The sequence below is a fragment of the Microtus pennsylvanicus genome, chromosome 9, assembly GCF_037038515.1.
Source record: "Microtus pennsylvanicus isolate mMicPen1 chromosome 9, mMicPen1.hap1, whole genome shotgun sequence".
Taxonomy (NCBI): Eukaryota; Metazoa; Chordata; class Mammalia; order Rodentia; family Cricetidae; genus Microtus; species Microtus pennsylvanicus.
This window is the reverse complement of record NC_134587.1, coordinates 110,339,880-110,484,058: the sequence shown is the minus strand read 5'-3', so window position 1 is coordinate 110,484,058 and position 144,179 is coordinate 110,339,880.

Genomic DNA, 144,179 nt, shown 5'->3' with positions numbered 1-144,179 from the left:
GGCAGTTGGCGTTTCTAGGACACGAGTGACATCACAAAATTCCGAGAGCTCTCTGGGATACCGTGGAATTTCCAGAGAAGGGACTGCTGATGTCGTGAGGCACGGCCTTTACCTCCTTGCTGATATTTCTCCCCGAACTGACCGACCGACCGACCGACCGACCAACCGGAACCTGAGGTTTCCTTTCCAGGAGTCTCTCCTCCGACACAGAGGGAGCCATTCAGGATTTCCTCCTTCCAAAACCAGAAATTTCTCTCTGCTTCATTAATATCTTCTCACTACTTCCTGAACCCATGGGGAGTTAGTTAGTTGAACACTCACTTTTTTCATGAATGACCCTTCCTCCCTCTCCTGAACATCTCATATTACTGATTCATACTCAGTAAAACAGTAATATGAGAAATTAGGCCAGGAGGACATGGAAGATGAGGGTTGAGTCTTCTGAAGTGAACAAGCACTTAGGGAAGGCTAAACTTAAGGGAATTTGACTCTGAGTGGCAAGACATGAATAGCTGCTGCCAAGGCACAGATACAGGCACCAACTGGGCCCTAGGCATCCTCCTGCATCATCAGAGCTGTGTGGGAAACTCAGCCCAAAGGAGGGGCCGTGTTCAAAGGGAGAGGGCATTTTCGAGGACAGCACTGTTTTCTTTTTCTTCTTTCTTTCTTTCTTTCTTTCTTTCTTTCTTTCTTTCTTTCTTTCTTTTTTTTTTCGAGACAGGGTTGTTCTGTAGTTTTTTTTTTTTTTGGAGCCTGTCCTGGAACTAGCTCTTGTAGACCAGGCTGGTCTTGAACTCACATGCTTTCTTTTTTTTTCTATTGGATATTTTTGACTTCTTTATCAAAGATCAGGTGTTCGAAGATGTGTGGATCGATATCCGGGTCTTCTATTCGGTTCCATTGGTCCTCCTGTCTGTTCTTATGCCAGGACCAGGCTGTTTTCAGAACTGTAGCTTACAGAGTGTTCTTGCAGGTGGGGCACAGAAGAGGTTAATTACGGTACCTTAGTTCTTCTGCTTTTCTAGCAGACCGGAGCCCAGCTGACAGGAATCCAGTAGAGATGGTGTCAAGGTTCACACTGACACTAACAGCTGTAACTTGAGCAGGATTTGTGATCCACATGAAATTTGCAATGAATTGCAGCAAATCTGTGACACTCTAACTTGCTCAGGCTCAGTATCTGAACATACAGATGTTTGCAATGATCACTGGCTTCAGGATTTTTTTTTTGTTGTTGTTGTTGTTGTTTTGTTTTTCCACGAGACAGGGTTTCCCTGTAGCTGAAGTTTAACGGCCTGGTGTTTTTGTGACTTACTGCTTCAAAGAACTTCTCCATTTCTTTATCCCTAAGGGAAAAGAAATATAATCACTAAATACATTTAAGTGTCTTTCAACCATTTTAGATCCCTCTGTTGAGAGTTCTCTGTTTAGGTCTGTACTCCATTTTTTAAAATTGGATTATTTGTTCTTTGGATGACCAATTTCTCGACTTCTTTGTGTATTTTGGAGATTAGTGAAGATCTTTTCCCATTCTGTAAGGCCGTCGTTTTGTCTTGTTGGCCATGTTCTTTGCTTTACAGAAGCTTTTCAGTTTCAGGAGGTCTCACTTATTAATTGTTTCTCTCAGTGTCTGTTTTTTTTTTCTTTTTTTTCTTTTTTCTTTCTTTTTTTTTTCTTTTTTTTCTTTTTTTCTTTTTTTCTTTTTTTTCTTCTTCTTCTTTTCTTTTTTTTTCTTTTTTTTCTCTCTTTAGTTTTTTTCTTTGTTCTTTTTTTTTGTTTTGTTTTTCTTTTTTTTTCTTTTTTCTTTTTTTTCTTTTTCTCTCAGTGTCTGTGCTACTGGGGTTCTATTTAGCAAGCGTTCTCCTGTGCCAATGTGTTCAAGTGCATTTGATATTTTTATTTTTATATTCTTTTATTGTGGATGAAGTCAATTATTTGAACTCTCAAATATTTTTATTGTTATTATCTCTCTATTTGTTTGCTTCTTTGTGGTTGTTCACCAACTTGACTATCTAGAGGAAGTAAAAGTCGTAACAAGGTTTCCGTAGGTGAACCTGCGGAAGGATCATTAACGTGAGAGAGCAGCGGCGGCGGCTCTGCCCGCCCGCTCGCCTGCCTCGCCCGAGTTCTCGCCGGGAGGCGCGCTCCCCGGGTCGCACGTGTGTTGTGCGCACGGAAGTGTGCGTGCGCACGGGCGCGCGTGGCGGTCATGAGAGAGAGGTCGAGAGAGGGGGAAGGGGGACGGGCGCCGGCTCGCCCGCCCTCCTCGCCCCGTCCGAGGACCCGTGTCTGGCTCTGCCGCTGGCGGCTCACGGCGGACGGCGGCTCTCTTCCCGCTCTTGCTCTCCTCCGTCCACTCCCGCTGCTTGCCTCACCGCACCGCAGCGGCCCGTGGGTGTGTCCCCTCTTTCCCGGGCGCGCGCCTTTCCCTCTCCATCCCTCTTCCCAGGGGAGGATGGGCGAGGGTCTGGCGGCGCCCCGGGCCCCCTCTCGCCGCCGACCTCCGCTCGCGCGCCGTGGCGCCGCGGCGCGCCTGTCGGGGAGGCGGCGGAGGTTGGGCACACTTTTTTTTCCCCCCTCTCCACCTCCTTCTCCAAAGGACCGGGGTAGACCAGTAGTCCCTCCCACCGGGCGGGAGGCCATTTTTTTCCCCCGGGGATGCGGCGGGTCGACCAGATGTCCCGCTGGACTCTTTTTTTTTTTTTTTAATGTATAATATATATTATATCTTCCTAGACCTGACGGGTCGACCAGTTGTCTCTGTGCACTTCCTTTTTTTTGACGGACTGGAAGCGGGTCGACCAGTTGTCCGATTAAATATTTGGCCTTAAAATGCTAAGTACCGGGGTCGACCAGTTGGCCTTGTGAACTTGGGTCGACCAGTTGTCTTTTTCCATGTCTTGATTGACTGATGTCATTCTTCAATGTGTTGGTGGTTAGTTTATCTCTTTTGTTCTCTATGCCAACACGCCCCACTCACCAAACACTTTTTTTTTTAATTTATTTATTTACTTATTTTTATTTTACTTTTTTATTATTTATTTATTTATACATACATACATACATCCTGTCTATCTGTCCAGATGGGGCAGGGGTAGAAGGGGCTAGCTATGAGAGGAAGGTGCTCGGTGGGCATCCAGTTGTAAATAAGGCTGGGAATAAATAGCTGAATATTAATTCATTTGAGTAATATTAAAACTGTTCAAGTAGAAAACAATTGCTTTCTTTTTCTGTTTGCCCAGAGATCTGACTGACTGCAACTTGGAAAGAAGACGGCCCTGCTGGACAGAGACCTCCCTCCTGCTTTGGGTGGGTCGACCAGTTTACATGTTTATTTCCACGTTTTGTCTTTTATGGATTGAATGGATGTGTCTCTCTCTCTCTTTTTTTTTTTTTGGTTTTTCGAGACAGGGTTTCTCTGTGGCTTTGGAGCCTGTCCTGGAACTAGCACTGTAGACCAGGCTGGTCTCGAACTCACAGAGATCCGCCTACCTCTGCCTCCCGAGTACTGGGATTAAAGGCGTGCGCCACCATCGCCCGGCTCTCATTTTTTTTTTCACGATTGCTTGCTTGCTTGCTTGCTTACTTACTTACTTACTTACTATCTGTTCAGCCCATCTCATTTACTTACTTCTTTAAAAAAAATGACCCACCTAGTTATTTACTTACTTACTTACTTACTTACTTACTTGTTCATTCATTCCTTCACTTCCTTATCTTCTTTCATATATCTGTTTATTTATCTGCTGATTTAGCGTGACTCATTTACTTATTGAATGTTTCAATTATTATTTAGTTTTATTCATTTATTCATTCTTTATGTCTATTTTTATGTATGTATTTACTTACATTCTTAATTTTTTTTTACTTTTTAAAATTTACTTAATTTTTTTCTTTCTTTGGGAATGTAGATTCTTTCTTCCTTTCTTCCTTTCTTTCCTTCTTTCTGTCTCCTGACTGTCACTGGCTAAGAAAATGGTGGCCTCCATGTCACTGGTCAGCATAGCAGCTCCTAAAATGGAATTTGATGAAGGGATACATAGATAGATAGATAGATAGATAGATAGATAGATAGATAGATAGATAGATAGATAGATAGATGGGATGCGCACACGCTCACACACACACACACACACACACACACACATATGCACGCACGTGCATGACATGTACAGATGGGGGGCGATTCCAATGTTTTCAGAGGAAGGTGCTCGCTGGTAATAATAAATGTGCTGGTAAATAAGGCTGGAAATAGCTGAATATTAAATCATTAAAACTCTTCAAATAAATAAAAAGCAATTCCATTTCTCTCTCTCTCTCTTTCTCACCATATACCAGCACATCTGAACTGACTGCAACATACAAAAGAAGAAGAAACACGGAAAGAAGACATCCCTGCTGGACAGGATCTGAGATGAGAATAAATTCATCGAATGGCTGCCAACAGCATTTCACTGAGAAGAGATTCCACATTTTATGCTGTACAGTTACTTAGTTAGATAGATAGATAAAGAGAGGCCTGTGAACTGGGGTGGGCTGTGGCTTCTCAGGTCACCTCAGGTCAGGGAGGGGCTGAGGAGTGTCCCATTGGCCTTGACAATAGGCAGGAGTCAGAGGTTAATGTCAGGGCAGGGCCTGAGAGTTCCTCAAAGGGAATGAATGGAGACCCTTGCTTACCTAAGAAATGCCTGACCTTGGAAAAGGACTTGTGGAAAGCGGGCCCTTGAAACTGTGGTTTCACGTCTTACTAGAAAGCTCCCTCTTGGAAGGGAAAGTCATCGTGATATCTTACTCTTTTCCCAAGGATACCCTACCTACCCTTCTGATCATTCTTACTGAATTAAGTCTTCCACTGCAAATAAATAAATAAATAAATAATAAATGAAGTGGGTGAGTGAGTGAGTGAGTGAGTAAGTAAGTAAGTAAGTAAACAAGCAAATACGTGGATGGACAAATAAATACAAAGTTTGCTGTTGTTGACTGACTTTTGATTTCATAATGAATCTCTCTCTCTCTCTCTCTCTCTCTCACACACACACACACACACACACTAAATATACAATAAAAGGAAGCATAACACCTTTACTCAGGGGGCAGAGTGAACTCTGAAAGTTTTCCAGGCGGGGGGGGGGGGGGAGAGACAGAATATAAGAACAAAATGAGAAACAAGGAAAAATAGTGTTGGCTGGCTGGCCGGCTTTCAGTTCCCTGACAGAAATGAGCACATTGTGGAGGAAACACAAAGTTGTTACACTATGTGGGTGTGATGAGGAGAGATTGTGAGTGAGTGTCCTGTCAGAACAAAGTTAGTCCCATAGTTGATGAAATTCATTATCCCAAAACTTCAGCAGAATATATCCCAAGTTTGCAAATGTGTGATCAGCTTGTGACAGGTTGGGCTGGAGATGCTGAGAACTGGGGAGCCCTCAATGCAAGAGCAGACACTCATTCCCATGAAGAGGGAGAGAGGGAGGGAGGGAGGGAGGGAGGGATCATTCATTCCTATACTCAAGTTTAAAGAAAGATGAGTACTCACAGATATGAAAAATCATTTCCTAAAAATCAAATTTCTCAGTCAGTATGCAACTGCTATGGTGCTTCTCCTAGATAGAGCAAAACACACAAACAAACTGATTCCTTGATCTAGAGCCACAGTGCACATGCTGTGGAAAAGGGGACATGGCCAACTTGAATCACAATATTCATCAGAGCATGAAAAGAGCGTAAAAAGGACACAGAGGAGAGATAATTGTGGTCCTTCCTTCCTCCCTCCCTCCCTCCCTCCCTCCCTCCCTCCCTCCCTCCCTCCTTCCCTCAGGAAGTGACTGACAGATGAGACTTTGTCCAAGCAGGTTCTGTCTGAAATACCAGACTTGAGTTTCCCCCTCTGTGGGTATTAGCTAATCAGTCCTCCCTTCTTTCTGTAGGAAGGTGGTGCATGTCTCTCAGAACTTACCTGGTTTCCTCTGCACCAGGTGAACCAGGGAAAAGCTTTCTAAGCCTTATTCAGACCCATAGAGGCTGCGCTGTGTGTGACTTCAGAGACCTCAGGGAGTATAGGGGTGGGTGGGTGCTTGATGCTTCAGACTCATGTCATTGAAGGACATAACATAGTCTGGATTCACAGAGATTCACAACACAGAGCCATTGTCACTTACTAACAGCTCAGGACACCCAGAGCTAACAAGAAATTGCAGTCTCAGCCGGGCTTTAATCACAGCACACACACAGATCTCTGTGAATTCAAAGATGGCCTGATTTACAGAGTGAGTTTTAGGACAGCCCAAGATACAAAAAGAAACCCTTTCTTGAAAAACAAAGCAAAACAGCAAAAGAAAGAAAGACAAGGAAAAAGAAAAAAATGGCAGTCTCTTTCCACTCTCTCCTCCATTGGCTCTTAAAGAGCTCTCAAGCTGAACTGGAGACCATGGTGTCACTCAAAACTGGGAAGCCAGAAACCTTAGGGGGGTCACAGGAGTCGGACTGACTGCAGCACTTGATGCCTCAACCCTGCTAATGGCTGTGATATAAGGCATGGTAAAATACGGGCTTTGGCAGAGCACTACTCCCCTTTCTCTATTATTATTGCTACACAACGAAAAGGACCGGGGGGGGGGTGATGATGTGCAGTCAGTGCTGGTATTGAAATCTCACTGACTCCTTCCGCACTCCTTGTCAATTCCCGACTTTGTCAAATCAACTATCGTGAATCTTTGATGTGGGTTGGCCCTTTAGGAACTCAGAGAAACAAGACAGACAGACCTGTTTCATCCCAGAAACCTCCCAGTTCCTGAGCCCTAGCCCTGGAAGTCTCAAAGCCATCACATCCAGAAATCTCTCTAGTCCCTGCTAGTGGTGAACTCACTTCGTCTTCCCCAGGACCACTAATTATTTCTCCATGTTTTCCTGTGAGATCTGAGGCCAGCTTTCTTCTTCCTCCCTCTGGCCTCTCCACGAACGATCTCCATTCTCTAGACAACATGTCTAGAACCGAGTCTTATAGGCACCGAGAGAGTGTGTCTTGAGGGCAGTTGGCGTTTCTAGGACACGAGTGACATCACAAAATTCCGAGAGCTCTCTGGGATACCGTGGAATTTCCAGAGAAGGGACTGCTGATGTCGTGAGGCACGGCCTTTACCTCCTTGCTGATATTTCTCCCCGAACTGACCGACCGACCGACCGACCGACCAACCGGAACCTGAGGTTTCCTTTCCAGGAGTCTCTCCTCCGACACAGAGGGAGCCATTCAGGATTTCCTCCTTCCAAAACCAGAAATTTCTCTCTGCTTCATTAATATCTTCTCACTACTTCCTGAACCCATGGGGAGTTAGTTAGTTGAACACTCACTTTTTTCATGAATGACCCTTCCTCCCTCTCCTGAACATCTCATATTACTGATTCATACTCAGTAAAACAGTAATATGAGAAATTAGGCCAGGAGGACATGGAAGATGAGGGTTGAGTCTTCTGAAGTGAACAAGCACTTAGGGAAGGCTAAACTTAAGGGAATTTGACTCTGAGTGGCAAGACATGAATAGCTGCTGCCAAGGCACAGATACAGGCACCAACTGGGCCCTCGGCATCCTCCTGCATCATCAGAGCTGTGTGGGAAACTCAGCCCAAAGGAGGGGCCGTGTTCAAAGGGAGAGGGCATTTTCGAGGACAGCACTGTTTTCTTTTTCTTCTTTCTTTCTTTCTTTCTTTCTTTCTTTCTTTCTTTCTTTCTTTCTTTTTTTTTTTTCGAGACAGGGTTGTTCTGTAGTTTTTTTTTTTTTTTGGAGCCTGTCCTGGAACTAGCTCTTGTAGACCAGGCTGGTCTTGAACTCACATGCTTTCTTTTTTTTTCTATTGGATATTTTTGACTTCTTTATCAAAGATCAGGTGTTCGAAGATGTGTGGATCGATATCCGGGTCTTCTATTCGGTTCCATTGGTCCTCCTGTCTGTTCTTATGCCAGGACCAGGCTGTTTTCAGAACTGTAGCTTACAGAGTGTTCTTGCAGGTGGGGCACAGAAGAGGTTAATTACGGTACCTTAGTTCTTCTGCTTTTCTAGCAGACCGGAGCCCAGCTGACAGGAATCCAGTAGAGATGGTGTCAAGGTTCACACTGACACTAACAGCTGTAACTTGAGCAGGATTTGTGATCCACATGAAATTTGCAATGAATTGCAGCAAATCTGTGACACTCTAACTTGCTCAGGCTCAGTATCTGAACATACAGATGTTTGCAATGATCACTGGCTTCAGGATTTTTTTTTTGTTGTTGTTGTTGTTGTTTTGTTTTTCCACGAGACAGGGTTTCCCTGTAGCTGAAGTTTAACGGCCTGGTGTTTTTGTGACTTACTGCTTCAAAGAACTTCTCCATTTCTTTATCCCTAAGGGAAAAGAAATATAATCACTAAATACATTTAAGTGTCTTTCAACCATTTTAGATCCCTCTGTTGAGAGTTCTCTGTTTAGGTCTGTACTTCATTTTTTAAAATTGGATTATTTGTTCTTTGGATGACCAATTTCTCGACTTCTTTGTGTATTTTGGAGATTCGTGAAGATCTTTTCCCATTCTGTAAGGCCGTCGTTTTGTCTTGTTGGCCATGTTCTTTGCTTTACAGAAGCTTTTCAGTTTCAGGAGGTCTCACTTATTAATTGTTTCTCTCAGTGTCTGTTTTTTTTTTCTTTTTTTTCTTTTTTCTTTCTTTTTTTTTTTCTTTTTTTTCTTTTTTTCTTTTTTTCTTTTTTTTCTTCTTCTTCTTTTCTTTTTTTTTCTTTTTTTTCTCTCTTTAGTTTTTTTCTTTGTTCTTTTTTTTTGTTTTGTTTTTCTTTTTTTTTCTTTTTTCTTTTTTTTCTTTTTCTCTCAGTGTCTGTGCTACTGGGGTTCTATTTAGCAAGCGTTCTCCTGTGCCAATGTGTTCAAGTGCATTTGATATTTTTATTTTTATATTCTTTTATTGTGGATGAAGTCAATTATTTGAACTCTCAAATATTTTTATTGTTATTATCTCTCTATTTGTTTGCTTATTTGTGGTTGTTCACCAACTTGACTATCTAGAGGAAGTAAAAGTCGTAACAAGGTTTCCGTAGGTGAACCTGCGGAAGGATCATTAACGTGAGAGAGCAGCGGCGGCGGCTCTGCCCGCCCGCTCGCCTGCCTCGCCCGAGTTCTCGCCGGGAGGCGCGCTCCCCGGGTCGCACGTGTGTTGTGCGCACGGAAGTGTGCGTGCGCACGGGCGCGCGTGGCGGTCATGAGAGAGAGGTCGAGAGAGGGGGAAGGGGGACGGGCGCCGGCTCGCCCGCCCTCCTCGCCCCGTCCGAGGACCCGTGTCTGGCTCTGCCGCTGGCGGCTCACGGCGGACGGCGGCTCTCTTCCCACTCTCGCTCTCCTCCGTCCACTCCCGCTGCTTGCCTCACCGCACCGCAGCGGCCCGCGGGTGTGTCCCCTCTTTCCCGGGCGCGCGCCTTTCCCTCTCCATCCCTCTTCCTGGGGGAGGATGGGCGAGGTTCTGGCGGCGCCCCGGGCCCCCTCTCGCCGCCGACCTCCGCTCGTGCGCCGTGGCCCCGCGGCGCGCCTGTCAGGGAGGCAGCGGAGGTTGGGCGCACTTTTTTTTCCCCCCTCTCCACCTCCTTCTCCAAAGGACCGGGGTAGACCAGTAGTCCCTCCCACCGGGCGGGAGGCCATTTTTTTCCCCCGGGGATGCGGCGGGTCGACCAGATGTCCCGCTGGACTTTTTTTTTTTTTTTTTTTTTTTAATGTATAATATATATTATATCTTCCTAGACCTGACGGGTCGACCAGTTGTCTCTGTGCACTTCCTTTTTTTTTGACGGACTGGAAGCGGGTCGACCAGTTGTCCGATTAAATATTTGGCCTTAAAATGCTAAGTACCGGGGTCGACCAGTTGGCCTTGTGAACTTGGGTCGACCAGTTGTCTTTTTCCATGTCTTGATTGACTGATGTCATTCTTCAATGTGTTGGTGGTTAGTTTATCTCTTTTGTTCTCTATGCCAACACGCCCCACTCACCAAACACTTTTTTTTTAATTTATTTATTTACTTATTTTTATTTTACTTTTTTATTATTTATTTATTTATTTATACATACATACATACATCCTGTCTATCTGTCCAGATGGGGCAGGGGTAGAAGGGGCTAGCTATGAGAGGAAGGTGCTCGGTGGGCATCCAGTTGTAAATAAGGCTGGGAATAAATAGCTGAATATTAATTCATTTGAGTAATATTAAAACTGTTCAAGTAGAAAACAATTGCTTTCTTTTTCTGTTTGCCCAGAGATCTGACTGACTGCAACTTGGAAAGAAGACGGCCCTGCTGGACAGAGACCTCCCTCCTGCTTTGGGTGGGTCGACCAGTTTAAATGTTTATTTCCACGTTTTGTCTTTTATGGATTGAATGGATGTGTCTCTCTCTCTCTTTTTTTTTTTGGTTTTTCGAGACAGGGTTTCTCTGTGGCTTTGGAGCCTGTCCTGGAACTAGCACTGTAGACCAGGCTGGTCTCGAACTCACAGAGATCCGCCTACCTCTGCCTCCCGAGTACTGGGATTAAAGGCGTGCGCCACCATCGCCCGGCTCTCATTTTTTTTTTCACGATTGCTTGCTTGCTTGCTTGCTTACTTACTTACTTACTTACTATCTGTTCAGCCCATCTCATTTACTTACTTCTTTAAAAAAAATGACCCACCTAGTTATTTACTTACTTACTTACTTACTTACTTGTTCATTCATTCCTTCACTTCCTTATCTTCTTTCATATATCTGTTTATTTATCTGCTGATTTAGCGTGACTCATTTACTTATTGAATGTTTCAATTATTATTTAGTTTTATTCATTTATTCATTCTTTATGTCTATTTTTATGTATGTATTTACTTACTTTCTTAATTTTTTTTTACTTTTTAAAATTTACTTAATTTTTTTCTTTCTTTGGGAATGTAGATTCTTTCTTCCTTTCTTCCTTTCTTTCCTTCTTTCTGTCTCCTGACTGTCACTGGCTAAGAAAATGGTGGCCTCCATGTCACTGGTCAGCATAGCAGCTCCTAAAATGGAATTTGATGAAGGGATACATAGATAGATAGATAGATAGATAGATAGATAGATAGATAGATAGATAGATAGATAGATGGGATGCGTACACGCTCACACACACACACACACACACACACATATGCACGCACGTGCATGACATGTACAGATGGGGGGCGATTCCAATGTTTTCAGAGGAAGGTGCTCGCTGGTAATAATAAATGTGCTGGTAAATAAGGCTGGAAATAGCTGAATATTAAATCATTAAAACTCTTCAAATAAATAAAAAGCAATTCCATTTCTCTCTCTCTCTCTTTCTCACCATATACCAGCACATCTGAACTGACTGCAACATACAAAAGAAGAAGAAACACGGAAAGAAGACATCCCTGCTGGACAGGATCTGAGATGAGAATAAATTCATCGAATGGCTGCCAACAGCATTTCATTGAGAAGAGATTCCACATTTTATGCTGTATAGTTACTTAGTTAGATAGATAGATAAAGAGAGGCCTGTGAACTGGGGTGGGCTGTGGCTTCTCAGGTCACCTCAGGTCAGGGAGGGGCTGAGGAGTGTCCCATTGGCCTTGACAATAGGCAGGAGTCAGAGGTTAATGTCAGGGCAGGGCCTGAGAGTTCCTCAAAGGGAATGAATGGAGACCCTTGCTTACCTAAGAAATGCCTGACCTTGGAAAAGGACTTGTGGAAAGCGGGCCCTTGAAACTGTGGTTTCACGTCTTACTAGAAAGCTCCCTCTTGGAAGGGAAAGTCATCGTGATATCTTACTCTTTTCCCAAGGATACCCTACCTACCCTTCTGATCATTCTTACTGAATTAAGTCTTCCACTGCAAATAAATAAATAAATAAATAATAAATGAAGTGGGTGAGTGAGTGAGTGAGTGAGTAAGTAAGTAAGTAAGTAAGTAAACAAGCAAATACGTGGATGGACAAATAAATACAAAGTTTGCTGTTGTTGACTGACTTTTGATTTCATAATGAATCTCTCTCTCTCTCTCTCTCTCTCACACACACACACACACACACACACACACTAAATATACAATAAAAGGAAGCATAACACCTTTACTCAGGGGGCAGAGTGAACTCTGAAAGTTTTCCAGGCGGGGGGGGGAGAGACAGAATATAAGAACAAAATGAGAAACAAGGAAAAATAGTGTTGGCTGGCTGGCCGGCTTTCAGTTCCCTGACAGAAATGAGCACATTGTGGAGGAAACACAAAGTTGTTACACTATGTGGGTGTGATGAGGAGAGATTGTGAGTGAGTGTCCTGTCAGAACAAAGTTAGTCCCATAGTTGATGAAATTCATTATCCCAAAACTTCAGCAGAATATATCCCAAGTTTGCAAATGTGTGATCAGCTTGTGACAGGTTGGGCTGGAGATGCTGAGAACTGGGGAGCCCTCAATGCAAGAGCAGACACTCATTCCCATGAAGAGGGAGAGAGGGAGGGAGGGAGGGAGGGAGGGAGGGATCATTCATTCCTATATCAAGTTTAAAGAAAGATGAGTGGCTATCTATGGAGAGACCACTCACAGATATGAAAAATCATTTCCTAAAAATCAAATTTCTCAGTCAGTATGCAACTGCTATGGTGCTTCTCCTAGATAGAGCAAAACACACAAACAAACTGATTCCTTGATCTAGAGCCACAGTGCACATGCTGTGGAAAAGGGGACATGGCCAACTTGAATCACAATATTCATCAGAGCATGAAAAGAGCGTAAAAAGGACACAGAGGAGAGATAATTGTGGTCCTTCCTTCCTCCCTCCCTCCCTCCCTCCCTCCCTCCCTCCCTCCCTCCCTCCTTCCCTCAGGAAGTGACTGACAGATGAGACTTTGTCCAAGCAGGTTCTGTCTGAAATACCAGACTTGAGTTTCCCCCTCTGTGGGTATTAGCTAATCAGTCCTCCCTTCTTTCTGTAGGAAGGTGGTGCATGTCTCTCAGAACTTACCTGGTTTCCTCTGCACCAGGTGAACCAGGGAAAAGCTTTCTAAGCCTTATTCAGACCCATAGAGGCTGCGCTGTGTGTGACTTCAGAGACCTCAGGGAGTATAGGGGTGGGTGGGTGCTTGATGCTTCAGACTCATGTCATTGAAGGACATAACATAGTCTGGATTCACAGAGATTCACAACACAGAGCCATTGTCACTTACTAACAGCTCAGGACACCCAGAGCTAACAAGAAATTGCAGTCTCAGCCGGGCTTTAATCACAGCACACACACAGATCTCTGTGAATTCAAAGATGGCCTGATTTACAGAGTGAGTTTTAGGACAGCCCAAGATACACAAAGAAACCCTTTCTTGAAAAACAAAGCAAAACAGCAAAAGAAAGAAAGACAAGGAAAAAGAAAAAAATGGCAGTCTCTTTCCACTCTCTCCTCCATTGGCTCTTAAAGAGCTCTCAAGCTGAACTGGAGACCATGGTGTCACTCAAAACTGGGAAGCCAGAAACCTTAGGGGGGTCACAGGAGTCGGACTGACTGCAGCACTTGATGCCTCAACCCTGCTAATGGCTGTGATATAAGGCATGGTAAAATACGGGCTTTGGCAGAGCACTACTCCCCTTTCTCTATTATTATTGCTACACAACGAAAAGGACCGGGGGGGGGGGGGGGGTGATGATGTGCAGTCAGTGCTGGTATTGAAATCTCACTGACTCCTTCCGCACTCCTTGTCAATTCCCGACTTTGTCAAATCAACTATCGTGAATCTTTGATGTGGGTTGGCCCTTTAGGAACTCAGAGAAACAAGACAGACAGACCTGTTTCATCCCAGAAACCTCCCAGTTCCTGAGCCCTAGCCCTGGAAGTCTCAAAGCCATCACATCCAGAAATCTCTCTAGTCCCTGCTAGTGGTGAACTCACTTCGTCTTCCCCAGGACCACTAATTATTTCTCCATGTTTTCCTGTGAGATCTGAGGCCAGCTTTCTTCTTCCTCCCTCTGGCCTCTCCACGAACGATCTCCATTCTCTAGACAACATGTCTAGAACCGAGTCTTATAGGCACCGAGAGAGTGTGTCTTGAGGGCAGTTGGCGTTTCTAGGACACGAGTGACATCACAAAATTCCGAGAGCTCTTTGGGATACCGTGGAATTTCCAGAGAAGGGACTGCTGATGTCGTGAGGCACGGCCTTTACCTCCTTGCTGATATTTCTCCCCGAACTGACCGACCGACCGACCGACCGACCAACCGGAACCTGAGGTTTCCTTTCCAGGAGTCTCTCCTCCGACACAGAGGGAGCCATTCAGGATTTCCTCCTTCCAAAACCAGAAATTTCTCTCTGCTTCATTAATATCTTCTCACTACTTCCTGAACCCATGGGGAGTTAGTTAGTTGAACACTCACTTTTTTCATGAATGACCCTTCCTCCCTCTCCTGAACATCTCATATTACTGATTCATACTCAGTAAAACAGTAATATGAGAAATTAGGCCAGGAGGACATGGAAGATGAGGGTTGAGTCTTCTGAAGTGAACAAGCACTTAGGGAAGGCTAAACTTAAGGGAATTTGACTCTGAGTGGCAAGACATGAATAGCTGCTGCCAAGGCACAGATACAGGCACCAACTGGGCCCTCGGCATCCTCCTGCATCATCAGAGCTGTGTGGGAAACTCAGCCCAAAGGAGGGGCCGTGTTCAAAGGGAGAGGGCATTTTCGAGGACAGCACTGTTTTCTTTTTCTTCTTTCTTTCTTTCTTTCTTTCTTTCTTTTTTTTTTCGAGACAGGGTTGTTCTGTAGTTTTTTTTTTTTTTTGGAGCCTGTCCTGGAACGAGCTCTTGTAGACCAGGCTGGTCTTGAACTCACATGCTTTCTTTTTTTTTCTATTGGATATTTTTGACTTCTTTATCAAAGATCAGGTGTTCGAAGATGTGTGGATCGATATCCGGGTCTTCTATTCGGTTCCATTGGTCCTCCTGTCTGTTCTTATGCCAGGACCAGGCTGTTTTCAGAACTGTAGCTTACAGAGTGTTCTTGCAGGTGGGGCACAGAAGAGGTTAATTACGGTACCTTAGTTCTTCTGCTTTTCTAGCAGACCGGAGCCCAGCTGACAGGAATCCAGTAGAGATGGTGTCAAGGTTCACACTGACACTAACAGCTGTAACTTGAGCAGGATTTGTGATCCACATGAAATTTGCAATGAATTGCAGCAAATCTGTGACACTCTAACTTGCTCAGGCTCAGTATCTGAACATACAGATGTTTGCAATGATCACTGGCTTCAGGATTTTTTTTTTGTTGTTGTTGTTGTTGTTTTGTTTTTCCACGAGACAGGGTTTCCCTGTAGCTGAAGTTTAACGGCCTGGTGTTTTTGTGACTTACTGCTTCAAAGAACTTCTCCATTTCTTTATCCCTAAGGGAAAAGAAATATAATCACTAAATACATTTAAGTGTCTTTCAACCATTTTAGATCCCTCTGTTGAGAGTTCTCTGTTTAGGTCTGTACTCCATTTTTTAAAATTGGATTATTTGTTCTTTGGATGACCAATTTCTCGACTTCTTTGTGTATTTTGGAGATTAGTGAAGATCTTTTCCCATTCTGTAAGGCCGTCGTTTTGTCTTGTTGGCCATGTTCTTTGCTTTACAGAAGCTTTTAGTTTCAGGAGGTCTCACTTATTAATTGTTTCTCTCAGTGTCTGTTTTTTTTTCATTTTTTTTCTTTTTTCTTTCTATTTTTTTCTTTTTTTTCTTTTTTTCTTTTTTTCTTTTTTTTCTTCTTCTTCTTTTCTTTTTTTTTCTTTTTTTTCTCTCTTTAGTTTTTTTCTTTGTTCTTTTTTTTTGTTTTGTTTTTCTTTTTTTTTTCTTTTTTCTTTTTTTTCTTTTTCTCTCAGTGTCTGTGCTACTGGGGTTCTATTTAGCAAGCGTTCTCCTGTGCCAATGTGTTCAAGTGCATTTGATATTTTTATTTTTATATTCTTTTATTGTGGATGAAGTCAATTATTTGAACTCTCAAATATTTTTATTGTTATTATCTCTCTATTTGTTTGCTTATTTGTGGTTGTTCACCAACTTGACTATCTAGAGGAAGTAAAAGTCGTAACAAGGTTTCCGTAGGTGAACCTGCGGAAGGATCATTAACGTGAGAGAGCAGCGGCGGCGGCTCTGCCCGCCCGCTCGCCTGCCTCGCCCGAGTTCTCGCCGGGAGGCGCGCTCCCCGGGTCGCACGTGTGTTGTGCGCACGGAAGTGTGCGTGCGCACGGGCGCGCGTGGCGGTCATGAGAGAGAGGTCGAGAGAGGGGGAAGGGGGACGGGCGCCGGCTCGCCCGCCCTCCTCGCCCCGTCCGAGGACCCGTGTCTGGCTCTGCCGCTGGCGGCTCACGGCGGACGGCGGCTCTCTTCCCGCTCTCGCTCTCCTCCGTCCACTCCCGCTGCTTGCCTCACCGCACCGCAGCGGCCCGCGGGTGTGTCCCCTCTTTCCCGGGCGCGCGCCTTTCCCTCTCCATCCCTCTTCCCAGGGGAGGATGGGCGAGGGTCTGGCGGCGCCCCGGGCCCCCTCTCGCCGCCGACCTCCGCTCGCGCGCCGTGGCGCCGCGGCGCGCCTGTCGGGGAGGCGGCGGAGGTTGGGCACACTTTTTTTTCCCCCCTCTCCACCTCCTTCTCCAAAGGACCGGGGTAGACCAGTAGTCCCTCCCACCGGGCGGGAGGCCATTTTTTTCCCCCGGGGATGCGGCGGGTCGACCAGATGTCCCGCTGGACTCTTTTTTTTTTTTTTTAATGTATAATATATATTATATCTTCCTAGACCTGACGGGTCGACCAGTTGTCTCTGTGCACTTCCTTTTTTTTGACGGACTGGAAGCGGGTCGACCAGTTGTCCGATTAAATATTTGGCCTTAAAATGCTAAGTACCGGGGTCGACCAGTTGGCCTTGTGAACTTGGGTCGACCAGTTGTCTTTTTCCATGTCTTGATTGAATGATGTCATTCTTCAATGTGTTGGTGGTTAGTTTATCTCTTTTGTTCTCTATGCCAACACGCCCCACTCACCAAACACTTTTTTTTTTAATTTATTTATTTACTTATTTTTATTTTACTTTTTTATTATTTATTTATTTATTTATACATACATACATACATCCTGTCTATCTGTCCAGATGGGGCAGGGGTAGAAGGGGCTAGCTATGAGAGGAAGGTGCTCGGTGGGCATCCAGTTGTAAATAAGGCTGGGAATAAATAGCTGAATATTAATTCATTTGAGTAATATTAAAACTGTTCAAGTAGAAAACAATTGCTTTCTTTTTCTGTTTGCCCAGAGATCTGACTGACTGCAACTTGGAAAGAAGACGGCCCTGCTGGACAGAGACCTCCCTCCTGCTTTGGGTGGGTCGACCAGTTTACATGTTTATTTCCACGTTTTGTCTTTTATGGATTGAATGGATGTGTCTCTCTCTTTTTTTTTTTTTTTTGGTTTTTCGAGACAGGGTTTCTCTGTGGCTTTGGAGCCTGTCCTGGAACTAGCACTGTAGACCAGGCTGGTCTCGAACTCACAGAGATCCGCCTACCTCTGCCTCCCGAGTACTGGGATTAAAGGCGTGCGCCACCATCGCCCGGCTCTCATTTTTTTTTTCACGATTGCTTGCTTGCTTGCTTGCTTACTTACTTACTTACTTACTATCTGTTCAGCCCATCTCATTTACTTACTTCTTTAAAAAAAATGACCCACCTAGTTATTTACTTACTTACTTACTTACTTACTTGTTCATTCATTCCTTCACTTCCTTATCTTCTTTCATATATCTGTTTATTTATCTGCTGATTTAGCGTGACTCATTTACTTATTGAATGTTTCAATTATTATTTAGTTTTATTCATTTATTCATTCTTTATGTCTATTTTTATGTATGTATTTACTTACTTTCTTAATTTTTTTTTTACTTTTTAAAATTTACTTAATTTTTTTCTTTCTTTGGGAATGTAGATTCTTTCTTCCTTTCTTCCTTTCTTTCCTTCTTTCTGTCTCCTGACTGTCACTGGCTAAGAAAATGGTGGCCTCCATGTCACTGGTCAGCATAGCAGCTCCTAAAATGGAATTTGATGAAGGGATACATAGATAGATAGATAGATAGATAGATAGATAGATAGATAGATAGATAGATAGATAGATAGATGGGATGCGCACACGCTCACACACACACACACACACACACATATGCACGCACGTGCATGACATGTACAGATGGGGGGCGATTCCAATGTTTTCAGAGGAAGGTGCTCGCTGGTAATAATAAATGTGCTGGTAAATAAGGCTGGAAATAGCTGAATATTAAATCATTAAAACTCTTCAAATAAATAAAAAGCAATTCCATTTCTCTCTCTCTCTCTTTCTCACCATATACCAGCACATCTGAACTGACTGCAACATACAAAAGAAGAAGAAACACGGAAAGAAGACATCCCTGCTGGACAGGATCTGAGATGAGAATAAATTCATCGAATGGCTGCCAACAGCATTTCATTGAGAAGAGATTCCACATTTTATGCTGTACAGTTACTTAGTTAGATAGATAGATAAAGAGAGGCCTGTGAACTGGGGTGGGCTGTGGCTTCTCAGGTCACCTCAGGTCAGGGAGGGGCTGAGGAGTGTCCCATTGGCCTTGACAATAGGCAGGAGTCAGAGGTTAATGTCAGGGCAGGGCCTGAGAGTTCCTCAAAGGGAATGAATGGAGACCCTTGCTTACCTAAGAAATGCCTGACCTTGGAAAAGGACTTGTGGAAAGCGGGCCCTTGAAACTGTGGTTTCACGTCTTACTAGAAAGCTCCCTCTTGGAAGGGAAAGTCATCGTGATATCTTACTCTTTTCCCAAGGATACCCTACCTACCCTTCTGATCATTCTTACTGAATTAAGTCTTCCACTGCAAATAAATAAATAAATAAATAAATAATAAATGAAGTGGGTGAGTGAGTGAGTGAGTGAGTAAGTAAGTAAGTAAGTAAGTAAACAAGCAAATACGTGGATGGCCAAATAAATACAAAGTTTGCTGTTGTTGACTGACTTTTGATTTCATAATGAATCTCTCTCTCTCTCTCTCTCTCTCTCTCTCTCTCTCTCTCTCTCACACACACACACACACACACACACACTAAATATACAATAAAAGGAAGCATAACACCTTTACTCAGGGGGCAGAGTGAACTCTGAAAGTTTTCCAGCCGGGGGGGGGGGGAGAGACAGAATATAAGAACAAAATGAGAAACAAGGAAAAATAGTGTTGGCTGGCTGGCCGGCTTTCAGTTCCCTGACAGAAATGAGCACATTGTGGAGGAAACACAAAGTTGTTACACTATGTGGGTGTGATGAGGAGAGATTGTGAGTGAGTGTCCTGTCAGAACAAAGTTAGTCCCATAGTTGATGAAATTCATTATCCCAAAACTTCAGCAGAATATATCCCAAGTTTGCAAATGTGTGATCAGCTTGTGACAGGTTGGGCTGGAGATGCTGAGAACTGGGGAGCCCTCAATGCAAGAGCAGACACTCATTCCCATGAAGAGGGAGAGAGGGAGGGAGGGAGGGAGGGAGGGATCATTCATTCCTATACTCAAGTTTAAAGAAAGATGAGTGGCTATCTATGGAGAGACCACTCACAGATATGAAAAATCATTTACTAAAAATCAAATTTCTCAGTCAGTATGCAACTGCTATGGTGCTTCTCCTAGATAGAGCAAAACACACAAACAAACTGATTCCTTGATCTAGAGCCACAGTGCACATGCTGTGGAAAAGGGGACATGGCCAACTTGAATCACAATATTCATCAGAGCATGAAAAGAGCGTAAAAAGGACACAGAGGAGAGATAATTGTGGTCCTTCCTCCCTCCCTCCCTCCCTCCCTCCCTCCCTCCCTCCTTCCCTCAGGAAGTGACTGACAGATGAGACTTTGTCCAAGCAGGTTCTGTCTGAAATACCAGACTTGAGTTTCCCCCTCTGTGGGTATTAGCTAATCAGTCCTCCCTTCTTTCTGTAGGAAGGTGGTGCATGTCTCTCAGAACTTACCTGGTTTCCTCTGCACCAGGTGAACCAGGGAAAAGCTTTCTAAGCCTTATTCAGACCCATAGAGGCTGCGCTGTGTGTGACTTCAGAGACCTCAGGGAGTATAGGGGTGGGTGGGTGCTTGATGCTTCAGACTCATGTCATTGAAGGACATAACATAGTCTGGATTCACAGAGATTCACAACACAGAGCCATTGTCACTTACTAACAGCTCAGGACACCCAGAGCTAACAAGAAATTGCAGTCTCAGCCGGGCTTTAATCACAGCACACACACAGATCTCTGTGAATTCAAAGATGGCCTGATTTACAGAGTGAGTTTTAGGACAGCCCAAGATACAAAAAGAAACCCTTTCTTGAAAAACAAAGCAAAACAGCAAAAGAAAGAAAGACAAGGAAAAAGAAAAAAATGGCAGTCTCTTTCCACTCTCTCCTCCATTGGCTCTTAAAGAGCTCTCAAGCTGAACTGGAGACCATGGTGTCACTCAAAACTGGGAAGCCAGAAACCTTAGGGGGGTCACAGGAGTCGGACTGACTGCAGCACTTGATGCCTCAACCCTGCTAATGGCTGTGATATAAGGCATGGTAAAATACGGGCTTTGGCAGAGCACTACTCCCCTTTCTCTATTATTATTGCTACACAACGAAAAGGACCGGGGGGGGGGGTGATGATGTGCAGTCAGTGCTGGTATTGAAATCTCACTGACTCCTTCCGCACTCCTTGTCAATTCCCGACTTTGTCAAATCAACTATCGTGAATCTTTGATGTGGGTTGGCCCTTTAGGAACTCAGAGAAACAAGACAGACAGACCTGTTTCATCCCAGAAACCTCCCAGTTCCTGAGCCCTAGCCCTGGAAGTCTCAAAGCCATCACATCCAGAAATCTCTCTAGTCCCTGCTAGTGGTGAACTCACTTCGTCTTCCCCAGGACCACTAATTATTTCTCCATGTTTTCCTGTGAGATCTGAGGCCAGCTTTCTTCTTCCTCCCTCTGGCCTCTCCACGAACGATCTCCATTCTCTAGACAACATGTCTAGAACCGAGTCTTATAGGCACCGAGAGAGTGTGTCTTGAGGGCAGTTGGCGTTTCTAGGACACGAGTGACATCACAAAATTCCGAGAGCTCTCTGGGATACCGTGGAATTTCCAGAGAAGGGACTGCTGATGTCGTGAGGCACGGCCTTTACCTCCTTGCTGATATTTCTCCCCGAACTGACTGACCGACCGACCGACCGACCAACCGGAACCTGAGGTTTCCTTTCCAGGAGTCTCTCCTCCGACACAGAGGGAGCCATTCAGGATTTCCTCCTTCCAAAACCAGAAATTTCTCTCTGCTTCATTAATATCTTCTCACTACTTCCTGAACCCATGGGGAGTTAGTTAGTTGAACACTCACTTTTTTCATGAATGACCCTTCCTCCCTCTCCTGAACATCTCATATTACTGATTCATACTCAGTAAAACAGTAATATGAGAAATTAGGCCAGGAGGACATGGAAGATGAGGGTTGAGTCTTCTGAAGTGAACAAGCACTTAGGGAAGGCTAAACTTAAGGGAATTTGACTCTGAGTGGCAAGACATGAATAGCTGCTGCCAAGGCACAGATACAGGCACCAACTGGGCCCTCGGCATCCTCCTGCATCATCAGAGCTGTGTGGGAAACTCAGCCCAAAGGAGGGGCCGTGTTCAAAGGGAGAGGGCATTTTCGAGGACAGCACTGTTTTCTTTTTCTTCTTTCTTTCTTTCTTTCTTTCTTTCTTTCTTTCTTTCTTACTTTCTTTCTTTTTTTCGAGACAGGGTTGTTCTGTAGTTTTTTTTTTTTTTTTGGAGCCTGTCCTGGAACTAGCTCTTGTAGACCAGGCTGGTCTTGAACTCACATGCTTTCTTTTTTTTTCTATTGGATATTTTTGACTTCTTTATCAAAGATCAGGTGTTCGAAGATGTGTGGATCGATATCCGGGTCTTCTATTCGGTTCCATTGGTCCTCCTGTCTGTTCTTATGCCAGGACCAGGCTGTTTTCAGAACTGTAGCTTACAGAGTGTTCTTGCAGGTGGGGCACAGAAGAGGTTAATTACGGTACCTTAGTTCTTCTGCTTTTCTAGCAGACCGGAGCCCAGCTGACAGGAATCCAGTAGAGATGGTGTCAAGGTTCACACTGACACTAACAGCTGTAACTTGAGCAGGATTTGTGATCCACATGAAATTTGCAATGAATTGCAGCAAATCTGTGACACTCTAACTTGCTCAGGCTCAGTATCTGAACATACAGATGTTTGCAATGATCACTGGCTTCAGGATTTTTTTTTTGTTGTTGTTGTTGTTGTTTTGTTTTTCCACGAGACAGGGTTTCCCTGTAGCTGAAGTTTAACGGCCTGGTGTTTTTGTGACTTACTGCTTCAAAGAACTTCTCCATTTCTTTATCCCTAAGGGAAAAGAAATATAATCACTAAATACATTTAAGTGTCTTTCAACCATTTTAGATCCCTCTGTTGAGAGTTCTCTGTTTAGGTCTGTACTCCATTTTTTAAAATTGGATTATTTGTTCTTTGGATGACCAATTTCTCGACTTCTTTGTGTATTTTGGAGATTAGTGAAGATCTTTTCCCATTCTGTAAGGCCGTCGTTTTGTCTTGTTGGCCATGTTCTTTGCTTTACAGAAGCTTTTCAGTTTCAGGAGGTCTCACTTATTAATTGTTTCTCTCAGTGTCTGTTTTTTTTTCTTTTTTCTTTCTTTTTTTTTCTTTTTTTTTCTTTTTTTCTTTTTTTCTTTTTTTTCTTCTTCTTCTTTTCTTTTTTTTTTCTTTTTTTTCTCTCTTTAGTTTTTTTCTTTGTTCTTTTTTTTTGTTTTGTTTTTCTTTTTTTTTTTCTTTTTTCTTTTTTTTCTTTTTCTCTCAGTGTCTGTGCTACTGGGGTTCTATTTAGCAAGCGTTCTCCTGTGCCAATGTGTTCAAGTGCATTTGATATTTTTATTTTTATATTCTTTTATTGTGGATGAAGTCAATTATTTGAACTCTCAAATATTTTTATTGTTATTATCTCTCTATTTGTTTGCTTATTTGTGGTTGTTCACCAACTTGACTATCTAGAGGAAGTAAAAGTCGTAACAAGGTTTCCGTAGGTGAACCTGCGGAAGGATCATTAACGTGAGAGAGCAGCGGCGGCGGCTCTGCCCGCCCGCTCACCTGCCTCGCCCGAGTTCTCGCCGGGAGGCGCGCTCCCCGGGTCGCATGTGTGTTGTGCGCACGGAAGTGTGCGTGCACACGGGCGCGTGTAGCGGTCGTGAGAGAGAGGTCGAGAGAGGGGGAAGGGGGACGGGCGCCGGCTCGCCCGCCCTCCTCGCCCCGTCCGAGGACCCCTGTCTGGCTCTGAAGCTGGCGGCTCACGGCGGACGGCGGCTCTCTTCCCGCTCTCGCTCTCCTCCGTCCACTCCCTCTGCTTGCCTCACCGCACCGCAGCGGCCCGCGGGTGTGTCCCCTCTTTCCCGGGCGCCCCTTTCCCTCTCCATCCCCCTTCCCGGGGGAGGATGGGCGAGGGTCTGGCGGCTCCCCGGGCCCCCTCTCGCCGCCGACCTCCGCTCGCGCGCCGTGGCGCCGCGGCGCGCCTGTCGGGGAGGCGGCGGAGGTTGGGCGCACTTTTTTTTCCCCCCTCTCCACCTCCTTCTCCAAAGGACCGGGGTAGACCAGTAGTCCCTCCCACCGGGCGGGAGGCCATTTTTTTCCCCCGGGGATGCGGCGGGTCGACCAGATGTCCCGCTGGACTCTTTTTTTTTTTTTTTTTAATGTATAATATATATTATATCTTCCTAGACCTGACGGGTCGACCAGTTGTCTCTGTGCACTTCCTTTTTTTTTGACGGACTGGAAGCGGGTCGACCAGTTGTCCGATTAAATATTTGGCCTTAAAATGCTAAGTACCGGGGTCGACCAGTTGGCCTTGTGAACTTGGGTCGACCAGTTGTCTTTTTCCATGTCTTGATTGAATGATGTCATTCTTCAATGTGTTGGTGGTTAGTTTATCTCTTTTGTTCTCTATGCCAACACGCCCCACTCACCAAACACTTTTTTTTTTTAATTTATTTATTTACTTATTTTTATTTTACTTTTTTATTATTTATTTATTTATTTATACATACATACATACATCCTGTCTATCTGTCCAGATGGGGCAGGGGTAGAAGGGGCTAGCTATGAGAAGAAGGTGCTCGGTGGGCATCCAGTTGTAAATAAGGCTGGGAATAAATAGCTGAATATTAATTCATTTGAGTAATATTAAAACTGTTCAAGTAGAAAACAATTGCTTTCTTTTTCTGTTTGCCCAGAGATCTGACTGACTGCAACTTGGAAAGAAGACGGCCCTGCTGGACAGAGACCTCCCTCCTGCTTTGGGTGGGTCGACCAGTTTACATGTTTATTTCCACGTTTTGTCTTTTATGGATTGAATGGATGTGTCTCTCTCTTTTTTTTTTGGTTTTTCGAGACAGGGTTTCTCTGTGGCTTTGGAGCCTGTCCTGGAACTAGCACTGTAGACCAGGCTGGTCTCGAACTCACAGAGATCCGCCTACCTCTGCCTCCCGAGTACTGGGATTAAAGGCGTGCGCCACCATCGCCCGGCTCTCATTTTTTTTTTCACGATTGCTTGCTTGCTTGCTTGCTTACTTACTTACTTACTTACTATCTGTTCAGCCCATCTCATTTACTTACTTCTTTAAAAAAAATGACCCACCTAGTTATTTACTTACTTACTTACTTACTTACTTGTTCATTCATTCCTTCACTTCCTTATCTTCTTTCATATATCTGTTTATTTATCTGCTGATTTAGCGTGACTCATTTACTTATTGAATGTTTCAATTATTATTTAGTTTTATTCATTTATTCATTCTTTATGTCTATTTTTATGTATGTATTTACTTACTTTCTTAATATTTTTTTTACTTTTTAAAATTTACTTAATTTTTTTCTTTCTTTGGGAATGTAGATTCTTTCTTCCTTTCTTCCTTTCTTTCCTTCTTTCTGTCTCCTGACTGTCACTGGCTAAGAAAATGGTGGCCTCCATGTCACTGGTCAGCATAGCAGCTCCTAAAATGGAATTTGATGAAGGGATACATAGATAGATAGATAGATAGATAGATAGATAGATAGATAGATAGATAGATAGATAGATAGATAGATGGGATGCGCACACGCTCACACACACACACACACACACACATATGCACGCACGTGCATGACATGTACAGATGGGGGGCGATTCCAATGTTTTCAGAGGAAGGTGCTCGCTGGTAATAATAAATGTGCTGGTAAATAAGGCTGGAAATAGCTGAATATTAAATCATTAAAACTCTTCAAATAAATAAAAAGCAATTCCATTTCTCTCTCTCTCTCTTTCTCACCATATACCAGCACATCTGAACTGACTGCAACATACAAAAGAAGAAGAAACATGGAAAGAAGACATCCCTGCTGGACAGGATCTGAGATGAGAATAAATTCATCGAATGGCTGCCAACAGCATTTCATTGAGAAGAGATTCCACATTTTATGCTGTACAGTTACTTAGTTAGATAGATAGATAAAGAGAGGCCTGTGAACTGGGGTGGGCTGTGGCTTCTCAGGTCACCTCAGGTCAGGGAGGGGCTGAGGAGTGTCCCATTGGCCTTGACAATAGGCAGGAGTCAGAGGTTAATGTCAGGGCAGGGCCTGAGAGTTCCTCAAAGGGAATGAATGGAGACCCTTGCTTACCTAAGAAATGCCTGACCTTGGAAAAGGACTTGTGGAAAGCGGGCCCTTGAAACTGTGGTTTCACGTCTTACTAGAAAGCTCCCTCTTGGAAGGGAAAGTCATCGTGATATCTTACTCTTTTCCCAAGGATACCCTACCTACCCTTCTGATCATTCTTACTGAATTAAGTCTTCCACTGCAAATAAATAAATAAATAAATAATAAATGAAGTGGGTGAGTGAGTGAGTGAGTGAGTAAGTAAGTAAGTAAGTAAGTAAACAAGCAAATACGTGGATGGACAAATAAATACAAAGTTTGCTGTTGTTGACTGACTTTTGATTTCATAATGAATCTCTCTCTCTCTACTCTCTCTCTCTCTCTCACACACACACACACACACACACACACACTAAATATACAATAAAAGGAAGCATAACACCTTTACTCAGGGGGCAGAGTGAACTCTGAAAGTTTTCCAGGCGGGGGGGGGGGGGGAGAGACAGAATATAAGAACAAAATGAGAAACAAGGAAAAATAGTGTTGGCTGGCTGGCCGGCTTTCAGTTCCCTGACAGAAATGAGCACATTGTGGAGGAAACACAAAGTTGTTACACTATGTGGGTGTGATGAGGAGAGATTGTGAGTGAGTGTCCTGTCAGAACAAAGTTAGTCCCATAGTTGATGAAATTCATTATCCCAAAACTTCAGCAGAATATATCCCAAGTTTGCAAATGTGTGATCAGCTTGTGACAGGTTGGGCTGGAGATGCTGAGAACTGGGGAGCCCTCAATGCAAGAGCAGACACTCATTCCTATGAAGAGGGAGAGAGGGAGGGAGGGAGGGAGGGAGGGATCATTCATTCCTATACTCAAGTTTAAAGAAAGATGAGTGGCTATCTATGGAGAGACCACTCACAGATATGAAAAATCATTTCCTAAAAATCAAATTTCTCAGTCAGTATGCAACTGCTATGGTGCTTCTCCTAGATAGAGCAAAACACACAAACAAACTGATTCCTTGATCTAGAGCCACAGTGCACATGCTGTGGAAAAGGGGACATGGCCAACTTGAATCACAATATTCATCAGAGCATGAAAAAAGCGTAAAAAGGACACAGAGGAGAGATAATTGTGGTCCTTCCTTCCTCCCTCCCTCCCTCCCTCCCTCCCTCCCTCCCTCCTTCCCTCAGGAAGTGACTGACAGATGAGACTTTGTCCAAGCAGGTTCTGTCTGAAATACCAGACTTGAGTTTCCCCCTCTGTGGGTATTAGCTAATCAGTCCTCCCTTCTTTCTGTAGGAAGGTGGTGCATGTCTCTCAGAACTTACCTGGTTTCCTCTGCACCAGGTGAACCAGGGAAAAGCTTTCTAAGCCTTATTCAGACCCATAGAGGCTGCGCTGTGTGTGACTTCAGAGACCTCAGGGAGTATAGGGGTGGGTGGGTGCTTGATGCTTCAGACTCATGTCATTGAAGGACATAACATAGTCTGGATTCACAGAGATTCACAACACAGAGCCATTGTCACTTACTAACAGCTCAGGACACCCAGAGCTAACAAGAAATTGCAGTCTCAGCCGGGCTTTAATCACAGCACACACACAGATCTCTGTGAATTCAAAGATGGCCTGAGTTACAGAGTGAGTTTTAGGACAGCCCAAGATACAAAAAGAAACCCTTTCTTGAAAAACAAAGCAAAACAGCAAAAGAAAGAAAGACAAGGAAAAAGAAAAAAATGGCAGTCTCTTTCCACTCTCTCCTCCATTGGCTCTTAAAGAGCTCTCAAGCTGAACTGGAGACCATGGTGTCACTCAAAACTGGGAAGCCAGAAACCTTAGGGGGGTCACAGGAGTCGGACTGACTGCAGCACTTGATGCCTCAACCCTGCTAATGGCTGTGATATAAGGCATGGTAAAATACGGGCTTTGGCAGAGCACTACTCCCCTTTCTCTATTATTATTGCTACACAACGAAAAGGACCGGGGGGGGGGTGATGATGTGCAGTCAGTGCTGGTATTGAAATCTCACTGACTCCTTCCGCACTCCTTGTCAATTCCCGACTTTGTCAAATCAACTATCGTGAATCTTTGATGTGGGTTGGCCCTTTAGGAACTCAGAGAAACAAGACAGACAGACCTGTTTCATCCCAGAAACCTCCCAGTTCCTGAGCCCTAGCCCTGGAAGTCTCAAAGCCATCACATCCAGAAATCTCTCTAGTCCCTGCTAGTGGTGAACTCACTTCGTCTTCCCCAGGACCACTAATTATTTCTCCATGTTTTCCTGTGAGATCTGAGGCCAGCTTTCTTCTTCCTCCCTCTGGCCTCTCCACGAACGATCTCCATTCTCTAGACAACATGTCTAGAACCGAGTCTTATAGGCACCGAGAGAGTGTGTCTTGAGGGCAGTTGGCGTTTCTAGGACACGAGTGACATCACAAAATTCCGAGAGCTCTCTGGGATACCGTGGAATTTCCAGAGAAGGGACTGCTGATGTCGTGAGGCACGGCCTTTACCTCCTTGCTGATATTTCTCCCCGAACTGACCGACCGACCGACCGACCGACCAACCGGAACCTGAGGTTTCCTTTCCAGGAGTCTCTCCTCCGACACAGAGGGAGCCATTCAGGATTTCCTCCTTCCAAAACCAGAAATTTCTCTCTGCTTCATTAATATCTTCTCACTACTTCCTGAACCCATGGGGAGTTAGTTAGTTGAACACTCACTTTTTTCATGAATGACCCTTCCTCCCTCTCCTGAACATCTCATATTACTGATTCATACTCAGTAAAACAGTAATATGAGAAATTAGGCCAGGAGGACATGGAAGATGAGGGTTGAGTCTTCTGAAGTGAACAAGCACTTAGGGAAGGCTAAACTTAAGGGAATTTGACTCTGAGTGGCAAGACATGAATAGCTGCTGCCAAGGCACAGATACAGGCACCAACTGGGCCCTCGGCATCCTCCTGCATCATCAGAGCTGTGTGGGAAACTCAGCCCAAAGGAGGGGCCGTGTTCAAAGGGAGAGGGCATTTTCGAGGACAGCACTGTTTTCTTTTTCTTCTTTCTTTCTTTCTTTCTTTCTTTCTTTCTTTCTTTTTTTTTTTTCGAGACAGGGTTGTTCTGTAGTTTTTTTTTTTTTTTGGAGCCTGTCCTGGAACTAGCTCTTGTAGACCAAGCTGGTCTTGAACTCACATGCTTTCTTTTTTTTTCTATTGGATATTTTTGACTTCTTTATCAAAGATCAGGTGTTCGAAGATGTGTGGATCGATATCCGGGTCTTCTATTCGGTTCCATTGGTCCTCCTGTCTGTTCTTATGCCAGGACCAGGCTGTTTTCAGAACTGTAGCTTACAGAGTGTTCTTGCAGGTGGGGCACAGAAGAGGTTAATTACGGTACCTTAGTTCTTCTGCTTTTCTAGCAGACCGGAGCCCAGCTGACAGGAATCCAGTAGAGATGGTGTCAAGGTTCACACTGACACTAACAGCTGTAACTTGAGCAGGATTTGTGATCCACATGAAATTTGCAATGAATTGCAGCAAATCTGTGACACTCTAACTTGCTCAGGCTCAGTATCTGAACATACAGATGTTTGCAATGATCACTGGCTTCAGGATTTTTTTTTTTTTTGTTGTTGTTGTTGTTTTGTTTTTCCACGAGACAGGGTTTCCCTGTAGCTGAAGTTTAACGGCCTGGTGTTTTTGTGACTTACTGCTTCAAAGAACTTCTCCATTTCTTTATCCCTAAGGGAAAAGAAATATAATCACTAAATACATTTAAGTGTCTTTCAACCATTTTAGATCCCTCTGTTGAGAGTTCTCTGTTTAGGTCTGTACTCCATTTTTTAAAATTGGATTATTTGTTCTTTGGATGACCAATTTCTCGACTTCTTTGTGTATTTTGGAGATTAGTGAAGATCTTTTCCCATTCTGTAAGGCCGTCGTTTTGTCTTGTTGGCCATGTTCTTTGCTTTACAGAAGCTTTTCAGTTTCAGGAGGTCTCACTTATTAATTGTTTCTCTCAGTGTCTGTTTTTTTTTCTTTTTTTCTCTTTTTTCTTTCTTTTTTTTTCTTTTTTTTCTTTTTTTCTTTTTTTCTTCTTCTTCTTTTCTTTTTTTTTCTTTTTTTTCTCTCTTTAGTTTTTTTCTTTGTTCTTTTTTTTTGTTTTGTTTTTCTTTTTTTTTTCTTTTTTCTTTTTTTTATTTTTCTCTCAGTGTCTGTGCTACTGGGGTTCTATTTAGCAAGCGTTCTCCTGTGCCAATGTGTTCAAGTGCATTTGATATTTTTATTTTTATATTCTTTTATTGTGGATGAAGTCAATTATTTGAACTCTCAAATATTTTTATTGTTATTATCTCTCTATTTGTTTGCTTATTTGTGGTTGTTCACCAACTTGACTATCTAGAGGAAGTAAAAGTCGTAACAAGGTTTCCGTAGGTGAACCTGCGGAAGGATCATTAACGTGAGAGAGCAGCGGCGGCGGCTCTGCCCGCCCTCTCGCCTGCCTTGCCCGAGTTCTCGCCGGGAGGCGCGCTCCCCTGGTCGCACGTGTGTTGTGCGCACGGAAGTGTGCGTGCGCACGGGCGCGCGTGGCGGTCGTGAGAGAGAGGTCGAGAGAGGGGGAAGGGGGACGGGCGCCGGCTCGCCCGCCCTCCTCGCCCCGTCCGAGGACCCGTGTCTGGCTCTGCCGCTGGCGGCTCAAGGCGGACGGCGGCTCTCTTCCCGCTCTTGCTCTCCTCCGTCCACTCCCGCTGCTTGCCTCACCGCACCGCAGCGGCCCGCGGGTGTGTCCCCTCTTTCCCGGGCGCGTGCCTTTCCCTCTCCATCCCTCTTCCCGGGGGAGGATGGGCGAGGGTCTGGCGGCGCCCTGGGCCCCCTCTCGCCGCCGACCTCCGCTCGCGCGCCGTGGCGCCGCGGCGCGCCTGTCGGGGAGGCGGCGGAGGTTGGGCGCACTTTTTTTTCCCCCCTCTCCACCTCCTTCTCCAAAGGACCGGGGTAGACCAGTAGTCCCTCCCACCGGGCGGGAGGCCATTTTTTTCCCCCGGGGATGCGGCGGGTCGACCAGATGTCCCGCTGGACTCTTTTTTTTTTTTTTTTTTTTTTTTAATGTATAATATATATTATATCTTCCTAGACCTGAATGGTCGACCAGTTGTCTCTGTGCACTTCCTTTTTTTTTGACGGACTGGAAGCGGGTCGACCAGTTGTCCGATTAAATATTTGGCCTTAAAATGCTAAGTACCGGGGTCGACCAGTTGGCCTTGTGAACTTGGGTCGACCAGTTGTCTTTTTCCATGTCTTGATTGAATGATGTCATTCTTCAATGTGATGGTGGTTAGTTTATCTCTTTTGTTCTCTATGCCAACACGCCCCACTCACCAAACACTTTTTTTTTTAATTTATTTATTTACTTATTTTTATTTTACTTTTTTATTATTTATTTATTTATTTATACATACATACATACATCCTGTCTATCTGTCCAGATGGGGCAGGGGTAGAAGGGGCTAGCTATGAGAGGAAGGTGCTCGGTGGGCATCCAGTTGTAAATAAGGCTGGGAATAAATAGCTGAATATTAATTCATTTGAGTAATATTAAAACTGTTCAAGTAGAAAACAATTGCTTTCTTTTTCTGTTTGCCCAGAGATCTGACTGACTGCAACTTGGAAAGAAGACGGCCCTGCTGGACAGAGACCTCCCTCCTGCTTTGGGTGGGTCGACCAGTTTACATGTTTATTTCCACGTTTTGTCTTTTATGGATTGAATGGATGTGTCTCTCTCTTTTTTTTTTTTTGGTTTTTCGAGACAGGGTTTCTCTGTGGCTTTGGAGCCTGTCCTGGAACTAGCACTGTAGACCAGGCTGGTCTCGAACTCACAGAGATCCGCCTACCTCTGCCTCCCGAGTACTGGGATTAAAGGCGTGCGCCACCATCGCCCGGCTCTCATTTTTTTTTTCACGATTGCTTGCTTGCTTGCTTGCTTACTTACTTACTTACTTACTATCTGTTCAGCCCATCTCATTTACTTACTTCTTTAAAAAAAATGACCCACCTAGTTATTTACTTACTTACTTACTTACTTACTTGTTCATTCATTCCTTCACTTCCTTATCTTCTTTCATATATCTGTTTATTTATCTGCTGATTTAGCGTGACTCATTTACTTATTGAATGTTTCAATTATTATTTAGTTTTATTCATTTATTCATTCTTTATGTCTATTTTTATGTATGTATTTACTTACTTTCTTAATTTTTTTTTTACTTTTTAAAATTTACTTAATTTTTTTCTTTCTTTGGGAATGTAGATTCTTTCTTCCTTTCTTCCTTTCTTTCCTTCTTTCTGTCTCCTGACTGTCACTGGCTAAGAAAATGGTGGCCTCCATGTCACTGGTCAGCATAGCAGCTCCTAAAATGGAATTTGATGAAGGGATACATAGATAGATAGATAGATAGATAGATAGATAGATAGATAGATAGATAGATAGATAGATAGATAGATGGGATGCGCACACGCTCACACACACACACACACACACACATATGCACGCACATGCATGACATGTACAGATGGGGGGCGATTCCAATGTTTTCAGAGGAAGGTGCTCGCTGGTAATAATAAATGTGCTGGTAAATAAGGCTGGAAATAGCTGAATATTAAATCATTAAAACTCTTCAAATAAATAAAAAGCAATTCCATTTCTCTCTCTCTCTCTTTCTCACCATATACCAGCACATCTGAACTGACTGCAACATACAAAAGAAGAAGAAACACGGAAAGAAGACATCCCTGCTGGACAGGATCTGAGATGAGAATAAATTCATCGAATGGCTGCCAACAGCATTTCATTGAGAGGAGATTCCACATTTTATGCTGTACAGTTACTTAGTTAGATAGATAGATAAAGAGAGGCCTGTGAACTGGGGTGGGAGGTGGCTTCTCAGGTCACCTCAGGTCAGGGAGGGGCTGAGGAGTGTCCCATTGGCCTTGACAAGAGGCAGGAGTCAGAGGTTAATGTCAGGGCAGGGCCTGAGAGTTCCTCAAAGGGAATGAATGGAGACCCTTGCTTACCTAAGAAATGCCTGACCTTGGAAAAGGACTTGTGGAAAGCGGGCCCTTGAAACTGTGGTTTCACGTCTTACTAGAAAGCTCCCTCTTGGAAGGGAAAGTCATCGTGATATCTTACTCTTTTCCCAAGGATACCCTACCTACCCTTCTGATCATTCTTACTGAATTAAGTCTTCCACTGCAAATAAATAAATAAATAAATAATAAATGAAGTGGGTGAGTGAGTGAGTGAGTGAGTAAGTAAGTAAGTAAGTAAACAAGCAAATACGTGGATGGACAAATAAATACAAAGTTTGCTGTTGTTGACTGACTTTTGATTTCATAATGAATCTCTCTCTCTCTCTCTCTCTCTCTCACACACACACACACACACACACACACTAAATATACAATAAAAGGAAGCATAACACCTTTACTCAGGGGGCAGAGTGAACTCTGAAAGTTTTCCAGGCGGGGGGGGGGGGGGAGAGACAGAATATAAGAACAAAATGAGAAACAAGGAAAAATAGTGTTGGCTGGCTGGCCGGCTTTCAGTTCCCTGACAGAAATGAGCACATTGTGGAGGAAACACAAAGTTGTTACACTATGTGGGTGTGATGAGGAGAGATTGTGAGTGAGTGTCCTGTCAGAACAAAGTTAGTCCCATAGTTGATGAAATTCATTATCCCAAAACTTCAGCAGAATATATCCCAAGTTTGCAAATGTGTGATCAGCTTGTGACAGGTTGGGCTGGAGATGCTGAGAACTGGGGAGCCCTCAATGCAAGAGCAGACACTCATTCCCATGAAGAGGGAGAGAGGGAGGGAGGGAGGGAGGGAGGGAGGGATCATTCATTCCTATACTCAAGTTTAAAGAAAGATGAGTGGCTATCTATGGAGAGACCACTCACAGATATGAAAAATCATTTCCTAAAAATCAAATTTCTCAGTCAGTATGCAACTGCTATGGTGCTTCTCCTAGATAGAGCAAAACACACAAACAAACTGATTCCTTGATCTAGAGCCACAGTGCACATGCTGTGGAAAAGGGGACATGGCCAACTTGAATCACAATATTCATCAGAGCATGAAAAGAGCGTAAAAAGGACACAGAGGAGAGATAATTGTGGTCCTTCCTTCCTCCCTCCCTCCCTCCCTCCCTCCCTCCTTCCCTCAGGAAGTGACTGACAGATGAGACTTTGTCCAAGCAGGTTCTGTCTGAAATACCAGACTTGAGTTTCCCCCTCTGTGGGTATTAGCTAATCAGTCCTCCCTTCTTTCTGTAGGAAGGTGGTGCATGTCTCTCAGAACTTACCTGGTTTCCTCTGCACCAGGTGAACCAGGGAAAAGCTTTCTAAGCCTTATTCAGACCCATAGAGGCTGCGCTGTGTGTGACTTCAGAGACCTCAGGGAGTATAGGGGTGGGTGGGTGCTTGATGCTTCAGACTCATGTCATTGAAGGACATAACATAGTCTGGATTCACAGAGATTCACAACACAGAGCCATTGTCACTTACTAACAGCTCAGGACACCCAGAGCTAACAAGAAATTGCAGTCTCAGCCGGGCTTTAATCACAGCACACACACAGATCTCTGTGAATTCAAAGATGGCCTGATTTACAGAGTGAGTTTTAGGACAGCCCAAGATACACAAAGAAACCCTTTCTTGAAAAACAAAGCAAAACAGCAAAAGAAAGAAAGACAAGGAAAAAGAAAAAAATGGCAGTCTCTTTCCACTCTCTCCTCCATTGGCTCTTAAAGAGCTCTCAAGCTGAACTGGAGACCATGGTGTCACTCAAAACTGGGAAGCCAGAAACCTTAGGGGGGTCACAGGAGTCGGACTGACTGCAGCACTTGATGCCTCAACCCTGCTAATGGCTGTGATATAAGGCATGGTAAAATACGGGCTTTGGCAGAGCACTACTCCCCTTTCTCTATTATTATTGCTACACAACGAAAAGGACCGGGGGGGGGGTGATGATGTGCAGTCAGTGCTGGTATTGAAATCTCACTGACTCCTTCCGCACTCCTTGTCAATTCCCGACTTTGTCAAATCAACTATCGTGAATCTTTGATGTGGGTTGGCCCTTTAGGAATTCAGAGAAACAAGACAGACAGACCTGTTTCATCCCAGAAACCTCCCAGTTCCTGAGCCCTAGCCCTGGAAGTCTCAAAGCCATCACATCCAGAAATCTCTCTAGTCCCTGCTAGTGGTGAACTCACTTCGTCTTCCCCAGGACCACTAATTATTTCTCCATGTTTTCCTGTGAGATCTGAGGCCAGCTTTCTTCTTCCTCCCTCTGGCCTCTCCACGAACGATCTCCATTCTCTAGACAACATGTCTAGAACCGAGTCTTATAGGCACCGAGAGAGTGTGTCTTGAGGGCAGTTGGCGTTTCTAGGACACGAGTGACATCACAAAATTCCGAGAGCTCTCTGGGATACCGTGGAATTTCCAGAGAAGGGACTGCTGATGTCGTGAGGCACGGCCTTTACCTCCTTGCTGATATTTCTCCCCGAACTGACCGACCGACCGACCGACCGACCGACCAACCGGAACCTGAGGTTTCCTTTCCAGGAGTCTCTCCTCCGACACAGAGGGAGCCATTCAGGATTTCCTCCTTCCAAAACCAGAAATTTCTCTCTGCTTCATTAATATCTTCTCACTACTTCCTGAACCCATGGGGAGTTAGTTAGTTGAACACTCACTTTTTTCATGAATGACCCTTCCTCCCTCTCCTGAACATCTCATATTACTGATTCATACTCAGTAAAACAGTAATATGAGAAATTAGGCCAGGAGGACATGGAAGATGAGGGTTGAGTCTTCTGAAGTGAACAAGCACTTAGGGAAGGCTAAACTTAAGGGAATTTGACTCTGAGTGGCAAGACATGAATAGCTGCTGCCAAGGCACAGATACAGGCACCAACTGGGCCCTCGGCATCCTCCTGCATCATCAGAGCTGTGTGGGAAACTCAGCCCAAAGGAGGGGCCGTGTTCAAATGGAGAGGGCATTTTCGAGGACAGCACTGTTTTCTTTTTCTTCTTTCTTTCTTTCTTTCTTTCTTTCTTTCTTTCTTTCTTTCTTTTTTTTTTTTTTCGAGACAGGGTTGTTCTGTAGGTTTTTTTTTTTTTGGAGCCTGTCCTGGAACTAGCTCTTGTAGACCAGGCTGGTCTTGAACTCACATGCTTTTTTTTTTTCTATTGGATATTTTTGACTTCTTTATCAAAGATCAGGTGTTCGAAGATGTGTGGATCGATATCCGGGTCTTCTATTCGGTTCCATTGGTCCTCCTGTCTGTTCTTATGCCAGGACCAGGCTGTTTTCAGAACTGTAGCTTACAGAGTGTTCTTGCAGGTGGGGCACAGAAGAGGTTAATTACGGTACCTTAGTTCTTCTGCTTTTCTAGCAGACCGGAGCCCAGCTGACAGGAATCCAGTAGAGATGGTGTCAAGGTTCACACTGACACTAACAGCTGTAACTTGAGCAGGATTTGTGATCCACATGAAATTTGCAATGAATTGCAGCAAATCTGTGACACTCTAACTTGCTCAGGCTCAGTATCTGAACATACAGATGTTTGCAATGATCACTGGCTTCAGGATTTTTTTTTTTTTGTTGTTGTTGTTGTTTTGTTTTTCCACGAGACAGGGTTTCCCTGTAGCTGAAGTTTAACGGCCTGGTGTTTTTGTGACTTACTGCTTCAAAGAACTTCTCCATTTCTTTATCCCTAAGGGAAAAGAAATATAATCACTAAATACATTTAAGTGTCTTTCAACCATTTTAGATCCCTCTGTTGAGAGTTCTCTGTTTAGGTCTGTACTCCATTTTTTAAAATTGGATTATTTGTTCTTTGGATGACCAATTTCTCGACTTCTTTGTGTATTTTGGAGATTAGTGAAGATCTTTTCCCATTCTGTAAGGCCGTCGTTTTGTCTTGTTGGCCATGTTCTTTGCTTTACAGAAGCTTTTCAGTTTCTGGAGGTCTCACTTATTAATTGTTTCTCTCAGTGTCTGTTTTTTGTTCTTTTTCCTTTCTTTTTTTTCTTTTTTTCTTTTTTCTTTTTTTCTTCTTCTTTTCTTTTTTTTTCTTTTTTTCTCTCTTTAGTTTTTTTCTTTGTTCTTTTTTGTTGTTTTGTTTTTCTTTTTTTTTCTTTTTTCTTTTTTTTCTTTTTCTCTCAGTGTCTGTGCTACTGGGGTTCTATTTAGCAAGCGTTCTCCTGTGCCATTGTGTTCAAGTGCATTTGATATTTTTATTTTTATATTCTTTTATTGTGGATGAAGTCAATTATTTGAACTCTCAAATATTTTTATTGTTATTATCTCTCTATTTGTTTGCTTATTTGTGGTTGTTCACCAACTTGACTATCTAGAGGAAGTAAAAGTCGTAACAAGGTTTCCGTACGTGAACCTGCGGAAGGATCATTAACGTGAGAGAGCAGCGGCGGCGGCTCTGCCCGCCCGCTCGCCTGCCTCGCCCGAGTTCTCGCCGGGAGGCGCGCTCCCCGGGTCGCACGTGTGTTGTGCGCACGGAAGTGTGCGTGCGCACGGGCGCGCGTGGCGGTCGTGAGAGAGAGGTCGAGAGAGGGGGAAGGGGGACGGGCGCCGGCTCGCCCGCCCTCCTCGCCCCGTCCGAGGACCCGTGTCTGGCTCTGCCGCTGGCGGCTCACGGCGGACGGCGGCTCTCTTCCCGCTCTCGCTCTCCTCCGTCCACTCCCGCTGCTTGCCTCACCGCACCGCAGCGGCCCGCGGGTGTGTCCCCTCTTTCCCGGGCGCGCGCCTTTCCCTCTCCATCCCTCTTCCCGGGTGTGGATGGGCGAGGGTCTGACGGCGCCCCGGGCCCCCTCTCGCCGCCGACCTCCGCTCGCGCGCCGTGGCGCCGCGGCGCGCCTGTCGGGGAGGCGGCGGAGGTTGGGCGCACTTTTTTTTCCCCCCTCTCCACCTCCTTCTCCAAAGGACCGGGGTAGACCAGTAGTCCCTCCCACCGGGCGGGAGGCCATTTTTTTCCCCCGGGAATGCGGCGGGTCGACCAGATGTCCCGCTGGACTCTTTTATTTTTTTTTTTATTTATTTATTTTTTTTTAATGTATAATATATATTATATCTTCCTAGACCTGACGGGTCGACCAGTTGTCTCTGTACACTTCCTTTTTTTTTGACGGACTGGAAGCGGGTCGACCAGTTGTCCGATTAAATATTTGGCCTTAAAATGCTAAGTACCGGGGTCGACCAGTTGGCCTTGTGAACTTGGGTCGACCAGTTGTCTTTTTCCATGTCTTGATTGAATGATGTCATTCTTCAATGTGTTGGTGGTTAGTTTATCTCTTTTGTTCTCTATGCCAACACGCCCCACTCACCAAACACTTTTTTTTAATTTATTTATTTACTTATTTTTATTTTACTTTTTTATTATTTATTTATTTATACATACATACATACATACATCCTGTCTATCTGTCCAGATGGGGCAGGGGTAGAAGGGGCTAGCTATGAGAGGAAGGTGCTCGGTGGGCATCCAGTTGTAAATAAGGCTGGGAATATATAGCTGAATATTAATTCATTTGAGTAATATTAAAACTGTTCAAGTAGAAAACAATTGCTTTCTTTTTCTGTTTGCCCAGAGATCTGACTGACTGCAACTTGGAAAGAAGACGGCCCTGCTGGACAGAGACCTCCCTCCTGCTTTGGGTGGGTCGACCAGTTTACATGTTTATTTCCACGTTTTGTCTTTTATGGATTGAATGGATGTGTCTCTCTCTCTTTTTTTTTTTTTTTGGTTTTTCGAGACAGGGTTTCTCTGTGGCTTTGGAGCCTGTCCTGGAACTAGCACTGTAGACCAGGCTGGTCTCGAACTCACAGAGATCCGCCTACCTCTGCCTCCCGAGTACTGGGATTAAAGGCGTGCGCCACCATCGCCCGGCTCTCATTTTTTTTTTCACGATTGCTTGCTTGCTTGCTTGCTTACTTACTTACTTACTTACTATCTGTTCAGCCCATCTCATTTACTTACTTCTTTAAAAAAAATGACCCACCTAGTTATTTACTTACTTACTTACTTACTTACTTACTTGTTCATTCATTCCTTCACTTCCTTATCTTCTTTCATATATCTGTTTATTTATTTGCTGATTTAGCGTGACTCATTTACTTATTGAATGTTTCAATTATTATTTAGTTTTATTCATTTATTCATTCTTTATGTCTATTTTTATGTATGTATTTACTTACTTTCTTAATTTTTTTTTTACTTTTTAAAATTTACTTAATTTTTTTCTTTCTTTGGGAATGTAGATTCTTTCTTCCTTTCTTCCTTTCTTTCCTTCTTTCTGTCTCCTGACTGTCACTGGCTAAGAAAATGGTGGCCTCCATGTCACTGGTCAGCATAGCAGCTCCTAAAATGGAATTTGATGAAGGGATACATAGATAGATAGATAGATAGATAGATAGATAGATAGATAGATAGATAGATAGATAGATAGATGGGATGCGCACACGCTCACACACACACACACACACACACACACACACACATATGCACGCACGTGCATGACATGTACAGATGGGGGGCGATTCCAATGTTTTCAGAGGAAGGTGCTCGCTGGTAATAATAAATGTGCTGGTAAATAAGGCTGGAAATAGCTGAATATTAAATCATTAAAACTCTTCAAATAAATAAAAAGCAATTCCATTTCTCTCTCTCTCTCTTTCTCACCATATACCAGCACATCTGAACTGACTGCAACATACAAAAGAAGAAGAAACACGGAAAGAAGACATCCCTGCTGGACAGGATCTGAGATGAGAATAAATTCATCGAATGGCTGCCAACATCATTTCATTGAGAGGAGATTCCACATTTTATGCTGTACAGTTACTTAGTTAGATAGATAGATAAAGAGAGGCCTGTGAACTGGGGTGGGCTGTGGCTTCTCAGGTCACCTCAGGTCAGGGAGGGGCTGAGGAGTGTCCCATTGGCCTTGACAAGAGGCAGGAGTCAGAGGTTAATGTCAGGGCAGGGCCTGAGAGTTCCTCAAAGGGAATGAATGGAGACCCTTGATTACCTAAGAAATGCCTGACCTTGGAAAAGGACTTGTGGAAAGCGGGCCCTTGAAACTGTGGTTTCACGTCTTACTAGAAAGCTCCCTCTTGGAAGGGAAAGTCATCATGATATCTTACTCTTTTCCCAAGGATACCCTACCTACCCTTCTGATCATTCTTACTGAATTAAGTCTTCCACTGCAAATAAATAAATAAATAAATAATAAATGAAGTGGGTGAGTGAGTGAGTGAGTGAGTAAGTAAGTAAGTAAGTAAGTAAACAAGCAAATACGTGGATGGACAAATAAATACAAAGTTTGCTGTTGTTGACTGACTTTTGATTTCATAATGAATCTCTCTCTCTCTCTCTCTCTCTCTCTCTCTCACACACACACACACACACACACACACACTAAATATACAATAAAAGGAAGCATAACACCTTTACTCAGGGGGCAGAGTGAACTCTGAAAGTTTTCCAGGCGGGGGGGGGGGAGAGACAGAATATAAGAACAAAATGAGAAACAAGGAAAAATAGTGTTGGCTGGCTGGCCGGCTTTCAGTTCCCTGACAGAAATGAGCACATTGTGGAGGAAACACAAAGTTGTTACACTATGTGGGTGTGATGAGGAGAGATTGTGAGTGAGTGTCCTGTCAGAACAAAGTTAGTCCCATAGTTGATGAAATTCATTATCCCAAAACTTCAGCAGAATATATCCCAAGTTTGCAAATGTGTGATCAGCTTGTGACAGGTTGGGCTGGAGATGCTGAGAACTGGGGAGCCCTCAATGCAAGAGCAGACACTCATTCCCATGAAGAGGGAGAGAGGGAGGGAGGGAGGGAGGGAGGGATCATTCATTCCTATACTCAAGTTTAAAGAAAGATGAGTGGCTATCTATGGAGAGACCACTCACAGATATGAAAAATCATTTACTAAAAATCAAATTTCTCAGTCAGTATGCAACTGCTATGGTGCTTCTCCTAGATAGAGCAAAACACACAAACAAACTGATTCCTTGATCTAGAGCCACAGTGCACATGCTGTGGAAAAGGGGACATGGCCAACTTGAATCACAATATTCATCAGAGCATGAAAAGAGCGTAAAAAGGACACAGAGGAGAGATAATTGTGGTCCTTCCTTCCTCCCTCCCTCCCTCCCTCCCTCCCTCCCTCCCTCCTTCCTTCCCTCAGGAAGTGACTGACAGATGAGACTTTGTCCAAGCAGGTTCTGTCTGAAATACCAGACTTGAGTTTCCCCCTCTGTGGGTATTAGCTAATCAGTCCTCCCTTCTTTCTGTAGGAAGGTGGTGCATGTCTCTCAGAACTTACCTGGTTTCCTCTGCACCAGGTGAACCAGGGAAAAGCTTTCTAAGCCTTATTCAGACCCATAGAGGCTGCGCTGTGTGTGACTTCAGAGACCTCAGGGAGTATAGGGGTGGGTGGGTGCTTGATGCTTCAGACTCATGTCATTGAAGGACATAACATAGTCTGGATTCACAGAGATTCACAACACAGAGCCATTGTCACTTACTAACAGCTCAGGACACCCAGAGCTAACAAGAAATTGCAGTCTCAGCCGGGCTTTAATCACAGCACACACACAGATCTCTGTGAATTCAAAGATGGCCTGATTTACAGAGTGAGTTTTAGGACAGCCCAAGATACACAAAGAAACCCTTTCTTGAAAAACAAAGCAAAACAGCAAAAGAAAGAAAGACAAGGAAAAAGAAAAAAATGGCAGTCTCTTTCCACTCTCTCCTCCATTGGCTCTTAAAGAGCTCTCAAGCTGAACTGGAGACCATGGTGTCACTCAAAACTGGGAAGCCAGAAACCTTAGGGGGGTCACAGGAGTCGGACTGACTGCAGCACTTGATGCCTCAACCCTGCTAATGGCTGTGATATAAGGCATGGTAAAATACGGGCTTTGGCAGAGCACTACTCCCCTTTCTCTATTATTATTGCTACACAACGAAAAGGACCGGGGGGGGGGGTGATGATGTGCAGTCAGTGCTGGTATTGAAATCTCACTGACTCCTTCCGCACTCCTTGTCAATTCCCGACTTTGTCAAATCAACTATCGTGAATCTTTGATGTGGGTTGGCCCTTTAGGAACTCAGAGAAACAAGACAGACAGACCTGTTTCATCCCAGAAACCTCCCAGTTCCTGAGCCCTAGCCCTGGAAGTCTCAAAGCCATCACATCCAGAAATCTCTCTAGTCCCTGCTAGTGGTGAACTCACTTCGTCTTCCCCAGGACCACTAATTATTTCTCCATGTTTTCCTGTGAGATCTGAGGCCAGCTTTCTTCTTCCTCCCTCTGGCCTCTCCACGAACGATCTCCATTCTCTAGACAACATGTCTAGAACCGAGTCTTATAGGCACCGAGAGAGTGTGTCTTGAGGGCAGTTGGCGTTTCTAGGACACGAGTGACATCACAAAATTCCGAGAGCTCTCTGGGATACCATGGAATTTCCAGAGAAGGGACTGCTGATGTCGTGAGGCACGGCCTTTACCTCCTTGCTGATATTTCTCCCCGAACTGACCGACCGACCGACCGACCGACCGACCAACCGGAACCTGAGGTTTCCTTTCCAGGAGTCTCTCCTCCGACACAGAGGGAGCCATTCAGGATTTCCTCCTTCCAAAACCAGAAATTTCTCTCTGCTTCATTAATATCTTCTCACTACTTCCTGAACCCATGGGGAGTTAGTTAGTTGAACACTCACTTTTTTCATGAATGACCCTTCCTCCCTCTCCTGAACATCTCATATTACTGATTCATACTCAGTAAAACAGTAATATGAGAAATTAGGCCAGGAGGACATGGAAGATGAGGGTTGAGTCTTCTGAAGTGAACAAGCACTTAGGGAAGGCTAAACTTAAGGGAATTTGACTCTGAGTGGCAAGACATGAATAGCTGCTGCCAAGGCACAGGTACAGGCACCAACTGGGCCCTCGGCATCCTCCTGCATCATCAGAGCTGTGTGGGAAACTCAGCCCAAAGGAGGGGCCGTGTTCAAAGGGAGAGGGCATTTTCGAGGACAGCACTGTTTTCTTTTTCTTTTTTCTTTCTTTCTTTCTTTCTTTCTTTTTTTTTTTTCGAGACAGGGTTGTTCTGTAGTTTTTTTTTTTTTGGAGCCTGTCCTGGAACTAGCTCTTGTAGACCAGGCTGGTCTTGAACTCACATGCTTTCTTTTTTTTTCTATTGGATATTTTTGACTTCTTTATCAAAGATCAGGTGTTCGAAGATGTGTGGATCGATATCCGGGTCTTCTATTCGGTTCCATTGGTCCTCCTGTCTGTTCTTATGCCAGGACCAGGCTGTTTTCAGAACTGTAGCTTACAGAGTGTTCTTGCAGGTGGGGCACAGAAGAGGTTAATTACGGTACCTTAGTTCTTCTGCTTTTCTAGCAGACCGGAGCCCAGCTGACAGGAATCCAGTAGAGATGGTGTCAAGGTTCACACTGACACTAACAGCTGTAACTTGAGCAGGATTTGTGATCCACATGAAATTTGCAATGAATTGCAGCAAATCTGTGACACTCTAACTTGCTCAGGCTCAGTATCTGAACATACAGATGTTTGCAATGATCACTGGCTTCAGGATTTTTTTTTTTTTGTTGTTGTTGTTGTTTTGTTTTTCCACGAGACAGGGTTTCCCTGTAGCTGAAGTTTAACGGCCTGGTGTTTTTGTGACTTACTGCTTCAAAGAACTTCTCCATTTCTTTATCCCTAAGGGAAAAGAAATATAATCACTAAATACATTTAAGTGTCTTTCAACCATTTTAGATCCCTCTGTTGAGAGTTCTCTGTTTAGGTCTGTACTCCATTTTTTAAAATTGGATTATTTGTTCTTTGGATGACCAATTTCTCGACTTCTTTGTGTATTTTGGAGATTAGTGAAGATCTTTTCCCATTCTGTAAGGCCGTCGTTTTGTCTTGTTGGCCATGTTCTTTGCTTTACAGAAGCTTTTCAGTTTCAGGAGGTCTCACTTATTAATTGTTTCTCTCAGTGTCTGTTTTTTTTTTCTTTTTTTCTCTTTTTTCTTTCTTTTTTTTTCTTTTTTTTCTTTTTTTCTTTTTTTCTTTTTTTCTTCTTCTTCTTTTCTTTTTTTTTCTTTTTTTTCTCTCTTTAGTTTTTTTCTTTGTTCTTTTTTTTTGTTTTGTTTTTCTTTTTTTTTTCTTTTTTCTTTTTTTTATTTTTCTCTCAGTGTCTGTGCTACTGGGGTTCTATTTAGCAAGCGTTCTCCTGTGCCAATGTGTTCAAGTGCATTTGATATTTTTATTTTTATATTCTTTTATTGTGGATGAAGTCAATTATTTGAACTCTCAAATATTTTTATTGTTATTATCTCTCTATTTGTTTGCTTATTTGTGGTTGTTCACCAACTTGACTATCTAGAGGAAGTAAAAGTCGTAACAAGGTTTCCGTAGGTGAACCTGCGGAAGGATCATTAACGTGAGAGAGCAGCGGTGGCGGCTCTGCCCGCCCGCTCGCCTGCCTCGCCCGAGTTCTCGCCGGGAGGCGCGCTCTCCTGGTCGCACGTGTGTTGTGCGCACGGAAGTGTGCGTGCGCACGGGCGCGCGTGGCGGTCGTGAGAGAGAGGTCGAGAGAGGGGGAAGGTGGACGGGCGCCGGCTCGCCCGCCCTCCTCGCCCCGTCCGAGGACCCGTGTCTGGCTCTGCCGCTGGCGGCTCAAGGCGGACGGCGGCTCTCTTCCCGCTCTTGCTCTCCTCCGTCCACTCCCGCTGCTTGCCTCACCGCACCGCAGCGGCCCGCGGGTGTGTCCCCTCTTTCCCGGGCGCGCGCCTTTCCCTCTCCATCCCTCTTCCCGGGGGAGGATGGGCGAGGGTCTGGCGGCGCCCTGGGCCCCCTCTCGCCGCCGACCTCCGCTCGCGCGCCGTGGCGCCGCGGCGCGCCTGTCGGGGAGGCGGCGGAGGTTGGGCGCACTTTTTTTTCCCCCCTCTCCACCTCCTTCTCCAAAGGACCGGGGTAGACCAGTAGTCCCTCCCACCGGGCGGGAGGCCATTTTTTTCCCCCGGGGATGCGGCGGGTCGACCAGATGTCCCGCTGGACTCTTTTTTTTTTTTTTTTTTTTTTTTAATGTATAATATATATTATATCTTCCTAGACCTGAATGGTCGACCAGTTGTCTCTGTGCACTTCCTTTTTTTTTGACGGACTGGAAGCGGGTCGACCAGTTGTCCGATTAAATATTTGGCCTTAAAATGCTAAGTACCGGGGTCGACCAGTTGGCCTTGTGAACTTGGGTCGACCAGTTGTCTTTTTCCATGTCTTGATTGAATGATGTCATTCTTCAATGTGATGGTGGTTAGTTTATCTCTTTTGTTCTCTATGCCAACACGCCCCACTCACCAAACACTTTTTTTTTTAATTTATTTATTTACTTATTTTTATTTTACTTTTTTATTATTTATTTATTTATTTATACATACATACATACATCCTGTCTATCTGTCCAGATGGGGCAGGGGTAGAAGGGGCTAGCTATGAGAGGAAGGTGCTCGGTGGGCATCCAGTTGTAAATAAGGCTGGGAATAAATAGCTGAATATTAATTCATTTGAGTAATATTAAAACTGTTCAAGTAGAAAACAATTGCTTTCTTTTTCTGTTTGCCCAGAGATCTGACTGACTGCAACTTGGAAAGAAGACGGCCCTGCTGGACAGAGACCTCCCTCCTGCTTTGGGTGGGTCGACCAGTTTACATGTTTATTTCCACGTTTTGTCTTTTATGGATTGAATGGATGTGTCTCTCTCTTTTTTTTTTTTTTTTTTTTTGGTTTTTCGAGACAGGGTTTCTCTGTGGCTTTGGAGCCTGTCCTGGAACTAGCACTGTAGACCAGGCTGGTCTCGAACTCACAGAGATCCGCCTACCTCTGCCTCCCGAGTACTGGGATTAAAGGCGTGCGCCACCATCGCCCGGCTCTCATTTTTTTTTTCACGATTGCTTGCTTGCTTGCTTGCTTACTTACTTACTTACTTACTATCTGTTCAGCCCATCTCATTTACTTACTTCTTTAAAAAAAATGACCCACCTAGTTATTTACTTACTTACTTACTTACTTACTTGTTCATTCATTCCTTCACTTCCTTATCTTCTTTCATATATCTGTTTATTTATCTGCTGATTTAGCGTGACTCATTTACTTATTGAATGTTTCAATTATTATTTAGTTTTATTCATTTATTCATTCTTTATGTCTATTTTTATGTATGTATTTACTTACTTTCTTAATTTTTTTTTTTACTTTTTAAAATTTACTTAATTTTTTTCTTTCTTTGGGAATGTAGATTCTTTCTTCCTTTCTTCCTTTCTTTCCTTCTTTCTGTCTCCTGACTGTCACTGGCTAAGAAAATGGTGGCCTCCATGTCACTGGTCAGCATAGCAGCTCCTAAAATGGAATTTGATGAAGGGATACATAGATAGATAGATAGATAGATAGATAGATAGATAGATAGATAGATAGATAGATAGATAGATGGGATGCGCACACGCTCACACACACACACACACACACACATATGCACGCACATGCATGACATGTACAGATGGGGGGCGATTCCAATGTTTTCAGAGGAAGGTGCTCGCTGGTAATAATAAATGTGCTGGTAAATAAGGCTGGAAATAGCTGAATATTAAATCATTAAAACTCTTCAAATAAATAAAAAGCAATTCCATTTCTCTCTCTCTCTCTTTCTCACCATATACCAGCACATCTGAACTGACTGCAACATACAAAAGAAGAAGAAACACGGAAAGAAGACATCCCTGCTGGACAGGATCTGAGATGAGAATAAATTCATCGAATGGCTGCCAACAGCATTTCATTGAGAGGAGATTCCACATTTTATGCTGTACAGTTACTTAGTTAGATAGATAGATAAAGAGAGGCCTGTGAACTGGGGTGGGAGGTGGCTTCTCAGGTCACCTCAGGTCAGGGAGGGGCTGAGGAGTGTCCCATTGGCCTTGACAAGAGGCAGGAGTCAGAGGTTAATGTCAGGGCAGGGCCTGAGAGTTCCTCAAAGGGAATGAATGGAGACCCTTGCTTACCTAAGAAATGCCTGACCTTGGAAAAGGACTTGTGGAAAGCGGGCCCTTGAAACTGTGGTTTCACGTCTTACTAGAAAGCTCCCTCTTGGAAGGGAAAGTCATCGTGATATCTTACTCTTTTCCCAAGGATACCCTACCTACCCTTCTGATCATTCTTACTGAATTAAGTCTTCCACTGCAAATAAATAAATAAATAAATAATAAATGAAGTGGGTGAGTGAGTGAGTGAGTGAGTAAGTAAGTAAGTAAGTAAACAAGCAAATACGTGGATGGACAAATAAATACAAAGTTTGCTGTTGTTGACTGACTTTTGATTTCATAATGAATCTCTCTCTCTCTCTCTCTCTCTCTCTCTCACACACACACACACACACACACACACACTAAATATACAATAAAAGGAAGCATAACACCTTTACTCAGGGGGCAGAGTGAACTCTGAAAGTTTTCCAGGCGGGGGGGGGGGGGAGAGACAGAATATAAGAACAAAATGAGAAACAAGGAAAAATAGTGTTGGCTGGCTGGCCGGCTTTCAGTTCCCTGACAGAAATGAGCACATTGTGGAGGAAACACAAAGTTGTTACACTATGTGGGTGTGATGAGGAGAGATTGTGAGTGAGTGTCCTGTCAGAACAAAGTTAGTCCCATAGTTGATGAAATTCATTATCCCAAAACTTCAGCAGAATATATCCCAAGTTTGCAAATGTGTGATCAGCTTGTGACAGGTTGGGCTGGAGATGCTGAGAACTGGGGAGCCCTCAATGCAAGAGCAGACACTCATTCCCATGAAGAGGGAGAGAGGGAGGGAGGGAGGGAGGGAGGGAGGGATCATTCATTCCTATACTCAAGTTTAAAGAAAGATGAGTGGCTATCTATGGAGAGACCACTCACAGATATGAAAAATCATTTCCTAAAAATCAAATTTCTCAGTCAGTATGCAACTGCTATGGTGCTTCTCCTAGATAGAGCAAAACACACAAACAAACTGATTCCTTGATCTAGAGCCACAGTGCACATGCTGTGGAAAAGGGGACATGGCCAACTTGAATCACAATATTCATCAGAGCATGAAAAGAGCGTAAAAAGGACACAGAGGAGAGATAATTGTGGTCCTTCCTTCCTCCCTCCCTCCCTCCCTCCCTCCCTCCCTCCCTCCTTCCCTCAGGAAGTGACTGACAGATGAGACTTTGTCCAAGCAGGTTCTGTCTGAAATACCAGACTTGAGTTTCCCCCTCTGTGGGTATTAGCTAATCAGTCCTCCCTTCTTTCTGTAGGAAGGTGGTGCATGTCTCTCAGAACTTACCTGGTTTCCTCTGCACCAGGTGAACCAGGGAAAAGCTTTCTAAGCCTTATTCAGACCCATAGAGGCTGCGCTGTGTGTGACTTCAGAGACCTCAGGGAGTATAGGGGTGGGTGGGTGCTTGATGCTTCAGACTCATGTCATTGAAGGACATAACATAGTCTGGATTCACAGAGATTCACAACACAGAGCCATTGTCACTTACTAACAGCTCAGGACACCCAGAGCTAACAAGAAATTGCAGTCTCAGCCGGGCTTTAATCACAGCACACACACAGATCTCTGTGAATTCAAAGATGGCCTGATTTACAGAGTGAGTTTTAGGACAGCCCAAGATACACAAAGAAACCCTTTCTTGAAAAACAAAGCAAAACAGCAAAAGAAAGAAAGACAAGGAAAAAGAAAAAAATGGCAGTCTCTTTCCACTCTCTCCTCCATTGGCTCTTAAAGAGCTCTCAAGCTGAACTGGAGACCATGGTGTCACTCAAAACTGGGAAGCCAGAAACCTTAGGGGGGTCACAGGAGTCGGACTGACTGCAGCACTTGATGCCTCAACCCTGCTAATGGCTGTGATATAAGGCATGGTAAAATACGGGCTTTGGCAGAGCACTACTCCCCTTTCTCTATTATTATTGCTACACAACGAAAAGGACCGGGGGGGGGGGTGATGATGTGCAGTCAGTGCTGGTATTGAAATCTCACTGACTCCTTCCGCACTCCTTGTCAATTCCCGACTTTGTCAAATCAACTATCGTGAATCTTTGATGTGGGTTGGCCCTTTAGGAATTCAGAGAAACAAGACAGACAGACCTGTTTCATCCCAGAAACCTCCCAGTTCCTGAGCCCTAGCCCTGGAAGTCTCAAAGCCATCACATCCAGAAATCTCTCTAGTCCCTGCTAGTGGTGAACTCACTTCGTCTTCCCCAGGACCACTAATTATTTCTCCATGTTTTCCTGTGAGATCTGAGGCCAGCTTTCTTCTTCCTCCCTCTGGCCTCTCCACGAACGATCTCCATTCTCTAGACAACATGTCTAGAACCGAGTCTTATAGGCACCGAGAGAGTGTGTCTTGAGGGCAGTTGGCGTTTCTAGGACACGAGTGACATCACAAAATTCCGAGAGCTCTCTGGGATACCGTGGAATTTCCAGAGAAGGGACTGCTGATGTCGTGAGGCACGGCCTTTACCTCCTTGCTGATATTTCTCCCCGAACTGACCGACCGACCGACCGACCGACCGACCAACCGGAACCTGAGGTTTCCTTTCCAGGAGTCTCTCCTCCGACACAGAGGGAGCCATTCAGGATTTCCTCCTTCCAAAACCAGAAATTTCTCTCTGCTTCATTAATATCTTCTCACTACTTCCTGAACCCATGGGGAGTTAGTTAGTTGAACACTCACTTTTTTCATGAATGACCCTTCCTCCCTCTCCTGAACATCTCATATTACTGATTCATACTCAGTAAAACAGTAATATGAGAAATTAGGCCAGGAGGACATGGAAGATGAGGGTTGAGTCTTCTGAAGTGAACAAGCACTTAGGGAAGGCTAAACTTAAGGGAATTTGACTCTGAGTGGCAAGACATGAATAGCTGCTGCCAAGGCACAGATACAGGCACCAACTGGGCCCTCGGCATCCTCCTGCATCATCAGAGCTGTGTGGGAAACTCAGCCCAAAGGAGGGGCCGTGTTCAAATGGAGAGGGCATTTTCGAGGACAGCACTGTTTTCTTTTTCTTCTTTCTTTCTTTCTTTCTTTCTTTTTTTTTTTTTCGAGACAGGGTTGTTCTGTAGGTTTTTTTTTTTTGGAGCCTGTCCTGGAACTAGCTCTTGTAGACCAGGCTGGTCTTGAACTCACATGCTTTTTTTTTTTCTATTGGATATTTTTGACTTCTTTATCAAAGATCAGGTGTTCGAAGATGTGTGGATCGATATCCGGGTCTTCTATTCGGTTCCATTGGTCCTCCTGTCTGTTCTTATGCCAGGACCAGGCTGTTTTCAGAACTGTAGCTTACAGAGTGTTCTTGCAGGTGGGGCACAGAAGAGGTTAATTACGGTACCTTAGTTCTTCTGCTTTTCTAGCAGACCGGAGCCCAGCTGACAGGAATCCAGTAGAGATGGTGTCAAGGTTCACACTGACACTAACAGCTGTAACTTGAGCAGGATTTGTGATCCACATGAAATTTGCAATGAATTGCAGCAAATCTGTGACACTCTAACTTGCTCAGGCTCAGTATCTGAACATACAGATGTTTGCAATGATCACTGGCTTCAGGATTTTTTTTTTTTTTTGTTGTTGTTGTTGTTTTGTTTTTCCACGAGACAGGGTTTCCCTGTAGCTGAAGTTTAACGGCCTGGTGTTTTTGTGACTTACTGCTTCAAAGAACTTCTCCATTTCTTTATCCCTAAGGGAAAAGAAATATAATCACTAAATACATTTAAGTGTCTTTCAACCATTTTAGATCCCTCTGTTGAGAGTTCTCTGTTTAGGTCTGTACTCCATTTTTTAAAATTGGATTATTTGTTCTTTGGATGACCAATTTCTCGACTTCTTTGTGTATTTTGGAGATTAGTGAAGATCTTTTCCCATTCTGTAAGGCCGTCGTTTTGTCTTGTTGGCCATGTTCTTTGCTTTACAGAAGCTTTTCAGTTTCTGGAGGTCTCACTTATTAATTGTTTCTCTCAGTGTCTGTTTTTTGTTCTTTTTCCTTTCTTTTTTTTCTTTTTTTCTTTTTTCTTTTTTTCTTCTTCTTTTCTTTTTTTTTCTTTTTTTCTCTCTTTAGTTTTTTTCTTTGTTCTTTTTTGTTGTTTTGTTTTTCTTTTTTTTTCTTTTTTCTTTTTTTTCTTTTTCTCTCAGTGTCTGTGCTACTGGGGTTCTATTTAGCAAGCGTTCTCCTGTGCCATTGTGTTCAAGTGCATTTGATATTTTTATTTTTATATTCTTTTATTGTGGATGAAGTCAATTATTTGAACTCTCAAATATTTTTATTGTTATTATCTCTCTATTTGTTTGCTTATTTGTGGTTGTTCACCAACTTGACTATCTAGAGGAAGTAAAAGTCGTAACAAGGTTTCCGTAGGTGAACCTGCGGAAGGATCATTAACGTGAGAGAGCAGCGGCGGCGGCTCTGCCCGCCCTCTCGCCTGCCTCGCCCGAGTTCTCGCCGGGAGGCGCGCTCCCCGGGTCGCACGTGTGTTGTGCGCACGGAAGTGTGCGTGCGCACGGGCGCGCGTGGCGGTCGTGAGAGAGAGGTCGAGAGAGGGGGAAGGGGGACGGGCGCCGGCTCGCCCGCCCTCCTCGCCCCGTCCGAGGACCCGTGTCTGGCTCTGCCGCTGGCGGCTCACGGCGGACGGCGGCTCTCTTCCCGCTCTCGCTCTCCTCCGTCCACTCCCGCTGCTTGCCTCACCGCACCGCAGCGGCCCGCGGGTGTGTCCCCTCTTTCCCGGGCGCGCGCCTTTCCCTCTCCATCCCTCTTCCCGGGTGTGGATGGGCGAGGGTCTGACGGCGCCCCGGGCCCCCTCTCGCCGCCGACCTCCGCTCGCGCGCCGTGGCGCCGCGGCGCGCCTGTCGGGGAGGCGGCGGAGGTTGGGCGCACTTTTTTTTCCCCCCTCTCCACCTCCTTCTCCAAAGGACCGGGGTAGACCAGTAGTCCCTCCCACCGGGCGGGAGGCCATTTTTTTCCCCCGGGAATGCGGCGGGTCGACCAGATGTCCCGCTGGACTCTTTTATTTTTTTTTTTATTTATTTATTTTTTTTTAATGTATAATATATATTATATCTTCCTAGACCTGACGGGTCGACCAGTTGTCTCTGTACACTTCCTTTTTTTTTGACGGACTGGAAGCGGGTCGACCAGTTGTCCGATTAAATATTTGGCCTTAAAATGCTAAGTACCGGGGTCGACCAGTTGGCCTTGTGAACTTGGGTCGACCAGTTGTCTTTTTCCATGTCTTGATTGAATGATGTCATTCTTCAATGTGTTGGTGGTTAGTTTATCTCTTTTGTTCTCTATGCCAACACGCCCCACTCACCAAACACTTTTTTTTAATTTATTTATTTACTTATTTTTATTTTACTTTTTTATTATTTATTTATTTATACATACATACATACATACATCCTGTCTATCTGTCCAGATGGGGCAGGGGTAGAAGGGGCTAGCTATGAGAGGAAGGTGCTCGGTGGGCATCCAGTTGTAAATAAGGCTGGGAATATATAGCTGAATATTAATTCATTTGAGTAATATTAAAACTGTTCAAGTAGAAAACAATTGCTTTCTTTTTCTGTTTGCCCAGAGATCTGACTGACTGCAACTTGGAAAGAAGACGGCCCTGCTGGACAGAGACCTCCCTCCTGCTTTGGGTGGGTCGACCAGTTTACATGTTTATTTCCACGTTTTGTCTTTTATGGATTGAATGGATGTGTCTCTCTCTCTTTTTTTTTTTTTTTGGTTTTTCGAGACAGGGTTTCTCTGTGGCTTTGGAGCCTGTCCTGGAACTAGCACTGTAGACCAGGCTGGTCTCGAACTCACAGAGATCCGCCTACCTCTGCCTCCCGAGTACTGGGATTAAAGGCGTGCGCCACCATCGCCCGGCTCTCATTTTTTTTTTCACGATTTCTTGCTTGCTTGCTTGCTTACTTACTTACTTACTTACTATCTGTTCAGCCCATCTCATTTACTTACTTCTTTAAAAAAAATGACCCACCTAGTTATTTACTTACTTACTTACTTACTTACTTGTTCATTCATTCCTTCACTTCCTTATCTTCTTTCATATATCTGTTTATTTATTTGCTGATTTAGCGTGACTCATTTACTTATTGAATGTTTCAATTATTATTTAGTTTTATTCATTTATTCATTCTTTATGTCTATTTTTATGTATGTATTTACTTACTTTCTTAATTTTTTTTTTACTTTTTAAAATTTACTTAATTTTTTTCTTTCTTTGGGAATGTAGATTCTTTCTTCCTTTCTTTCCTTCTTTCTGTCTCCTGACTGTCACTGGCTAAGAAAATGGTGGCCTCCATGTCACTGGTCAGCATAGCAGCTCCTAAAATGGAATTTGATGAAGGGATACATAGATAGATAGATAGATAGATAGATAGATAGATAGATAGATAGATAGATAGATAGATAGATAGATAGATGGGATGCGCACACGCTCACACACACACACACACACACACACACACACACACACATATGCACGCACGTGCATGACATGTACAGATGGGGGGCGATTCCAATGTTTTCAGAGGAAGGTGCTCGCTGGTAATAATAAATGTGCTGGTAAATAAGGCTGGAAATAGCTGAATATTAAATCATTAAAACTCTTCAAATAAATAAAAAGCAATTCCATTTCTCTCTCTCTCTCTTTCTCACCATATACCAGCACATCTGAACTGACTGCAACATACAAAAGAAGAAGAAACACGGAAAGAAGACATCCCTGCTGGACAGGATCTGAGATGAGAATAAATTCATCGAATGGCTGCCAACAGCATTTCATTGAGAGGAGATTCCACATTTTATGCTGTACAGTTACTTAGTTAGATAGATAGATAAAGAGAGGCCTGTGAACTGGGGTGGGCTGTGGCTTCTCAGGTCACCTCAGGTCAGGGAGGGGCTGAGGAGTGTCCCATTGGCCTTGACAAGAGGCAGGAGTCAGAGGTTAATGTCAGGGCAGGGCCTGAGAGTTCCTCAAAGGGAATGAATGGAGACCCTTGATTACCTAAGAAATGCCTGACCTTGGAAAAGGACTTGTGGAAAGCGGGCCCTTGAAACTGTGGTTTCACGTCTTACTAGAAAGCTCCCTCTTGGAAGGGAAAGTCATCATGATATCTTACTCTTTTCCCAAGGATACCCTACCTACCCTTCTGATCATTCTTACTGAATTAAGTCTTCCACTGCAAATAAATAAATAAATAAATAATAAATGAAGTGGGTGAGTGAGTGAGTGAGTGAGTAAGTAAGTAAGTAAGTAAGTAAACAAGCAAATACGTGGATGGACAAATAAATACAAAGTTTGCTGTTGTTGACTGACTTTTGATTTCATAATGAATCTCTCTCTCTCTCTCTCTCTCTCTCTCACACACACACACACACACACACACTAAATATACAATAAAAGGAAGCATAACACCTTTACTCAGGGGGCAGAGTGAACTCTGAAAGTTTTCCAGGCGGGGGGGGGGGAGAGACAGAATATAAGAACAAAATGAGAAACAAGGAAAAATAGTGTTGGCTGGCTGGCCGGCTTTCAGTTCCCTGACAGAAATGAGCACATTGTGGAGGAAACACAAAGTTGTTACACTATGTGGGTGTGATGAGGAGAGATTGTGAGTGAGTGTCCTGTCAGAACAAAGTTAGTCCCATAGTTGATGAAATTCATTATCCCAAAACTTCAGCAGAATATATCCCAAGTTTGCAAATGTGTGATCAGCTTGTGACAGGTTGGGCTGGAGATGCTGAGAACTGGGGAGCCCTCAATGCAAGAGCAGACACTCATTCCCATGAAGAGGGAGAGAGGGAGGGAGGGAGGGAGGGAGGGATCATTCATTCCTATACTCAAGTTTAAAGAAAGATGAGTGGCTATCTATGGAGAGACCACTCACAGATATGAAAAATCATTTACTAAAAATCAAATTTCTCAGTCAGTATGCAACTGCTATGGTGCTTCTCCTAGATAGAGCAAAACACACAAACAAACTGATTCCTTGATCTAGAGCCACAGTGCACATGCTGTGGAAAAGGGGACATGGCCAACTTGAATCACAATATTCATCAGAGCATGAAAAGAGCGTAAAAAGGACACAGAGGAGAGATAATTGTGGTCCTTCCTTCCTCCCTCCCTCCCTCCCTCCCTCCCTCCCTCCCTCCTTCCTTCCCTCAGGAAGTGACTGACAGATGAGACTTTGTCCAAGCAGGTTCTGTCTGAAATACCAGACTTGAGTTTCCCCCTCTGTGGGTATTAGCTAATCAGTCCTCCCTTCTTTCTGTAGGAAGGTGGTGCATGTCTCTCAGAACTTACCTGGTTTCCTCTGCACCAGGTGAACCAGGGAAAAGCTTTCTAAGCCTTATTCAGACCCATAGAGGCTGCGCTGTGTGTGACTTCAGAGACCTCAGGGAGTATAGGGGTGGGTGGGTGCTTGATGCTTCAGACTCATGTCATTGAAGGACATAACATAGTCTGGATTCACAGAGATTCACAACACAGAGCCATTGTCACTTACTAACAGCTCAGGACACCCAGAGCTAACAAGAAATTGCAGTCTCAGCCGGGCTTTAATCACAGCACACACACAGATCTCTGTGAATTCAAAGATGGCCTGATTTACAGAGTGAGTTTTAGGACAGCCCAAGATACACAAAGAAACCCTTTCTTGAAAAACAAAGCAAAACAGCAAAAGAAAGAAAGACAAGGAAAAAGAAAAAAATGGCAGTCTCTTTCCACTCTCTCCTCCATTGGCTCTTAAAGAGCTCTCAAGCTGAACTGGAGACCATGGTGTCACTCAAAACTGGGAAGCCAGAAACCTTAGGGGGGTCACAGGAGTCGGACTGACTGCAGCACTTGATGCCTCAACCCTGCTAATGGCTGTGATATAAGGCATGGTAAAATACGGGCTTTGGCAGAGCACTACTCCCCTTTCTCTATTATTATTGCTACACAACGAAAAGGACCGGGGGGGGGGGTGATGATGTGCAGTCAGTGCTGGTATTGAAATCTCACTGACTCCTTCCGCACTCCTTGTCAATTCCCGACTTTGTCAAATCAACTATCGTGAATCTTTGATGTGGGTTGGCCCTTTAGGAACTCAGAGAAACAAGACAGACAGACCTGTTTCATCCCAGAAACCTCCCAGTTCCTGAGCCCTAGCCCTGGAAGTCTCAAAGCCATCACATCCAGAAATCTCTCTAGTCCCTGCTAGTGGTGAACTCACTTCGTCTTCCCCAGGACCACTAATTATTTCTCCATGTTTTCCTGTGAGATCTGAGGCCAGCTTTCTTCTTCCTCCCTCTGGCCTCTCCACGAACGATCTCCATTCTCTAGACAACATGTCTAGAACCGAGTCTTATAGGCACCGAGAGAGTGTGTCTTGAGGGCAGTTGGCGTTTCTAGGACACGAGTGACATCACAAAATTCCGAGAGCTCTCTGGGATACCGTGGAATTTCCAGAGAAGGGACTGCTGATGTCGTGAGGCACGGCCTTTACCTCCTTGCTGATATTTCTCCCCGAACTGACCGACCGACCGACCGACCGACCGACCAACCGGAACCTGAGGTTTCCTTTCCAGGAGTCTCTCCTCCGACACAGAGGGAGCCATTCAGGATTTCCTCCTTCCAAAACCAGAAATTTCTCTCTGCTTCATTAATATCTTCTCACTACTTCCTGAACCCATGGGGAGTTAGTTAGTTGAACACTCACTTTTTTCATGAATGACCCTTCCTCCCTCTCCTGAACATCTCATATTACTGATTCATACTCAGTAAAACAGTAATATGAGAAATTAGGCCAGGAGGACATGGAAGATGAGGGTTGAGTCTTCTGAAGTGAACAAGCACTTAGGGAAGGCTAAACTTAAGGGAATTTGACTCTGAGTGGCAAGACATGAATAGCTGCTGCCAAGGCACAGATACAGGCACCAACTGGGCCCTCGGCATCCTCCTGCATCATCAGAGCTGTGTGGGAAACTCAGCCCAAAGGAGGGGCCGTGTTCAAAGGGAGAGGGCATTTTCGAGGACAGCACTGTTTTCTTTTTCTTCTTTCTTTCTTTCTTTCTTTCTTTCTTTCTTTCTTTTTTTTTTTTCGAGACAGGGTTGTTCTGTAGTTTTTTTTTTTTTGGAGCCTGTCCTGGAACTAGCTCTTGTAGACCAGGCTGGTCTTGAACTCACATGCTTTCTTTTTTTTTCTATTGGATATTTTTGACTTCTTTATCAAAGATCAGGTGTTCGAAGATGTGTGGATCGATATCCGGGTCTTCTATTCGGTTCCATTGGTCCTCCTGTCTGTTCTTATGCCAGGACCAGGCTGTTTTCAGAACTGTAGCTTACAGAGTGTTCTTGCAGGTGGGGCACAGAAGAGGTTAATTACGGTACCTTAGTTCTTCTGCTTTTCTAGCAGACCGGAGCCCAGCTGACAGGAATCCAGTAGAGATGGTGTCAAGGTTCACACTGACACTAACAGCTGTAACTTGAGCAGGATTTGTGATCCACATGAAATTTGCAATGAATTGCAGCAAATCTGTGACACTCTAACTTGCTCAGGCTCAGTATCTGAACATACAGATGTTTGCAATGATCACTGGCTTCAGGATTTTTTTTTTTGTTGTTGTTGTTGTTGTTTTGTTTTTCCACGAGACAGGGTTTCCCTGTAGCTGAAGTTTAACGGCCTGGTGTTTTTGTGACTTACTGCTTCAAAGAACTTCTCCATTTCTTTATCCCTAAGGGAAAAGAAATATAATCACTAAATACATTTAAGTGTCTTTCAAACATTTTAGATCCCTCTGTTGAGAGTTCTCTGTTTAGGTCTGTACTCCATTTTTTAAAATTGGATTATTTGTTCTTTGGATGACCAATTTCTCGACTTCTTTGTGTATTTTGGAGATTAGTGAAGATCTTTTCCCATTCTGTAAGGCCGTCGTTTTGTCTTGTTGGCCATGTTCTTTGCTTTACAGAAGCTTTTCAGTTTCTGGAGGTCTCACTTATTAATTGTTTCTCTCAGTGTCTGTTTTTTTTTCTTTTTCCTTTCTTTTTTTTTCTTTTTTTTCTTTTTTTCTTTTTTTCTTTTTTTTCTTCTTCTTTTCTTTTTTTTTCTTTTTTTCTCTCTTTAGTTTTTTTCTTTGTTCTTTTTTGTTGTTTTGTTTTTCTTTTTTTTTTCTTTTTTCTTTTTTTTCTTTTTCTCTCAGTGTCTGTGCTACTGTGGTTCTATTTAGCAAGCGTTCTCCTGTGCCATTGTGTTCAAGTGCATTTGATATTTTTATTTTTATATTCTTTTATTGTGGATGAAGTCAATTATTTGAACTCTCAAATATTTTTATTGTTATTATCTCTCTATTTGTTTGCTTATTTGTGGTTGTTCACCAACTTGACTATCTAGAGGAAGTAAAAGTCGTAACAAGGTTTCCGTAGGTGAACCTGCGGAAGGATCATTAACGTGAGAGAGCAGCGGCGGCGGCTCTGCCCGCCCGCTCGCCTGCCTCGCCCGAGTTCTCGCCGGGAGGCGCGCTCCCCGGGTCGCACGTGTGTTGTGCGCACGGAAGTGTGCGTGCGCACGGGCGCGCGTGGCGGTCGTGAGAGAGAGGTCGAGAGAGGGGGAAGGGGGACGGGCGCCGGCTCGCCCGCCCTCCTCGCCCCGTCCGAGGACCCGTGTCTGGCTCTGCCGCTGGCGGCTCACGGCGGACGGCGGCTCTCTTCCCGCTCTCGCTCTCCTCCGTCCACTCCCGCTGCTTGCCTCACCGCACCGCAGCGGCCCGCGGGTGTGTCCCCTCTTTCCCGGGCGCGCGCCTTTCCCTCTCCATCCCTCTTCCCGGGGGAGGATGGGCGAGGGTCTGGCGGCGCCCTGGGCCCCCTCTCGCCGCCGACCTCCGCTCGCGCGCCGTGGCGCCGCGGCGCGCCTGTCGGGGAGGCGGCGGAGGTTGGGCGCACTTTTTTTTCCCCCCTCTCCACCTCCTTCTCCAAAGGACCGGGGTAGACCAGTAGTCCCTCCCACCGGGCGGGAGGCCATTTTTTTCCCCCGGGAATGCGGCGGGTCGACCAGATGTCCCGCTGGACTCTTTTATTTTATTTATTTATTTATTTATTTATTTTATAATGTATAATATATATTATATCTTCCTAGACCTGACGGGTCGACCAGTTGTCTCTGTGCACTTCCTTTTTTTTTGACGGACTGGAAGCGGGTCGACCAGTTGTCCGATTAAATATTTGGCCTTAAAATGCTAAGTACCGGGGTCGACCAGTTGGCCTTGTGAACTTGGGTCGACCAGTTGTCTTTTTCCATGTCTTGATTGAATGATGTCATTCTTCAATGTGTTGGTGGTTAGTTTATCTCTTTTGTTCTCTATGCCAACACGCCCCACTCACCAAACACTTTTTTTTTTAATTTATTTATTTACTTATTTTTATTTTACTTTTTTATTATTTATTTATTTATTTATACATACATACATACATCCTGTCTATCTGTCCAGATGGGGCAGGGGTAGAAGGGGCTAGCTATGAGAGGAAGGTGCTCGGTGGGCATCCAGTTGTAAATAAGGCTGGGAATATATAGCTGAATATTAATTCATTTGAGTAATATTAAAACTGTTCAAGTAGAAAACAATTGCTTTCTTTTTCTGTTTGCCCAGAGATCTGACTGACTGCAACTTGGAAAGAAGACGGCCCTGCTGGACAGAGACCTCCCTCCTGCTTTGGGTGGGTCGACCAGTTTACATGTTTATTTCCACGTTTTGTCTTTTATGGATTGAATGGATGTGTCTCTCTCTTTTTTTTTTTTTTTTTGGTTTTTCGAGACAGGGTTTCTCTGTGGCTTTGGAGCCTGTCCTGGAACTAGCACTGTAGACCAGGCTGGTCTCGAACTCACAGAGATCCGCCTACCTCTGCCTCCCGAGTACTGGGATTAAAGGCGTGCGCCACCATCGCCCGGCTCTCATTTTTTTTTTCACGATTTCTTGCTTGCTTGCTTGCTTACTTACTTACTTACTTACTATCTGTTCAGCCCATCTCATTTACTTACTTCTTTAAAAAAAATGACCCACCTAGTTATTTACTTACTTACTTACTTACTTACTTGTTCATTCATTCCTTCACTTCCTTATCTTCTTTCATATATCTGTTTATTTATTTGCTGATTTAGCGTGACTCATTTACTTATTGAATGTTTCAATTATTATTTAGTTTTATTCATTTATTCATTCTTTATGTCTATTTTTATGTATGTATTTACTTACTTTCTTAATATTTTTTTTAATTTTTAAAATTTACTTAATTTTTTTCTTTCTTTGGGAATGTAGATTCTTTCTTCCTTTCTTCCTTTCTTTCCTTCTTTCTGTCTCCTGACTGTCACTGGCTAAGAAAATGGTGGCCTCCATGTCACTGTTCAGCATAGCAGCTCCTAAAATGGAATTTGATGAAGGTATACATAGATAGATAGATAGATAGATAGATAGATAGATAGATAGATAGATAGATAGATAGATGGGATGCGCACACGCTCACACACACACACACACACACACACATATGCACGCACGTGCATGACATGTACAGATGGGGGGCGATTCCAATGTTTTCAGAGGAAGGTGCTCGCTGGTAATAATAAATGTGCTGGTAAATAAGGCTGGAAATAGCTGAATATTAAATCATTAAAACTCTTCAAATAAATAAAAAGCAATTCCATTTCTCTCTCTCTCTCTTTCTCACCATATACCAGCACATCTGAACTGACTGCAACATACAAAAGAAGAAGAAACACGGAAAGAAGACATCCCTGCTGGACAGGATCTGAGATGAGAATAAATTCATCGAATGGCTGCCAACAGCATTTCATTGAGAAGAGATTCCACATTTATGCTGTACAGTTACTTAGTTAGATAGATAGATAAAGAGAGGCCTGTGAACTGGGGTGGGCTGTGCTTCTCAGGTCACCTCAGGTCAGGGGAGGGGCTGAGGAGTGTCCATTGGCCTTGACAATAGGCAGGAGTCAGAGGTTAATGTCAGGGCAGGGCCTGAGAGTTCCTCAAAGGGAATGAATGGAGACCCTTGCTTACCTAAGAAATGCCTGACCTTGGAAAAGGACTTGTGGAAAGCGGGCCCTTGAAACTGTGGTTTCACGTCTTACTAGAAAGCTCCCTCTTGGAAGGGAAAAGTCATCGTGATATCTTACTCTTTTCCCAAGGATACCCTACCTACCCTTCTGATCATTCTTACTGAATTAAGTCTTCCACTGCAAATAAATAAATAAATAAATAAATAAATGAAGTGGGTGAGTGAGTGAGTGAGTGAGTAAGTAAGTAAGTAAGTAAGTAAACAAGCAAATACGTGGATGGACAAATAAATACAAAGTTTGCTGTTGTTGACTGACTTTTGATTTCATAATGAATCTCTCTCTCTCTCTCTCTCTCTCTACTCACACACACACACACACACACACACACTAAATATACAATAAAAGGAAGCATAACACCTTTACTCAGGGGGCAGAGTGAACTCTGAAAGTTTTCCAGGCGGGGGGGGGGGGGAGAGACAGAATATAAGAACAAAATGAGAAACAAGGAAAAATAGTGTTGGCTGGCTGGCCGGCTTTCAGTTCCCTGACAGAAATGAGCACATTGTGGAGGAAACACAAAGTTGTTACACTATGTGGGTGTGATGAGGAGAGATTGTGAGTGAGTGTCCTGTCAGAACAAAGTTAGTCCCATAGTTGATGAAATTCATTATCCCAAAACTTCAGCAGAATATATCCCAAGTTTGCAAATGTGTGATCAGCTTGTGACAGGTTGGGCTGGAGATGCTGAGAACTGGGGAGCCCTCAATGCAAGAGCAGACACTCATTCCCATGAAGAGGGAGAGAGGGAGGGAGGGAGGGAGGGAGGGAGGGAGGGATCATTCATTCCTATACTCAAGTTTAAAGAAAGATGAGTGGCTATCTATGGAGAGACCACTCACAGATATGAAAAATCATTTCCTAAAAATCAAATTTCTCAGTCAGTATGCAACTGCTATGGTGCTTCTCCTAGATAGAGCAAAACACACAAACAAACTGATTCCTTGATCTAGAGCCACAGTGCACATGCTGTGGAAAAGGGGACATGGCCAACTTGAATCACAATATTCATCAGAGCATGAAAAGAGCGTAAAAAGGACACAGAGGAGAGATAATTGTGGTCCTTCCTTCCTCCCTCCCTCCCTCCCTCCCTCCCTCCCTCCCTCCCTCAGGAAGTGACTGACAGATGAGACTTTGTCCAAGCAGGTTCTGTCTGAAATACCAGACTTGAGTTTCCCCCTCTGTGGGTATTAGCTAATCAGTCCTCCCTTCTTTCTGTAGGAAGGTGGTGCATGTCTCTCAGAACTTACCTGGTTTCCTCTGCACCAGGTGAACCAGGGAAAAGCTTTCTAAGCCTTATTCAGACCCATAGAGGCTGCGCTGTGTGTGACTTCAGAGACCTCAGGGAGTATAGGGGTGGGTGGGTGCTTGATGCTTCAGACTCATGTCATTGAAGGACATAACATAGTCTGGATTCACAGAGATTCACAACACAGAGCCATTGTCACTTACTAACAGCTCAGGACACCCAGAGCTAACAAGAAATTGCAGTCTCAGCCGGGCTTTAATCACAGCACACACACAGATCTCTGTGAATTCAAAGATGGCCTGATTTACAGAGTGAGTTTTAGGACAGCCCAAGATACAAAAAGAAACCCTTTCTTGAAAAACAAAGCAAAACAGCAAAAGAAAGAAAGACAAGGAAAAAGAAAAAAATGGCAGTCTCTTTCCACTCTCTCCTCCATTGGCTCTTAAAGAGCTCTCAAGCTGAACTGGAGACCATGGTGTCACTCAAAACTGGGAAGCCAGAAACCTTAGGGGGGTCACAGGAGTCGGACTGACTGCAGCACTTGATGCCTCAACCCTGCTAATGGCTGTGATATAAGGCATGGTAAAATACGGGCTTTGGCAGAGCACTACTCCCCTTTCTCTATTATTATTGCTACACAACGAAAAGGACCGGGGGGGGGGGGGTGATGATGTGCAGTCAGTGCTGGTATTGAAATCTCACTGACTCCTTCCGCACTCCTTGTCAATTCCCGACTTTGTCAAATCAACTATCGTGAATCTTTGATGTGGGTTGGCCCTTTAGGAACTCAGAGAAACAAGACAGACAGACCTGTTTCATCCCAGAAACCTCCCAGTTCCTGAGCCCTAGCCCTGGAAGTCTCAAAGCCATCACATCCAGAAATCTCTCTAGTCCCTGCTAGTGGTGAACTCACTTCGTCTTCCCAGGACCACTAATTATTTCTCCATGTTTTCCTGTGAGATCTGAGGCCAGCTTTCTTCTTCCTCCCTCTGGCCTCTCCACGAACGATCTCCATTCTCTAGACAACATGTCTAGAACCGAGTCTTATAGGCACCGAGAGAGTGTGTCTTGAGGGCAGTTGGCGTTTCTAGGACACGAGTGACATCACAAAATTCCGAGAGCTCTCTGGGATACCGTGGAATTTCCAGAGAAGGGACTGCTGATGTCGTGAGGCACGGCCTTTACCTCCTTGCTGATATTTCTCCCCGAACTGACCGACCGACCGACCGACCGACCAACCGGAACCTGAGGTTTCCTTTCCAGGAGTCTCTCCTCCGACACAGAGGGAGCCATTCAGGATTTCCTCCTTCCAAAACCAGAAATTTCTCTCTGCTTCATTAATATCTTCTCACTACTTCCTGAACCCATGGGGAGTTAGTTAGTTGAACACTCACTTTTTTCATGAATGACCCTTCCTCCCTCTCCTGAACATCTCATATTACTGATTCATACTCAGTAAAACAGTAATATGAGAAATTAGGCCAGGAGGACATGGAAGATGAGGGTTGAGTCTTCTGAAGTGAACAAGCACTTAGGGAAGGCTAAACTTAAGGGAATTTGACTCTGAGTGGCAAGACATGAATAGCTGCTGCCAAGGCACAGATACAGGCACCAACTGGGCCCTAGGCATCCTCCTGCATCATCAGAGCTGTGTGGGAAACTCAGCCCAAAGGAGGGGCCGTGTTCAAAGGGAGAGGGCATTTTCGAGGACAGCACTGTTTTCTTTTTCTTCTTTCTTTCTTTCTTTCTTTCTTTTTTTTTTTCGAGACAGGGTTGTTCTGTAGTTTTTTTTTTTTTTGGAGCCTGTCCTGGAACTAGCTCTTGTAGACCAGGCTGGTCTTGAACTCACATGCTTTCTTTTTTTTTCTATTGGATATTTTTGACTTCTTTATCAAAGATCAGGTGTTCGAAGATGTGTGGATCGATATCCGGGTCTTCTATTCGGTTCCATTGGTCCTCCTGTCTGTTCTTATGCCAGGACCAGGCTGTTTTCAGAACTGTAGCTTACAGAGTGTTCTTGCAGGTGGGGCACAGAAGAGGTTAATTACGGTACCTTAGTTCTTCTGCTTTTCTAGCAGACCGGAGCCCAGCTGACAGGAATCCAGTAGAGATGGTGTCAAGGTTCACACTGACACTAACAGCTGTAACTTGAGCAGGATTTGTGATCCACATGAAATTTGCAATGAATTGCAGCAAATCTGTGACACTCTAACTTGCTCAGGCTCAGTATCTGAACATACAGATGTTTGCAATGATCACTGGCTTCAGGATTTTTTTTTTTTTGTTGTTGTTGTTGTTTTGTTTTTCCACGAGACAGGTTTCCCTGTAGCTGAAGTTTAACGGCCTGGTGTTTTTGTGACTTACTGCTTCAAAGAACTTCTCCATTTCTTTATCCCTAAGGGAAAAGAAATATAATCACTAAATACATTTAAGTGTCTTTCAACCATTTTAGATCCCTCTGTTGAGAGTTCTCTGTTTAGGTCTGTACTCCATTTTTTAAAATTGGATTATTTGTTCTTTGGATGACCAATTTCTCGACTTCTTTGTGTATTTTGGAGATTAGTGAAGATCTTTTCCCATTCTGTAAGGCCGTCGTTTTGTCTTGTTGGCCATGTTCTTTGCTTTACAGAAGCTTTTCAGTTTCAGGAGGTCTCACTTATTAATTGTTTCTCTCAGTGTCTGTTTTTTTTCTTTTTTTTTTCTTTTTTCTTCTTTTTTTTTCTTTTTTTTCTTTTTTTCTTTTTTCTTTTTTTTCTTCTTCTTCTTTTCTTTTTTTTTCTTTTTTTTCTCTCTTTAGTTTTTTTCTTTGTTCTTTTTTTTGTTTTGTTTTTCTTTTTTTTTCTTTTTTCTTTTTTTTCTTTTTCTCTCAGTGTCTGTGCTACTGGGGTTCTATTTAGCAAGCGTTCTCCTGTGCCAATGTGTTCAAGTGCATTTGATATTTTTATTTTTATATTCTTTTATTGTGGATGAAGTCAATTATTTGAACACTCAAATATTTTTATTGTTATTATCTCTCTATTTGTTTGCTTATTTGTGGTTGTTCACCAACTTGACTATCTAGAGAAGTAAAAGTCGTAACAAGGTTTCCGTAGGTGAACCTGCGGAAGGATCATTAACGTGAGAGAGCAGCGGCGGCGGCTCTGCCCGCCCGCTCGCCTGCCTCGCCCGATTTCTCGCCGGGAGGCGCGCTCCCCGGGTCGCACGTGTGTTGTGCGCACGGAAGTGTGCGTGCGCACGGGCGCGCGTGGCGGTCGTGAGAGAGAGGTCGAGAGAGGGGGAAGGGGGACGGGCGCCGGCTCGCCCGCCCTCCTCGCCCCGTCCGAGGACCCGTGTCTGGCTCTGCCACTGGCGGCTCAAGGCGGACGGCGGCTCTCTTCCAGCTCTCGCTCTCCTCCGTCCACTCCCGCTGCTTGCCTCACCGCACCGCAGCGGCCCGCGGGTGTGTCCCCTCTTTCCCGGGGCGCGCCTTTCCCTCTCCATCCCTCTTCCCGGGGGAGGATGGGCGAGGGTCTGGCGGCGCCCCGGGCCCCCTCTCGCCGCCGACCTCCGCTCGCGCGCCGTGGCGCCGCGGCGCGCCTGTCGGGGAGGCGGCGGAGGTTGGGCGCACTTTTTTTTCCCCCCTCTCCACCTCCTTCTCCAAAGGACCGGGGTAGACCAGTAGTCCCTCCCACCGGGCGGGAGGCCATTTTTTTCCCCCCGGGGATGCGGCGGGTCGACCAGATGTCCCGCTGGACTCTTTTTTTTTTTTTTTTTTTTAATGTATAATATATATTATATCTTCCTAGACCTGATGGGTCGACCAGTTGTCTCTGTGCACTTCCTTTTTTTTGACGGACTGGAAGCGGGTCGACCAGTTGTCCGATTAAATATTTGGCCTTAAAATGCTAAGTACCGGGGTCGACCAGTTGGCCTTGTGAACTTGGGTCGACCAGTTGTCTTTTTCCATGTCTTGATTGAATGATGTCATTCTTCAATGTGTTGGTGGTTAGTTTATCTCTTTTGTTCTCTATGCCAACACGCCCCACTCACCAAACACTTTTTTTTTAATTTATTTATTTACTTATTTTTATTTTACTTTTTTATTATTTATTTATTTATTTATACATACATACATACATCCTGTCTATCTGTCCAGATGGGGCAGGGGTAGAAGGGGCTAGCTATGAGAGGAAGGTGCTCGGTGGGCATCCAGTTGTAAATAAGGCTGGGAATAAATAGCTGAATATTAATTCATTTGAGTAATATTAAAACTGTTCAAGTAGAAAACAATTGCTTTCTTTTTCTGTTTGCCCAGAGATCTGACTGACTGCAACTTGGAAAGAAGACGGCCCTGCTGGACAGAGACCTCCCTCCTGCTTTGGGTGGGTCGACCAGTTTACATGTTTATTTCCACGTTTTGTCTTTTATGGATTGAATGGATGTGTCTCTCTCTTTTTTTTTTTTTTTTTGGTTTTTCGAGACAGGGTTTCTCTGTGGCTTTGGAGCCTGTCCTGGAACTAGCACTGTAGACCAGGCTGGTCTCGAACTCACAGAGATCCGCCTACCTCTGCCTCCCGAGTACTGGGATTAAAGGCGTGCGCCACCATCGCCCGGCTCTCATTTTTTTTTTCACGATTGCTTGCTTGCTTGCTTGCTTACTTACTTACTTACTTACTATCTGTTCAGCCCATCTCATTTACTTACTTCTTTAAAAAAAATGACCCACCTAGTTATTTACTTACTTACTTACTTACTTACTTGTTCATTCATTCCTTCACTTCCTTATCTTCTTTCATATATCTGTTTATTTATCTGCTGATTTAGCGTGACTCATTTACTTATTGAATGTTTCAATTATTATTTAGTTTTATTCATTTATTCATTCTTTATGTCTATTTTTATGTATGTATTTACTTACTTTCTTAATTTTTTTTTTACTTTTTAAAATTTACTTAATTTTTTTCTTTCTTTGGGAATGTAGATTCTTTCTTCCTTTCTTCCTTTCTTTCCTTCTTTCTGTCTCCTGACTGTCACTGGCTAAGAAAATGGTGGCCTCCATGTCACTGTTCAGCATAGCAGCTCCTAAAATGGAATTTGATGAAGGGATACATAGATAGATAGATAGATAGATAGATAGATAGATAGATAGATAGATAGATAGATAGATAGATGGGATGCGCACACGCTCACACACACACACACACACACACACATATGCACGCACGTGCATGACATGTACAGATGGGGGGCGATTCCAATGTTTTCAGAGGAAGGTGCTCGCTGGTAATAATAAATGTGCTGGTAAATAAGGCTGGAAATAGCTGAATATTAAATCATTAAAACTCTTCAAATAAATAAAAAGCAATTCCATTTCTCTCTCTCTCTCTTTCTCACCATATACCAGCACATCTGAACTGACTGCAACATACAAAAGAAGAAGAAACACAGAAAGAAGACATCCCTGCTGGACAGGATCTGAGATGAGAATAAATTCATCGAATGGCTGCCAACAGCATTTCATTGAGAAGAGATTCCACATTTTATGCTGTACAGTTACTTAGTTAGATAGATAGATAAAGAGAGGCCTGTGAACTGGGGTGGGCTGTGGCTTCTCAGGTCACCTCAGGTCAGGGAGGGGCTGAGGAGTGTCCCATTGGCCTTGACAATAGGCAGCAGTCAGAGGTTAATGTCAGGGCAGGGCCTGAGAGTTCCTCAAAGGGAATGAATGGAGACCCTTGCTTACCTAAGAAATGCCTGACCTTGGAAAAGGACTTGTGGAAAGCGGGCCCTTGAAACTGTGGTTTCACGTCTTACTAGAAAGCTCCCTCTTGGAAGGGAAAGTCATCGTGATATCTTACTCTTTTCCCAAGGATACCCTACCTACCCTTCTGATCATTCTTACTGAATTAAGTCTTCCACTGCAAATAAATAAATAAATAAATAATAAATGAAGTGTGTGAGTGAGTGAGTAAGTGATGAGTAAGTGAGTAAGTAAGTAAGTAAGTAAGTAAACAAGCAAATACGTGGATGGACAAATAAATACAAAGTTTGCTGTTGTTGACTGACTTTTGATTTCATAATGAATCTCTCTCTCTCTCTCTCTCTCTCTCACACACACACACACACACACACACACTAAATATACAATAAAAGGAAGCATAACACCTTTACTCAGGGGGCAGAGTGAACTCTGAAAGTTTTCCAGGCGGGGGGGGGGGAGAGACAGAATATAAGAACAAAATGAGAAACAAGGAAAAATAGTGTTGGCTGGCTGGCCGGCTTTCAGTTCCCTGACAGAAATGAGCACATTGTGGAGGAAACACAAAGTTGTTACACTATGTGGGTGTGATGAGGAGAGATTGTGAGTGAGTGTCCTGTCAGAACAAAGTTAGTCCCCATAGTTGATGAAATTCATTATCCCAAAACTTCAGCAGAATATATCCCAAGTTTGCAAATGTGTGATCAGCTTGTGACAGGTTGGGCTGGAGATGCTGAGAACTGGGGAGCCCTCAATGCAAGAGCAGACACTCATTCCCATGAAGAGGGAGAGAGGGAGGGAGGGAGGGAGGGAGGGATCATTCATTCCTATACTCAAGTTTAAAGAAAGATGAGTGGCTATCTATGGAGAGACCACTCACAGATATGAAAAATCATTTCCTAAAAATCAAATTTCTCAGTCAGTATGCAACTGCTATGGTGCTTCTCCTAGATAGAGCAAAACACACAAACAAACTGATTCCTTGATCTAGAGCCACAGTGCACATGCTGTGGAAAAGGGGACATGGCCAACTTGAATCACAATATTCATCAGAGCATGAAAAGAGCGTAAAAAGGACACAGAGGAGAGATAATTGTGGTCCTTCCTTCCTCCCTCCCTCCCTCCCTCCCTCCCTCCCTCCCTCCTTCCCTCAGAAAGTGACTGACAGATGAGACTTTGTCCAAGCAGGTTCTGTCTGAAATACCAGACTTGAGTTTCCCCCTCTGTGGGTATTAGCTAATCAGTCCTCCCTTCTTTCTGTAGGAAGGTGGTGCATGTCTCTCAGAACTTACCTGGTTTCCTCTGCACCAGGTGAACCAGGGAAAAGCTTTCTAAGCCTTATTCAGACCCATAGAGGCTGCGCTGTGTGTGACTTCAGAGACCTCAGGGAGTATAGGGGTGGGTGGGTGCTTGATGCTTCAGACTCATGTCATTGAAGGACATAACATAGTCTGGATTCACAGAGATTCACAACACAGAGCCATTGTCACTTACTAACAGCTCAGGACACCCAGAGCTAACAAGAAATTGCAGTCTCAGCCGGGCTTTAATCACAGCACACACACAGATCTCTGTGAATTCAAAGATGGCCTGATTTACAGAGTGAGATTTAGGACAGCCCAAGATACAAAAAGAAACCCTTTCTTGAAAAACAAAGCAAAACAGCAAAAGAAAGAAAGACAAGGAAAAAGAAAAAAATGGCAGTCTCTTTCCACTCTCTCCTCCATTGGCTCTTAAAGAGCTCTCAAGCTGAACTGGAGACCATGGTGTCACTCAAAACTGGGAAGCCAGAAACCTTAGGGGGGTCACAGGAGTCGGACTGACTGCAGCACTTGATGCCTCAACCCTGCTAATGGCTGTGATATAAGGCATGGTAAAATACGGGCTTTGGCAGAGCACTACTCCCCTTTCTCTATTATTATTGCTACACAACGAAAAGGACCGGGGGGGGGGGGGGGGGTGATGATGTGCAGTCAGTGCTGGTATTGAAATCTCACTGACTCCTTCCGCACTCCTTGTCAATTCCCGACTTTGTCAAATCAACTATCGTGAATCTTTGATGTGGGTTGGCCCTTTAGGAACTCAGAGAAACAAGACAGACAGACCTGTTTCATCCCAGAAACCTCCCAGTTCCTGAGCCCTAGCCCTGGAAGTCTCAAAGCCATCACATCCAGAAATCTCTCTAGTCCCCTGCTAGTGGTGAACTCACTTCGTCTTCCCCAGGACCACTAATTATTTCTCCATGTTTTCCTGTGAGATCTGAGGCCAGCTTTCTTCTTCCTCCCTCTGGCCTCTCCACGAACGATCTCCATTCTCTAGACAACATGTCTAGAACCGAGTCTTATAGGCACCGAGAGAGTGTGTCTTGAGGGCAGTTGGCGTTTCTAGGACACGAGTGACATCACAAAATTCCGAGAGCTCTCTGGGATACCGTGGAATTTCCAGAGAAGGGACTGCTGATGTCGTGAGGCACGGCCTTTACCTCCTTGCTGATATTTCTCCCCGAACTGACCGACCGACCGACCGACCGACCGACCAACCGGAACCTGAGGTTTCCTTTCCAGGAGTCTCTCCTCCGACACAGAGGGAGCCATTCAGGATTTCCTCCTTCCAAAACCAGAAATTTCTCTCTGCTTCATTAATATCTTCTCACTACTTCCTGAACCCATGGGGAGTTAGTTAGTTGAACACTCACTTTTTTCATGAATGACCCTTCCTCCCTCTCCTGAACATCTCATATTACTGATTCATACTCAGTAAAACAGTAATATGAGAAATTAGGCCAGGAGGACATGGAAGATGAGGGTTGAGTCTTCTGAAGTGAACAAGCACTTAGGGAAGGCTAAACTTAAGGGAATTTGACTCTGAGTGGCAAGACATGAATAGCTGCTGCCAAGGCACAGATACAGGCACCAACTGGGCCCTCGGCATCCTCCTGCATCATCAGAGCTGTGTGGGAAACTCAGCCCAAAGGAGGGGCCGTGTTCAAAGGGAGAGGGCATTTTCGAGGACAGCACTGTTTTCTTTTTCTTCTTTCTTTCTTTCTTTCTTTCTTTCTTTTTTTTTTTTCGAGACAGGGTTGTTCTGTAGTTTTTTTTTTTTTGGAGCCTGTCCTGAACTAGCTCTTGTAGACCAGGCTGGTCTTGAACTCACATGCTTTCTTTTTTTTTCTATTGGATATTTTTGACTTCTTTATCAAAGATCAGGTGTTCGAAGATGTGTGGATCGATATCCGGGTCTTCTATTCGGTTCCATTGGTCCTCCTGTCTGTTCTTATGCCAGGACCAGGCTGTTTTCAGAACTGTAGCTTACAGAGTGTTCTTGTAGGTGGGGCACAGAAGAGGTTAATTACGGTACCTTAGTTCTTCTGCTTTTCTAGCAGACCGGAGCCCAGCTGACAGGAATCCAGTAGAGATGGTGTCAAGGTTCACACTGACACTAACAGCTGTAACTTGAGCAGGATTTGTGATCCACATGAAATTTGCAATGAATTGCAGCAAATCTGTGACACTCTAACTTGCTCAGGCTCAGTATCTGAACATACAGATGTTTGCAATGATCACTGGCTTCAGGATTTTTTTTTTGTTGTTGTTGTTGTTTTGTTTTTCCACGAGACAGGGTTTCCCTGTAGCTGAAGTTTAACGGCCTGGTGTTTTTGTGACTTACTGCTTCAAAGAACTTCTCCATTTCTTTATCCCTAAGGGAAAAGAAATATAATCACTAAATACATTTAAGTGTCTTTCAACCATTTTAGATCCCTCTGTTGAGAGTTCTCTGTTTAGGTCTGTACTCCATTTTTTAAAATTGGATTATTTGTTCTTTGGATGACCAATTTCTCGACTTCTTTGTGTATTTTGGAGATTAGTGAAGATCTTTTCCCATTCTGTAAGGCCGTCGTTTGTCTTGTTGGCCATGTTCTTTGCTTTACAGAAGCTTTTCAGTTTCAGGAGGTCTCACTTATTAACTGTTTCTCTCAGTGTCTGTTTTTTTTTCTTTTTCCTTTCTTTTTTTTTTTTTTTCTTTTTTTCTTTTTTTCTTTTTTTTCTTCTTCTTCTTTTCTTTTTTTCTCTCTTTAGTTTTTTTCTTTGTTCTTTTTTTTTGTTTTGTTTTTCTTTTTTTTTCTTTTTTCTTTTTTTTCTTTTTCTCTCAGTGTCTGTGCTACTGGGGTTCTATTTAGCAAGCGTTCTCCTGTGCCAATGTGTTCAAGTGCATTTGATATTTTTATTTTTATATTCTTTTATTGTGGATGAAGTCAATTATTTGAACTCTCAAATATTTTTATTGTTATTATCTCTCTATTTGTTTGCTTATTTGTGGTTGTTCACCAACTTGACTATCTAGAGGAAGTAAAAGTCGTAACAAGGTTTCCGTAGGTGAACCTGCGGAAGGATCATTAACGTGAGAGAGCAGCGGCGGCGGCTCTGCCCGCCCGCTCGCCTGCCTCGCCCGAGTTCTCGCCGGGAGGCGCGCTCCCCGGGTCGCACGTGTGTTGTGCGCACGGAAGTGTGCGTGCGCACGGGCGCGCGTGGCGGTCGTGAGAGAGAGGTCGAGAGAGGGGGAAGGGGGACGGGCGCCGGCTCGCCCGCCCTCCTCGCCCCGTCCGAGGACCCGTGTCTGGCTCTGCAGCTGGCGGCTCACGGCGGACGGCGGCTCTCTTCCCGCTCTCGCTCTCCTCCGTCCACTCCCGCTGCTTGCCTCACCGCACCGCAGCGGCCCGCGGGTGTGTCCCCTCTTTCCCGGGCGCGCGCCTTTCCCTCTCCATCCCTCTTCCCGGGGGAGGATGGGCGAGGGTCTGGCGGCGCCCCGGGCCCCCTCTCGCCGCCGACCTCCGCTCGCGCGCCGTGGCGCCGCGGCGCGCCTGTCGGGGAGGCGGCGGAGGTTGGGCGCACTTTTTTTTCCCCCCTCTCCACCTCCTTCTCCAAAGGACCGGGGTAGACCAGTAGTCCCTCCCACCGGGCGGGAGGCCATTTTTTTCCCCCGGGGATGCGGCGGGTCGACCAGATGTCCCGCTGGACTCTTTTTTTTTTTTTTTTTTTAATGTATAATATATATTATATCTTCCTAGACCTGACGGGTCGACCAGTTGTCTCTGTGCACTTCCTTTTTTTTTGACGGACTGGAAGCGGGTCGACCAGTTGTCCGATTAAATATTTGGCCTTAAAATGCTAAGTACCGGGGTCGACCAGTTGGCCTTGTGAACTTGGGTCGACCAGTTGTCTTTTTCCATGTCTTGATTGAATGATGTCATTCTTCAATGTGTTGGTGGTTAGTTTATCTCTTTTGTTCTCTATGCCAACACGCCCCACTCACCAAACACTTTTTTTTTTAATTTATTTATTTACTTATTTTTATTTTACTTTTTTATTATTTATTTATTTATTTATACATACATACATACATCCTGTCTATCTGTCCAGATGGGGCAGGGGTAGAAGGGGCTAGCTATGAGAGGAAGGTGTTCGGTGGGCATCCAGTTGTAAATAAGGCTGGGAATAAATAGCTGAATATTAATTCATTTGAGTAATATTAAAACTGTTCAAGTAGAAAACAATTGCTTTCTTTTTCTGTTTGCCCAGAGATCTGACTGACTGCAACTTGGAAAGAAGACGGCCCTGCTGGACAGAGACCTCCCTCCTGCTTTGGGTTGGTCGACCAGTTTACATGTTTATTTCCACGTTTTGTCTTTTATGTATTGAATGGATGTGTCTCTCTCTTTTTTTTTTTTTTTGGTTTTTCGAGACAGGGTTTCTCTGTGGCTTTGGAGCCTGTCCTGGAACTAGCACTGTAGACCAGGCTGGTCTCGAACTCACAGAGATCCGCCTACCTCTGCCTCCCGAGTACTGGGATTAAAGGCGTGCGCCACCATCGCCCGGCTCTCATTTTTTTTTTCACGATTGCTTGCTTGCTTGCTTGCTTACTTACTTACTTACTTACTATCTGTTCAGCCCATCTCATTTACTTACTTCTTTAAAAAAAATGACCCACCTAGTTATTTACTTACTTACTTACTTACTTACTTGTTCATTCATTCCTTCACTTCCTTATCTTCTTTCATATATCTGTTTATTTATCTGCTGATTTAGCGTGACTCATTTACTTATTGAATGTTTCAATTATTATTTAGTTTTATTCATTTATTCATTCTTTATGTCTATTTTTATGTATGTATTTACTTACTTTCTTAATTTTTTTTTTACTTTTTAAAATTTACTTAATTTTTTTCTTTCTTTGGGAATGTAGATTCTTTCTTCCTTTCTTCCTTTCTTTCCTTCTTTCTGTCTCCTGACTGTCACTGGCTAAGAAAATGGTGGCCTCCATGTCACTGTTCAGCATAGCAGCTCCTAAAATGGAATTTGATGAAGGGATACATAGATAGATAGATAGATAGATAGATAGATAGATAGATAGATAGATGGGATGCGCACACGCTCACACACACACACACACACACATATGCACGCACGTGCATGACATGTACAGATGGGGGGCGATTCCAATGTTTTCAGAGGAAGGTGCTCGCTGGTAATAATAAATGTGCTGGTAAATAAGGCTGGAAATAGCTGAATATTAAATCATTAAAACTCTTCAAATAAATAAAAAGCAATTCCATTTCTCTCTCTCTCTCTTTCTCACCATATACCAGCACATCTGAACTGACTGCAACATACAAAAGAAGAAGAAACACAGAAAGAAGACATCCCTGCTGGACAGGATCTGAGATGAGAATAAATTCATCGAATGGCTGCCAACAGCATTTCATTGAGAAGAGATTCCACATTTTATGCTGTACAGTTACTTAGTTAGATAGATAGATAAAGAGAGGCCTGTGAACTGGGGTGGGCTGTGGCTTCTCAGGTCACCTCAGGTCAGGGAGGGGCTGAGGAGTGTCCCATTGGCCTTGACAATAGGCAGCAGTCAGAGGTTAATGTCAGGGCAGGGCCTGAGAGTTCCTCAAAGGGAATGAATGGAGACCCTTGCTTACCTAAGAAATGCCTGACCTTGGAAAAGGACTTGTGGAAAGCGGGCCCTTGAAACTGTGGTTTCACGTCTTACTAGAAAGCTCCCTCTTGGAAGGGAAAGTCATCGTGATATCTTACTCTTTTCCCAAGGATACCCTACCTACCCTTCTGATCATTCTTACTGAATTAAGTCTTCCACTGCAAATAAATAAATAAATAAATAATAAATGAAGGGGGTGAGTGAGTGAGTAAGTGAGTAAGTAAGTAAGTAAGTAAGTAAACAAGCAAATACGTGGATGGACAAATAAATACAAAGTTTGCTGTTGTTGACTGACTTTTGATTTCATAATGAATCTCTCTCTCTCTCTCTCTCACACACACACACACACACACACACACTAAATATACAATAAAAGGAAGCATAACACCTTTACTCAGGGGGCAGAGTGAACTCTGAAAGTTTTCCAGGCGGGGGTGGGGGAGAGACAGAATATAAGAACAAAATGAGAAACAAGGAAAAATAGTGTTGGCTGGCTGGCCGGCTTTCAGTTCCCTGACAGAAATGAGCACATTGTGGAGGAAACACAAAGTTGTTACACTATGTGGGTGTGATGAGGAGAGATTGTGAGTGAGTGTCCTGTCAGAACAAAGTTAGTCCCATAGTTGATGAAATTCATTATCCCAAAACTTCAGCAGAATATATCCCAAGTTTGCAAATGTGTGATCAGCTTGTGACAGGTTGGGCTGGAGATGCTGAGAACTGGGGAGCCCTCAATGCAAGAGCAGACACTCATTCCCATGAAGAGGGAGAGAGGGAGGGAGGGAGGGAGGGAGGGAGGGATCATTCATTCCTATACTCAAGTTTAAAGAAAGATGAGTGGCTATCTATGGAGAGACCACTCACAGATATGAAAAATCATTTACTAAAAATCAAATTTCTCAGTCAGTATGCAACTGCTATGGTGCTTCTCCTAGATAGAGCAAAACACACAAACAAACTGATTCCTTGATCTAGAGCCACAGTGCACATGCTGTGGAAAAGGGGACATGGCCAACTTGAATCACAATATTCATCAGAGCATGAAAAGAGCGTAAAAAGGACACAGAGGAGAGATAATTGTGGTCCTTCCTTCCTCCCTCCCTCCCTCCCTCCCTCCCTCCCTCCCTCCCTCCCTCCTTCCCTCAGGAAGTGACTGACAGATGAGACTTTGTCCAAGCAGGTTCTGTCTGAAATACCAGACTTGAGTTTCCCCCTCTGTGGGTATTAGCTAATCAGTCCTCCCTTCTTTCTGTAGGAAGGTGGTGCATGTCTCTCAGAACTTACCTGGTTTCCTCTGCACCAGGTGAACCAGGGAAAAGCTTTCTAAGCCTTATTCAGACCCATAGAGGCTGCGCTGTGTGTGACTTCAGAGACCTCAGGGAGTATAGGGGTGGGTGGGTGCTTGATGCTTCAGACTCATGTCATTGAAGGACATAACATAGTCTGGATTCACAGAGATTCACAACACAGAGCCATTGTCACTTACTAACAGCTCAGGACACCCAGAGCTAACAAGAAATTGCAGTCTCAGCCGGGCTTTAATCACAGCACACACACAGATCTCTGTGAATTCAAAGATGGCCTGATTTACAGAGTGAGTTTTAGGACAGCCCAAGATACAAAAAGAAACCCTTTCTTGAAAAACAAAGCAAAACAGCAAAAGAAAGAAAGACAAGGAAAAAGAAAAAAATGGCAGTCTCTTTCCACTCTCTCCTCCATTGGCTCTTAAAGAGCTCTCAAGCTGAACTGGAGACCATGGTGTCACTCAAAACTGGGAAGCCAGAAACCTTAGGGGGGTCACAGGAGTCGGACTGACTGCAGCACTTGATGCCTCAACCCTGCTAATGGCTGTGATATAAGGCATGGTAAAATACGGGCTTTGGCAGAGCACTACTCCCCTTTCTCTATTATTATTGCTACACAACGAAAAGGACCGGGGGGGGGGGGGTGATGATGTGCAGTCAGTGCTGGTATTGAAATCTCACTGACTCCTTCCGCACTCCTTGTCAATTCCCGACTTTGTCAAATCAACTATCGTGAATCTTTGATGTGGGTTGGCCCTTTAGGAACTCAGAGAAACAAGACAGACAGACCTGTTTCATCCCAGAAACCTCCCAGTTCCTGAGCCCTAGCCCTGGAAGTCTCAAAGCCATCACATCCAGAAATCTCTCTAGTCCCTGCTAGTGGTGAACTCACTTCGTCTTCCCCAGGACCACTAATTATTTCTCCATGTTTTCCTGTGAGATCTGAGGCCAGCTTTCTTCTTCCTCCCTCTGGCCTCTCCACGAACGATCTCCATTCTCTAGACAACATGTCTAGAACCGAGTCTTATAGGCACCGAGAGAGTGTGTCTTGAGGGCAGTTGGCGTTTCTAGGACACGAGTGACATCACAAAATTCCGAGAGCTCTCTGGGATACCGTGGAATTTCCAGAGAAGGGACTGCTGATGTCGTGAGGCACGGCCTTTACCTCCTTGCTGATATTTCTCCCCGAACTGACCGACCGACCGACCGACCGACCGACCAACCGGAACCTGAGGTTTCCTTTCCAGGAGTCTCTCCTCCGACACAGAGGGAGCCATTCAGGATTTCCTCCTTCCAAAACCAGAAATTTCTCTCTGCTTCATTAATATCTTCTCACTACTTCCTGAACCCATGGGGAGTTAGTTAGTTGAACACTCACTTTTTTCATGAATGACCCTTCCTCCCTCTCCTGAACATCTCATATTACTGATTCATACTCAGTAAAACAGTAATATGAGAAATTAGGCCAGGAGGACATGGAAGATGAGGGTTGAGTCTTCTGAAGTGAACAAGCACTTAGGGAAGGCTAAACTTAAGGGAATTTGACTCTGAGTGGCAAGACATGAATAGCTGCTGCCAAGGCACAGATACAGGCACCAACTGGGCCCTCGGCATCCTCCTGCATCATCAGAGCTGTGTGGGAAACTCAGCCCAAAGGAGGGGCCGTGTTCAAAGGGAGAGGGCATTTTCGAGGACAGCACTGTTTACTTTTTCTTCTTTCTTTCTTTCTTTCTTTCTTTCTTTCTTTTTTTTTTTCGAGACAGGGTTGTTCTGTAGTTTTTTTTTTTTTTTTTTTGGAGCCTGTCCTGGAACTAGCTCTTGTAGACCAGGCTGGTCTTGAACTCACATGCTTTCTTTTTTTTTCTATTGGATATTTTTGACTTCTTTATCAAAGATCAGGTGTTCGAAGATGTGTGGATCGATATCCGGGTCTTCTATTCGGTTCCATTGGTCCTCCTGTCTGTTCTTATGCCAGGACCAGGCTGTTTTCAGAACTGTAGCTTACAGAGTGTTCTTGCAGGTGGGGCACAGAAGAGGTTAATTACGGTACCTTAGTTCTTCTGCTTTTCTAGCAGACCGGAGCCCAGCTGACAGGAATCCAGTAGAGATGGTGTCAAGGTTCACACTGACACTAACAGCTGTAACTTGAGCAGGATTTGTGATCCACATGAAATTTGCAATGAATTGCAGCAAATCTGTGACACTCTAACTTGCTCAGGCTCAGTATCTGAACATACAGATGTTTGCAATGATCACTGGCTTCAGGATTTTTTTTTTGTTGTTGTTGTTGTTGTTTTGTTTTTCCACGAGACAGGGTTTCCCTGTAGCTGAAGTTTAACGGCCTGGTGTTTTTGTGACTTACTGCTTCAAAGAACTTCTCCATTTCTTTATCCCTAAGGGAAAAGAAATATAATCACTAAATACATTTAAGTGTCTTTCAACCATTTTAGATCCCTCTGTTGAGAGTTCTCTGTTTAGGTCTGTACTCCATTTTTTAAAATTGGATTATTTGTTCTTTGGATGACCAATTTCTCGACTTCTTTGTGTATTTTGGAGATTAGTGAAGATCTTTTCCCATTCTGTAAGGCCGTCGTTTTGTCTTGTTGGCCATGTTCTTTGCTTTACAGAAGCTTTTCAGTTTCAGGAGGTCTCACTTATTAATTGTTTCTCTCAGTGTCTGTTTTTTTTTTCTTTTTTTTTCCTTTTTTCTTTCTTTTTTTTTCTTTTTTTTCTTTTTTTCTTTTTTTCTTTTTTTTCTTCTTCTTCTTTTCTTTTTTTTTCTTTTTTTTCTCTCTTTAGTTTTTTTCTTTTTTCTTTTTTTTTGTTTTGTTTTTCTTTTTTTTTCTTTTTTCTTTTTTTTCTTTTTCTCTCAGTGTCTGTGCTACTGGGGTTCTATTTAGCAAGCGTTCTCCTGTGCCAATGTGTTCAAGTGCATTTGATATTTTTATTTTTATATTCTTTTATTGTGGATGAAGTCAATTATTTGAACTCTCAAATATTTTTATTGTTATTATCTCTCTATTTGTTTGCTTATTTGTGGTTGTTCACCAACTTGACTATCTAGAGGAAGTAAAAGTCGTAACAAGGTTTCCGTAGTTGAACCTGCGGAAGGATCATTAACGTGAGAGAGCAGCGGCGGCGGCTCTGCCCGCCCGCTCGCCTGCCTCGCCCGAGTTCTCGCCGGGAGGCGCGCTCCCCTGGTCGCACGTGTGTTGTGCGCACGGAAGTGTGCGTGCGCACGGGCGCGCGTGGCGGTCGTGAGAGAGAGGTCGAGAGAGGGGGAAGGGGGACGGGCGCCGGCTCGCCCGCCCTCCTCGCCCTGTCCGAGGACCCGTGTCTTGCTCTGCCGCTGGCGGCTCACGGCGGACGGCAGCTCTCTTCCCGCTCTCGCTCTCCTCCGTCCACTCCCGCTGCTTGCCTCACCGCACCGCAGCGGCCCGCGGGTGTGTCCCCTCTTTCCCGGGCGCGCGCCTTTCCCTCTCCATCCCTCTTCCCGGGGGAGGATGGGCGAGGGTCTGGCGGCGCCCCGGGCCCCCTCTCGCCGCCGACCTCCGCTCGCGCGCCCTGGCGCCGCGGTGCGCCTGTCGGGGAGGCGGCGGAGGTTGGGCGCACTTTTTTTTCCCCCCTCTCCACCTCCTTCTCCAAAGGACCGGGGTAGACCAGTAGTCCCTCCCACCGGGCGGGAGGCCATTTTTTTCCCCCGGGGATGCGGCGGGTCGACCAGATGTCCCGCTGGACTCTTTTTTTTTTTTTTTTTTTTTTTAATGTATAATATATATTATATCTTCCTAGACCTGACGGGTCGACCAGTTGTCTCTGTGCACTTCCTTTTTTTTTGACGGACTGGAAGCGGGTCGACCAGTTGTCCGATTAAATATTTGGCCTTAAAATGCTAAGTACCGGGGTCGACCAGTTGGCCTTGTGAACTTGGGTCGACCAGTTGTCTTTTTCCATGTCTTGATTGAATGATGTCATTCTTCAATGTGTTGGTGGTTAGTTTATCTCTTTTGTTCTCTATGCCAACACGCCCCACTCACCAAACACTTTTTTTTTTAATTTATTTATTTACTTATTTTTATTTTACTTTTTTATTATTTATTTATTTATACATACATACATACATCCTGTCTATCTGTCCAGATGGGGCAGGGGTAGAAGGGGCTAGCTATGAGAGGAAGGTGCTCGGTGGGCATCCAGTTGTAAATAAGGCTGGGAATAAATAGCTGAATATTAATTCATTTGAGTAATATTAAAACTGTTCAAGTAGAAAACAATTGCTTTCTTTTTCTGTTTGCCCAGAGATCTGACTGACTGCAACTTGGAAAGAAGACGGCCCTGCTGGACAGAGACCTCCCTCCTGCTTTGGGTGGGTCGACCAGTTTACATGTTTATTTCCACGTTTTGTCTTTTATGGATTGAATGGATGTGTCTCTCTCTTTTTTTTTTTTTTTTTGGTTTTTCGAGACAGGGTTTCTCTGTGGCTTTGGAGCCTGTCCTGGAACTAGCACTGTAGACCAGGCTGGTCTCGAACTCACAGAGATCCGCCTACCTCTGCCTCCCGAGTACTGGGATTAAAGGCGTGCGCCACCATCGCCCGGCTCTCATTTTTTTTTCACGATTGCTTGCTTGCTTGCTTGCTTACTTACTTACTTACTTACTATCTGTTCAGCCCATCTCATTTACTTACTTCTTTAAAAAAAATGACCCACCTAGTTATTTACTTACTTACTTACTTACTTACTTGTTCATTCATTCCTTCACTTCCTTATCTTCTTTCATATATCTGTTTATTTATCTGCTGATTTAGCGTGACTCATTTACTTATTGAATGCTTCAATTATTATTTAGTTTTATTCATTTATTCATTCTTTATGTCTATTTTTATGTATGTATTTACTTACTTTCTTAATTTTTTTTTTACTTTTTAAAATTTACTTAATTTTTTTCTTTCTTTGGGAATGTAGATTCTTTCTTCCTTTCTTCCTTTCTTTCCTTCTTTCTGTCTCCTGACTGTCACTGGCTAAGAAAATGGTGGCTTCCATGTCACTGGTCAGCATAGCAGCTCCTAAAATGGAATTTGATGAAGGGATACATAGATAGATAGATAGATAGATAGATAGATAGATAGATAGATAGATAGATAGATAGATAGATAGATAGATGGGATGCGCACACGCTCACACACACACACACACACACACACACACATATGCACGCACGTGCATGACATGTACAGATGGGGGGCGATTCCAATGTTTTCAGAGGAAGGTGCTCGCTGGTAATAATAAATGTGCTGGTAAATAAGGCTGGAAATAGCTGAATATTAAATCATTAAAACTCTTCAAATAAATAAAAAGCAATTCCATTTCTCTCTCTCTCTCTTTCTCACCATATACCAGCACATCTGAACTGACTGCAACATACAAAAGAAGAAGAAACACGGAAAGAAGACATCCCTGCTGGACAGGATCTGAGATGAGAATAAATTCATCGAATGGCTGCCAACAGCATTTCATTGAGAAGAGATTCCACATTTTATGCTGTACAGTTACTTAGTTAGATAGATAGATAAAGAGAGGCCTGTGAACTGGGGTGGGCTGTGGCTTCTCAGGTCACCTCAGGTCAGGGAGGGGCTGAGGAGTGTCCCATTGGCCTTGACAATAGGCAGGAGTCAGAGGTTAATGTCAGGGCAGGGCCTGAGAGTTCCTCAAAGGGAATGAATGGAGACCCTTGCTTACCTAAGAAATGCCTGACCTTGGAAAAGGACTTGTGGAAAGCGGGCCCTTGAAACTGTGGTTTCACGTCTTACTAGAAAGCTCCCTCTTGGAAGGGAAAGTCATCGTGATATCTTACTCTTTTCCCAAGGATACCCTACCTACCCTTCTGATCATTCTTACTGAATTAAGTCTTCCACTGCAAATAAATAAATAAATAAATAATAAATGAAGTGGGTGAGTGAGTGAGTGAGTGAGTAAGTAAGTAAGTAAGTAAGTAAACAAGCAAATACGTGGATGGACAAATAAATACAAAGTTTGCTGTTGTTGACTGACTTTTGATTTCATAATGAATCTCTCTCTCTCTCTCTCACACACACACACACACACACACTAAATATACAATAAAAGGAAGCATAACACCTTTACTCAGGGGGCAGAGTGAACTCTGAAAGTTTTCCAGGCTGGGGGGGGGGGAGAGACAGAATATAAGAACAAAATGAGAAACAAGGAAAAATAGTGTTGGCTGGCTGGCCGGCTTTCAGTTCCCTGACAGAAATGAGCACATTGTGGAGGAAACACAAAGTTGTTACACTATGTGGGTGTGATGAGGAGAGATTGTGAGTGAGTGTCCTGTCAGAACAAAGTTAGTCCCATAGTTGATGAAATTCATTATCCCAAAACTTCAGCAGAATATATCCCAAGTTTGCAAATGTGTGATCAGCTTGTGACAGGTTGGGCTGGAGATGCTGAGAACTGGGGAGCCCTCAATGCAAGAGCAGACACTCATTCCCATGAAGAGGGAGAGAGGGAGGGAGGGAGGGAGGGAGGGATCATTCATTCCTATACTCAAGTTTAAAGAAAGATGAGTGGCTATCTATGGAGAGACCACTCACAGATATGAAAAATCATTTCCTAAAAATCAAATTTCTCAGTCAGTATGCAACTGCTATGGTGCTTCTCCTAGATAGAGCAAAACACACAAACAAACTGATTCCTTGATCTAGAGCCACAGTGCACATGCTGTGGAAAAGGGGACATGGCCAACTTGAATCACAATATTCATCAGAGCATGAAAAGAGCGTAAAAAGGACACAGAGGAGAGATAATTGTGGTCCTTCCTTCCTCCCTCCCTCCCTCCCTCCCTCCCTCCCTCCCTCCCTCCCTCCTTCCCTCAGGAAGTGACTGACAGATGAGACTTTGTCCAAGCAGGTTCTGTCTGAAATACCAGACTTGAGTTTCCCCCTCTGTGGGTATTAGCTAATCAGTCCTCCCTTCTTTCTGTAGGAAGGTGGTGCATGTCTCTCAGAACTTACCTGGTTTCCTCTGCACCAGGTGAACCAGGGAAAAGCTTTCTAAGCCTTATTCAGACCCATAGAGGCTGCGCTGTGTGTGACTTCAGAGACCTCAGGGAGTATAGGGGTGGGTGGGTGCTTGATGCTTCAGACTCATGTCATTGAAGGACATAACATAGTCTGGATTCACAGAGATTCACAACACAGAGCCATTGTCACTTACTAACAGCTCAGGACACCCAGAGCTAACAAGAAATTGCAGTCTCAGCCGGGCTTTAATCACAGCACACACACAGATCTCTGTGAATTCAAAGATGGCCTGATTTACAGAGTGAGTTTTAGGACAGCCCAAGATACAAAAAGAAACCCTTTCTTGAAAAACAAAGCAAAACAGCAAAAGAAAGAAAGACAAGGAAAAAGAAAAAAATGGCAGTCTCTTTCCACTCTCTCCTCCATTGGCTCTTAAAGAGCTCTCAAGCTGAACTGGAGACCATGGTGTCACTCAAAACTGGGAAGCCAGAAACCTTAGGGGGGTCACAGGAGTCGGACTGACTGCAGCACTTGATGCCTCAACCCTGCTAATGGCTGTGATATAAGGCATGGTAAAATACGGGCTTTGGCAGAGCACTACTCCCCTTTCTCTATTATTATTGCTACACAACGAAAAGGACCGGGGGGGGGGGGTGATGATGTGCAGTCAGTGCTGGTATTGAAATCTCACTGACTCCTTCCGCACTCCTTGTCAATTCCCGACTTTGTCAAATCAACTATCGTGAATCTTTGATGTGGGTTGGCCCTTTAGGAACTCAGAGAAACAAGACAGACAGACCTGTTTCATCCCAGAAACCTCCCAGTTCCTGAGCCCTAGCCCTGGAAGTCTCAAAGCCATCACATCCAGAAATCTCTCTAGTCCCTGCTAGTGGTGAACTCACTTCGTCTTCCCCAGGACCACTAATTATTTCTCCATGTTTTCCTGTGAGATCTGAGGCCAGCTTTCTTCTTCCTCCCTCTGGCCTCTCCACGAACGATCTCCATTCTCTAGACAACATGTCTAGAACCGAGTCTTATAGGCACCGAGAGAGTGTGTCTTGAGGGCAGTTGGCGTTTCTAGGACACGAGTGACATCACAAAATTCCGAGAGCTCTCTGGGATACCGTGGAATTTCCAGAGAAGGGACTGCTGATGTCGTGAGGCACGGCCTTTACCTCCTTGCTGATATTTCTCCCCGAACTGACCGACCGACCGACCGACCGACCGACCAACCGGAACCTGAGGTTTCCTTTCCAGGAGTCTCTCCTCCGACACAGAGGGAGCCATTCAGGATTTCCTCCTTCCAAAACCAGAAATTTCTCTCTGCTTCATTAATATCTTCTCACTACTTCCTGAACCCATGGGGAGTTAGTTAGTTGAACACTCACTTTTTTCATGAATGACCCTTCCTCCCTCTCCTGAACATCTCATATTACTGATTCATACTCAGTAAAACAGTAATATGAGAAATTAGGCCAGGAGGACATGGAAGATGAGGGTTGAGTCTTCTGAAGTGAACAAGCACTTAGGGAAGGCTAAACTTAAGGGAATTTGACTCTGAGTGGCAAGACATGAATAGCTGCTGCCAAGGCACAGATACAGGCACCAACTGGGCCCTCGGCATCCTCCTGCATCATCAGAGCTGTGTGGGAAACTCAGCCCAAAGGAGGGGCCGTGTTCAAAGGGAGAGGGCATTTTCGAGGACAGCACTGTTTTCTTTTTCTTCTTTCTTTCTTTCTTTCTTTCTTTTTTTTTTTCGAGACAGGGTTGTTCTGTAGTTTTTTTTTTTTTGGAGCCTGTCCTGGAACTAGCTCTTGTAGACCAGGCTGGTCTTGAACTCACATGCTTTCTTTTTTTTTCTATTGGATATTTTTGACTTCTTTATCAAAGATCAGGTGTTCGAAGATGTGTGGATCGATATCCGGGTCTTCTATTCGGTTCCATTGGTCCTCCTGTCTGTTCTTATGCCAGGACCAGGCTGTTTTCAGAACTGTAGCTTACAGAGTGTTCTTGCAGGTGGGGCACAGAAGAGGTTAATTACGGTACCTTAGTTCTTCTGCTTTTCTAGCAGACCGGAGCCCAGCTGACAGGAATCCAGTAGAGATGGTGTCAAGGTTCACACTGACACTAACAGCTGTAACTTGAGCAGGATTTGTGATCCACATGAAATTTGCAATGAATTGCAGCAAATCTGTGACACTCTAACTTGCTCAGGCTCAGTATCTGAACATACAGATGTTTGCAATGATCACTGGCTTCAGGATTTTTTTGTTGTTGTTGTTGTTGTTGTTTTGTTTTTCCACGAGACAGGGTTTCCCTGTAGCTGAAGTTAAACGGCCTGGTGTTTTTGTGACTTACTGCTTCAAAGAACTTCTCCATTTCTTTATCCCTAAGGGAAAAGAAATATAATCACTAAATACATTTAAGTGTCTTTCAACCATTTTAGATCCCTCTGTTGAGAGTTCTCTGTTTAGGTCTGTACTCCATTTTTTAAAATTGGATTATTTGTTCTTTGGATGACCAATTTCTCGACTTCTTTGTGTATTTTGGAGATTAGTGAAGATCTTTTCCCATTCTGTAAGGCCGTCGTTTTGTCTTGTTGGCCATGTTCTTTGCTTTACAGAAGCTTTTCAGTTTCAGGAGGTCTCACTTATTAATTGTTTCTCTCAGTGTCTGTTTTTTTTTCTTTTTTTTTTCTTTTTTCTTTCTTTTTTTTTCTTTTTTCTTTTTTTTCTTCTTCTTCTTTTCTTTTTTTTCTTTTTTTCTCCCTTTAGTTTTTTTCTTTGTTCTTTTTTTTTTGTTTTGTTTTTCTTTTTTTTTTCTTTTTTCTTTTTTTTCTTTTTCTCTCAGTGTCTGTGCTACTGGGGTTCTATTTAGCAAGCGTTCTCCTGTGCCAATGTGTTCAAGTGCATTTGATATTTTTATTTTTATATTCTTTTATTGTGGATGAAGTCAATTATTTGAACTCTCAAATATTTTTATTGTTATTATCTCTCTATTTGTTTGCTTATTTGTGGTTGTTCACCAACTTGACTATCTAGAGGAAGTAAAAGTCGTAACAAGGTTTCCGTAGGTGAACCTGCGGAAGGATCATTAACGTGAGAGAGCAGCGGCGGCGGCTCTGCCCGCCCGCTCGCCTGCCTCGCCCGAGTTCTCGCCGGGAGGCGCGCTCCCCGGGTCGCACGTGTGTTGTGCGCACGGAAGTGTGCGTGCGCACGGGCGCGCGTGGCGGTCGTGAGAGAGAGGTCGAGAGAGGGGGAAGGGGGACGGGCGCCGGCTCGCCCGCCCTCCTCGCCCCGTCCGAGGACCCGTGTCTGGCTCTGCCGCTGGCGGATCACGGCGGAAGGCGGCTCTCTTCCCGCTCTCGCTCTCCTCCGTCCACTCCCGCTGCTTGCCTCACCGCACCGCAGCGGCCCGCGGGTGTGTCCCCTCTTTCCCGGGCGCACGCCTTTCCCTCTCCATCCCTCTTCCCGGGGGAGGATGGGCGAGGGTCTGGCGGCGCCCCGGGCCCCCTCTCGCCGCCGACCTCCGCTCGCGCGCCGTGGCGCCGCGGCGCGCCTGTCGGGGAGGCGGCGGAGGTTGGGCGCACTTTTTTTTCCCCCCTCTCCACCTCCTTCTCCAAAGGACCGGGGTAGACCAGTAGTCCCTCCCACCGGGCGGGAGGCCATTTTTTTCCCCCGGGGATGCGGCGGGTCGACCAGATGTCCCGCTGGACTCTTTTTTTTTTTTTTTTTTTTTTTAATGTATAATATATATTATATCTTCCTAGACCTGACGGGTCGACCAGTTGTCTCTGTGCACTTCCTTTTTTTTGACGGACTTGAAGCGGGTCGACCAGTTGTCTGATTAAATACTTGGCCTTAAAATGCTAAGTACCGGGGTCGACCAGTTGGCCTTGTGAACTTGGGTCGACCAGTTGTCTTTTTCCATGTCTTGATTGACTGATGTCATTCTTCAATGTGTTGGTGGTTAGTTTATCTCTTTTGTTCTCTATGCCAACACGCCCCACTCACCAAACACTTTTTTTTTAATTTATTTATTTACTTATTTTTATTTTACTTTTTTATTATTTATTTATTTATACATACATACATACATCCTGTCTATCTGTCCAGATGGGGCAGGGGTAGAAGGGGCTAGCTATGAGAGGAAGGTGCTCGGTGGGCATCCAGTTGTAAATAAGGCTGGGAATAAATAGCTGAATATTAATTCATTTGAGTAATATTAAAACTGTTCAAGTAGAAAACAATTGCTTTCTTTTTCTGTTTGCCCAGAGATCTGACTGACTGCAACTTGGAAAGAAGACGGCCCTGCTGGACAGAGACCTCCCTCCTGCTTTGGGTGGGTCGACCAGTTTACATGTTTATTTCCACGTTTTGTCTTTTATGGATTGAATGGATGTGTCTCTCTCTCTTTTTTTTTTTTTTTTGGTTTTTCGAGACAGGGTTTCTCTGTGGCTTTGGAGCCTGTCCTGGAACTAGCACTGTAGACCAGGCTGGTCTCGAACTCACAGAGATCCGCCTACCTCTGCCTCCCGAGTACTGGGATTAAAGGCGTGCGCCACCATCGCCCGGCTCTCATTTTTTTTTCACGATTGCTTGCTTGCTTGCTTGCTTACTTACTTACTTACTTACTATCTGTTCAGCCCATCTCATTTACTTACTTCTTTAAAAAAAATGACCCACCTAGTTATTTACTTACTTACTTACTTACTTACTTGTTCATTCATTCCTTCACTTCCTTATCTTCTTTCATATATCTGTTTATTTATCTGCTGATTTAGCGTGACTCATTTACTTATTGAATGTTTCAATTATTATTTAGTTTTATTCATTTATTCATTCTTTATGTCTATTTTTATGTATGTATTTACTTACTTTCTTAATTTTTTTTTTACTTTTTAAAATTTACTTAAATTTTTTCTTTCTTTGGGAATGTAGATTCTTTCTTCCTTTCTTCCTTTCTTTCCTTCTTTCTGTCTCCTGACTGTCACTGGCTAAGAAAATGGTGGCCTCCATGTCACTGGTCAGCATAGCAGCTCCTAAAATGGAATTTGATGAAGGGATACATAGATAGATAGATAGATAGATAGATAGATAGATAGATAGATAGATAGATAGATAGATAGATAGATGGGATGCGCACACGCTCACACACACACACACACACACACACACATATGCACGCACGTGCATGACATGTACAGATGGGGGGCGATTCCAATGTTTTCAGAGGAAGGTGCTCGCTGGTAATAATAAATGTGCTGGTAAATAAGGCTGGAAATAGCTGAATATTAAATCATTAAAACTCTTCAAATAAATAAAAAGCAATTCCATTTCTCTCTCTCTCTCTTTCTCACCATATACCAGCACATCTGAACTGACTGCAACATACAAAAGAAGAAGAAACACGGAAAGAAGACATCCCTGCTGGACAGGATCTGAGATGAGAATAAATTCATTGAATGGCTGCCAACAGCATTTCATTGAGAAGAGATTCCACATTTTATGCTGTACAGTTACTTAGTTAGATAGATAGATAAAGAGAGGCCTGTGAACTGGGGTGGGCTGTGGCTTCTCAGGTCACCTCAGGTCAGGGAGGGGCTGAGGAGTGTCCCATTGGCCTTGACAATAGGCAGGAGTCAGAGGTTAATGTCAGGGCAGGGCCTGAGAGTTCCTCAAAGGGAATGAATGGAGACCCTTGCTTACCTAAGAAATGCCTGACCTTGGAAAAGGACTTGTGGAAAGCGGGCCCTTGAAACTGTGGTTTCACGTCTTACTAGAAAGCTCCCTCTTGGAAGGGAAAGTCATCGTGATATCTTACTCTTTTCCCAAGGATACCCTACCTACCCTTCTGATCATTCTTACTGAATTAAGTCTTCCACTGCAAATAAATAAATAAATAAATAATAAATGAAGTGGGTGAGTGAGTGAGTGAGTGAGTAAGTAAGTAAGTAAGTAAGTAAACAAGCAAATACGTGGATGGACAAATAAATACAAAGTTTGCTGTTGTTGACTGACTTTTGATTTCATAATGAATCTCTCTCTCTCTCTCTCTCTCTCTCACACACACACACACACACTAAATATACAATAAAAGGAAGCATAACACCTTTACTCAGGGGGCAGAGTGAACTCTGAAAGTTTTCCAGGCGGGGGAGGGGGGAGAGACAGAATATAAGAACAAAATGAGAAACAAGGAAAAATAGTGTTGGCTGGCTGGCCGGCTTTCAGTTCCCTGACAGAAATGAGCACATTGTGGAGGAAACACAAAGTTGTTACACTATGTGGGTGTGATGAGGAGAGATTGTGAGTGAGTGTCCTGTCAGAACAAAGTTAGTCCCATAGTTGATGAAATTCATTATCCCAAAACTTCAGCAGAATATATCCCAAGTTTGCAAATGTGTGATCACCTTGTGACAGGTTGGGCTGGAGATGCTGAGAACTGGGGAGCCCTCAATGCAAGAGCAGACACTCATTCCCATGAAGAGGGAGAGAGGGAGGGAGGGAGGGAGGGAGGGATCATTCATTCCTATACTCAAGTTTAAAGAAAGATGAGTGGCTATCTATGGAGAGACCACTCACAGATATGAAAAATCATTTCCTAAAAATCAAATTTCTCAGTCAGTATGCAACTGCTATGGTGCTTCTCCTAGATAGAGCAAAACACACAAACAAACTGATTCCTTGATCTAGAGCCACAGTGCACATGCTGTGGAAAAGGGGACATGGCCAACTTGAATCACAATATTCATCAGAGCATGAAAAGAGCGTAAAAAGGACACAGAGGAGAGATAATTGTGGTCCTTCCTTCCTCCCTCCCTCCCTCCCTCCCTCCCTCCTTCCCTCAGGAAGTGACTGACAGATGAGACTTTGTCCAAGCAGGTTCTGTCTGAAATACCAGACTTGAGTTTCCCCCTCTGTGGGTATTAGCTAATCAGTCCTCCCTTCTTTCTGTAGGAAGGTAAAATACGGGCTTTGGCAGAGCACTACTCCCCTTTCTCTATTATTATTGCTACACAACGAAAAGGACCGGGGGGGGGGTGATGATGTGCAGTCAGTGCTGGTATTGAAATCTCACTGACTCCTTCCGCACTCCTTGTCAATTCCCGACTTTGTCAAATCAACTATCGTGAATCTTTGATGTGGGTTGGCCCTTTAGGAACTCAGAGAAACAAGACAGACAGACCTGTTTCATCCCAGAAACCTCCCAGTTCCTGAGCCCTAGCCCTGGAAGTCTCAAAGCCATCACATCCAGAAATCTCTCTAGTCCCTGCTAGTGGTGAACTCACTTCGTCTTCCCCAGGACCACTAATTATTTCTCCATGTTTTCCTGTGAGATCTGAGGCCAGCTTTCTTCTTCCTCCCTCTGGCCTCTCCACGAACGATCTCCATTCTCTAGACAACATGTCTAGAACCGAGTCTTATAGGCACCGAGAGAGTGTGTCTTGAGGGCAGTTGGCGTTTCTAGGACACGAGTGACATCACAAAATTCCGAGAGCTCTCTGGGATACCGTGGAATTTCCAGAGAAGGGACTGCTGATGTCGTGAGGCACGGCCTTTACCTCCTTGCTGATATTTCTCCCCGAACTGACCGACCGACTGACCGACCGACCAACTGGAACCTGAGGTTTCCTTTCCAGGAGTCTCTCCTCCGACACAGAGGGAGCCATTCAGGATTTCCTCCTTCCAAAACCAGAAATTTCTCTCTGCTTCATTAATATCTTCTCACTACTTCCTGAACCCATGGGGAGTTAGTTAGTTGAACACTCACTTTTTTCATGAATGACCCTTCCTCCCTCTCCTGAACATCTCATATTACTGATTCATACTCAGTAAAACAGTAATATGAGAAATTAGGCCAGGAGGACATGGAAGATGAGGGTTGAGTCTTCTGAAGTGAACAAGCACTTAGGGAAGGCTAAACTTAAGGGAATTTGACTCTGAGTGGCAAGACATGAATAGCTGCTGCCAAGGCACAGATACAGGCACCAACTGGGCCCTCGGCATCCTCCTGCATCATCAGAGCTGTGTGGGAAACTCAGCCCAAAGGAGGGGCCGTGTTCAAAGGGAGAGGGCATTTTCGAGGACAGCACTGTTTTCTTTTTCTTCTTTCTTTCTTTCTTTCTTTCTTTCTTTCTTTCTTTCTTTTTTTTTTTTCGAGACAGGGTTGTTCTGTAGTTTTTTTTTTTTTTGGAGCCTGTCCTGGAACTAGCTCTTGTAGACCAGGCTGGTCTTGAACTCACATGCTTTCTTTTTTTTCTATTGGATATTTTTGACTTCTTTATCAAAGATCAGGTGTTCGAAGATGTGTGGATCGATATCCGGGTCTTCTATTCGGTTCCATTGGTCCTCCTGTCTGTTCTTATGCCAGGACCAGGCTGTTTTCAGAACTGTAGCTTACAGAGTGTTCTTGCAGGTGGGGCACAGAAGAGGTTAATTACGGTACCTTAGTTCTTCTGCTTTTCTAGCAGACCGGAGCCCAGCTGACAGGAATCCAGTAGAGATGGTGTCAAGGTTCACACTGACACTAACAGCTGTAACTTGAGCAGGATTTGTGATCCACATGAAATTTGCAATGAATTGCAGCAAATCTGTGACACTCTAACTTGCTCAGGCTCAGTATCTGAACATACAGATGTTTGCAATGATCACTGGCTTCAGGATTTTTTTTTTTTGTTGTTGTTGTTGTTTTGTTTTTCCACGAGACAGGGTTTCCCTGTAGCTGAAGTTTAACGGCCTGGTGTTTTTGTGACTTACTGCTTCAAAGAACTTCTCCATTTCTTTATCCCTAAGGGAAAAGAAATATAATCACTAAATACATTTAAGTGTCTTTCAACCATTTTAGATCCCTCTGTTGAGAGTTCTCTGTTTAGGTCTGTACTCCATTTTTTAAAATTGGATTATTTGTTCTTTGGATGACCAATTTCTCGACTTCTTTGTGTATTTTGGAGATTAGTGAAGATCTTTTCCCATTCTGTAAGGCCGTCGTTTTGTCTTGTTGGCCATGTTCTTTGCTTTACAGAAGCTTTTCAGTTTCAGGAGGTCTCACTTATTAATTGTTTCTCTCAGTGTCTGTTTTTTTTTCTTTTTTTTCTTTTTTCTTTCTTCTTTTTTCTTTTTTTTCTTTTTTTCTTTTTTTCTTTTTTTTTCTTCTTCTTTTCTTTTTTTTCTTTTTTTCTCTCTTTAGTTTTTTTCTTTGTTGTTTTTTTTGTTTTGTTTTTCTTTTTTTTTCTTTTTTCTTTTTTTTCTTTTTCTCTCAGTGTCTGTGCTACTGGGGTTCTATTTAGCAAGCGTTCTCCTGTGCCAATGTGTTCAAGTGCATTTGATATTTTTATTTTTATATTCTTTTATTGTGGATGAAGTCAATTATTTGAACTCTCAAATATTTTTATTGTTATTATCTCTCTATTTGTTTGCTTATTTGTGGTTGTTCACCAACTTGACTATCTAGAGGAAGTAAAAGTCGTAACAAGGTTTCCGTAGGTGAACCTGCGGAAGGATCATTAACGTGAGAGAGCAGCGGCGGCGGCTCTGCCCGCCCACTCGCCTGCCTCGCCCGAGTTCTCGCCGGGAGGCGCGCTCCCCGGGTCGCACGTGTGTTGTGCGCACGGAAGTGTGCGTGCGCACGGGCGCGCGTGGCGGTCGTGAGAGAGAGGTCGAGAGAGGGGGAAGGGGGACGGGCGCCGGCTCGCCCGCCCTCCTCGCCCCGTCCGAGGACCCGTGTCTGGCTCTGCCGCTGGCGGCTCACGGCGGACGGCGGCTCTCTTCCCGCTCTCGCTCTCCTCCGTCCACTCCCGCTGCTTGCCTCACCGCACCGCAGCGGCCCGCGGGTGTGTCCCCTCTTTCCCGGGCGCGCGCCTTTCCCTCTCCATCCCTCTTCCCGGGGGAGGATGGGCGAGGGTCTGGCGGCGCCCTGGGCCCCCTCTCGCCGCCGACCTCCGCTCGCGCGCCGTGGCGCCGCGGCGCGCCTGTCGGGGAGGCGGCGGAGGTTGGGCGCACTTTTTTTTCCCCCCTCTCCACCTCCTTCTCCAAAGGACCGGGGTAGACCAGTAGTCCCTCCCACCGGGCGGGAGGCCATTTTTTTCCCCCGGGGATGCGGCGGGTCGACCAGATGTCCCGCTGGACTCTTTTTTTTTTAATGTATAATATATATTATATCTTCCTAGACCTGACGGGTCGACCAGTTGTCTCTGTGCACTTCCTTTTTTTTGACGGACTGGAAGCGGGTCGACCAGTTGTCCGATTAAATATTTGGCCTTAAAATGCTAAGTACCGGGGTCGACCAGTTGGCCTTGTGAACTTGGGTCGACCAGTTGTCTTTTTCCATGTCTTGATTGAATGATGTCATTCTTCAATGTGTTGGTGGTTAGTTTATCTCTTTTGTTCTCTATGCCAACACGCCCCACTCACCAAACACTTTTTTTTTAATTTATTTATTTACTTATTTTTATTTTACTTTTTTATTATTTATTTATTTATTTATACATACATACATACATCCTGTCTATCTGTCCAGATGGGGCAGGGGTAGAAGGGGCTAGCTATGAGAGGAAGGTGCTCGGTGGGCATCCAGTTGTAAATAAGGCTGGGAATAAATAGCTGAATATTAATTCATTTGAGTAATATTAAAACTGTTCAAGTAGAAAACAATTGCTTTCTTTTTCTGTTTGCCCAGAGATCTGACTGACTGCAACTTGGAAAGAAGACGGCCCTGCTGGACAGAGACCTCCCTCCTGCTTTGGGTGGGTCGACCAGTTTACATGTTTATTTCCACGTTTTGTCTTTTATGGATTGAATGGATGTGTCTCTCTCTTTTTTTTTTTTTTTGGTTTTTCGAGACAGGGTTTCTCTGTGGCTTTGGAGCCTGTCCTGGAACTAGCACTGTAGACCAGGCTGGTCTCGAACTCACAGAGATCCGCCTACCTCTGCCTCCCGAGTACTGGGATTAAAGGCGTGCGCCACCATCGCCCGGCTCTCATTTTTTTTTTCACGATTGCTTGCTTGCTTGCTTGCTTACTTACTTACTTACTTACTATCTGTTCAGCCCATCTCATTTACTTACTTCTTTAAAAAAAATGACCCACCTAGTTATTTACTTACTTACTTACTTACTTACTTACTTGTTCATTCATTCCTTCACTTCCTTATCTTCTTTCATATATCTGTTTATTTATCTGCTGATTTAGCGTGACTCATTTACTTATTGAATGTTTCAATTATTATTTAGTTTTATTCATTTATTCATTCTTTATGTCTATTTTTATGTATGTATTTACTTACTTTCTTAATTTTTTTTTACTTTTTAAAAGTTACTTAATTTTTTTCTTTCTTTGGGAATGTAGATTCTTTCTTCCTTTCTTCCTTTCTTTCCTTCTTTCTGTCTCCTGACTGTCACTGGCTAAGAAAATGGTGGCCTCCATGTCACTGGTCAGCATAGCAGCTCCTAAAATGGAATTTGATGAAGGGATACATAGATAGATAGATAGATAGATAGATAGATAGATAGATAGATAGATAGATAGATGGGATGCGCACACGCTCACACACACACACACACACACACACACATATGCACGCACGTGCATGACATGTACAGATGGGGGGCGATTCCAATGTTTTCAGAGGAAGGTGCTCGCTGGTAATAATAAATGTGCTGGTAAATAAGGCTGGAAATAGCTGAATATTAAATCATTAAAACTCTTCAAATAAATAAAAAGCAATTCCATTTCTCTCTCTCTCTCTTTCTCACCATATACCAGCACATCTGAACTGACTGCAACATACAAAAGAAGAAGAAACACGGAAAGAAGACATCCCTGCTGGACAGGATCTGAGATGAGAATAAATTCATTGAATGGCTGCCAACAGCATTTCATTGAGAAGAGATTCCACATTTTATGCTGTACAGTTACTTAGTTAGATAGATAGATAAAGAGAGGCCTGTGAACTGGGGTGGGCTGTGGCTTCTCAGGTCACCTCAGGTCAGGGAGGGGCTGAGGAGTGTCCCATTGGCCTTGACAATAGGCAGGAGTCAGAGGTTAATGTCAGGGCAGGGCCTGAGAGTTCCTCAAAGGGAATGAATGGAGACCCTTGCTTACCTAAGAAATGCCTGACCTTGGAAAAGGACTTGTGGAAAGCGGGCCCTTGAAACTGTGGTTTCACGTCTTACTAGAAAGCTCCCTCTTGGAAGGGAAAGTCATCGTGATATCTTACTCTTTTCCCAAGGATACCCTACCTACCCTTCTGATCATTCTTACTGAATTAAGTCTTCCACTGCAAATAAATAAATAAATAAATAATAAATGAAGTGGGTGAGTGAGTGAGTGAGTGAGTGAGTAAGTAAGTAAGTAAGTAAACAAGCAAATACGTGGATGGACAAATAAATACAAAGTTTGCTGTTGTTGACTGACTTTTGATTTCATAATGAATCTCTCTCTCTCTCTCTCTCTCTCACACACACACACACACACACACACACTAAATATACAATAAAAGGAAGCATAACACCTTTACTCAGGGGGCAGAGTGAACTCTGAAAGTTTTCCAGGCGGGGGGGGGGGAGAGACAGAATATAAGAACAAAATGAGAAACAAGGAAAAATAGTGTTGGCTGGCTGGCCGGCTTTCAGTTCCCTGACAGAAATGAGCACATTGTGGAGGAAACACAAAGTTGTTACACTATGTGGGTGTGATGAGGAGAGATTGTGAATGAGTGTCCTGTCAGAACAAAGTTAGTCCCATAGTTGATGAAATTCATTATCCCAAAACTTCAGCAGAATATATCCCAAGTTTGCAAATGTGTGATCAGCTTGTGACAGGTTGGGCTGGAGATGCTGAGAACTGGGGAGCCCTCAATGCAAGAGCAGACACTCATTCCCATGAAGAGGGAGAGAGGGAGGGAGGGAGAGAGGGAGGGAGGGAGGGAGGGATCATTCATTCCTATACTCAAGTTTAAAGAAAGATGAGTGGCTATCTATGGAGAGACCACTCACAGATATGAAAAATCATTTCCTAAAAATCAAATTTCTCAGTCAGTATGCAACTGCTATGGTGCTTCTCCTAGATAGAGCAAAACACACAAACAAACTGATTCCTTGATCTAGAGCCACAGTGCACATGCTGTGGAAAAGGGGACATGGCCAACTTGAATCACAATATTCATCAGAGCATGAAAAGAGCGTAAAAAGGACACAGAGGAGAGATAATTGTGGTCCTTCCTTCCTCCCTCCCTCCCTCCCTCCCTCCCTCCCTCCCTCCCTCCTTCCCTCAGGAAGTGACTGACAGATGAGACTTTGTCCAAGCAGGTTCTGTCTGAAATACCAGACTTGAGTTTCCCCCTCTGTGGGTATTAGCTAATCAGTCCTCCCTTCTTTCTGTAGGAAGGTGGTGCATGTCTCTCAGAACTTACCTGGTTTCCTCTGCACCAGGTGAACCAGGGAAAAGCTTTCTAAGCCTTATTCAGACCCATAGAGGCTGCGCTGTGTGTGACTTCAGAGACCTCAGGGAGTATAGGGGTGGGTGGGTGCTTGATGCTTCAGACTCATGTCATTGAAGGACATAACATAGTCTGGATTCACAGAGATTCACAACACAGAGCCATTGTCACTTACTAACAGCTCAGGACACCCAGAGCTAACAAGAAATTGCAGTCTCAGCCGGGCTTTAATCACAGCACACACACAGATCTCTGTGAATTCAAAGATGGCCTGATTTACAGAGTGAGTTTTAGGACAGCCCAAGATACAAAAAGAAACCCTTTCTTGAAAAACAAAGCAAAACAGCAAAAGAAAGAAAGACAAGGAAAAAGAAAAAAATGGCAGTCTCTTTCCACTCTCTCCTCCATTGGCTCTTAAAGAGCTCTCAAGCTGAACTGGAGACCATGGTGTCACTCAAAACTGGGAAGCCAGAAACCTTAGGGGGGTCACAGGAGTCGGACTGACTGCAGCACTTGATGCCTCAACCCTGCTAATGGCTGTGATATAAGGCATGGTAAAATACGGGCTTTGGCAGAGCACTACTCCCCTTTCTCTATTATTATTGCTACACAACGAAAAGGACCGGGGGGGGGGGTGATGATGTGCAGTCAGTGCTGGTATTGAAATCTCACTGACTCCTTCCGCACTCCTTGTCAATTCCCGACTTTGTCAAATCAACTATCGTGAATCTTTGATGTGGGTTGGCCCTTTAGGAACTCAGAGAAACAAGACAGACAGACCTGTTTCATCCCAGAAACCTCCCAGTTCCTGAGCCCTAGCCCTGGAAGTCTCAAAGCCATCACATCCAGAAATCTCTCTAGTCCCTGCTAGTGGTGAACTCACTTCGTCTTCCCCAGGACCACTAATTATTTCTCCATGTTTTCCTGTGAGATCTGAGGCCAGCTTTCTTCTTCCTCCCTCTGGCCTCTCCACGAACGATCTCCATTCTCTAGACAACATGTCTAGAACCGAGTCTTATAGGCACCGAGAGAGTGTGTCTTGAGGGCAGTTGGCGTTTCTAGGACACGAGTGACATCACAAAATTCCGAGAGCTCTCTGGGATACCGTGGAATTTCCAGAGAAGGGACTGCTGATGTCGTGAGGCACGGCCTTTACCTCCTTGCTGATATTTCTCCCCGAACTGACCGACCGACCGACCGACCGACCAACCGGAACCTGAGGTTTCTTTTCCAGGAGTCTCTCCTCCGACACAGAGGGAGCCATTCAGGATTTCCTCTTTCCAAAACCAGAAATTTCTCTCTGCTTCATTAATATCTTCTCACTACTTCCTGAACCCATGGGGAGTTAGTTAGTTGAACACTCACTTTTTTCATGAATGACCCTTCCTCCCTCTCCTGAACATCTCATATTACTGATTCATACTCAGTAAAACAGTAATATGAGAAATTAGGCCAGGAGGACATGGAAGATGAGGGTTGAGTCTTCTGAAGTGAACAAGCACTTAGGGAAGGCTAAACTTAAGGGAATTTGACTCTGAGTGGCAAGACATGAATAGCTGCTGCCAAGGCACAGATACAGGCACCAACTGGGCCCTCGGCATCCTCCTGCATCATCAGAGCTGTGTGGGAAACTCAGCCCAAAGGAGGGGCCGTGTTCAAAGGGAGAGGGCATTTTCGAGGACAGCACTGTTTTCTTTTTCTTCTTTATTTCTTTCTTTCTTTCTTTCTTTCTTTCTTTCTTTCTTTCTTTTTTTTCGATACAGGGTTGTTCTGTAGTTTTTTTTTTTTTGGAGCCTGTCCTGGAACTAGCTCTTGTAGACCAGGCTGGTCTTGAACTCACATGCTTTCTTTTTTTTTCTATTGGATATTTTTGACTTCTTTATCAAAGATCAGGTGTTCGAAGATGTGTGGATCGATATCCGGGTCTTCTATTCGGTTCCATTGGTCCTCCTGTCTGTTCTTATGCCAGGACCAGGCTGTTTTCAGAACTGTAGCTTACAGAGTGTTCTTGCAGGTGGGGCACAGAAGAGGTTAATTACGGTACCTTAGTTCTTCTGCTTTTCTAGCAGACCGGAGCCCAGCTGACAGGAATCCAGTAGAGATGGTGTCAAGGTTCACACTGACACTAACAGCTGTAACTTGAGCAGGATTTGTGATCCACATGAAATTTGCAATGAATTGCAGCAAATCTGTGACACTCTAACTTGCTCAGGCTCAGTATCTGAACATACAGATGTTTGCAATGATCACTGGCTTCAGGATTTTTTTGTTGTTGTTGTTGTTGTTGTTTTGTTTTTCCACGAGACAGGGTTTCCCTGTAGCTGAAGTTTAACGGCCTGGTGTTTTTGTGACTTACTGCTTCAAAGAACTTCTCCATTTCTTTATCCCTAAGGGAAAAGAAATATAATCACTAAATACATTTAAGTGTCTTTCAACCATTTTAGATCCCTCTGTTGAGAGTTCTCTGTTTAGGTCTGTACTCCATTTTTTAAAATTGGATTATTTGTTCTTTGGATGACCAATTTCTCGACTTCTTTGTGTATTTTGGAGATTAGTGAAGATCTTTTCCCATTCTGTAAGGCCGTCGTTTTGTCTTGTTGGCCATGTTCTTTGCTTTACAGAAGCTTTTCAGTTTCAGGAGGTCTCACTTATTAATTGTTTCTCTCAGTGTCTGTTTTTTTTTCTTTTTTTTTTCTTTTTTTCTTTTTTTTCTTCTTCTTCCTTTCTTTTTTTTCTTTTTTTTCTCTCTTTAGTTTTTTTCTTTGTTGTTTTTTTTGTTTTGTTTTTCTTTTTTTTTTCTTTTTTCTTTTTTTTCTTTTTCTCTCAGTGTCTGTGCTACTGGGGTTCTATTTAGCAAGCGTTCTCCTGTGCCAATGTGTTCAAGTGCATTTGATATTTTTATTTTTATATTCTTTTATTGTGGATGAAGTCAATTATTTGAACTCTCAAATATTTTTATTGTTATTATCTCTCTATTTGTTTGCTTATTTGTGGTTGTTCACCAACTTGACTATCTAGAGGAAGTAAAAGTCGTAACAAGGTTTCCGTAGGTGAACCTGCGGAAGGATCATTAACGTGAGAGAGCAGCTGCGGCGGCTCTGCCCGCCCGCTCGCCTGCCTCGCCCGAGTTCTCGCCGGGAGGCGCGCTCCCCGGGTCGCACGTGTGTTGTGCGCACTGAAGTGTGCGTGCGCACGGGCGCGCGTGGCGGTCGTGAGAGAGAGGTCGAGAGAGGGGGAAGGGGGACGGGCGCCGGCTCGCCCGCCCTCCTCGCCCCGTCCGAGGACCCGTGTCTGGCTCTGCCGCTGGCGGCTCACGGCGGACGGCGGCTCTCTTCCCGCTCTCGCTCTCCTCCGTCCACTCCCGCTGCTTGCCTCACCGCACCGCAGCGGCCCGCGGGTGTGTCCCCTCTTTCCCGGGCGCGCGCCTTTCCCTCTCCATCCCTCTTCCCGGGGGAGGATGGGCGAGGGTCTGGCGGCGCCCCGGGCCCCCTCTCGCCGCCGACCTCCGCTCGCGCGCCGTGGCGCCGCGGCGCGCCTGTCGGGGAGGCGGCGGAGGTTGGGCGCACTTTTTTTTCCCCCCTCTCCACCTCCTTCTCCAAAGGACCGGGGTAGACCAGTAGTCCCTCCCACCGGGCGGGAGGCCATTTTTTTCCCCCGGGGATGCGGCGGGTCGACCAGATGTCCCGCTGGACTGTTTTTTTTTTTTTTTTTTTTTAATGTATAATATATATTATATCTTCCTAGACCTGACGGGTCGACCAGTTGTCTCTGTGCACTTCCTTTTTTTTGACGGACTGGAAGCGGGTCGACCAGTTGTCCGATTAAATATTTGGCCTTAAAATGCTAAGTACCGGGGTCGACCAGTTGGCCTTGTGAACTTGGGTCGACCAGTTGTCTTTTTCCATGTCTTGATTGACTGATGTCATTCTTCAGTGTGTTGGTGGTTAGTTTATCTCTTTTGTTCTCTATGCCAACACGCCCCACTCACCAAACACTTTTTTTTTAATTTATTTATTTACTTATTTTTATTTTACTTTTTTATTATTTATTTATTTATTTATACATACATACATACATCCTGTCTATCTGTCCAGATGGGGCAGGGGTAGAAGGGGCTAGCTATGAGAGGAAGGTGCTCGGTGGGCATCCAGTTGTAAATAAGGCTGGGAATAAATAGCTGAATATTAATTCATTTGAGTAATATTAAAACTGTTCAAGTAGAAAACAATTGCTTTCTTTTTCTGTTTGCCCAGAGATCTGACTGACTGCAACTTGGAAAGAAGACGGCCCTGCTGGACAGAGACCTCCCTCCTGCTTTGGGTGGGTCGACCAGTTTACATGTTTATTTCCACGTTTTGTCTTTTATGGATTGAATGGATGTGTCTCTCTCTTTTTTTTTTTTTTTTTTTGGTTTTTCGAGACAGGGTTTCTCTGTGGCTTTGGAGCCTGTCCTGGAACTAGCACTGTAGACCAGGCTGGTCTCGAACTCACAGAGATCCGCCTACCTCTGCCTCCCGAGTACTGGGATTAAAGGCGTGCGCCACCATCGCCCGGCTCTCATTTTTTTTTTCACGATTGCTTGCTTGCTTGCTTGCTTACTTACTTACTTACTTACTATCTGTTCAGCCCATCTCATTTACTTACTTCTTTAAAAAAAATGACCCACCTAGTTATTTACTTACTTACTTACTTACTTACTTGTTCATTCATTCCTTCACTTCCTTATCTTCTTTCATATATCTGTTTATTTATCTGCTGATTTAGCGTGACTCATTTACTTATTGAATGTTTCAATTATTATTTAGTTTTATTCATTTATTCATTCTTTATGTCTATTTTTATGTATGTATTTACTTACTTTCTTAATTTTTTTTTTACTTTTTAAAATTTACTTAATTTTTTTCTTTCTTTGGGAATGTAGATTCTTTCTTCCTTTCTTCCTTTCTTTCCTTCTTTCTGTCTCCTGACTGTCACTGGCTAAGAAAATGGTGGCCTCCATGTCACTGGTCAGCATAGCAGCTCCTAAAATGGAATTTGATGAAGGGATACATAGATAGATAGATAGATAGATAGATAGATAGATAGATAGATAGATAGATGGGATGCGCACACGCTCACACACACACACACACACACACACACATATGCACGCACGTGCATGACATGTACAGATGGGGGGCGATTCCAATGTTTTCAGAGGAAGGTGCTCGCTGGTAATAATAAATGTGCTGGTAAATAAGGCTGGAAATAGCTGAATATTAAATCATTAAAACTCTTCAAATAAATAAAAAGCAATTCCATTTCTCTCTCTCTCTCTTTCTCACCATATACCAGCACATCTGAACTGACTGCAACATACAAAAGAAGAAGAAACACGGAAAGAAGACATCCCTGCTGGACAGGATCTGAGATGAGAATAAATTCATCGAATGGCTGCCAACAGCATTTCATTGAGAAGAGATTCCACATTTTATGCTGTACAGTTACTTAGTTAGATAGATAGATAAAGAGAGGCCTGTGAACTGGGGTGGGCTGTGGCTTCTCAGGTCACCTCAGGTCAGGGAGGGGCTGAGGAGTGTCCCATTGGCCTTGACAATAGGCAGGAGTCAGAGGTTAATGTCAGGGCAGGGCCTGAGAGTTCCTCAAAGGGAATGAATGGAGACCCTTGCTTACCTAAGAAATGCCTGACCTTGGAAAAGGACTTGTGGAAAGCGGGCCCTTGAAACTGTGGTTTCACGTCTTACTAGAAAGCTCCCTCTTGGAAGGGAAAGTCATCGTGATATCTTACTCTTTTCCCAAGGATACCCTACCTACCCTTCTGATCATTCTTACTGAATTAAGTCTTCCACTGCAAATAAATAAATAAATAAATAATAAATGAAGTGGGTGAGTGAGTGAGTGAGTAAGTAAGTAAGTAAGTAAACAAGCAAATACGTGGATGGACAAATAAATACAAAGTTTGCTGTTGTTGACTGACTTTTGATTTCACAATGAATCACTCTCTCTCTCTCTCTCTCTCTCTCTCACACACACACACACACACACACACACACACTAAATATACAATAAAAGGAAGCATAACACCTTTACTCAGGGGGCAGAGTGAACTCTGAAAGTTTTCCAGGCGGGGGGGGGGGGAGAGACAGAATATAAGAACAAAATGAGAAACAAGGAAAAATAGTGTTGGCTGGCTGGCCGGCTTTCAGTTCCCTGACAGAAATGAGCACATTGTGGAGGAAACACAAAGTTGTTACACTATGTGGGTGTGATGAGGAGAGATTGTGAGTGAGTGTCCTGTCAGAACAAAGTTAGTCCCATAGTTGATGAAATTCATTATCCCAAAACTTCAGCAGAATATATCCCAAGTTTGCAAATGTGTGATCAGCTTGTGACAGGTTGGGCTGGAGATGCTGAGAACTGGGGAGCCCTCAATGCAAGAGCAGACACTCATTCCCATGAAGAGGGAGAGAGGGAGGGAGGGAGGGAGGGAGGGATCATTCATTCCTATACTCAAGTTTAAAGAAAGATGAGTGGCTATCTATGGAGAGACCACTCACAGATATGAAAAATCATTTCCTAAAAATCAAATTTCTCAGTCAGTATGCAACTGCTATGGTGCTTCTCCTAGATAGAGCAAAACACACAAACAAACTGATTCCTTGATCTAGAGCCACAGTACACATGCTGTGGAAAAGGGGACATGGCCAACTTGAATCACAATATTCATCAGAGCATGAAAAGAGCGTAAAAAGGACACAGAGGAGAGATAATTGTGGTCCTTCCTTCCTCCCTCCCTCCCTCCCTCCCTCCCTCCCTCCCTCCCTCCTTCCCTCAGGAAGTGACTGACAGATGAGACTTTGTCCAAGCAGGTTCTGTCTGAAATACCAGACTTGAGTTTCCCCCTCTGTGGGTATTAGCTAATCAGTCCTCCCTTCTTTCTGTAGGAAGGTGGTGCATGTCTCTCAGAACTTACCTGGTTTCCTCTGCACCAGGTGAACCAGGGAAAAGCTTTCTAAGCCTTATTCAGACCCATAGAGGCTGCGCTGTGTGTGACTTCAGAGACCTCAGGGAGTATAGGGGTGGGTGGGTGCTTGATGCTTCAGACTCATGTCATTGAAGGACATAACATAGTCTGGATTCACAGAGATTCACAACACAGAGCCATTGTCACTTACTAACAGCTCAGGACACCCAGAGCTAACAAGAAATTGCAGTCTCAGCCGGGCTTTAATCACAGCACACACACAGATCTCTGTGAATTCAAAGATGGCCTGATTTACAGAGTGAGTTTTAGGACAGCCCAAGATACACAAAGAAACCCTTTCTTGAAAAACAAAGCAAAACAGCAAAAGAAAGAAAGACAAGGAAAAAGAAAACAATGGCAGTCTCTTTCCACTCTCTCCTCCATTGGCTCTTAAAGAGCTCTCAAGCTGAACTGGAGACCATGGTGTCACTCAAAACTGGGAAGCCAGAAACCTTAGGGGGGTCACAGGAGTCGGACTGACTGCAGCACTTGATGCCTCAACCCTGCTAATGGCTGTGATATAAGGCATGGTAAAATACGGGCTTTGGCAGAGCACTACTCCCCTTTCTCTATTATTATTGCTACACAACGAAAAGGACCGGGGGGGGGGGGGTGATGATGTGCAGTCAGTGCTGGTATTGAAATCTCACTGACTCCTTCCGCACTCCTTGTCAATTCCCGACTTTGTCAAATCAACTATCGTGAATCTTTGATGTGGGTTGGCCCTTTAGGAACTCAGAGAAACAAGACAGACAGACCTGTTTCATCCCAGAAACCTCCCAGTTCCTGAGCCCTAGCCCTGGAAGTCTCAAAGCCATCACATCCAGAAATCTCTCTAGTCCCTGCTAGTGGTGAACTCACTTCGTCTTCCCCAGGACCACTAATTATTTCTCCATGTTTTCCTGTGAGATCTGAGGCCAGCTTTCTTCTTCCTCCCTCTGGCCTCTCCACGAACGATCTCCATTCTCTAGACAACATGTCTAGAACCGAGTCTTATAGGCACCGAGAGAGTGTGTCTTGAGGGCAGTTGGCGTTTCTAGGACACGAGTGACATCACAAAATTCCGAGAGCTCTCTGGGATACCGTGGAATTTCCAGAGAAGGGACTGCTGATGTCGTGAGGCACGGCCTTTACCTCCTTGCTGATATTTCTCCCCGAACTGACCGACCGACCGACCGACCGACCGACCAACCGGAACCTGAGGTTTCCTTTCCAGGAGTCTCTCCTCCGACACAGAGGGAGCCATTCAGGATTTCCTCCTTCCAAAACCAGAAATTTCTCTCTGCTTCATTAATATCTTCTCACTACTTCCTGAACCCATGGGGAGTTAGTTAGTTGAACACTCACTTTTTTCATGAATGACCCTTCCTCCCTCTCCTGAACATCTCATATTACTGATTCATACTCAGTAAAACAGTAATATGAGAAATTAGGCCAGGAGGACATGGAAGATGAGGGTTGAGTCTTCTGAAGTGAACAAGCACTTAGGGAAGGCTAAACTTAAGGGAATTTGACTCTGAGTGGCAAGACATGAATAGCTGCTGCCAAGGCACAGATACAGGCACCAACTGGGCCCTCGGCATCCTCCTGCATCATCAGAGCTGTGTGGGAAACTCAGCCCAAAGGAGGGGCCGTGTTCAAAGGGAGAGGGCATTTTCGAGAACAGCACTGTTTTCTTTTTCTTCTTTCTTTCTTTCTTTCTTTCTTTCTTTTTTTTTTTCGAGACAGGGTTGTTCTGTAGTTTTTTTTTTTTTTGGAGCCTGTCCTGGAACTAGCTCTTGTAGACCAGGCTGGTCTTGAACTCACATGCTTTCTTTTTTTTTCTATTGGATATTTTTGACTTCTTTATCAAAGATCAGGTGTTCGAAGATGTGTGGATCGATATCCGGGTCTTCTATTCGGTTCCATTGGTCCTCCTGTCTGTTCTTATGCCAGGACCAGGCTGTTTTCAGAACTGTAGCTTACAGAGTGTTCTTGCAGGTGGGGCACAGAAGAGGTTAATTACGGTACCTTAGTTCTTCTGCTTTTCTAGCAGACCGGAGCCCAGCTGACAGGAATCCAGTAGAGATGGTGTCAAGGTTCACACTGACACTAACAGCTGTAACTTGAGCAGGATTTGTGATCCACATGAAATTTGCAATGAATTGCAGCAAATCTGTGACACTCTAACTTGCTCAGGCACAGTATCTGAACATACAGATGTTTGCAATGATCACTGGCTTCAGGATTTTTTTGTTGTTGTTGTTGTTGTTGTTTTGTTTTTCCACGAGACAGGGTTTCCCTGTAGCTGAAGTTTAACGGCCTGGTGTTTTTGTGACTTACTGCTTCAAAGAACTTCTCCATTTCTTTATCCCTAAGGGAAAAGAAATATAATCACTAAATACATTTAAGTGTCTTTCAACCATTTTAGATCCCTCTGTTGAGAGTTCTCTGTTTAGGTCTGTACTCCATTTTTTAAAATTGGATTATTTGTTCTTTGGATGACCAATTTCTCGACTTCTTTGTGTATTTTGGAGATTAGTGAAGATCTTTTCCCATTCTGTAAGGCCGTCGTTTTGTCTTGTTGGCCATGTTCTTTGCTTTACAGAAGCTTTTCAGTTTCAGGAGGTCTCACTTATTAATTGTTTCTCTCAGTGTCTGTTTTTTTTTCTTTTTTTTTCTTTTTTCTTTCTTTTTTTTTTCTTTTTTTCTTTTTTTCTTTTTTTTCTTCTTCTTCTTTTCTTTTTTTTCTTTTTTTTCTCTCTTTAGTTTTTTTCTTTGTTCTTTTTTTTGTTTTGTTTTTCTTTTTTTTTTCTTTTTTCTTTTTTTTCTTTTTCTCTCAGTGTCTGTGCTACTGGGGTTCTATTTAGCAAGCGTTCTCCTGTGCCAATGTGTTCAAGTGCATTTGATATTTTTATTTTTATATTCTTTTATTGTGGATGAAGTCAATTATTTGAACTCTCAAATATTTTTATTGTTATTATCTCTCTATTTGTTTGCTTCTTTGTGGTTGTTCACCAACTTGACTATCTAGAGGAAGTAAAAGTCGTAACAAGGTTTCCGTAGGTGAACCTGCGGAAGGATCATTAACGTGAGAGAGCAGCGGCGGCGGCTCTGCCCGCCCGCTCGCCTGCCTCGCCCGAGTTCTCGCCGGGAGGCGCGCTCCCCGGGTCGCACGTGTGTTGTGCGCACGGAAGTGTGCGTGCGCACGGGCGCGCGTGGCGGTCGTGAGAGAGAGGTCGAGAGAGGGGGAAGGGGGACGGGCGCCGGCTCGCCCGCCCTCCTCGCCCCGTCCGAGGACCCGTGTCTGGCTCTGCCGCTGGCGGCTCACGGCGGACGGCGGCTCTCTTCCCGCTCTCGCTCTCCTCCGTCCACTCCCGCTGCTTGCCTCACCGCACCGCAGCGGCCCGCGGGTGTGTCCCCTCTTTCCCGGGCGCGCGCGTTTCCCTCTCCATCCCTCTTCCCGGCGGAGGATGGGCGAGGGTCTGGCGGCGCCCCGGGCCCCCTCTCGCCGCCGACCTCCGCTCGCGCGCCGTGGCGCCGCGGCGCGCCTGTCGGGGAGGCGGCGGAGGTTGGGCGCACTTTTTTTTCCCCCCTCTCCACCTCCTTCTCCAAAGGACCGGGGTAGACCAGTAGTCCCTCCCACCGGGCGGGAGGCCATTTTTTTCCCCCGGGGATGCGGCGGGTCGACCAGATGTCCCGCTGGACTCTTTTTTTTTTTTTTTAATGTATAATATATATTATATCTTCCTAGACCTGACGGGTCGACCAGTTGTCTCTGTGCACTTCCTTTTTTTTGACGGACTGGAAGTGGGTCGACCAGTTGTCCGATTAAATATTTGGCCTTAAAATGCTAAGTACCGGGGTCGACCAGTTGGCCTTGTGAACTTGGGTTGAACAGTTGTCTTTTTCCATGTCTTGATTGACTGATGTCATTCTTCAATGTTTTGGTGGTTAGTTTATCTCTTTTGTTCTCTATGCCAACACGCCCCACTCACCAAACACTTTTTTTTTAATTTATTTATTTACTTATTTTTATTTTACTTTTTTATTATTTATTTATTTATTTATACATACATACATACATCCTGTCTATCTGTCCAGATGGGGCAGGGGTAGAAGGGGCTAGCTATGAGAGGAAGGTGCTCGGTGGGCATCCAGTTGTAAATAAGGCTGGGAATAAATAGCTGAATATTAATTCATTTGAGTAATATTAAAACTGTTCAAGTAGAAAACAATTGCTTTCTTTTTCTGTTTGCCCAGAGATCTGACTGACTGCAACTTGGAAAGAAGACGGCCCTGCTGGACAGAGACCTCCCTCCTGCTTTGGGTGGGTCGACCAGTTTACATGTTTATTTCCACGTTTTGTCTTTTATGGATTGAATGGATGTGTCTCTCTCTTTTTTTTTTTTTTTTTTGGTTTTTCGAGACAGGGTTTCTCTGTGGCTTTGGAGCCTGTCCTGGAACTAGCACTGTAGACCAGGCTGGTCTCGAACTCACAGAGATCCGCCTACCTCTGCCTCCCGAGTACTGGGATTAAAGGCGTGCGCCACCATCGCCCGGCTCTCATTTTTTTTTTCACGATTGCTTGCTTGCTTGCTTGCTTACTTACTTACTTACTTACTATCTGTTCAGCCCATCTCATTTACTTACTTCTTTAAAAAAAATGACCCACCTAGTTATTTACTTACTTACTTACTTACTTACTTGTTCATTCATTCCTTCACTTCCTTATCTTCTTTCATATATCTGTTTATTTATCTGCTGATTTAGCGTGACTCATTTACTTATTGAATGTTTCAATTATTATTTAGTTTTATTCATTTATTCATTCTTTATGTCTATTTTTATGTATGTATTTACTTACTTTCTTAATTTTTTTTTTACTTTTTAAAATTTACTTAATTTTTTTCTTTCTTTGGGAATGTAGATTCTTTCTTCCTTTCTTCCTTTCTTTCCTTCTTTCTGTCTCCTGACTGTCACTGGCTAAGAAAATGGTGGCCTCCATGTCACTGGTCAGCATAGCAGCTCCTAAAATGGAATTTGATGAAGGGATACATAGATAGATAGATAGATAGATAGATAGATAGATAGATAGATAGATAGATAGATAGATAGATAGATGGGATGCGCACACGCTCACACACACACACACACACACACACACATATGCACGCACGTGCATGACATGTACAGATGGGGGGCGATTCCAATGTTTTCAGAGGAAGGTGCTCGCTGGTAATAATAAATGTGCTGGTAAATAAGGCTGGAAATAGCTGAATATTAAATCATTAAAACTCTTCAAATAAATAAAAAGCAATTCCATTTCTCTCTCTCTCTCTTTCTCACCATATACCAGCACATCTGAACTGACTGCAACATACAAAAGAAGAAGAAACACGGAAAGAAGACATCCCTGCTGGACAGGATCTGAGATGAGAATAAATTCATCGAATGGCTGCCAACAGCATTTCATTGAGAAGAGATTCCACATTTTATGCTGTACAGTTACTTAGTTAGATAGATAGATAAAGAGAGGCCTGTGAACTGGGGTGGGCTGTGGCTTCTCAGGTCACCTCAGGTCAGGGAGGGGCTGAGGAGTGTCCCATTGGCCTTGACAATAGGCAGGAGTCAGAGGTTAATGTCAGGGCAGGGCCTGAGAGTTCCTCAAAGGGAATGAATGGAGACCCTTGCTTACCTAAGAAATGCCTGACCTTGGAAAAGGACTTGTGGAAAGCGGGCCCTTGAAACTGTGGTTTCACGTCTTACTAGAAAGCTCCCTCTTGGAAGGGAAAGTCATCGTGATATCTTACTCTTTTCCCAAGGATACCCTACCTACCCTTCTGATCATTCTTACTGAATTAAGTCTTCCACTGCAAATAAATAAATAAATAAATAATAAATGAAGTGGGTGAGTGAGTGAGTGAGTAAGTAAGTAAGTAAGTAAGTAAACAAGCAAATACGTGGATGGACAAATAAATACAAAGTTTGCTGTTGTTGACTGACTTTTGATTTCACAATGAATCACTCTCTCTCTCTCTCTCTCTCTCTCTCACACACACACACACACACACACACACACACTAAATATACAATAAAAGGAAGCATAACACCTTTACTCAGGGGGCAGAGTGAACTCTGAAAGTTTTCCAGGCGGGGGGGGGGGGAGAGACAGAATATAAGAACAAAATGAGAAACAAGGAAAAATAGTGTTGGCTGGCTGGCCGGCTTTCAGTTCCCTGACAGAAATGAGCACATTGTGGAGGAAACACAAAGTTGTTACACTATGTGGGTGTGATGAGGAGAGATTGTGAGTGAGTGTCCTGTCAGAACAAAGTTAGTCCCATAGTTGATGAAATTCATTATCCCAAAACTTCAGCAGAATATATCCCAAGTTTGCAAATGTGTGATCAGCTTGTGACAGGTTGGGCTGGAGATGCTGAGAACTGGGGAGCCCTCAATGCAAGAGCAGACACTCATTCCCATGAAGAGGGAGAGAGGGAGGGAGGGAGGGAGGGAGGGATCATTCATTCCTATACTCAAGTTTAAAGAAAGATGAGTGGCTATCTATGGAGAGACCACTCACAGATATGAAAAATCATTTCCTAAAAATCAAATTTCTCAGTCAGTATGCAACTGCTATGGTGCTTCTCCTAGATAGAGCAAAACACACAAACAAACTGATTCCTTGATCTAGAGCCACAGTGCACATGCTGTGGAAAAGGGGACATGGCCAACTTGAATCACAATATTCATCAGAGCATGAAAAGAGCGTAAAAAGGACACAGAGGAGAGATAATTGTGGTCCTTCCTCCCTCCCTCCCTCCCTCCCTCCCTCCCTCCCTCCTTCCCTCAGGAAGTGACTGACAGATGAGACTTTGTCCAAGCAGGTTCTGTCTGAAATACCAGACTTGAGTTTCCCCCTCTGTGGGTATTAGCTAATCAGTCCTCCCTTCTTTCTGTAGGAAGGTGGTGCATGTCTCTCAGAACTTACCTGGTTTCCTCTGCACCAGGTGAACCAGGGAAAAGCTTTCTAAGCCTTATTCAGACCCATAGAGGCTGCGCTGTGTGTGACTTCAGAGACCTCAGGGAGTATAGGGGTGGGTGGGTGCTTGATGCTTCAGACTCATGTCATTGAAGGACATAACATAGTCTGGATTCACAGAGATTCACAACACAGAGCCATTGTCACTTACTAACAGCTCAGGACACCCAGAGCTAACAAGAAATTGCAGTCTCAGCCGGGCTTTAATCACAGCACACACACAGATCTCTGTGAATTCAAAGATGGCCTGATTTACAGAGTGAGTTTTAGGACAGCCCAAGATACAAAAAGAAACCCTTTCTTGAAAAACAAAGCAAAACAGCAAAAGAAAGAAAGACAAGGAAAAAGAAAAAAATGGCAGTCTCTTTCCACTCTCTCCTCCATTGGCTCTTAAAGAGCTCTCAAGCTGAACTGGAGACCATGGTGTCACTCAAAACTGGGAAGCCAGAAACCTTAGGGGGGTCACAGGAGTCGGACTGACTGCAGCACTTGATGCCTCAACCCTGCTAATGGCTGTGATATAAGGCATGGTAAAATACGGGCTTTGGCAGAGCACTACTCCCCTTTCTCTATTATTATTGCTACACAACGAAAAGGACCGGGGGGGGGGGTGATGATGTGCAGTCAGTGCTGGTATTGAAATCTCACTGACTCCTTCCGCACTCCTTGTCAATTCCCGACTTTGTCAAATCAACTATCGTGAATCTTTGATGTGGGTTGGCCCTTTAGGAACTCAGAGAAACAAGACAGACAGACCTGTTTCATCCCAGAAACCTCCCAGTTCCTGAGCCCTAGCCCTGGAAGTCTCAAAGCCATCACATCCAGAAATCTCTCTAGTCCCTGCTAGTGGTGAACTCACTTCGTCTTCCCCAGGACCACTAATTATTTCTCCATGTTTTCCTGTGAGATCTGAGGCCAGCTTTCTTCTTCCTCCCTCTGGCCTCTCCACGAACGATCTCCATTCTCTAGACAACATGTCTAGAACCGAGTCTTATAGGCACCGAGAGAGTGTGTCTTGAGGGCAGTTGGCGTTTCTAGGACACGAGTGACATCACAAAATTCCAAGAGCTCTCTGGGATACCGTGGAATTTCCAGAGAAGGGACTGCTGATGTCGTGAGGCACGGCCTTTACCTCCTTGCTGATATTTCTCCCCGAACTGACCGACCGACCGACCGACCGACCAACCAACCGGAACCTGAGGTTTCCTTTCCAGGAGTCTCTCCTCCGACACAGAGGGAGCCATTCAGGATTTCCTCCTTCCAAAACCAGAAATTTCTCTCTGCTTCATTAATATCTTCTCACTACTTCCTGAACCCATGGGGAGTTAGTTAGTTGAACACTCACTTTTTTCATGAATGACCCTTCCTCCCTCTCCTGAACATCTCATATTACTGATTCATACTCAGTAAAACAGTAATATGAGAAATTAGGCCAGGAGGACATGGAAGATGAGGGTTGAGTCTTCTGAAGTGAACAAGCACTTAGGGAAGGCTAAACTTAAGGGAATTTGACTCTGAGTGGCAAGACATGAATAGCTGCTGCCAAGGCACAGATACAGGCACCAACTGGGCCCTAGGCATCCTCCTGCATCATCAGAGCTGTGTGGGAAACTCAGCCCAAAGGAGGGGCCGTGTTCAAAGGGAGAGGGCATTTTCGAGGACAGCACTGTTTTCTTTTTCTTCTTTCTTTCTTTCTTTCTTTCTTTCTTTCTTTCTTTCTTTTTTTTTTCGAGACAGGGTTGTTCTGTAGTTTTTTTTTTTTTTTTTGGAGCCTGTCCTGGAACTAGCTCTTGTAGACCAGGCTGGTCTTGAACTCACATGCTTTCTTTTTTTTTCTATTGGATATTTTTGACTTCTTTATCAAAGATCAGGTGTTCGAAGATGAGTGGATCGATATCCGGGTCTTCTATTCGGTTCCATTGGTCCTCCTGTCTGTTCTTATGCCAGGACCAGGCTGTTTTCAGAACTGTAGCTTACAGAGTGTTCTTGCAGGTGGGGCACAGAAGAGGTTAATTACGGTACCTTAGTTCTTCTGCTTTTCTAGCAGACCGGAGCCCAGCTGACAGGAATCCAGTAGAGATGGTGTCAAGGTTCACACTGACACTAACAGCTGTAACTTGAGCAGGATTTGTGATCCACATGAAATTTGCAATGAATTGCAGCAAATCTGTGACACTCTAACTTGCTCAGGCTCAGTATCTGAACATACAGATGTTTGCAATGATCACTGGCTTCAGGATTTTTTTGTTGTTGTTGTTGTTGTTGTTGTTTTGTTTTTCCACGAGACAGGGTTTCCCTGTAGCTGAAGTTTAACGGCCTGGTGTTTTTGTGACTTACTGCTTCAAAGAACTTCTCCATTTCTTTATCCCTAAGGGAAAAGAAATATAATCACTAAATACATTTAAGTGTCTTTCAACCATTTTAGATCCCTCTGTTGAGAGTTCTCTGTTTAGGTCTGTACTCCATTTTTTAAAATTGGATTATTTGTTCTTTGGATGACCAATTTCTCGACTTCTTTGTGTATTTTGGAGATTAGTGAAGATCTTTTCCCATTCTGTAAGGCCGTCGTTTTGTCTTGTTGGCCATGTTCTTTGCTTTACAGAAGCTTTTCAGTTTCAGGAGGTCTCACTTATTAATTGTTTCTCTCAGTGTCTGTTTTTTTTTTCTTTTTTTTTCTTTTTTCTTTCTTTTTTTTTCTTTTTTTTTCTTTTTTTCTTTTTTTTCTTCTTCTTCTTTTCTTTTTTTTTCTTTTTTTTCTCTCTTTAGTTTTTTTCTTTGTTCTTTTTTTTGTTTTGTTTTTCTTTTTTTTTCTTTTTTCTTTTTTTTCTTTTTCTCTCAGTGTCTGTGCTACTGGGGTTCTATTTAGCAAGCGTTCTCCTGTGCCAATGTGTTCAAGTGCATTTGATATTTTTATTTTTATATTCTTTTATTGTGGATGAAGTCAATTATTTGAACTCTCAAATATTTTTATTGTTATTATCTCTCTATTTGTTTGCTTATTTGTGGTTGTTCACCAACTTGACTATCTAGAGGAAGTAAAAGTCGTAACAAGGTTTCCGTAGGTGAACCTGCGGAAGGATCATTAACGTGAGAGAGCAGCGGCGGCGGCTCTGCCCGCCCGCTCGCCTGCCTCGCCCGAGTTCTCGCCGGGAGGCGCGCTCCCCGGGTCGCACGTGTGTTGTGCGCACGGAAGTGTGCGTGCGCACGGGCGCGCGTGGCGGTCGTGAGAGAGAGGTCGAGAGAGGGGGAAGGTGGACGGGCGCCGGCTCGCCCGCCCTCCTCGCCCCGTCCGAGGACCCGTGTCTGGCTCTGCCGCTGGCGGCTCACGGCGGACGGCGGCTCTCTTCCCGCTCTCGCTCTCCTCCGTGTCCACTCCCGCTGCTTGCCTCACTGCACCGCAGCGGCCCGCGGGTGTGTCCCCTCTTTCCCGGGCGCGCGCCTTTCCCTCTCCATCCCTCTTCCCGGGGGAGGATGGGCGAGGGTCTGGCGGCGCCCCGGGCCCCCTCTCGCTGCCGACCTCCGCTGGCGCGCCTTGGCGCCGCGGCGCGCCTGTCGGGGAGGCTGCGGAGTTTGGGCGCACTTTTTTTTCCCCCCTCTCCACCTCCTTCTCCAAAGGACCGGGGTAGACCAGTAGTCCCTCCCACCGGGCGGGAGGCCATTTTTTTCCCCCGGGGATGCGGCGGGTCGACCAGATGTCCCGCTGGACTGTTTTTTTTTTTTTTTTTTTTTTTTTTTAATGTATAATATATATTATATCTTTCTAGACCTGACGGGTCGACCAGTTGTCTCTGTGCACTTCCTTTTTTTTGACGGACTGGAAGCGGGTCGACCAGTTGTCCGATTAAATATTTGGCCTTAAAATGCTAAGTACCGGGGTCGACCAGTTGGCCTTGTGAACTTGGGTCGACCAGTTGTCTTTTTCCATGTCTTGATTGACTGATGTCATTCTTCAGTGTGTTGGTGGTTAGTTTATCTCTTTTGTTCTCTATGCCAACACGCCCCACTCACCAAACACTTTTTTTTAATTTATTTATTTACTTATTTTTATTTTACTTTTTTATTATTTATTTATTTATACATACATACATACATCCTGTCTATCTGTCCAGATGGGGCAGGGGTAGAAGGGGCTAGCTATGAGAGGAAGGTGCTCGGTGGGCATCCAGTTGTAAATAAGGCTGGGAATAAATAGCTGAATATTAATTCATTTGAGTAATATTAAAACTGTTCAAGTAGAAAACAATTGCTTTCTTTTTCTGTTTGCCCAGAGATCTGACTGACTGCAACTTGGAAAGAAGACGGCCCTGCTGGACAGAGACCTCCCTCCTGTTTTGGGTGGGTCGACCAGTTTACATGTTTATTTCCACGTTTTGTCTTTTATGGATTGAATGGATGTGTCTCTCTCTTTTTTTTTTTTTTTTTGGTTTTTCGAGACAGGGTTTCTCTGTGGCTTTGGAGCCTTTCCTGGAACTAGCACTGTAGACCAGGCTGGTCTCGAACTCACAGAGATCCGCCTACCTCTGCCTCCCGAGTACTGGGATTAAAGGCGTGCGCCACCATCGCCCGGCTCTCATTTTTTTTTTCACGATTGCTTGCTTGCTTGCTTGCTTACTTACTTACTTACTTACTATCTGTTCAGCCCATCTCATTTACTTACTTCTTTAAAAAAAATGACCCACCTAGTTATTTACTTACTTACTTACTTACTTACTTGTTCATTCATTCCTTCACTTCCTTATCTTCTTTCATATATCTATTTATCTGCTGATTTAGCGTGACTCATTTACTTATTGAATGTTTCAATTATTATTTAGTTTTATTCATTTATTCATTCTTTATGTCTATTTTTATGTATGTATTTACTTACTTTCTTAATTTTTTTTTTACTTTTTAAAATTTACTTAATTTTTTTTCTTTCTTTGGGAATGTAGATTCTTTCTTCCTTTCTTCCTTTCTTTCCTTCTTTCTGTCTCCTGACTGTCACTGGCTAAGAAAATGGTGGCCTCCATGTCACTGGTCAGCATAGCAGCTCCTAAAATGGAATTTGATGAAGGGATACATAGATAGATAGATAGATAGATAGATAGATAGATAGATAGATAGATAGATAGATAGATAGATAGATAGATGGGATGCGCACACGCTCACACACACACACACACACACACACACACATATGCACGCACGTGCATGACATGTACAGATGGGGGGCGATTCCAATGTTTTCAGAGGAAGGTGCTCGCTGGTAATAATAAATGTGCTGGTAAATAAGGCTGGAAATAGCTGAATATTAAATCATTAAAACTCTTCAAAATAAATAAAAAGCAATTCCATTTCTCTCTCTCTCTCTTTCTTACCATATACCAGCACATCTGAACTGACTGCAACATACAAAAGAAGAAGAAACACGGAAAGAAGACATCCCTGCTGGACAGGATCTGAGATGAGAATAAATTCATCGAATGGCTGCCAACAGCATTTCATTGAGAAGAGATTCCACATTTTATGCTGTACAGTTACTTAGTTAGATAGATAGATAAAGAGAGGCCTGTGAACTGGGGTGGGCTGTGGCTTCTCAGGTCACCTCAGGTCAGGGAGGGGCTGAGGAGTGTCCCATTGGCCTTGACAATAGGCAGGAGTCAGAGGTTAATGTCAGGGCAGGGCCTGAGAGTTCCTCAAAGGGAATGAATGGAGACCCTTGCTTACCTAAGAAATGCCTGACCTTGGAAAAGGACTTGTGGAAAGCGGGCCCTTGAAACTGTGGTTTCACGTCTTACTAGAAAGCTCCCTCTTGGAAGGGAAAGTCATCGTGATATCTTACTCTTTTCCCAAGGATACCCTACCTACCCTTCTGATCATTCTTACTGAATTAAGTCTTCCACTGCAAATAAATAAATAAATAAATAATAAATGAAGTGGGTGAGTGAGTGAGTGAGTGAGTAAGTAAGTAAGTAAGTAAGTAAACAAGCAAATACGTGGATGGACAAATAAATACAAAGTTTGCTGTTGTTGACTGACTTTTGATTTCATAATGAATCTCTCTCTCTCTCTCTCTCTCTCTCACACACACACACACACACACACACTAAATATACAATAAAAGGAAGCATAACACCTTTACTCAGGGGGCAGAGTGAACTCTGAAAGTTTTCCAGGCGGGGGGGGGGGAGACAGAATATAAGAACAAAATGAGAAACAAGGAAAAATAGTGTTGGCTGGCTGGCCGGCTTTCAGTTCCCTGACAGAAATGAGCACATTGTGGAGGAAACACAAAGTTGTTACACTATGTGGGTGTGATGAGGAGAGATTGTGAGTGAGTGTCCTGTCAGAACAAAGTTAGTCCCATAGTTGATGAAATTCATTATCCCAAAACTTCAGCAGAATATATCCCAAGTTTGCAAATGTGTGATCAGCTTGTGACAGGTTGGGCTGGAGATGCTGAGAACTGGGGAGCCCTCAATGCAAGAGCAGACACTCATTCCCATGAAGAGGGAGGGAGGGAGGGAGGGAGGGAGGGAGGGAGGGAGGGATCATTCATTCCTATACTCAAGTTTAAAGAAAGATGAGTGGCTATCTATGGAGAGACCACTCACAGATATGAAAAATCATTTCCTAAAAATCAAATTTCTCAGTCAGTATGCAACTGCTATGGTGCTTCTCCTAGATAGAGCAAAACACACAAACAAACTGATTCCTTGATCTAGAGCCACAGTGCACATGCTGTGGAAAAGGGGACATGGCCAACTTGAATCACAATATTCATCAGAGCATGAAAAGAGCGTAAAAAGGACACAGAGGAGAGATAATTGTGGTCCTTCCTTCCTCCCTCCCTCCCTCCCTCCCTCCCTCCCTCCCTCCCTCCTTCCCTCAGGAAGTGACTGACAGATGAGACTTTGTCCAAGCAGGTTCTGTCTGAAATACCAGACTTGAGTTTCCCCCTCTGTGGGTATTAGCTAATCAGTCCTCCCTTCTTTCTGTAGGAAGGTGGTGCATGTCTCTCAGAACTTACCTGGTTTCCTCTGCACCAGGTGAACCAGGGAAAAGCTTTCTAAGCCTTATTCAGACCCATAGAGGCTGCGCTGTGTGTGACTTCAGAGACCTCAGGGAGTATAGGGGTGGGTGGGTGCTTGATGCTTCAGACTCATGTCATTGAAGGACATAACATAGTCTGGATTCACAGAGATTCACAACACAGAGCCATTGTCACTTACTAACAGCTCAGGACACCCAGAGCTAACAAGAAATTGCAGTCTCAGCCGGGCTTTAATCACAGCACACACACAGATCTCTGTGAATTCAAAGATGGCCTGATTTACAGAGTGAGTTTTAGGACAGCCCAAGATACACAAAGAAACCCTTTCTTGAAAAACAAAGCAAAACAGCAAAAGAAAGAAAGACAAGGAAAAAGAAAAAAATGGCAGTCTCTTTCCACTCTCTCCTCCATTGGCTCTTAAAGAGCTCTCAAGCTGAACTGGAGACCATGGTGTCACTCAAAACTGGGAAGCCAGAAACCTTAGGGGGGTCACAGGAGTCGGACTGACTGCAGCACTTGATGCCTCAACCCTGCTAATGGCTGTGATATAAGGCATGGTAAAATACGGGCTTTGGCAGAGCACTACTCCCCTTTCTCTATTATTATTGCTACACAACGAAAAGGACCGGGGGGGGGGTGATGATGTGCAGTCAGTGCTGGTATTGAAATCTCACTGACTCCTTCCGCACTCCTTGTCAATTCCCGGCTTTGTCAAATCAACTATCGTGAATCTTTGATGTGGGTTGGCCCTTTAGGAACTCAGAGAAACAAGGCAGACAGACCTGTTTCATCCCAGAAACCTCCCAGTTCCTGAGCCCTAGCCCTGGAAGTCTCAAAGCCATCACATCCAGAAATCTCTCTAGTCCCTGCTAGTGGTGAACTCACTTCGTCTTCCCCAGGACCACTAATTATTTCTCCATGTTTTCCTGTGAGATCTGAGGCCAGCTTTCTTCTTCCTCCCTCTGGCCTCTCCACGAACGATCTCCATTCTCTAGACAACATGTCTAGAACCGAGTCTTATAGGCACCGAGAGAGTGTGTCTTGAGGGCAGTTGGCGTTTCTAGGACACGAGTGACATCACAAAATTCCGAGAGCTCTCTGGGATACCGTGGAATTTCCAGAGAAGGGACTGCTGATGTCGTGAGGCACGGCCTTTACCTCCTTGCTGATATTTCTCCCCGAACTGACCGACCGACCGACCGACCGACCAACCGGAACCTGAGGTTTCCTTTCCAGGAGTCTCTCCTCCGACACAGAGGGAGCCATTCAGGATTTCCTCCTTCCAAAACCAGAAATTTCTCTCTGCTTCATTAATATCTTCTCACTACTTCCTGAACCCATGGGGAGTTAGTTAGTTGAACACTCACTTTTTTCATGAATGACCCTTCCTCCCTCTCCTGAACATCTCATATTACTGATTCATACTCAGTAAAACAGTAATATGAGAAATTAGGCCAGGAGGACATGGAAGATGAGGATTGAGTCTTCTGAAGTGAACAAGCACTTAGGGAAGGCTAAACTTAAGGGAATTTGACTCTGAGTGGCAAGACATGAATAGCTGCTGCCAAGGCACAGATACAGGCACCAACTGGGCCCTAGGCATCCTCCTGCATCATCAGAGCTGTGTGGGAAACTCAGCCCAAAGGAGGGGCCGTGTTCAAAGGGAGAGGGCATTTTCGAGGACAGCATTGTTTTCTTTTTCTTCTTTCTTTCTTTCTTTCTTTCTTTCTTTCTTTCTTTCTTTCTTTTTTTTTTTTCGAGACAGGGTTGTTCTGTAGTTTTTTTTTTTTTTGGAGCCTGTCCTGGAACTAGCTCTTGTAGACCAGGCTGGTCTTGAACTCACATGCTTTCTTTTTTTTTCTATTGGATATTTTTGACTTCTTTATCAAAGATCAGGTGTTCGAAGATGTGTGGATCGATATCCGGGTCTTCTATTCGGTTCCATTGGTCCTCCTGTCTGTTCTTATGCCAGGACCAGGCTGTTTTCAGAACTGTAGCTTACAGAGTGTTCTTGCAGGTGGGGCACAGAAGAGGTTAATTACGGTACCTTAGTTCTTCTGCTTTTCTAGCAGACCGGAGCCCAGCTGACAGGAATCCAGTAGAGATGGTGTCAAGGTTCACACTGACACTAACAGCTGTAACTTGAGCAGGATTTGTGATCCACATGAAATTTGCAATGAATTGCAGCAAATCTGTGACACTCTAACTTGCTCAGGCTCAGTATCTGAACATACAGATGTTTGCAATGATCACTGGCTTCAGGATTTTTTTTTTTTGTTGTTGTTGTTGTTGTTTTGTTTTTCCACGAGACAGGGTTTCCCTGTAGCTGAAGTTTAACGGCCTGGTGTTTTTGTGACTTACTGCTTCAAAGAACTTCTCCATTTCTTTATCCCTAAGGGAAAAGAAATATAATCACTAAATACATTTAAGTGTCTTTCAACCATTTTAGATCCCTCTGTTGAGAGTTCTCTGTTTAGGTCTGTACTCCATTTTTTAAAATTGGATTATTTGTTCTTTGGATGACCAATTTCTCGACTTCTTTGTGTATTTTGGAGATTAGTGAAGATCTTTTCCCATTCTGTAAGGCCGTCGTTTTGTCTTGTTGGCCATGTTCTTTGCTTTACAGAAGCTTTTCAGTTTCAGGAGGTCTCACTTATTAATTGTTTCTCTCAGTGTCTGTTTTTTTTCTTTTTTTTTCTTTTTTCTTTCTTTTTTTTTTCTTTTTTTTCTTTTTTTCTTTTTTTCTTTTTTTTCTTCTTCTTCTTTTCTTTTTTTTCTTTTTTTTCTCTCTTTAGTTTTTTTCTTTGTTCTTTTTTTTTTGTTTTGTTTTTCTTTTTTTTTTCTTTTTTCTTTTTTTTCTTTTTCTCTCAGTGTCTGTGCTACTGGGGTTCTATTTAGCAAGCGTTCTCCTGTGCCAATGTGTTCAAGTGCATTTGATATTTTTATTTTTATATTCTTTTATTGTGGATGAAGTCAATTATTTGAACTCTCAAATATTTTTATTGTTATTATCTCTCTATTTGTTTGCTTATTTGTGGTTGTTCACCAACTTGACTATCTAGAGGAAGTAAAAGTCGTAACAAGGTTTCCGTAGGTGAACCTGCGGAAGGATCATTAACGTGAGAGAGCAGCGGCGGCGGCTCTGCCCGCCCGCTCGCCTGCCTCGCCCGAGTTCTCGCCGGGAGGCGCGCTCCCCGGGTCGCACGTGTGTTGTGCGCACGGAAGTGTGCGTGCGCACGGGCGCGCGTGGCGGTCGTGAGAGAGAGGTCGAGAGAGGGGGAAGGGGGACGGGCGCCGGCTCGCCCGCCCTCCTCGCCCCGTCCGAGGACCCGTGTCTGGCTCTGCCGCTGGCGGCTCACGGCGGACGGCAGCTCTCTTCCCGCTCTCGCTCTCCTCTGTCCACTCCCGCTGCTTGCCTCACCGCACAGCAGCGGCCCGCGGGTGTGTCCCCTCTTTCCCGGGCGCGCGCCTTTCCCTCTCCATCCCTCTTCCCGGGGGAGGATGGGCGAGGGTCTGGCGGCGCCCCGGGCCCCCTCTCGCCGCCGACCTCCGCTGGCGCGCCTTGGCGCCGCGGCGCGCCTGTCGGGGAGGCTGCGGAGTTTGGGCGCACTTTTTTTTCCCCCCTCTCCACCTCCTTCTCCAAAGGACCGGGGTAGACCAGTAGTCCCTCCCACCGGGCGGGAGGCCATTTTTTTCCCCCGGGGATGCGGCGGGTCGACCAGATGTCCCGCTGGACTCTTTTTTTTTTTTTTTTTTAATGTATAATATATATTATATCTTCCTAGACCTGACGGGTCGACCAGTTGTCTCTGTGCACTTCCTTTTTTTTGACGGACTGGAAGCGGGTCGACCAGTTGTCCGATTAAATACTTGGCCTTAAAATGCTAAGTACCGGGGTCGACCAGTTGGCCTTGTGAACTTGGGTCGACCAGTTGTCTTTTTCCATGTCTTGATTGACTGATGTCATTCTTCAATGTGTTGGTGGTTAGTTTATCTCTTTTGTTCTCTATGCCAACACGCCCCACTCACCAAACACTTTTTTTTTAATTTATTTATTTACTTATTTTTATTTTACTTTTTTATTATTTATTTATTTATTTATACATACATACATACATCCTGTCTATCTGTCCAGATGGGGCAGGGGTAGAAGGGGCTAGCTATGAGAGGAAGGTGCTCGGTGGGCATCCAGTTGTAAATAAGGCTGGGAATAAATAGCTGAATATTAATTCATTTGAGTAATATTAAAACTGTTCAAGTAGAAAACAATTGCTTTCTTTTTCTGTTTGCCCAGAGATCTGACTGACTGCAACTTGGAAAGAAGACGGCCCTGCTGGACAGAGACCTCCCTCCTGCTTTGGGTGGGTCGACCAGTTTACATGTTTATTTCCACGTTTTGTCTTTTATGGATTGAATGGATGTGTCTCTCTCTTTTTTTTTTTTTTTGGTTTTTCGAGACAGGGTTTCTCTGTGGCTTTGGAGCCTGTCCTGGAACTAGCACTGTAGACCAGGCTGGTCTCGAACTCACAGAGATCCGCCTACCTCTGCCTCCCGAGTACTGGGATTAAAGGCGTGCGCCACCATCGCCCGGCTCTCATTTTTTTTTCACGATTGCTTGCTTGCTTGCTTGCTTACTTACTTACTTACTTACTATCTGTTCAGCCCATCTCATTTACTTACTTCTTTAAAAAAAATGACCCACCTAGTTATTTACTTACTTACTTACTTACTTACTTGTTCATTCATTCCTTCACTTCCTTATCTTCTTTCATATATCTGTTTATTTATCTGCTGATTTAGCGTGACTCATTTACTTATTGAATGTTTCAATTATTATTTAGTTTTATTCATTTATTCATTCTTTATGTCTATTTTTATGTATGTATTTACTTACTTTCTTAATTTTTTTTTACTTTTTAAAATTTACTTAATTTTTTTCTTTCTTTGGGAATGTAGATTCTTTCTTCCTTTCTTCCTTTCTTTCCTTCTTTCTGTCTCCTGACTGTCACTGGCTAAGAAAATGGTGGCCTCCATGTCACTGGTCAGCATAGCAGCTCCTAAAATGGAATTTGATGAAGGGATACATAGATAGATAGATAGATAGATAGATAGATAGATAGATAGATAGATAGATAGATAGATAGATGGGATGCGCACACGCTCACACACACACACACACACACACACACACACACACACACATATGCACGCACGTGCATGACATGTACAGATGGGGGGCGATTCCAATGTTTTCAGAGGAAGGTGCTCGCTGGTAATAATAAATGTGCTGGTAAATAAGGCTGGAAATAGCTGAATATTAAATCATTAAAACTCTTCAAATAAATAAAAAGCAATTCCATTTCTCTCTCTCTCTCTTTCTCACCATATACCAGCACATCTGAACTGACTGCAACATACAAAAGAAGAAGAAACACGGAAAGAAGACATCCCTGCTGGACAGGATCTGAGATGAGAATAAATTCATCGAATGGCTGCCAACAGCATTTCATTGAGAAGAGATTCCACATTTTATGCTGTACAGTTACTTAGTTAGATAGATAGATAAAGAGAGGCCAGTGAACTGGGGTGGGCTGTGGCTCCTCAGGTCACCTCAGGTCAGGGAGGGGCTGAGGAGTGTCCCATTGGCCTTGACAATAGGCAGGAGTCAGAGGTTAATGTCAGGGCAGGGCCTGAGAGTTCCTCAAAGGGAATGAATGGAGACCCTTGCTTACCTAAGAAATGCCTGACCTTGGAAAAGGACTTGTGGAAAGCGGGCCCTTGAAACTGTGGTTTCACGTCTTACTAGAAAGCTCCCTCTTGGAAGGGAAAGTCATCGTGATATCTTACTCTTTTCCCAAGGATACCCTACCTACCCTTCTGATCATTCTTACTGAATTAAGTCTTCCACTGCAAATAAACAAATAAATAAATAAATAAATAATAAATGAAGTGGGTGAGTGAGTGAGTGAGTGAGTAAGTAAGTAAGTAAGTAAGTAAACAAGCAAATACGTGGATGGACAAATAAATACAAAGTTTGCTGTTGTTGACTGACTTTTGATTTCATAATGAATCTCTCTCTCTCTCTCTCTCTCACACACACACACACACACACTAAATATACAATAAAAGGAAGCATAACACCTTTACTCAGGGGGCAGAGTGAACTCTGAAAGTTTTCCAGGCTGGGGGGGGGGGGGGAGAGACAGAATATAAGAACAAAATGAGAAACAAGGAAAAATAGTGTTGGCTGGCTGGCCGGCTTTCAGTTCCCTGACAGAAATGAGCACATTGTGGAGGAAACACAAAGTTGTTACACTATGTGGGTGTGATGAGGAGAGATTGTGAGTGAGTGTCCTGTCAGAACAAAGTTAGTCCCATAGTTGATGAAATTCATTATCCCAAAACTTCAGCAGAATATATCCCAAGTTTGCAAATGTGTGATCAGCTTGTGACAGGTTGGGCTGGAGATGCTGAGAACTGGGGAGCCCTCAATGCAAGAGCAGACACTCATTCCCATGAAGAGGGAGAGAGGGAGGGAGGGAGGGAGGGAGGGATCATTCATTCCTATACTCAAGTTTAAAGAAAGATGAGTGGCTATCTATGGAGAGACCACTCACAGATATGAAAAATCATTTCCTAAAAATCAAATTTCTCAGTCAGTATGCAACTGCTATGGTGCTTCTCCTAGATAGAGCAAAACACACAAACAAACTGATTCCTTGATCTAGAGCCACAGTGCACATGCTGTGGAAAAGGGGACATGGCCAACTTGAATCACAATATTCATCAGAGCATGAAAAGAGCGTAAAAAGGACACAGAGGAGAGATAATTGTGGTCCTTCCTTCCTCCCTCCCTCCCTCCCTCCCTCCCTCCCTCCCTCCCTCCCTCCTTCCCTCAGGAAGTGACTGACAGATGAGACTTTGTCCAAGCAGGTTCTGTCTGAAATACCAGACTTGAGTTTCCCCCTCTGTGGGTATTAGCTAATCAGTCCTCCCTTCTTTCTGTAGGAAGGTGGTGCATGTCTCTCAGAACTTACCTGGTTTCCTCTGCACCAGGTGAACCAGGGAAAAGCTTTCTAAGCCTTATTCAGACCCATAGAGGCTGCGCTGTGTGTGACTTCAGAGACCTCAGGGAGTATAGGGGTGGGTGGGTGCTTGATGCTTCAGACTCATGTCATTGAAGGACATAACATAGTCTGGATTCACAGAGATTCACAACACAGAGCCATTGTCACTTACTAACAGCTCAGGACACCCAGAGCTAACAAGAAATTGCAGTCTCAGCCGGGCTTTAATCACAGCACACACACAGATCTCTGTGAATTCAAAGATGGCCTGATTTACAGAGTGAGTTTTAGGACAGCCCAAGATACAAAAAGAAACCCTTTCTTGAAAAACAAAGCAAAACAGCAAAAGAAAGAAAGACAAGGAAAAAGAAAAAAATGGCAGTCTCTTTCCACTCTCTCCTCCATTGGCTCTTAAAGAGCTCTCAAGCTGAACTGGAGACCATGGTGTCACTCAAAACTGGGAAGCCAGAAACCTTAGGGGGGTCACAGGAGTCGGACTGACTGCAGCACTTGATGCCTCAACCCTGCTAATGGCTGTGATATAAGGCATGGTAAAATACGGGCTTTGGCAGAGCACTACTCCCCTTTCTCTATTATTATTGCTACACAATGAAAAGGACCGGGGGGGGGGATGATGATGTGCAGTCAGTGCTGGTATTGAAATCTCACTGACTCCTTCCGCACTCCTTGTCAATTCCCGACTTTGTCAAATCAACTATCGTGAATCTTTGATGTGGGTTGGCCCTTTAGGAACTCAGAGAAACAAGACAGACAGACCTGTTTCATCCCAGAAACCTCCCAGTTCCTGAGCCCTAGCCCTGGAAGTCTCAAAGCCATCACATCCAGAAATCTCTCTAGTCCCTGCTAGTGGTGAACTCACTTCGTCTTCCCCAGGACCACTAATTATTTCTCCATGTTTTCCTGTGAGATCTGAGGCCAGCTTTCTTCTTCCTCCCTCTGGCCTCTCCACGAACGATCTCCATTCTCTAGACAACATGTCTAGAACCGAGTCTTATAGGCACCGAGAGAGTGTGTCTTGAGGGCAGTTGGCGTTTCTAGGACACGAGTGACATCACAAAATTCCGAGAGCTCTCTGGGATACCGTGGAATTTCCAGAGAAGGGACTGCTGATGTCGTGAGGCACGGCCTTTACCTCCTTGCTGATATTTCTCCCCGAACTGACCGACCGACCGACCGACCGACCGACCAACCGGAACCTGAGGTTTCCTTTCCAGGAGTCTCTCCTCCGACACAGAGGGAGCCATTCAGGATTTCCTCCTTCCAAAACCAGAAATTTCTCTCTGCTTCATTAATATCTTCTCACTACTTCCTGAACCCATGGGGAGTTAGTTAGTTGAACACTCACTTTTTTCATGAATGACCCTTCCTCCCTCTCCTGAACATCTCATATTACTGATTCATACTCAGTAAAACAGTAATATGAGAAATTAGGCCAGGAGGACATGGAAGATGAGGGTTGAGTCTTCTGAAGTGAACAAGCACTTAGGGAAGGCTAAACTTAAGGGAATTTGACTCTGAGTGGCAAGACATGAATAGCTGCTGCCAAGGCACAGATACAGGCACCAACTGGGCCCTCGGCATCCTCCTGCATCATCAGAGCTGTGTGGGAAACTCAGCCCAAAGGAGGGGCCGTGTTCAAAGGGAGAGGGCATTTTCGAGGACAGCACTGTTTTCTTTTTCTTCTTTCTTTCTTTCTTTCTTTCTTTCTTTCTTTCTTTCTTTTTTTTTTCGAGACAGGGTTGTTCTGTAGTTTTTTTTTTTTTTTGGAGCCTGTCCTGGAACTAGCTCTTGTAGACCAGGCTGGTCTTGAACTCACATGCTTTCTTTTTTTTTCTATTGGATATTTTTGACTTCTTTATCAAAGATCAGGTGTTCGAAGATGTGTGGATCGATATCCGGGTCTTCTATTCGGTTCCATTGGTCCTCCTGTCTGTTCTTATGCCAGGACCAGGCTGTTTTCAGAACTGTAGCTTACAGAGTGTTCTTGCAGGTGGGGCACAGAAGAGGTTAATTACGGTACCTTAGTTCTTCTGCTTTTCTAGCAGACCGGAGCCCAGCTGACAGGAATCCAGTAGAGATGGTGTCAAGGTTCACACTGACACTAACAGCTGTAACTTGAGCAGGATTTGTGATCCACATGAAATTTGCAATGAATTGCAGCAAATCTGTGACACTCTAACTTGCTCAGGCTCAGTATCTGAACATACAGATGTTTGCAATGATCACTGGCTTCAGGATTTTTTTTTTTTGTTGTTGTTGTTTTGTTTTTCCACGAGACAGGGTTTCCCTGTAGCTGAAGTTTAACGGCCTGGTGTTTTTGTGACTTACTGCTTCAAAGAACTTCTCCATTTCTTTATCCCTAAGGGAAAAGAAATATAATCACTAAATACATTTAAGTGTCTTTCAACCATTTTAGATCCCTCTGTTGAGAGTTCTCTGTTTAGGTCTGTACTCCATTTTTTAAAATTGGATTATTTGTTCTTTGGATGACCAATTTCTCGACTTCTTTGTGTATTTTGGAGATTAGTGAAGATCTTTTCCCATTCTGTAAGGCCGTCGTTTTGTCTTGTTGGCCATGTTCTTTGCTTTACAGAAGCTTTTCAGTTTCAGGAGGTCTCACTTATTAATTTTTTCTCTCAGTGTCTGTTTTTTTTTCTTTTTTCTTTCTTTTTTTTTCTTTTTTTTCTTTTTTTCTTTTTTTCTTTTTTTTCTTCTTCTTCTTTTCTTTTTTTTTCTTTTTTTTCTCTCTTTAGTTTTTTTCTTTGTTCTTTTTTTTGTTTTGTTTTTCTTTTTTTTTCTTTTTTCTTTTTTTTCTTTTTCTCTCAGTGTCTGTGCTACTGGGGTTCTATTTAGCAAGCGTTCTCCTGTGCCAATGTGTTCAAGTGCATTTGATATTTTTATTTTTATATTCTTTTATTGTGGATGAAGTCAATTATTTGAACTCTCAAATATTTTTATTGTTATTATCTCTCTATTTGTTTGCTTATTTGTGGTTGTTCACCAACTTGACTATCTAGAGGAAGTAAAAGTCGTAACAAGGTTTCCGTAGGTGAACCTGCGGAAGGATCATTAACGTGAGAGAGCGGCGGCGGCGGCTCTGCCCGCCCGCTCGCCTGCCTCGCCCGAGTTCTCGCCGGGAGGCGCGCTCCCCGGGTCGCACGTGTGTTGTGCGCACGGAAGTGTGCGTGCGCACGGGCGCGCGTGGCGGTCGTGAGAGAGAGGTCGAGAGAGGGGGAAGGGGGACGGGCGCCGGCTCGCCCGCCCTCCTCGCCCCGTCCGAGGACCCGTGTCTGGCTCTGCCGCTGGCGGCTCACGGCGGACGGCGGCTCTCTTCCCGCTCTCGCTCTCCTCCGTCCACTCCCGCTGCTTGCCTCACCGCACCGCAGCGGCCCGCGGGTGTGTCCCCTCTTTCCCGGGCGCGCGCCTTTCCCTCTCCATCCCTCTTCCCGGGGGAGGATGGGCGAGGGTCTGGCGGCGCCCCGGGCCCCCTCTCGCCGCCGACCTCCGCTCGCGCGCCGTGGCGCCGCGGCGCGCCTGTCGGGGAGGCGGCGGAGGTTGGGCGCACTTTTTTTTCCCCCCTCTCCACCTCCTTCTCCAAAGGACCTGGGTAGACCAGTAGTCCCTCCCACCGGGCGGGAGGCCATTTTTTTCCCCCGGGGATGCGGCGGGTCGACCAGATGTCCCGCTGGACTCTTTTTTTTTTTTTTTAATGTATAATATATATTATATCTTCCTAGACCTGACGGGTCGACCAGTTGTCTCTGTGCACTTCCTTTTTTTTTGACGGACTGGAAGCGGGTCGACCAGTTGTCCGATTAAATATTTGGCCTTAAAATGCTAAGTACCGGGGTCGACCAGTTGGCCTTGTGAACTTGGGTCGACCAGTTGTCTTTTTCCATGTCTTGATTGAATGATGTCATTCTTCAATGTGTTGGTGGTTAGTTTATCTCTTTTGTTCTCTATGCCAACACGCCCCACTCACCAAACACTTTTTTTTTTAATTTATTTATTTACTTATTTTTATTTTACTTTTTTATTATTTATTTATTTATACATACATACATACATCCTGTCTATCTGTCCAGATGGGGCAGGGGTAGAAGGGGCTAGCTATGAGAGGAAGGTGCTCGGTGGGCATCCAGTTGTAAATAAGGCTGGGAATAAATAGCTAAATATTAATTCATTTGAGTAATATTAAAACTGTTCAAGTAGAAAACAATTGCTTTCTTTTTCTGTTTGCCCAGAGATCTGACTGACTGCAACTTGGAAAGAAGACGGCCCTGCTGGACAGAGACCTCCCTCCTGCTTTGGGTGGGTCGACCAGTTTACATGTTTATTTCCACGTTTTGTCTTTTATGGATTGAATGGATGTGTCTCTCTCTTTTTTTTTTTTTTTTTGGTTTTTCGAGACAGGGTTTCTCTGTGGCTTTGGAGCCTGTCCTGGAACTAGCACTGTAGACCAGGCTGGTCTCGAACTCACAGAGATCCGCCTACCTCTGCCTCCCGAGTACTGGGATTAAAGGCGTGCGCCACCATCGCCCGGCTCTCATTTTTTTTTCACGATTGCTTGCTTGCTTGCTTGCTTACTTACTTACTTACTTACTATCTGTTCAGCCCATCTCATTTACTTACTTCTTTAAAAAAAATGACCCACCTAGTTATTTACTTACTTACTTACTTACTTACTTGTTCATTCATTCCTTCACTTCCTTATCTTCTTTCATATATCTGTTTATTTATCTGCTGATTTAGCGTGACTCATTTACTTATTGAATGCTTCAATTATTATTTAGTTTTATTCATTTATTCATTCTTTATGTCTATTTTTATGTATGTATTTACTTACTTTCTTAATTTTTTTTTTACTTTTTAAAATTTACTTAATTTTTTTCTTTCTTTGGGAATGTAGATTCTTTCTTCCTTTCTTCCTTTCTTTCCTTCTTTCTGTCTCCTGACTGTCACTGGCTAAGAAAATGGTGGCCTCCATGTCACTGGTCAGCATAGCAGCTCCTAAAATGGAATTTGATGAAGGGATACATAGATAGATAGATAGATAGATAGATAGATAGATAGATAGATAGATAGATAGATAGATAGATAGATAGATGGGATGCGCACACGCTCACACACACACACACACACACACACACATATGCACGCACGTGCATGACATGTACAGATGGGGGGCAATTCCAATGTTTTCAGAGGAAGGTGCTCGCTGGTAATAATAAATGTGCTGGTAAATAAGGCTGGAAATAGCTGAATATTAAATCATTAAAACTCTTCAAATAAATAAAAAGCAATTCCATTTCTCTCTCTCTCTCTTTCTCACCATATACCAGCACATCTGAACTGACTGCAACATACAAAAGAAGAAGAAACACGGAAAGAAGACATCCCTGCTGGACAGGATCTGAGATGAGAATAAATTCATCGAATGGCTGCCAACAGCATTTCATTGAGAAGAGATTCCACATTTTATGCTGTACAGTTACTTAGTTAGATAGATAGATAAAGAGAGGCCTGTGAACTGGGGTGGGCTGTGGCTTCTCAGGTCACCTCAGGTCAGGGAGGGGCTGAGGAGTGTCCCATTGGCCTTGACAATAGGCAGGAGTCAGAGGTTAATGTCAGGGCAGGGCCTGAGAGTTCCTCAAAGGGAATGAATGGAGACCCTTGCTTACCTAAGAAATGCCTGACCTTGGAAAAGGACTTGTGGAAAGCGGGCCCTTGAAACTGTGGTTTCACGTCTTACTAGAAAGCTCCCTCTTGGAAGGGAAAGTCATCGTGATATCTTACTCTTTTCCCAAGGATACCCTACCTACCCTTCTGATCATTCTTACTGAATTAAGTCTTCCACTGCAAATAAATAAATAAATAAATAATAAATGAAGTGGGTGAGTGAGTGAGTGAGTGAGTAAGTAAGTAAGTAAGTAAGTAAACAAGCAAATACGTGGATGGACAAATAAATACAAAGTTTGCTGTTGTTGACTGACTTTTGATTTCATAATGAATCTCTGTCTCTCTCTCTCTCTCTCTCACACACACACACACACACACACGCACACTAAATATACAATAAAAGGAAGCATAACACCTTTACTCAGGGGGCAGAGTGAACTCTGAAAGTTTTCCAGGCGGGGAGGGGGGAGAGACAGAATATAAGAACAAAATGAGAAACAAGGAAAAATAGTGTTGGCTGGCTGGCCGGCTTTCAGTTCCCTGACAGAAATGAGCACATTGTGGAGGAAACACAAAGTTGTTACACTATGTGGGTGTGATGAGGAGAGATTGTGAGTGAGTGTCCTGTCAGAACAAAGTTAGTCCCATAGTTGATGAAATTCATTATCCCAAAACTTCAGCAGAATATATCCCAAGTTTGCAAATGTGTGATCAGCTTGTGACAGGTTGGGCTGGAGATGCTGAGAACTGGGGAGCCCTCAATGCAAGAGCAGACACTCATTCCCATGAAGAGGGAGGGAGAGAGGGAGGGAGGGAGGGATCATTCATTCCTATACTCAAGTTTAACGAAAGATGAGTGGCTATCTATGGAGAGACCACTCACAGATATGAAAAATCATTTCCTAAAAATCAAATTTCTCAGTCAGTATGCAACTGCTATGGTGCTTCTCCTAGATAGAGCAAAACACACAAACAAACTGATTCCTTGATCTAGAGCCACAGTGCACATGCTGTGGAAAAGGGGACATGGCCAACTTGAATCACAATATTCATCAGAGCATGAAAAGAGCGTAAAAAGGACACAGAGGAGAGATAATTGTGGTCCTTCCTTCCTCCCTCCCTCCCTCCCTCCCTCCCTCCCTCCCTCCTTCCCTCAGGAAGTGACTGACAGATGAGACTTTGTCCAAGCAGGTTCTGTCTGAAATACCAGACTTGAGTTTCCCCCTCTGTGGGTATTAGCTAATCAGTCCTCCCTTCTTTCTGTAGGAAGGTGGTGCATGTCTCTCAGAACTTACCTGGTTTCCTCTGCACCAGGTGAACCAGGGAAAAGCTTTCTAAGCCTTATTCAGACCCATAGAGGCTGCGCTGTGTGTGACTTCAGAGACCTCAGGGAGTATAGGGGTGGGTGGGTGCTTGATGCTTCAGACTCATGTCATTGAAGGACATAACATAGTCTGGATTCACAGAGATTCACAACACAGAGCCATTGTCACTTACTAACAGCTCAGGACACCCAGAGCTAACAAGAAATTGCAGTCTCAGCCGGGCTTTAATCACAGCACACACACAGATCTCTGTGAATTCAAAGATGGCCTGATTTACAGAGTGAGTTTTAGGACAGCCCAAGATACAAAAAGAAACCCTTTCTTGAAAAACAAAGCAAAACAGCAAAAGAAAGAAAGACAAGGAAAAAGAAAAAAATGGCAGTCTCTTTCCACTCTCTCCTCCATTGGCTCTTAAAGAGCTCTCAAGCTGAACTGGAGACCATGGTGTCACTCAAAACTGGGAAGCCAGAAACCTTAGGGGGGTCACAGGAGTCGGACTGACTGCAGCACTTGATGCCTCAACCCTGCTAATGGCTGTGATATAAGGCATGGTAAAATACGGGCTTTGGCAGAGCACTACTCCCCTTTCTCTATTATTATTGCTACACAACGAAAAGGACCGGGGGGGGGGGGGGTGATGATGTGCAGTCAGTGCTGGTATTGAAATCTCACTGACTCCTTCCGCACTCCTTGTCAATTCCCGACTTTGTCAAATCAACTATCGTGAATCTTTGATGTGGGTTGGCCCTTTAGGAACTCAGAGAAACAAGACAGACAGACCTGTTTCATCCCAGAAACCTCCCAGTTCCTGAGCCCTAGCCCTGGAAGTCTCAAAGCCATCACATCCAGAAATCTCTCTAGTCCCTGCTAGTGGTGAACTCACTTCGTCTTCCCCAGGACCACTAATTATTTCTCCATGTTTTCCTGTGAGATCTGAGGCCAGCTTTCTTCTTCCTCCCTCTGGCCTCTCCACGAACGATCTCCATTCTCTAGACAACATGTCTAGAACCGAGTCTTATAGGCACCGAGAGAGTGTGTCTTGAGGGCAGTTGGCGTTTCTAGGACACGAGTGACATCACAAAATTCCGAGAGCTCTCTGGGATACCGTGGAATTTCCAGAGAAGGGACTGCTGATGTCGTGAGGCACGGCCTTTACCTCCTTGCTGATATTTCTCCCCGAACTGACCGACCGACCGACCGACCGACCAACCGGAACCTGAGGTTTCCTTTCCAGGAGTCTCTCCTCCGACACAGAGGGAGCCATTCAGGATTTCCTCCTTCCAAAACCAGAAATTTCTCTCTGCTTCATTAATATCTTCTCACTACTTCCTGAACCCATGGGGAGTTAGTTAGTTGAACACTCACTTTTTTCATGAATGACCCTTCCTCCCTCTCCTGAACATCTCATATTACTGATTCATACTCAGTAAAACAGTAATATGAGAAATTAGGCCAGGAGGACATGGAAGATGAGGGTTGAGTCTTCTGAAGTGAACAAGCACTTAGGGAAGGCTAAACTTAAGGGAATTTGACTCTGAGTGGCAAGACATGAATAGCTGCTGCCAAGGCACAGATACAGGCACCAACTGGGCCCTCGGCATCCTCCTGCATCATCAGAGCTGTGTGGGAAACTCAGCCCAAAGGAGAGGCCGTGTTCAAAGGGAGAGGGCATTTTCGAGGACAGCACTGTTTTCTTTTTCTTCTTTCTTTCTTTCTTTCTTTCTTTTTTTTTTTTTTCGAGACAGGGTTGTTCTGTAGTTTTTTTTTTTTTTGGAGCCTGTCCTGGAACTAGCTCTTGTAGACCAGGCTGGTCTTGAACTCACATGCTTTCTTTTTTTTTCTATTGGATATTTTTGACTTCTTTATCAAAGATCAGGTGTTCGAAGATGTGTGGATCGATATCCGGGTCTTCTATTCGGTTCCATTGGTCCTCCTGTCTGTTCTTATGCCAGGACCAGGCTGTTTTCAGAACTGTAGCTTAGAGAGTGTTCTTGCAGGTGGGGCACAGAAGAGGTTAATTACGGTACCTTAGTTCTTCTGCTTTTCCAGCAGACCGGAGCCCAGCTGACAGGAATCCAGTAGAGATGGTGTCAAGGTTCACACTGACACTAACAGCTGTAACTTGAGCAGGATTTGTGATCCACATGAAATTTGCAATGAATTGCAGCAAATCTGTGACACTCTAACTTGCTCAGGCTCAGTATCTGAACATACAGATGTTTGCAATGATCACTGGCTTCAGGATTTTTTTTTTGTTGTTGTTGTTGTTGTTTTGTTTTTCCACGAGACAGGGTTTCCCTGTAGCTGAAGTTTAACGGCCTGGTGTTTTTGTGACTTACTGCTTCAAAGAACTTCTCCATTTCTTCATCCCTAAGGGAAAAGAAATATAATCACTAAATACATTTAAGTGTCTTTCAACCATTTTAGATCCCTATGTTGAGAGTTCTCTGTTTAGGTCTGTACTCCATTTTTTAAAATTGGATTATTTGTTCTTTGGATGACCAATTACTCGACTTCTTTGTGTATTTTGGAGATTAGTGAAGATCTTTTCCCATTCTGTAAGGCCGTCGTTTTGTCTTGTTGGCCATGTTCTTTGCTTTACAGAAGCTTTTCAGTTTCAGGAGGTCTCACTTATTAATTGTTTCTCTCAGTGTCTGTTTTTTTTTTTTTTCTTTTTTCTTTCTTTTTTTTTTCTTTTTTTTCTTTTTTTCTTTTTTCTTTTTTTTCTTCTTCTTCTTTTCTTTTTTTTTCTTTTTTTTCTCTCTTTAGTTTTTTTCTTTGTTCTTTTTTTTTGTTTTGTTTTTCTTTTTTTTTTTCTTTTTTTTCTTTTTCTCTCAGTGTCTGTGCTACTGTGGTTCTATTTAGCAAGCGTTCTCCTGTGCCAATGTGTTCAAGTGCATTTGATATTTTTTTTTATATTCTTTTATTGTGGATGAAGTCAATTATTTGAACTCTCAAATATTTTTATTGTTATTATCTATCTATTTGTTTGCTTATTTGTGGTTGTTCACCAACTTGACTATCTAGAGGAAGTAAAAGTCGTAACAAGGTTTCCATAGGTGAACCTGCGGAAGGATCATTAACGTGAGAGAGCAGCGGCGGCAGCTCTGCCCGCCCGCTCGCCTGCCTCGCCCGAGTTCTCGCCGGGAGGCGCGCTCCCCGGGTCGCACGTGTGTTGTGCGCACGGAAGTGTGCGTGCGCACGGGCGCGTGGCGGTCGTGAGATAGAGGTCGAGAGAGGGGGAAGGGGGACGGGCGCCGGCTCGCCCGCCCTCCTCGCCCCGTCCGAGGACCCGTGTCTGGCTCTGCCGCTGGCGGCTCACGGCAGACGGCGGCTCTCTTCCCGCTCTCGCTCTCCTCCGTCCACTCCCGCTGCTTGCCTCACCGCACCGCAGCGGCCCGCGGGTGTGTCCCCTCTTTCCCGGGCGCGCGCCTTTCCCTCTCCATCCCTCTTCCCGGGGGAGGATGGGCGAGGGTCTGGCGGCGCCCCGGGCCCCCTCTCGCCGCCGACCTCCGCTCGCGCGCCGTGGCGCCGCGGCGCGCCTGTCGGGGAGGCGGCGGAGGTTGGGCGCACTTTTTTTTCCCCCCTCTCCACCTCCTTCTCCAAAGGACCTGGGTAGACCAGTAGTCCCTCCCACCGGGCGGGAGGCCATTTTTTTCCCCCGGGGATGCGGCGGTCGACCAGATGTCCCGCTGGACTCTTTTTTTTTTTTTTTAATGTATAATATATATTATATCTTCCTAGACCTGACGGGTCGACCAGTTGTCTCTGTGCACTTCCTTTTTTTTGACGGACTGGAAGCGGGTCGACCAGTTGTCCGATTAAATATTTGGCCTTAAAATGCTAAGTACCGGGGTCGACCAGTTGGCCTTGTGAACTTGGGTCGACCAGTTGTCTTTTTCCATGTCTTGATTGACTGATGTCATTCTTCAATGTGTTGGTGGTTAGTTTATCTCTTTTGTTCTCTATGCCAACACGCCCCACTCACCAAACACTTTTTTTTTAATTTATTTATTTACTTATTTTTATTTTACTTTTTTATTATTTATTTATTTATACATACATACATACATCCTGTCTATCTGTCCAGATGGGGCAGGGGTAGAAGGGGCTAGCTATGAGAGGAAGGTGCTCGGTGGGCATCCAGTTGTAAATAAGGCTGGGAATAAATAGCTGAATATTAATTCATTTGAGTAATATTAAAACTGTTCAAGTAGAAAACAATTGCTTTCTTTTTCTGTTTGCCCAGAGATCTGACTGACTGCAACTTGGAAAGAAGACGGCCCTGCTGGACAGAGACCTCCCTCCTGCTTTGGGTGGGTCGACCAGTTTACATGTTTATTTCCACGTTTTGTCTTTTATGGATTGAATGGATGTGTCTCTCTCTCTTTTTTTTTTTTTTTTTTTTTGGTTTTTCGAGACAGGGTTTCTCTGTGGCTTTGGAGCCTGTCCTGGAACTAGCACTGTAGACCAGGCTGGTCTCGAACTCACAGAGATCCGCCTACCTCTGCCTCCCGAGTACTGGGATTAAAGGCGTGCGCCACCATCGCCCGGCTCTCATTTTTTTTTTCACGATTGCTTGCTTGCTTGCTTGCTTACTTACTTACTTACTTACTTACTATCTGTTCAGCCCATCTCATTTACTTGCTTCTTTAAAAAAAATGACCCACCTAGTTATTTACTTACTTACTTACTTACTTACTTGTTCATTCATTCCTTCACTTCCTTATCTTCTTTCATATATCTGTTTATTTATCTGCTGATTTAGCGTGACTCATTTACTTATTGAATGTTTCAATTATTATTTAGTTTTATTCATTCTTTATGTCTATTTTTATGTATGTATTTACTTACTTTCTTAATTTTTTTTTACTTTTTAAAATTTACTTAATTTTTTTCTTTCTTTGGGAATGTAGATTCTTTCTTCCTTTCTTCCTTTCTTTCCTTCTTTCTGTCTCCTGACTGTCACTGGCTAAGAAAATGGTGGCCTCCATGTCACTGGTCAGCATAGCAGCTCCTAAAATGGAATTTGATGAAGGGATACATAGATAGATAGATAGATAGATAGATAGATAGATAGATAGATAGATAGATAGATAGATGGGATGCGCACACGCTCACACACACACACACACACACACACACACACATATGCACGCACGTGCATGACATGTACAGATGGGGGGCGATTCCAATGTTTTCAGAGGAAGGTGCTCGCTGGTAATAATAAATGTGCTGGTAAATAAGGCTGGAAATAGCTGAATATTAAATCATTAAAACTCTTCAAATAAATAAAAAGCAATTCCATTTCTCTCTCTCTCTCTTTCTCACCATATACCAGCACATCTGAACTGACTGCAACATACAAAAGAAGAAGAAACACGGAAAGAAGACATCCCTGCTGGACAGGATCTGAGATGAGAATAAATTCATCGAATGGCTGCCAACAGCATTTCATTGAGAAGAGATTCCACATTTTATGCTGTACAGTTACTTAGTTAGATAGATAGATAAAGAGAGGCCTGTGAACTGGGGTGGGCTGTGGCTTCTCAGGTCACCTCAGGTCAGGGAGGGGCTGAGGAGTGTCCCATTGGCCTTGACAATAGGCAGGAGTCAGAGGTTAATGTCAGGGCAGGGCCTGAGAGTTCCTCAAAGGGAATGAATGGAGACCCTTGCTTACCTAAGAAATGCCTGACCTTGGAAAAGGACTTGTGGAAAGCGGGCCCTTGAAACTGTGGTTTCACGTCTTACTAGAAAGCTCCCTCTTGGAAGGGAAAGTCATCGTGATATCTTACTCTTTTCCCAAGGATACCCTACCTACCCTTCTGATCATTCTTACTGAATTAAGTCTTCCACTGCAAATAAATAAATAAATAAATAATAAATGAAGTGGGTGAGTGAGTGAGTGAGTGAGTAAGTAAGTAAGTAAGTAAGTAAACAAGCAAATACGTGGATGGACAAATAAATACAAAGTTTGCTGTTGTTGACTGACTTTTGATTTCATAATGAATCTCTCTCTCTCTCTCTCACACACACACACACACACACTAAATATACAATAAAAGGAAGCATAACACCTTTACTCAGGGGGCAGAGTGAACTCTGAAAGTTTTCCAGGCGGGGGGGGGGGGAGAGACAGAATATAAGAACAAAATGAGAAACAAGGAAAAATAGTGTTGGCTGGCTGGCCGGCTTTCAGTTCCCTGACAGAAATGAGCACATTGTGGAGGAAACACAAAGTTGTTACACTATGTGGGTGTGATGAGGAGAGATTGTGAGTGAGTGTCCTGTCAGAACAAAGTTAGTCCCATAGTTGATGAAATTCATTATCCCAAAACTTCAGCAGAATATATCCCAAGTTTGCAAATGTGTGATCAGCTTGTGACAGGTTGGGCTGGAGATGCTGAGAACTGGGGAGCCCTCAATGCAAGAGCAGACACTCATTCCCATGAAGAGGGAGGGAGGGAGGGATCATTCATTCCTATACTCAAGTTTAAAGAAAGATGAGTGGCTATCTATGGAGAGACCACTCACAGATATGAAAAATCATTTCCTAAAAATCAAATTTCTCAGTCAGTATGCAACTGCTATGGTGCTTCTCCTAGATAGAGCAAAACACACAAACAAACTGATTCCTTGATCTAGAGCCACAGTGCACATGCTGTGGAAAAGGGGACATGGCCAACTTGAATCACAATATTCATCAGAGCATGAAAAGAGCGTAAAAAGGACACAGAGGAGAGATAATTGTGGTCCTTCCTTCCTCCCTCCCTCCCTCCCTCCCTCCCTCCCTCCCTCCTTCCCTCAGGAAGTGACTGACAGATGAGACTTTGTCCAAGCAGGTTCTGTCTGAAATACCAGACTTGAGTTTCCCCCTCTGTGGGTATTAGCTAATCAGTCCTCCCTTCTTTCTGTAGGAAGGTGGTGCATGTCTCTCAGAACTTACCTGGTTTCCTCTGCACCAGGTGAACCAGGGAAAAGCTTTCTAAGCCTTATTCAGACCCATAGAGGCTGCGCTGTGTGTGACTTCAGAGACCTCAGGGAGTATAGGGGTGGGTGGGTGCTTGATGCTTCAGACTCATGTCATTGAAGGACATAACATAGTCTGGATTCACAGAGATTCACAACACAGAGCCATTGTCACTTACTAACAGCTCAGGACACCCAGAGCTAACAAGAAATTGCAGTCTCAGCCGGGCTTTAATCACAGCACACACACAGATCTCTGTGAATTCAAAGATGGCCTGATTTGCAGAGTGAGTTTTAGGACAGCCCAAGATACACAAAGAAACCCTTTCTTGAAAAACAAAGCAAAACAGCAAAAGAAAGAAAGACAAGGAAAAAGAAAAAAATGGCAGTCTCTTTCCACTCTCTCCTCCATTGGCTCTTAAAGAGCTCTCAAGCTGAACTGGAGACCATGGTGTCACTCAAAACTGGGAAGCCAGAAACCTTAGGGGGGTCACAGGAGTCGGACTGACTGCAGCACTTGATGCCTCAACCCTGCTAATGGCTGTGATATAAGGCATGGTAAAATACGGGCTTTGGCAGAGCACTACTCCCCTTTCTCTATTATTATTGCTACACAACGAAAAGGACCGGGGGGGGGGGGGTGATGATGTGCAGTCAGTGCTGGTATTGAAATCTCACTGACTCCTTCCGCACTCCTTGTCAATTCCCGACTTTGTCAAATCAACTATCGTGAATCTTTGATGTGGGTTGGCCCTTTAGGAACTCAGAGAAACAAGACAGACAGACCTGTTTCATCCCAGAAACCTCCCAGTTCCTGAGCCCTAGCCCTGGAAGTCTCAAAGCCATCACATCCAGAAATCTCTCTAGTCCCTGCTAGTGGTGAACTCACTTCGTCTTCCCCAGGACCACTAATTATTTCTCCATGTTTTCCTGTGAGATCTGAGGCCAGCTTTCTTCTTCCTCCCTCTGGCCTCTCCACGAACGATCTCCATTCTCTAGACAACATGTCTAGAACCGAGTCTTATAGGCACCGAGAGAGTGTGTCTTGAGGGCAGTTGGCGTTTCTAGGACACGAGTGACATCACAAAATTCCGAGAGCTCTCTGGGATACCGTGGAATTTCCAGAGAAGGGACTGCTGATGTCGTGAGGCACGGCCTTTACCTCCTTGCTGATATTTCTCCCCGAACTGACCGACTGACCGACCGACCGACCGACCGACCGACCAACCGGAACCTGAGGTTTCCTTTCCAGGAGTCTCTCCTCCGACACAGAGGGAGCCATTCAGGATTTCCTCCTTCCAAAACCAGAAATTTCTCTCTGCTTCATTAATATCTTCTCACTACTTCCTGAACCCATGGGGAGTTAGTTAGTTGAACACTCACTTTTTTCATGAATGACCCTTCCTCCCTCTCCTGAACATCTCATATTACTGATTCATACTCAGTAAAACAGTAATATGAGAAATTAGGCCAGGAGGACATGGAAGATGAGGGTTGAGTCTTCTGAAGTGAACAAGCACTTAGGGAAGGCTAAACTTAAGGGAATTTGACTCTGAGTGGCAAGACATGAATAGCTGCTGCCAAGGCACAGATACAGGCACCAACTGGGCCCTCGGCATCCTCCTGCATCATCAGAGCTGTGTGGGAAACTCAGCCCAAAGGAGGGGCCGTGTTCAAAGGGAGAGGGCATTTTCGAGGACAGCACTGTTTTCTTTTTCTTCTTTCTTTCTTTCTTTCTTTCTTTTTTTTTTTTTTCGAGACAGGGTTGTTCTGTAGTTTTTTTTTTTTTTGGAGCCTGTCCTGGAACTAGCTCTTGTAGACCAGGCTGGTCTTGAACTCACATGCTTTCTTTTTTTTTCTATTGGATATTTTTGACTTCTTTATCAAAGATCAGGTGTTCGAAGATGTGTGGATCGATATCCGGGTCTTCTATTCGGTTCCATTGGTCCTCCTGTCTGTTCTTATGCCAGGACCAGGCTGTTTTCAGAACTGTAGCTTACAGAGTGTTCTTGCAGGTGGGGCACAGAAGAGGTTAATTACGGTACCTTAGTTCTTCTGCTTTTCTAGCAGACCGGAGCCCAGCTGACAGGAATCCAGTAGAGATGGTGTCAAGGTTCACACTGACACTAACAGCTGTAACTTGAGCAGGATTTGTGATCCACATGAAATTTGCAATGAATTGCAGCAAATCTGTGACACTCTAACTTGCTCAGGCTCAGTATCTGAACATACAGATGTTTGCAATGATCACTGGCTTCAGGATTTTTTTTTTGTTGTTGTTGTTGTTGTTTTGTTTTTCCACGAGACAGGGTTTCCCTGTAGCTGAAGTTTAACGGCCTGGTGTTTTTGTGACTTACTGCTTCAAAGAACTTCTCCATTTCTTTATCCCTAAGGGAAAAGAAATATAATCACTAAATACATTTAAGTGTCTTTCAACCATTTTAGATCCCTCTGTTGAGAGTTCTCTGTTTAGGTCTGTACTCCATTTTTTAAAATTGGATTATTTGTTCTTTGGATGACCAATTTCTCGACTTCTTTGTGTATTTTGGAGATTCGTGAAGATCTTTTCCCATTCTGTAAGGCCGTCGTTTTGTCCTGATGGCCATGTTCTTTGCTTTACAGAAGCTTTTCAGTTTCAGGAGGTCTCACTTATTAATTGTTTCTCTCAGTGTCTGTTTTTTTTCTTTTTTTTTCTTTTTTCTTTCTTTTTTTTTTTCTTTTTTTCTTTTTTTCTTTTTTTTCTTCTTCTTCTTTTCTTTTTTTCTTTTTTTCTCTCTTTAGTTTTTTTCTTTGTTCTTTTTTTTTGTTTTGTTTTTCTTTTTTTTTTCTTTTTTCTTTTTTTTCTTTTTCTCTCAGTGTCTGTGCTACTGGGGTTCTATTTAGCAAGCGTTCTCCTGTGCCAATGTGTTCAAGTGCATTTGATATTTTTATTTTTATATTCTTTTATTGTGGATGAAGTCAATTATTTGAACTCTCAAATATTTTTATTGTTATTATCTCTCTATTTGTTTGCTTATTTGTGGTTGTTCACCAACTTGACTATCTAGAGGAAGTAAAAGTCGTAACAAGGTTTCCGTAGGTGAACCTGCGGAAGGATCATTAACGTGAGAGAGCAGCGGCGGCGGCTCTGCCCGCCCGCTCGCCTGCCTCGCCCGAGTTCTCGCCGGGAGGCGCGCTCCCCGGGTAGCACGTGTGTTGTGCGCACGGAAGTGTGCGTGCGCACGGGCGCGCGTGGCGGTTGTGAGAGAGAGGTCGAGAGAGGGGGAAGGGGGACGGGCGCCGGCTCGCCCGCCCTCCTCGCCCCGTCCGAGGACCCTTGTCTGGCTCTGCCGCTGGCGGCTCACGGCGGACGGCGGCTCTCTTCCCGCTCTCGCTCTCCTCCGTCCACTCCCGCTGCTTGCCTCACCGCACCTCAGCGGCTCGCGGGTGTGTCCCCTCTTTCCCGGGCGCGCGCCTTTCCCTCTCCATCCCTCTTCCCGGGGGAGGATGGGCGAGGGTCTGGCGGCGCCCCGGGCCCCCTCTCGCCGCCGACCTCCGCTCGCGCGCCGTGGCGCCGCGGCGCGCCTGTCGGGGAGGCGGCGGAGGTTGGGCGCACTTTTTTTTCCCCCCTCTCCACCTCCTTCTCCAAAGGACCGGGGTAGACCAGTAGTCCCTCCCACCGGGCGGGAGGCCATTTTTTTCCCCCGGGGATGCGGCGGGTCGACCAGATGTCCCGCTGGACTCTTTTTTTTTTTTTTTTTTTTTTTTTTAATGTATAATATATATTATATCTTCCTAGACCTGACGGGTCGACCAGTTGTCTCTGTGCACTTCCTTTTTTTTGACGGACTGGAAGCGGGTCGACCAGTTGTCCGATTAAATATTTGGCCTTAAAATGCTAAGTACCGGGGTCGACCAGTTGGCCTTGTGAACTTGGGTCGACCAGTTGTCTTTTTCCATGTCTTGATTGACTGATGTCATTCTTCAATGTGTTGGTGGTTAGTTTATCTCTTTTGTTCTCTATGCCAACACGCCCCACTCACCAAACACTTTTTTTTAATTTATTTATTTACTTATTTTTATTTTACTTTTTTATTATTTATTTATTTATACATACATACATACATCCTGTCTATCTGTCCAGATGGGGCAGGGGTAGAAGGGGCTAGCTATGAGAGGAAGGTGCTCGGTGGGCATCCAGTTGTAAATAAGGCTGGGAATAAATAGCTGAATATTAATTCATTTGAGTAATATTAAAACTGTTCAAGTAGAAAACAATTGCTTTCTTTTTCTGTTTGCCCAGAGATCTGACTGACTGCAACTTGGAAAGAAGACGGCCCTGCTGGACAGAGACCTCCCTCCTGCTTTGGGTGGGTCGACCAGTTTACATGTTTATTTCCACGTTTTGTCTTTTATGGATTGAATGGATGTGTCTCTCTTTTTTTTTTTTTTTTTTTTTTTTTGGTTTTTCGAGACAGGGTTTCTCTGTGGCTTTGGAGCCTGTCCTGGAACTAGCACTGTAGACCAGGCTGGTCTCGAACTCACAGAGATCCGCCTACCTCTGCCTCCCGAGTACTGGGATTAAAGGCGTGCGCCACCATCGCCCGGCTCTCATTTTTTTTTTCACGATTGCTTGCTTGCTTGCTTGCTTACTTACTTACTTACTTACTATCTGTTCAGCCCATCTCATTTACTTACTTCTTTAAAAAAAATGACCCACCTAGTTATTTACTTACTTACTTACTTACTTACTTACTTGTTCATTCATTCCTTCACTTCCTTATCTTCTTTCATATATCTGTTTATTTATCTGCTGATTTAGCGTGACTCATTTACTTATTGAATGTTTCAATTATTATTTAGTTTTATTCATTTATTCATTCTTTATGTCTATTTTTATGTATGTATTTACTTACTTTCTTAATTTTTTTTTTACTTTTTAAAATTTACTTAATTTTTTTCTTTCTTTGGGAATGTAGATTCTTTCTTCCTTTCTTCCTTTCTTTCCTTCTTTCTGTCTCCTGACTGTCACTGGCTAAGAAAATGGTGGCCTCCATGTCACTGGTCAGCATAGCAGCTCCTAAAATGGAATTTGATGAAGGGATACATAGATAGATAGATAGATAGATAGATAGATAGATAGATAGATAGATAGATAGATAGATAGATAGATGGGATGCGCACACGCTCACACACACACACACACACACACACATATGCACGCACGTGCATGACATGTACAGATGGGGG